This window comes from Panthera onca, chromosome F1 (genome assembly GCF_046562875.1).
Source record: "Panthera onca isolate mPanOnc1 chromosome F1, mPanOnc1 haplotype 2, whole genome shotgun sequence".
NCBI classification, from domain to species: Eukaryota; Metazoa; Chordata; class Mammalia; order Carnivora; family Felidae; genus Panthera; species Panthera onca.
The window spans coordinates 45,117,706-45,254,010 of NC_138355.1; the positions used below are offsets into that span (position 1 = coordinate 45,117,706).

The window sequence follows — 136,305 nt, forward strand, 5'->3', positions numbered from 1 at the left end:
TCTAAGGAGCGAAGATTCTTGGTCAGCGACCCTCATACCTGAGCAGTGGGAGGGGGCGGAACCCACCTCTTTCTTCTCTTCTCACCCACCCCCGCCGCTCTCCCCTTTCCGACAGAGGTTTCCAGCTGCGGATGCCTGGATGGACCTGGCTGCAGGGAGGAGGAGGGAACTCTCTGTCCCTCCCTCCTTCTCCATCTCCCCACCCTTCCTCCTTCCTCCTCCCCCTGCCCGCTCTCTGTCTCCCTCCCTCTTTCTCCTCTGAGGCTGTGGAGTCGCCTCGCAGCAGCGAGCTGCGAGCGCCCAGCTCCCAGTCCCGGCTTGAACTGAACTGTGCAAGTGGCGGGTCCTGGAACCCCGGCCCGGGAGCGGCGAGCCCAGGTCTGAGCCCGGGCCCAGCGGCCAGCCGCCGAGAGGCCCTGGTTCGGGACCGAGCCCGGGCGCAGAGCGGGAGAGCCGGAGAGCCGGGCGGGCGGGCCGGCGCAGCGTCCCGGCGAGTCAGGGAGCAGGACCGCGGAAGGCAGGGAGACGGCCGCGAGCAGAGGGCAGAGGGCAGAGTGCAGAGAGAGGCCTGGCTCGGCGGAGGGCGCCGCCCGGCCGGAACCGAGCTCTCCGCCCGGGACGGCGGCCCGCGGTGGGGCGCGGACCCAGGGTGGCCACGAGTCCGGAGCGACTCCCCGGCCCACGGCGGGGGGCGTGCCTCCTCCCAGCCCGGCCGCCCCAGCCCCGCGCGCCGGTCAGCTGCGTCGCCGGGGCATGTGAGCGGGAAGCCCAGGCTGCCAGCCGCGAGGACCCGTTCGGAGGAGGAGCAGGAGCGCGGAGCCCCGAGCCCGGCGCCTGGCCGAGTAGTAAGTGCGCCCCCTCCGCGCCCGCAGCACGCCGCTGCGCCCCTCTCCCCAGGCCTCCGAAGTTTGACACTCGCGCCCCCGCGTTTCTGGGCACACGTCGGCTCTCGTCTCTTTGAGTTTCCATCTTTTGCAAAGTTTTTCGAGAAGGAACGGACCCCCACCTACCCCCAGCAACGCCGGCCAGTGGCGGCTCCTCTCGAGCAGACCCGGGTCCCTGTGCAGGGGGTGGGGGGGGGAGGCAGCCTGGTAAGGCCGTTGGGGGGGGGGGGGAGCTGTGTGGGAGGGGGACCGTGCGCACCACGCTTAGCCAGCCTTGGGGTGCCCGCCCCCCCCACCTCGCCGACCGGCCGGGGGGCACGGGCACTGGGGCTTTCTCACCAGCCTGTCTAGGCGCCCAGTTCAAGGATTTCCCAGAGGGAAGCTGAGGCGACCTGTGCGCGCCCCGCGTGGGGCTCGGGAGCGGGCGCCCAGAGGCAGATCCACCCCCGCCCTGGTTGGTGCGGTGCGTGGGGCCGGCCACGCAGTCCTTCCCACCCCTCAGGTTCGCACCCCAGCGGACCCGCCGGGCGCTGCATCCTGTTTGTTTTCTGCTCCGGCCGCTCCTGTTTCACCCCTTCCCACCTCCCACCCTGGCCTCCTTCTTCCCACCCCCCACCTCCCGCCTTTGCTGTCGGAGGTGAATCTCCGCATCCTGATTTCCCCGCAAAGCGAATCTTGCCTGGGGGGAGGGAGGCGGGGATGTGGGGAGGGGGCCCGTCGCTCTGTTCCCAGCGGCTCGCCATTGTTTTCCCACCCCGCGCGTTCCGTACGTAAACACACACACACACACACACACACACACACACACACACACACGTGCGCGCCGGCGGCTGTGACACACGCACACACTAGCGGGCGCGCCCACACACACGTGTGTGTGTGTGTACGCGCGTGTGCGCGCGCGCCGGCTGCTGCGAGTCCCCGGACGCGCAGGAATCGCCCGCGGGATTTTCCCAGCCGCCCGCCTGGCCTTGCAGGCTGGAGGAGCTCCATGACTTCTCTGGGGCTGGGGAGGGCGAGAGACGTGGGGGCTGTCGGAGAGTCCCGGGCGGGGCCGCGAGCCGGGCCTGGGCGGGAAGTGAATTTTGAACTTCAGCCCTGGACCTTTCCGGGAGGACCCCGAGCGCACGAGCGGCGGCTCCCGCCCCGGGAGGGCCGACGGCAGCTGCAAGGACTCCAGCGGCGCTCTTGGCTGCCACCTCCGTGACAGGGGCTAGGAGGAAGCCGAGGAGTTTTCCTGGGAAGTTCGCTGTGACTCTGTGGGAATTTCCGGGCAGGGCGCCTCGGCGCTGGCGAAGGGGTCTGGCCAAAGCCAGGGGAGATGCTGCGGTTCTGGGCGGAGTTTCGAGATCCGGGTTTCCAGAGTGCTCCCTTAGGAAGTGGTGCTCCAGATGCTGGGTTGAGCACACTTTGGTTTGAATTCCTCTCCGACGGGCAGCATGAGCTCAGGCGAGTCCTTTAACTTTTACAGAATTTCCCCTCTGCAGAATGGGCAGAATTATGCACACATCTTTGAAACTGGCCTCTAACAATCAATTAAGCGGTATCGGTTTGGAAGGCATGAACTCCAAAAGGATAGCCCTCCCCCCTCCAGGGGGCCACATACAGCTCAGTGGTTGAGTCAGGGGCTCTGGAGTTAGATGCTGGATCTTCGATCCTGCCACTGGCGACTTGATCTTGAGCAATTTAATCTTCCTGCTCTGTGCCTCAGTGTGTTCGTCTGAATCTCCTAGAACAGTACCTGGCAAGTAGTAAGTGCTGGAGAAATGTTAGCTATTGTTGCCATTATTACTTAACTGACCTTGTAAAGAAACCAGAAGGGCGTTTTGAGATTGTGCTCCTGTAATCAATTATAACAGCTGTCCACTTCTGGAAGGGAAGAAGCCTCCCACTTCTTTACTTCTCTGATTCTTCCTAGTCCTTGTCTAGTTGGGTCTTAAGTCTATTATCATCTCCCCTCATGCCCCCCCCCCCCCAATTATTTCACAGTGTTTATGAAAAGCAGTTATTCCCTCCTTTTCCTCATTCTTAAAAATTAATCTTGGCCCACCTGCAGTCTTCTCTCCATGGAAATCAGGCCCCAGGAAGGAAGCGGCTGCACAAGGGTGTCCCCTGAGTATCCTGGCTTTGGCTGCCGGCACAGGATTGGATGTGCATTTGTGTCTCTGGAGCTGGGTGAATTTCTGGAGAGAGGAGCCCAGGTGTCTGGGGCCCTGGGGAGGGGTGGGGGAGGTGGGGGAGGGGCAGGGGTGGGAGGGGTAGTCAGGTGGGATTGGGCTAGGCTGTTCCTGGGGGAGCTCTGCTCCCCGGGCAGCAGCGTCTGAGTCACCTGCTGCTGGGGCTCACTTGGGAACCTGGTATATCCCAGCTGCCTGGGGGGATCGGAGGCGAAGTTTCATCTTCAACTTTGTACTTGCAGTTAGAGTATTTTCTAGCACTTTGGGTTGGTCACAGGCTCCTTGTCTGATTCTGGACTCTGCGAATGCACAGCACCAGTAAGGGATGAGCTGGGTGACAGGATGGAAGGGCGGGTGGATGCCACCTCGGACAATGGGCTCCTCTTTACTTTCTCTGATACCCTAGCCCCCACCCCGGGCATGGGGGGTGGTGGCCAGGTCGGTGCTTGGAGAGCCTGCTGGTGGGCTGTTTTTTCAGAGTCAGTACCTCAGTACCCCTCATTCATTCCTTCAACAGAAATTTGTTGAAAACCTGTTATGTGCCAGGCCCTGTGCTAGGCAGCGTGGCTTTAGGGGTGAGCAAGACAGGTAGTGTGCCTGTCCTCACGGAGCCTTCTTTCTGGTGGGAGGAAGCAGGCAATAAATAACTTGAAATAAGTAACCAAGACAACATTAGACCCTATGTGGCTTGGAAGAAATACAACAGGGTCATGTGCTAGAGAATGTCTGCCTGCGAGGAGAAAGGCAAGGGTGGCCCTGGATTGGAAGCCAGTGAAAGCCGCCCTGGGGGGAGGCTGGCTCAGCGGAGCCCTGAGGGATAAGGAGCCAGCGGGCTCAAAGACCTGAAGGAAGGATTCCAGGCTGAGGGAACAGCAAATGAAAAATCCCTGAGGCCAGATCAGGTTTTGCAACAGCAGTGTGGCTGGAGGAGGAGAACTCAGAGGAAGACAAGATCCTGGTCACAGAGGAGCCTGGATTTTATGGCCAGGGCGATGGGAAGACATTGGAGAGTTTTAAGTCGGGGAGTGACACGATCTGATTTGTGATTTTAACAGCTTATTGAGTATAACAAGACACAGGTAATCAGAGTTGCCCCAGGGGAGGGAAATGAGGGCCGAGGGGTGGGATGAGATGGAGGAAAGATGGTGTTTTGGCTCTCGATCCTTTTGTCCTCTCGGAGTGTAGGACACCGATCAACTATACCGTACAAACCAAACCCCAAAAAGCATAGGTAAAAAAGAGTAGCTGATCATTTGGAAGATGTATATCATCAAAAGTGTAAGAAAACCTATATAAAGCTCTGTAGGACAAACCTACTTCTGCGCAGATAAGTGTACGTATACACATGTACATCCTACACACATACATAAAAAGATTCAAAGGCTGCCTCGAGATGTTTACAGAGCTAATTCCAGATGCGGAACAATGGGTGATTTTTATTTCCGTCATCTTCTGTTGATTCTTCCAATCTTCTACAATGGCCATGAATTACTCTTGTAAGTGGGAAAAAATGTAAAAGAGAGAGGTCGCTCCGGCTGCTAATAGAGGATAGTCTGGAGGGGAGCCGGAATGGAAGAGGCTAACTAGGAGGCTGGATAGGAATCGAGGTGGGGGGGGGGGGGATTGAGGAAGGGTGGGCCAAGGGGAGATGGGTCTGGGGGTGGAGACAGCAGGTCTCACTAACTATTCTTTGCTCTTGCCCAGAGAGGGCATTCTGTCCCCCAGCTCAGATGTCATGATCAGGAGTGTCGGGGTCAGTGGCGGTGAAGGGCGATTTCCAATGCTGCCTTGGCTTGAGAAGCGTCTCACGTTCCAGCTTCCTCCTCACCCCGTCGTTCCTTAGTGGGGAGAGCCCCGTTCTGAACATGCTGCTCCTCTCATAATGGGCAGATTTAGGGCCACGTGATGTGCCCGGGAAAGATTTAGAGCTGGGAGAGATGTTCATCACTGAACACCTCTGAGCCTCTGTTCTCCCATCTGTGAACTGGGACAATAACAGCAACAGTGCTTACCTCTGAAAGCTCGGGAGGCTCACCTCTGGTTAAGCCTTCAGTGGCACTGCATGAATGGCATGGGCCTGGGGTGTGCTGTTGCCCGACACATGTTTGCTTGAGAGGCCTGTTCCTCCAGAGGATCTAACATTCCTGCCCTTGAGGAGCTGACATTCTACACGGGTTTACTCCTCTCTGGGGGTGCTTTCAGACTGGCCTTTATTGGGCAGCTCCCTGTAGGTTGCCAGGAAGCCTCTGGGAAAGAGTGGAATTCAAATGCCACCATGCCTGCGCGCCCCTCCCCCCAGCCACATTCAGAGGTAAAGGGGAGCCTTTGAAAAGGGCTCTGTGCTGGGAAGGCCCAGCCAGGCCCACAGTAAGTCGTGCTTTGAATGGGAATTATTTTTGTGCTCAGTGTTTGCTTAAGAGGCCTCACTCCTGTCCAAACTCGCTGAAGTCCTCACCCTTTGCTAGTCCCCTTTCTGGAACCTGGCTATGTCAGCCAGGAAGGCTGTCACAAGGCCCGTGGAAGATTGCTTTCACCTTTCCTGTCATCTCCTCCCGGTCTCCTTGCTCCCAAGCAGGAAGGCATGCTCTGGATGGGGTCTTTGCTTGGGGTCACCTCCATTTTGGCTGCCTCTTCCTTGGAGTCCCCCTTCCAGCTCCTTGGGAAGCCTCGATTAGGAGATTTGTTACAGGCCAGTTCGGCAAGGCTGCCTCCGACCTCTGCTTGCTTCTCTGGTCGGGTGACTCTGTTTCTTTGCAAAATTCAAATACTCTTTCTGAGCAGCAGTGACATCGTGGTTTCTTCCTGAGCGTGGGTGCAGTGGAGTAGGGTGCCCAGTTGGGCCTGAGTGCCTGTTCTATCTCTTGGACCTAGCCAGAGACCCCTGAGGTCATTCCTGCCCAAGCCTGAGGGTGGTGAAGGCCCTTGGGGCTCCCCTAGGAAAAGGTTATTGTCTCCCCTGTGTGGCCCACAGCATAGAACCTCGAGGTTACCACCTGCTACTCCAGACATGTTCTTAGCTCTCCTGCCCCTCCTTTATTTAAGAGGACCCTCTGTTCCTGGGACCTGCCTCCCTTCCCCTCTGACCCACTAGGTGCTGTGGCGGGGCGGGGGCGGGGATTGGCGGGGGGGGGGGATCTAGAAGGACCCAGACATGGAACACTGACAGTGGTCAGACCTCCAAGAGGCCGTGTGGTGAGGAGGAAGTGTCTGGGGTTCCCCTACCTCCTCCCAAGGTCATCCGCAGGCAAATCCAAGACCTGGGCACGGCCCGGGATGTGCCGCCTGTGTGGCTCAGCATCCCAGCACTAAGTGTGCACGTGGGAGTGAGCCAGGAGAGCAAACAGCCGGGGCTGAGAGGTGTGCCCAAAGGTTGCCGTGTCCAGTCAGGAGTGTGTTTTCGGGGGGAGAGGTGTATATGGGCTGGTAGAGGAAGAGGTGCGGACAGTGTCTCCGGCTTCCACGTTTTTTCCTAAATAGCATCCTCTACCCAGGCCCTTTCGGTCTCTCTGGGAAGCCTGACACACCCTGTCAAACCTGCGTTCAGTTCCCTGGACACACACAGGACTTCGGACTCCCCCCCAGTACTCTAACATTTAAGCATCCCAGAGGATTGTGGCCAGGTTGGGAGTGGGGAGAGGTTTAGTGTTCCCCCCACATTGTCCCCTGTATCTTCTGGGGACATGTTGAGGGTAGGGTTTCAGTGTTTTGGTTTGAGAAGAGAACAAGAAGGGGCCCGCAGACCAGGCAGGAACACTCTGGCCACCCCCCCCCCCCCCTCCACTGGTCTGCTCCCTGCCAGGCCTGGAGCTCCCTGGGGGATCCGCCCCAGAGGAGGCCAGACTGTTCTCCTCCCCTCGGCCTTACCTCCCCCAGTCACCGCCCCCTGCTTGAATCAGAATGGAATGTGCAGCCTGTGGAACAGGATGGGGTGAAAACTAGTTCCCAGAGGGCCTTGGTCCAGGCCTTCTCCCATCCCCCCTCCAAGGGAGCGGGGAACCTTGGGGCTGGGTCCTGCTCCGTGGCACGCTGGAGGCACCCTGCTGCCTGGAGGCACCCCGCTGCCGATTCGATTACAGGGGGGCTCAGGTCCCGCCATTTGAAGGATCCCCCCAGGGTGGGGAGAGGGCAGGTTGGCCATTCAGAGGGCAGGGGGCTAGCGGGCTAAGGGGGACCCATCCCAGCTCTAGGAGCTAGACCTCTCCCCTTTGCTGACTTCTTTTTTTTTTTTAATTATGGCTCATATATTTATTCTTATGTCTGTGTTTCTGTAGTTTCCGAAAGTAGTCCCACAACGTGCGTTACCTTTGTAATCAGAGGGAGAAGGATTTAAAATATATCCAGAACCTGCCACACGCTGTAACAGAAAAGTAGTCAGTGTTTCTTCTCTGGAAGACACACGGGTTCCTGGCGGGAGGGGTAATAGTGGGAAAGTGGGAAGCAGCCTGAAGACTGGACCGGTGGTACCCTTTCAGGATGACAGGCGAGTGGGCCCATGCACCCCGGCCCATGCCCTCCTGTTGGCCCTGGCACCTGGCAGGAGGCAGCAAAGGAAGTAAATCTTGCCTTAAGCTGCCCTCACACTGACTCAAAAGAGTTAACTCTTGCCTGGCCCGCACAGGCTGAGCCAGGCAGGCCCTGTGCACTCCTCAGAGGGGAGAAAGAGGGGAGTTTTCTGACTGCGGGGTGTGAAGTTCTAGAAACCTGCCCCCAGCCCTGTTGAAGGAGCTGAAGTCATTCCTTTATCCTGGTGAGGCTTCGATGCCAGGCCTGTCCCCGGAGGGGTGGGTGCGGTGGGGAAGGAAGGGAGAATAAAAGGTTAGTGGGGAGGGGCTGGAAGGAGGCCTGGCTGCAGGTATGACTGGGTTCTCAGAGGCAGGTGGGGCGAGGGGAGTGGAGAATGAATAGGGAGCTGTTGAAAACAGAGGGAGTGGCCCCTCCAGCCCTTGCTGTTTCTCTGGCTGACCTGGCTCCCCCTTTTCCTGGCTGGTTGGCCAGGGCGCGTGAGCGTGTGCGTGTATGCGTGCGTGCATAGGCAACCCGGGTAGGGGTGCTGCATTCTAGACCCTGGTTAGCCCCTCTGGCCTCTGGGAGATCAGGAAGTGCCTCTGAGAGCCCCAGGGAGACCGGCCTCAAGAAGGAAAGGAGAGAATGGACTGTGAGGCCAAGGAGAGCCAGAGGGAGGCCCTCCTCTTGTCCCTCCTCTGTGACCTTCAGTATTCTCCAGGGCCTCAGGTTCCTGACAAACCCCAAAAGGATTGGGGTTTCAGTCCCATTCTTCCTGGGGAGGGGCAGGGCAGCGGGTAGCGACCCTCCTTCCCTGCTTTCCTCTCTGTAAATTCAGTTGCCTCCTGCTATGTCCTTTTGAGCCTGGAACCACAGCCATACCCTCTCCCCGGGAGTGGAGGGTGTCTGGGAGTCTGGCCAGGATGAGGGGCTGGAGAAAAAGCAGAGTATGGAGGCAAAGGGTTAGTGGTGGAATCATGGGGACCCCTAGCTGGAGCTGGTGGGGCAGAGAGGGGGAGGCCCCTCTTAGTTGGGGTGAAGGTGCCCTAGCCAGGACACAGGCCAAAGAACAGAGGAAGGGGATCTGTGGCACACCTTGCCCGGAAAAGAGGTGTGGGTAGCAGGAGAACTTTCTCTTTGGTATCTGAGGACGTCAAGGGATGAGCTTGACTGCCATGTAGGTTGTGATAAGTATACAAGTCTGGGTGAATGGGGCTCTGAGGTACATGATGGCCTTACTGGAACTGGGCGGCACATCAGGGACCCGTGGTTTCCAGAATGTAAGTTCGCGTCTCTCCTGGCAGCTTTGCCTGGCCTCAGATCCATCCTCCTCATCATGACACCCCAAGTTTGGAGGTGATTTGGCTCTTTGGTACCCCTTTCTGGGCACTGATTGACTTGGAGTTTGGGGAACCAGAATTGAGGGGAGGGTCAGTTGTGAGCGGGGGTGTGCGTGGGGGGGGTGCGGTTTAGTGAGGGTCTGTGTAGCTACCACCCTCCTCGCAGAGCCCGAGTCCTGTTGGGACCTTTGGCCGTAGAAGCCAGGTGGCCATAGCAGCGAGGCACCTCCTGATTCCCGAGTCAAGGCTGGATGGATGTGGGAGCCCCAGGAGGGAAGGGGCAGGGAAGACTGAAGAGGGGGGTGCATAAGAGGAGAGGGGAGTTCCTGTCTGGCCCGACAGCAACCTCTACTGGACCCTTTTGCTGGCCTCCGACCCACAGGATCTTCCTTGACCCACAGGATCTTCCTTGAGTCCTTGCCCTCCTGTCTCCCTGTCTCATGCTCAAAACTCACCCATCCCTGTCCTTCAATATCTTGTTCTTTGATCTCTGAGGAGATAACTGGCTAAGCGGATTTACCAATCTAAGTTCGTGTGCTGGTGGGTAATTCTCGAAGCCTTTTAACTGGCCACAGGGCCTTATTAATCCAGGAGGTGACTGTCAGAGAGGGAACTTGGGGTGGAGGTGTAGTGGATGTTCGGGCCTGTGGGGGCCTGCTCCGTTCACGCAGCCACTCAGCGGGTCCGCGGGGAGTGCCTGCCTCACGGCTGTGCCCTACTACGCTGGGGCTAGGAGACCAGCACGGCCCTGTCCTACTTAGTGAGGAAGGGAAAGAGAAGGAAGTCATTGTCAGATACTGACTGACAAAGCGAGGGTGGGGAGGTGCGGGGCGGAGTGCTACAGGGGCACCCAGGAGGGCACTGCCATCCGAGTTGGGCAATCAGGGAAGGCTCCCTGTAAGAGGAAACCTAGAGACCTGGAGGGTGAGGAGGAGATCGCTTGGCAAGAACAACTCAGAAGAGAAGGTTGTAAGGACAGATCCCTTCTGGTCAACCAGGGGCCCTACCTGGCTCCCCAAGGGCATGGCAGCTGGTCCTGTCCCTTACCAGGGCCCGAGAGGGCATCAGGACTTTGGAGGGAGGGGGAGTGCTAGGCATTTGAAGACAGGGTGGCTAGAGGCTCCTGGAGCCCAGAGGCCTTGTTCTGCTCCGAGTTGTGTGTGTGTGGGGGGCTGAGTTGCGTGTGGGGGCTGCCCGTGGTGTGACGCTGCGGGTTTAGGCGGGACTCGGGTGTGTGGCCCAGGCGGTCGGGGATTGGAAGCCAAACTCTCTCCCAGGCCGCTGGGGCGGGAGAGGATTGCTGGGACCAACTGCAAATTAGCCAGGCTGGCGTTAAATGCCTTCGCCGCTTCTCTCCTTCTCTCCCGTCCCTCCCTGCCCTCCTGAAAATCAACAACTGTGTCAACAGCAGGGTGATTGTGCTTGGCCCGCAGCCCCCGGGGCTGCCAGGACCGGGCAGGTGCTGGCAGGGGCTGCCGGAGCCCCACGCTGGGAGCAGGCTGGGCCTGGCTGCCAGGGCTGTAGGATAAACAAGGCCGCACACAGCCCGGCCAGGAGGGAGGGAGGCCACAGGCAGGCAGGAGGGAGAACAGGTGTCTCAGGAGCTCTGCAGACACAAAGGGCCTCTTGTCTCCTCCTCCCTAGCCCCGGGGAGCAGCCCCCCTCCTCGGCTCTCAGGCCCAGCCAGAGACCAGTGGTCAGGTCAGCCAGGGGGTGCTGGCAGCGAGGAAAGGGCAGGTGCTGACCTCCACACTGCCCCTGCAACTTGCTTGTTTTTTCTTGCCGGAGGCAGAGGTAAAACCAGTCCGAACGAGGCGCCAGCCCCATGGGCAGGAGACTTGCCTCTGAACAGATCCGCTGGCCATGAGGCCTCTGTGGGTCTCAGTTTCCCACTGGAAAGACAGCAGGACCCCTCACCCCTGCTGGGACACTCAAGGAAGAAATGGATGGGAGATAGGAAAAGCACCTGGAGGTTTGGGGAAGAAAGCAGCGCTGGATGTCAGAAGGTGGGACCAGAAGTAGGGATATCCGGGGCCGAGGAATTTCAGGTGGGATTTGGAGCCGGAGGTGGCCAGGGTGAGGCAATACCTTCCTCCTTCTCTACCCTTTTATGCCACAAACCTTTACTGAACACCTAGCATGTGCCAGGCACTGCATTAGGGATGGGGAGGCAAGACAGTACCAGCCTGGGCAGGCAGACTCTGGAGCCAGACTGCCTGTGTGGTCTTGGGTAAGTAGCTTAACCTGTCTGAGTCTCAGTTTCCCCATCTGTAACGTGGGAGTGATAATAGGGGCTGCTGTGATTGTTACATGTGAAGAGGTGCTCGGTGTGGTATCTTGAATAGTAAGGGTTGTATTAGAGAAGGCTATTCCTGTCCCTGTCCCTGGGGCTCGGAGCTAGCCGGAACCTGAATACATAATTGCAGTCCAGTCAAGGAGTAGAGACCAGCGATCTCAAAAGACTCTGGGATGCCCTGGAGGCGCCATCAACTTTTCTAGGGTTATTAGGGAATGATTTTTTTTTTAATGTTTATTATTTTTGAGAGAGAGACAGAGTGTGAGTGGAGGAGGGGCAGAGAGAGAGGGAGACACAGAATCCGAAGCAGGTTCCAGGCTCTGAGCTGTCAGCACAGCCCCGACGGGGAGCTTGAACTCACGAACTGTGAGATCATGACCTTAGCTGAAGTCGGATGGTCAACCGATTGACCCACTCAGGCGCCCCGGGAATGATTTTTAATTTTTAAAAAATTTTTAACTTACATCCAAATTACTTAGCATATAGTGTAACAATGATTTCAGGAGTAGATTCCTCAGTGCTCCTGACCCATTTAGCCCATCACCCCTCCCACAACCCCCTCCAGCAACCCTCAGTTTGTTCTCCATATTTAAGAGTCTCTTATGGTTTGTCCCCCTCCCTGTTTTTATATCATTTTTGCTTCCCTTCCCTTATGTTCATCTGTTTTGTCTCTTAAAGTCCTCCTATGAGTGAAGTCATATGATGTTTGTCTTTCTCTGACTGACTAATTTCGCTTAGCATGATACCCTCCAGTTCCATCCACGTCGTTGCAAATGGCAAGGTTTCATTCTTTTTGATTGCCGAGTAATACTCCACTGCATATCTATACCACATCTTCTTTATCCGTTCATCCACCGACGAACATTTGGGCTCTTTCCATACTTTGGCTATTGTGGATAGTGCTGCTATCAACATGGGGGTGCATGTGTCCCTTTGAAACAGCACACCTGTATCCCTTGGACAAATACCCCAGGAATGGTTTTTAAAGAAAGGGCAGCATTTGAGCTGGGCTTTGAGTGAGGTGTAGGAGTTTTCTGGTCAAGAATGTACGAAGGGCGTTCTAGGCAGGGGCAGAGCCAGAGCCCCGTGGCTTGTGAAAGTACACGCCTGCATTACAGGATGGTGAGGATGACTGGGGTGGGTCCGGGGTGGCCTGGGTCAGACTGAAAAAAGGGCCTGCATGGCCGGTGAAGTTCGGGTTCATCCCTAGCTTGCTCCAGGGTTGGGTGCCAATTTTGGTCATCATTTTGTACCTTTCTTCTTCCTCCTCTCCACGCCGATACATTGTGAATAACTCAGTCTCGCTCTGGAATAGTCTTCATTTTAGGAGAAGGATAATTCAATGAAAACACCCTGGAGCTGTGTAGTCAGAAACTTCTGGATTTGCAGCTTTTGGATTTTGAGTCTCCATATTGGGCATTTTGCCTAATTTCTTTTTCTTTTTCTTTTTTTATTTTTAACATTTATTCATTTTTGAGAGACAGAGGCAGAGCGTGAGTTGGGGGGGGGTGGGTGGGCAGAGAGAGGGAGGCACAGAATCCAAAGCAGGCTCCAGGCTCTGAGCTGTTAACATAGAACCAGATGTGGGCTCGAACCCACGAACTGCGAGATGGTGACCTGAGCCGAAGTCAGACACTTAACTGACTGAGCCACCCAGGTGCCCCTTGCCTAGTTTCTTTGAGCTGCGTTTTTCTTATCCATATAATGGGGCCATGGTGTCTCCCCTGTGGCAACTTATTGTGAGGATTCTAGAAAAAGGTGTGCCGTGGGCTGATGCACAGCAATTGCACAGTAAAGGGAACTGTCGGATTATTCTCTGTCTTGTCCATGTCATAAGCCTTTTTGGAACTTGGTTTCTGTTATCTGTCTCATGGAAATGGTGGTCTGTCTTCCTCCCATCATTGTCAAGTTGGAAATGGCCAGGCTGCCCCTTTCCTGGGCAGGTCAGTCAGGCCGGGAGGCCCAGGATCCGAAAGACCAGCGGCGGCCTTCCTGGGGCACCGCCTAGACCTGCCAGACTGAAGGGGGGACTGGCTGACCCCAGAATTGTAGCCGGTGTGCCCAGCCCAGCTGTCGCTCCCTGCCTATCAGGCACTGGGGCCCCTGTCCTGCCTTTCTTTCCTACGGGGGTGAAACCCTCCGGGAGCCGCTAACATCTTCCTCTGACTGCTGTGCTGGTGTTTGAGGGTCAGTGGGCAGCTGGGGCCGAGGCCCTGGTCCAGCCTGCGTGCCCTCAGGCTTGTCCCTTCATCTCTTGGGGCCTCACTTTCCCCATCTGCAATTTGGCAAGGGTGGTTTTGGCCCCTCCTAGGAGAAGACGAGAATGCTGTGATGCTGTGACCGTAGAGTCAGATGAGGGCAATGACGGCCACCCTGGTAATGTTTGCTGCAGTTTCAAATCCAGATGTGGAGTCAGACACTTTGTCACAGTCCGGCATCTGCCGTCTCCACCGTGGGCCTCTTTCCGGGCGGCTTGTCTTCGGGTGCCTGAGAAACCCTGTGAGTCAGGGAGGGCAGAGGGTATCTGACCCCTCATTTTGTGGATGAGGACTCTGGGATTCAGAGACGGAGACGCCTCCGAGTGGCGGGGCTTCCTAGTCCCATGCCGGCAGGGACAAGGCTGGTCTGTGTGGCATGTCTGACCCCATGCAGACCAAGTGGAAACCCACTCTGGGATCTGGCCGCAGAACCCTCTGGCCTCCTGCCACTGGTTTTGAGCAATTGGTGATGGGAAGGGTTGAGGCGTTGACAACTGGAGCCCAAGGGGTCTCCTGACAGTCCCATGGAGCCCATCCCAAGACTAGATCGGGAAGGATGTTCACCTTGGCTGAGGCTGCCCTTCTCCCCCTTTCCTCCCTCACCTGCCAGCTTGACTGTGCCTGGTGTGGGCACGGCCCTGTTGTCTCTAAATCCTCTGCACGCCTGTTTTCTCAGGTGGTTGCAAGGTGAGGGGAGGCTAAAGAGGGAAGCCGGACTGAGGGACAAAGCTCTGGAATGTCCCGGTGAGGTGGTCAGGTAGCTTTCTAGGTGCCTTGCAGACTGCCTGAGTAAGAGCAGGGCAGAGAGAGCAGCAGTGACAAGTGGGTTTGTCCAAGGGCCACGTACATATTTACGTGCAATTTGCATATAACCTATACCCTGAACACAATTTTTATAATCTATCCCTGGGAACATTCAGATTTGTCTTCTACTATTGTTCTTTCCAAAGATGGCGGCTTCTGGCTTTGACTCCTCTCTTTGCCTCCCCACTCCTGTCCCATTTCCCCCCAGATGGCTCTTGCACAGGGTAGGTGACTGGGAACAGAGTCCGGCTATGGGTGTGAGCCCAAGAGGGCTGGGCCAGCCTCAGCACCACTGTTCTTTAGCACCACCCACGCCCCCACTGCTCCCTGGCGGCCACCTGTCATCTGTGAATGGGGATTGGGGCACCCCCGGCAGCCACCTCTCCTCTGTGAATGGGGATTGGGGTACCATCCTACCTGGTGCACAGTGCTTGGCGCTTAGTAGATGCTCAGCGAATCTAAGGATAAAGTGAAGTTAGAGATGAGGGGACAGACACAAGGAAACAAAGACATTCACAGAAGAGCCTCCTCTGGGCCTGGCTTTTGTGCCTGTGAGGGGCAAGGCTGGGGGGGGTGGGGGTGGGGAGACTGATCCCTTGGGAGTCCTGGGGAGGGGAGGAGTTGATTTCCCACTCTGTGGCCAAAGGAGGCATTTCTTTCTCTTCTTGGCCTTGCAGGAAGCAGTGTTGGGGATGAGAGGAGCAGAAAGGAAGGGCCAAGCCTTCTATTATTTTGTTTTTCAGATTGGGAATCTGTTATTAGCAACTTAAGACGCCCAGGTCTCTAGCCAAGCACATTCTGTTCTCCAGTCTTCTTGGGGGAAGACTCTTAGGGGCCACGGCGGGGGCTAAACGGGAAAGGGGAGCAGGTCAACAATTTATGAGGGACTGTGTGGTGTCCTGGCCTGTGCTAGGGAATAACTTTAGCATGGGGCCAACTTGAGCCCAGCCCCGTGTGGGGAGAAGCCCTTCTGGATGGCACGGCATCCCCATGTGATCCCTAATGGCTCTTGTACCTGGGGTGAGTGGGCTTCCCTCCCTCGTGCATGCTCACCGGGCCTTGGGCTCCAGATTTCTCCCTGTGAAGTGGGGTCAGGGCTGTGATGCTCGGAACAGAGCCACTGTAGAGTTTCTCAAGAGAGCAGATCTGGGAAGACACCTACAAGGGAAGAAGAGTGTGTGAGCAGATCCCGGAAGAGGGCGAGCGGGCAAAATGGCCGCCCATGTGGAAAGAATGGCGCACAAGCAAAACAACCCCCTTTCTGCAAAAGTGCTGAGCGGATGGAATTGAGCTTGGTGACCACGAGATCGGGCCACAGATAGAGCTCTGTGGGTGCCTGGGCTTTGTGGTGCAGGTTGTTGTGGGGGGTCCTGGAAGATGATGCAGAGGGCAGGAACAGTGCCCGTGGCGCCTTCTCCCCCGGGCTGGCCTCCACGACCCCCTGGACTCATCACCGGTCCCTATTCCTGGAAGCAAGTCCCCTTCCTGTGTCCACTCACGTAAGTCGACTTCATTGACTTCTCCTCAGTCTCCTCCCAACTGGCTTTGACGAGAAATAGCCGCATTGGCCGTTCTTCAAAGGGTCAGCGTCCTCCAGGCATCCCTGGTGCCAAAGGGCAGAGAACCCTGCAGTGGCGGGGGAGCTTCTTAGAGTCAGGGACAGTGGTGCCGGATGCCCTCACCTCTGCCTCATGGCCGGGAGGAGCCCAGGCCGCTTTGGAGAGAGCAAACCACTCAAGTGAGTTACTTGCATCCCAACCGGGTGCTTGGTTGGTGCCCTTGGGTGGTTGGATCAAGGGCAGATTTGCTGGGAGGATCGAAGCTTCTGTGGGACTGTGGAAAGAGCCGGGGCTGAGAATGTGTGCATGGGGGGTGTTGGGGGAAAGGGGTGTTGGGCGGTGAGAGAACGGGCCTGGTTTCTAGCTGTGAGATTTGGACTATTATTTTCCTCACACAGCTGATGGCCACTCAGTCCCCAGATGGGTTACTTGTCCTGTGTTCTCTGAGTTGGCATCCTCTTCCTCAGCTAGCTCGAGGCTCTTTCCAGGGGTTCATGAAAGGATGAATTACAAGATCCGATTTCTTGTAGTTACGTTCAGTAAGTGTGTATAGAGCTCGTACTCTGGGTCCGCTACCGGGCTTGGGGTTCATTAGCCACCCCTGGGTCCTGCTAAGATGACTGCTAGTGGGGCACCTCTGTGCCAGGAGCTTTAAGGAACAATGGTGGCTGAGCTACCAGCCCTGAGCCTTGCACAGTAGAAAAAAGGGGCATTAGCTTAGATTGCAGTTAGGAAAAGACCACCAAGGTCAGAGCAGGTCAATGGGGAACCAGAGAGTGTTTTCAGAGAACTTTTAGAATGGCTAGCTCATTCATTCAGACTGAAACTTCTCTCATTGTTCTATGAAAAATTCCAACAGAACCCTGTTCTTTTCCTTTCCATTCAAAGACATTTTTGCTGCCTCACATCATGGTGAACCATCTGGTAATTGAGACAACTTTTGCTTCCCTGCCAGGGCTAGTGGGCTCCCAGGGTGTGGGGCTGGCAGTCCTGGAGGAGTGAGGGGGGAGGGATATTGCGTTTCCCTGTCTGCCCGGACCCATGCCGCCCTCGGCTTTGGTCCTGCCAGGGCCCAAGTAAGTACGGATGGCCAACTTTCCTGGGAAAGCCAGCAGGTGCCATTTCTTGACAAATGGGCAAATTTACGTTGTACAGGATTGAGAATTATTAATCTCTAGATGCCTTTTTTTTTACGTGTTTATTTATTTATTTATTTATATTTATTTAGAGAGTGGGGGAGGGACAGAGAGAGAGGGAGAGAGAGAATTCCATGCAGGCTCCTCGCTGTCAGCCCTGAGCCTGACAGGGGGCTCCATGCCACAAACCGTGAGATCTTGACCTGAGCCACAGTCGAGTCGGCCGCTTAACCGACTGAGCCACCCAGGCGCCCCCGGGGTGTGATGTATTTTTGAACAAATATGATACTCGGGGAATGGATAAGTGTTACCGAGCCCTCATGATGTGAGGGAATCAGGTGAGGTGGGGGGGAGAGGAGACCAGACTGTGCCCACAGGGAGGCTGACATCTGTCCGGGGAGGTGAGGCAGAACCCTAGGCAACAGAGCTACGCCACAGGAGCAACCCGGTTCAGCCGAGTTGGCCGGGGCGCCAGGACTGATGGAGCCCTTTTCCACCTCCACAGCCTTCAGTTGGAAGGCTGGGTGCACGGGGGAGTCAGAAAGACCCAGGTTTGAGGGCTGGCTCTGCTGCTTCAGAGCTGTGTGATTTCCGGTAAAATACTAGAATGTTCTTAGAGCCTGGTTTTCTCACCTACAAAGTGGGAAGAGAATAAAATACCTACTTCACAAGGTGAAAAGGATTCCATGAAGTGATGTACATATTACGGGGCCAGTTTGGTTCTGCACCTGGCTTGGTATAGGGCCAGTTTGGAGAAGGTTCTGGTGAGTGGAAGCTGCTACTCATGGTAGCCAATGAGGCGGTGCTTGTTGGGGCTTGTGCTGCGGTGGGAGAGGTGCGGCTTTCCCGGCCCGCCTGGATGTGCCGACAGCCCTCCCTTGGGTCTCCCTTGGGTCTTGGCCTCTGGGATCTGGGAAAGGGAGAGGAGCACCTCTCCAGAGGGGCGGGGCGGGGGTGTGGGGGGAGATGGGGTGTTGGCTCTGACACCTCCCTCAGCCTTCCAGAGTTTTCCTTCTTCACATGCCACAGGCAGAGGCGCTCGCCGCAAAGCCCTCAACTGTAAAATGCTGCTGCGTTGGAAGGATTGCTTGTGTGTTAGAAGGATTCAGTTAAAAGGACTGATTACATGGAAAGTGTTCAGAGCAGCGTCCAGCGGGCGGGAATCTTATCCAGGTGTTTGCTGCGGTTTGTGTTGCTGCGGTCATTCTGTTACCAGCGTGACCCATTCACTCCAAGAAGCAGGGGAGAGAGTGGCCGCCCCAAGTGTTCCAGAAGCTTGGAGCAGGGGCTGGGCGTGGGCCCCCGTGTGTGGACCCCGCCATGCTGGTGCTGGGGAGCAGCCCAGGAAAGCGAATGAACTTGTTTGTCACGCACTTGTGCAGACGGGGCGTTGCCGGGTGTGACAGAAATGACCGTCCGGCCCTGAACATCTTTGTCCTTTGCCCAGTGTCGTCCCTTAAACTGGTCACTAAGGGCGGGGGCGGGGGTAGGATAGATTGTTGTAAAACCTATGAAATTCACATGCAGTTGGGAGTGCTTTGAGGTATGAAACCAGCAGGTTCGCAAAACCCAGCTGCCAGTGAGTTGTAACGATTCATGGTAATAAACAGCCTTTAACCAACCTTTGGACTCCGGGCAGCTCAGGAGCTGTCGGCAAGGACCCGGCAGGAGGTGGAGGCTGCCCCTCGGCACCCAGCCCTCCCGGTGGAGAGGGTTCATCGGGCTTGGCTGGCCTGTGAGAAGCAGCCTCTTCTCCAGGTCCCTTGTGCTCTGGTTTTGGACTTGGAGTCAAGCAGATCTGAAATAGGATTCTGCCTCCATCCCTTGGCTTCAGGTGCCTCGTCTGTAAAATGGGTCTTGTTGTTGCTGAAAATATCTGTGAAGTGCTCAGCTTGTTGTGATCACTCAGTAGGTGCCGTGGCGATCTTTCTGCCGATTTGGGCGGCAGCCTGAAGGTGGAAACCAGGGGCTTGGTGGCTCTTGTGTTTCCACCGCATCCAAAGACCTTGGAGCCCTTTCCCACTTAAAATTTTATCTCTGGGAGAAGTAATAATTCACTCCCTGTGCAAATGGAAGATCGGAGACCTTGGAGGTCGGGTGATGCCTCCTGGGCCCCACGGTGAATTAAAGGCATCCAGATCCCTTTCCCTGGTATGGAGCTTTATAAACCATCAAGCATATGAAGTGCTTTGACATTTTTAAAAAATCACTGTGCTGAGGCTTCTAGCAATCTGGTATTTTGACCCCCAATGTACAGATAAGAAAACTGAGGCTGAGAATTAGGGCTTGCTCAGGACTGCATACTGAGTTTGTTTCAGAGCTTGGGGCTCAAACTCAGAACTTCTGCTTCCACATCCAGTGCTGTTTCCAGAGCAGACTCAGAATTCTCACCCGGGCCTGTGTGGACCCCGTCTGCAATTATTTTTCCCTCCTTTCAGGTAGTTCTGTTAGGGTGGATAGTCATGCGCTGGCAGGGAGAGGGTTAAATTCTCTAAGCGCCAGAGCTGGTTTTGAGCTAGGCGCGCCTGCAGTGACCCCAGCATTGACCCCCACCCCCACCCTATCTCCCGGGTCAGGGCAGCAGACTGTGGGGGAAGGGAAACAGAGTGGCTCTAATGGTCCAGTGGGGGCAGAGGAAGGGCTTGGGGAGGCAGGAGCAGGGAGGAGAAGCTCCTCTCCCACCCTCTTTGGACAAAGATGGACAAAGATGCCAGTGACCTTTTGGTTTCCATAGAAAGTGCTTAAGGGTCCCTTGTGGTAGACCGCCGTCCGCCTGGCCACAGAGCACAGGCAGCTCTTAGAGATACTGGGACCCTGTGATGTGTTCTTGCTTAAGTGGAAACTGGGGCAACCTTTACGAGTAAAGGCACCGCTGACAGAAAATGGAAATAGCAAATGAATCTTAGGGCTGGATGGGACTTTGGTCCCAGTTTGCCATTCATTGAGGAGGAAAAGGACAATTCGGGTGGCCCTCGGAAGCCAGCATCTGTGGAATAAGTGGATGAGTCCCTGATCGTTTCCCTTCTCTCCCAGGTCCGTCTGTCCCATCCTCCACCCTGTCCCCTGCCTCTGTTAGCTCAGACCTTCTGGTTTGGAGCTTCCATTTGGACCACTGTCGCTATGTATTCTCCTCACGGACTTTGAGAGAGGCCCAGAGCAGTAGGATGCCTGGCCCCGGTGTGCACAGCAAGTTGGGGCAGGTCTGTTCTGGAAACTAGGTGTCAGCCCAGTGCTTTCCTTGAAACTGCCACCCTAAGAAGGACATCGGAGAAAAGGAGTTCCAGGAAGGCCAAGGAACCGACTGTAAGGGAACCTAATCTCTTCTCTCTCCCTCTTCGTGCCCCCAGATCCCTTTCCCTCCCTGCTGAGGAATCCCAAATACACCTGTCTCTGCATGGCAGGTGGAAGCCTTTAATTGTTCCTAGAGGCGAGGGAAGCATGGAGGGGACAGCCTTCTAGCTGGTGGGGCAGGTCTGGCACTGTCTGGCTCTGGCCTTTTCTAGACACTTCAATTAGTGATGTTAATTATGGCTTTGTGAGCATGGGGTTCTCCAAAGGTAGCCAGTCTCCAGCCCGCCGCTCTCCCTGATGCCCGTCTGACATTGGTCCCCAGTCTGTGAGGCCGTGTTTGTGCCCTTGCCTCTGCCCATCTGCAAGATTAAAGGTGCCATGAAAGTGTAAATAAATTATTAGCAGCTTCATGGTCTCCGTCTTTTTTTTTTTTTTTTTTATGTTTGTTTATTTTTTAGAGAGAGACACACAGAGCACAAGCAGGGGGAGGGGCAGAGAGAGAGAGGGAGACACAGAATCTGAAGGAGGCTCCAGGCTCTGAGCCGTCAGCACAGAGCCCTACACGGGGCTCAAACTCACAGACTGTGAGATCATGACCTGAGCCCAAGTGGGATGCTCAACCGACTGAGCCAGCCAGGCGCCCCATTATTTTAACCGTTTCTGATTATACAGTTTGGGGGCAGCGAGTACATTTCACGTTGTGTAATCATCACCAACCATCTCCAGAATTTTGCGTCCTCCTGAACTGAAATTTCTACCCAGTGAACAACTCCCCCTTCCCCCTCTCCTTGCCCTTGGTAACCTCTATTTTACTTTCTGTCTCTATGAATTTAACTACTCCTACCTCATATAAGCAGAACCAAATATTAGTCCTTTTGTGTCTAGCTTATTTCCCTTAGCATAATGTTTTCAAGGCTCATCCACATTGTAGCGGGTGTCAGAATTACCTTCCTTTTAAGGCTGATAACAGTCTGTTTTATTATATACATATATTATACACACACACACACACACACACACCACATTTCGTCTGTTCAGCCTTCCATAGACACTAGGGTTGTTTTTCCACCTTTTGGATGTTGTGAGTAATGCTGTGATGAGCGTGGGTGTACAATATTTCTTCATGGACCCTGCTTTCACATCTTTTTGGTGTATCTTTTGGGTATATTCCAGAAGTGAAATTGCTGGATGGATATGGTTCTGTTTAATTGGAGGGTGGGGGGTTCTGCCATATTGTTTTCCACAGCAGCCACACCATTTTACATCCCCATCAACAACTGCCCACATTCTTGCCAATACTTCTTTTAAAAAAAAAAAAAATCCATTGGGGTGCCTGGGTGGCTCAGTCAGTTGAGCGTCTGACTCTTGGTTTTGGCTCAAGTCGTGATCTCGCAACTTGTGAGTTCGAGCCCCACGTCGGGCTCTGCGCTGACAATGCAGAGCCTGCTTGGGATTCCCGTCTAATTCCCTCTCTCTCTCTGGCCCTTCCCTGCTCACACGCGCTCTCTCTCTGTCTCTCTCAAAAATAAATAAACATTAAAAAAAAAAGAAAAATAATCCATCCTAGTGGGTGTGAAGTGGTATCTCATGGTAGTTCTCCATCTTTTTTGGGGAAGTCGAGGCCCTGAGAAATGCTGCGGCAGGCCTTCCCCAAAGTCAAAGCCGTCAGACCCTGGGCCCGAGCTTCCGGGCCCCCATCTTTCCACCCTCCATCTTGTACTCCCTTTGCTACTCTGTCCCCAGCCTATCAGGAGGGGGCAGGTGACGTCCTTCCGCTGCCTTGCCCTGTCCGTCCTCAGATTGTCAGGGTGCTCTCCTTCCCATCTGTCGCGGGAGCCGAATGGCTGTGACCCACCAGAGGTGTCCGGGGAGTGCGTGACTTTGAGGGCGGAGAGGTTTAAGTAACAGAAAATGTCAAGAGTTGATCCATTTCAACCCTGTGCTTTGGTTAAAAAGAAATTGTGATGCAGCCATAGAGGGGAGGATGTGCAAACATTACAGTCGACTTTGTAAAGAATTAAAAAAAATTTTTTTTTCAGTAATTTCTGATGTTTTAGGAACATGAAGACTCCCCCTGATAGACTGTTTTTTATTTTTTAAGTGTATTTATTTTGAGAGAGAGAGAGAGAGTGCGCACGCAATTCGGGGAGGGGCAGAGAGAAAGGGAGACAGAGAATCCCAAGCAGGCTCCCCACCGTTCGCGCAGAGCCTGCTGTGGACTCTTACGAACCACGCGATCATAACCTGAGCCAAAATCTAGAGTTGGATGCTTAACTGACTGAGCCATCCAGGCGCCCCATGACAGACTATTAAGTGAGGGGAAAAGTAGTATAAAACTTGCTTATGAGCTCAATAGGGGAAAAGAATACTGCATAGAAAAAAAGATTTGATGGAAACCTGCCAAATTCTGTTCAGTGGCCACCTCCAGATTGGTGGGAAATGGGTGACTTTCAAATTTCTCTGTTACCCTAAATTTTGCAGATTTTCTACAATGAGCACATATCCTTTGTATTCAGGAAAAAGGATGGTAAGAAAATAAGAATGAGTGCAACCATTCATTAGGCATGTGTGTTGCAAGGGACTATGAAGCAGTCAGTTCTGCGCGATGCCGTTGAGCACGGCATGGGTGGGAAGCTAAGGCAGCAGGTGTGGAGGCGTGGGGACAGGTGGCACGGAAAGAAGGCCAGAAAACAAAGAAGCTGTAACCGGAAGGGAGGTTACACAGCAGCCCTGTGCCTTCCGGAATGCTGCCTCTCATGCACCCGGAAGATACCGTGGTAGGGACGCTGGCTTTGGATCGCTTTATCTCTGCAAGTGGTGCGACTATTCCCAGGACTGTTGAAAGAATTAAAAGAGCTCATCTCTAAACGTGACACTTAGCATATTGTGTGCTCCGTTCCTGGTGTTTGAGAGCTGGGTTCTGGTACTTGGCTGCTGGGCTCAAAATCACCTCTAGGCCTCGGTTTCTCCACCTAAGATGGAGGTAATAATACCATCTACCCCTGATTGTTATGAAACCTAAATAAATTAATATGTGAAAGGTGCCTGGCACATAGTAAATGCTCAGTTAACGTTAGCTACGATCAGAGGGGGTCTTCAGCTGATACACACCAGCGTGTCAACCAGTTGTTTGTGGTCAGCATCTGCCACCTCATCTGATTGTCCCATCTAATTGGTCAGTGCCCATCACTAGTCCGTTATTTTGACTGTCCCCCTTACTATCTTATTATTAGCATTGTGAGCTCCAGATATCAGGGTCCTTCCCAGAATCACCTCATCCTACCGCTTTGCCAGTATGACTTCCGTTGAAGTGGTCCTGCTTCCGTTTCCAAAGGGTGCTGGTGATGCAGGCAGACTGGGGTGCAGGCGGCTGCACGGGGGGGCCGTTTGATGAGCATTTGGGGTGAAATCAGAGATTCCCTATCATGCTGCTCTCCTCCCCTTGCTTCCCTGCCCTTCTGAAAAGGAGCCAAAGCCAAGAAAAAACAGCCACCCATAAATAAAAGAGACCACGAAAATAACAAAAAGAAAGAAGAAATCTTGCTTTTGTGGCAGGCTTGGCTGCCGATGGGGTAGATAATGGGGGAGGAAACACGGCCTTTGCGGAGAAAAAGAACGGAACACTTTGTTCGCCTGCAGAATGAATGCTGCTTGAGCAAGAGCCGCTGAATTGGGGTTTCCGATGAGTGAGCTTGTCTTGGGGGAGATGGTGGTGATTAGGCTTACACAAGGCACAGGTGGCATCCCACCCAGAAGCCGTGGGACAGGGGAAGGGGAGGCAACGGGGGAAGCCGCAGACCTGAGCCGGTGCCTAACGGTGAGGCCAGGGTGCCCAGGTCCAGCCCAGGGGCCCCGCCCCCATGACCTCAGTGCCGCTGGTCACCTGGTTCCTCGACCGTCTGCCCAAGCTGGGGAGCTAGATGCTTGAATTGCTCGGGAAACCCCCAGACCTTCTCTCGCTGTCTTTCTCCGTTCTCTCTTGTGGCTCCTTGTGGGGGAGGTACATCCCAGGGAGGAGAGAATGAGGCCAAAGTGGATTTGCTGATTACTAGCATGCTGGCCTTCTGGGTTCCAGGCTCTCTTCCTGTCGACACTGCCTGGTGGCCTTCTTTCTTGGTGACTGGCATTTGCCGAATCCTCTCTCTTGCACCAGCTACCCGTCCCAGTCACCTGCCCCTGCAGTGAGTGGCTGAGGCAGGAAGAGGGAAGAGAATCAGGTGCTTTTTCCTGAGCCCTCAGGGATCCAATCCCAGGATGCAGTGTGGAGGTGCCCACGCTGAGAGGGGGCCGTGGGCGTAGACATGTGTGGAGGCTGGTGTTTGAAGTGACTTTAAGGAGGGCGACTGGAACCTGTGCTGGTTTGGGCTGAGCACTCTGGCTAGCGGAGGTTCCCTGGGGGCACATTCATTCATTCATTCAACCTCAACAAGATGAAGTGCCCGTCTCCTTTGCGCCCAGCATTCTGCTGAGTATTTCTTGTACACTACTTATTATTTTTTTAAAAAGCTTTAATTTGGGGGCGCCTGGGTGGCTCAGTCAGTTAAGCCTCCAACTTCGGCTCAGGTCTTGATCTCACGGTTCGTGGGTTTGAGCCCCCGAGTCAGGCTCTGTGCTGATAGCTCAGAGCCTGGAGCTTGCTTTGGATTCTCTCTCTCCCTCTCTCTCTGTCCCTCTTCTGTGCTTCCTCTCTCTCTCTCTCAAAAATAAATAAACGTTAAAAAAAAAAAGTCCTCTATAAAAAAGCGTTAATTTTTAGGGGCACCCGGGTGGCTTAGTTGGTTGCTTAAGCGTCTGACTCTTGGTTTCGGCTCAGGTCATGATCTCTTGGTTTGTGGGTTTGAGCCCTGTGTGGGGCTCTTTGCTGACCATGCCGAGCCTGCCTGGGATTCTCTCCTTCTGTCTCTCTGCCCCTCCTCTCTCATGCATGCTCTCTCCCTCTCTTTCTCTCAAAATAAATAAGCTTTAAAAAATTAAAAAAAAATTTTTTTTAATGTTTATTTATTTATTTAGAGAGAGAGAGAGACAGAGTGTGAGCAGAGGAGGGGCAGAGAGAAAGGAAGACACAGAATCTGAAGCAGGCTCCAGGCTCTGAGCTGTCAGCACAGAGCCCGACGTGGGGCTCAAACTCACGAACTGCGAGATCGTGACCTGAGCCGAAACCAAGAGTCGGACGCTTAACCGGCTGAGCCACCCAGGTGCCCCAGCTTTAAAAAAAAATTTTTTTTTTAAGATTTAATTTTTAAAGTAATCTCTACATCCAACGTGGGGCGCAAACTTAACGGCTGCGAGATCCAGGGTCGCGTGCTCTTCTGACTGAGCCAGTAGTGATGTTCACTACTCATTAATTCCCCAACAACCGTGAGAGTGGGGTCTCTTTGGCCCCCTTTACCGATGAAGAAACTGAGGTGTAAAGAGGGTAAGTGTCAGGCATTCGTTGCGTTCCCACGCGGAACAGTATGGAACTGGGTGACCCCCCCCCCGCCCCCCGCCCCCAGCCACTCATCGGCTCCCTCACCCCCCAACTTCAGATTCTGATGAGGATGCCCGTTGCGGGGGTTCAGCACGGCTGTGTGCAGGTGCCGGGCCTGTCCTGGAAGGCCTCGACGCCACCCCACCGGCTGTTGGTCACTAGTCCCAGGAGAGTTGAATGCTTGGCCTACCCATGCCTTTAGGGAGGGGGGCGCGGGGTTTGAACCAACTGCACGCTGGCCCACCTGGCTTAGACTTGACGCCAAAAGCAAGAGCCAAGGGCTACCCAGCCCAGCCTGGTGGGTAACCGTGGATATTTCGGACTGTTCCTACTCGCCCCTGTCCCCTCCTGGGGGTGGCAGGGGACTGCAGGGGTTAACAGAACAACACTTGATCTGCGTGGGCTCCGGAGGAAAGGAGGGAGCTCCTGAGTGCTGCAGAGCTTTTGTGTCATCAGCCGGGGAAGGGAAGGTGCAGTGGCGTGGCCAGATAAGCAGTGGCCCCGACTACGTGGGGTTTCCTTGGCAAATCCGGGTTCTTTCGGCCTGTCCTCACTCTGTGGCGCCTGGGTGCCTGACTCAGGCCAGGGGAGATTCCGGGGTAGCTGGGGACACTGCCGGAACATTCAGACCACCCGAGCGGGGTGTGGAGACAGGGCCAAAGGGAGGGAGGCCTGCTGGGAACAGATAGAGAAGGAAGAGGGTGATGCGCCCCATTGCCCTGTGGGTCTTCTCTGTGTGACCACGCGGGGGTGGGGAAGCCTTCCCCAAAGAGTGATGGGGGCGCTCAGGGTGCAAACTTGGGGTTTTTTTTGCTTGGTTGGTTTTTCTTGCTTTTTTCCAAACATCGCATTGGGTCCCCTGAATAATTCTCTGAGATAGTTATTATTCGTTCCAGTTTAGAGATGGAGAAGCAGAAACTTCCTGTGGTCACACAGCTAGCAGTATGAGGAGGGGCCAGGCTTCAGACACAGGTCTGGTTGGCAACAAATACCATTTTCTTTTCTTTCTTTGTTTTTGGTTTTTTGTTGTTTAATATTTATTTATTTTGAGAGAGAGAGAGAAAGAGCAAGCAGGGGAGGGGCAGAGAGAGAGAGAGAGAGAGAGAGAGAATCCTAAGCAGGCTGCCCTCTATCAGTGCAGAGCCTGATGTGGGGCTCGAACTCATGAACCATTAGATGAACTCATGAGCAACGACCTGAGCTGAAATCGAGAGTCGGATGCTTAACCGACTAAGCCACCCAGGCGCCCCAAAGATCATTTTCTTTTTTCTGTGCCAGGACACTTCCCAGCAGTGCTGGAGGGTCACCCCTGTATTCCTGCCTCCCGGAGAGGTGGGGACAGGGGAGCCTGGGGACCTGCCAGGCATGCTGGGGAGGGAAGCCAAGGAGGGAGGGGGGAGAGACACTCCTTGCTTTAGGTCTCTTCCTCCTCCCGCTGAACATACGTTCTGTGCCAGGTTCTCTGAGTATATGCTGCCTTCTAATCACAAAGTAGGTATTGGGATCTCCACTTTCACATGAAGAAACTCAGGTTTTGAGAGGTCGAGTCTTTTCTCCAGGTTCTCAAAGCAGCCTTGATTTCTTTTGACTAATTCTTCCTTGGCCGTGACTCAAGTCAAAAACAACTAGAATCCTCTGAGCGTTGAAGACAGTGGCCAGTCTGTCTGTGCTGGACCGGATCCTGTTATCTGGGGTAGAGGGAGAGCGACGGCGTGTTGGCCGATAGGGAACGATGTCGCTTTGGGCATCACTGAGGCCTGCGTTCAGACACCCGCTCTGCCGGGCCTTGGGGAGGACAGGGAAATGCGCGGTGAGCTCCTCACTCAGTGCCTGCAGCTGGAGTGAGTGCTGTGCCCTTGAATCCTCTTTAGCCTCTCCTTCCCTTGGTTAATGTTCGGGGCTATCCCCAAAGGGAGGCCTTTGCCAAGCCAGTCAGCCCCGGCTGCACCATTTCTGCGGTGTGCCAGCCCTGGGCTGGGCATGGCTGGTGCAGAAGACCAGACACATTCCCCTGTCTGGGACATAGGCCTAGACCTGGTCACCGGGAGACAAGAGCAGGACTGCAGGGGCCCCCTAGCACTTTCGGTGGGCTGGAGACAGATCCAGTCACAAAGGCAGGAGGGCCCCCAGAGAAGGGACTCCAGGAAACACTGTTTACTTCTCAGTTTTACCCAGGCATGCATCCCACTGGAACCTCACCAGAACTTCCAAGCTGCCCCCCTGCCCCCTCCCGTCTTTTCCTGGGCTCTCATCCCGGGCTGGAAAAAGACTCAGGTGCCTCAGAGACCTGGGACAACCAGATGGAGCCATGGATGGGACCATCACCGCTATGGTCTCTCCCTGGCTCCTTCAGTCCTCTGTGCCCCGGGTTCAACTCAAACTGGCAGTCATGAAACTCAGGCTGGATCTGGGCTTCTGGGGGAGCCTGCCGGCTCTCATCGGCTGGAGGATAGGAGCTCGGGAACTCAGAAGTTTCCATCGGTTGGTATCGGCTGCTCTGTCAGGTGAATACCGCTTTGGCCTGCCCAGAACAGCCCAGGGACTGGGGGTATTGTCTGTGACCCTCTCCTGAGCTGTGCTAGACCAGAGAGCGGCGCTCCCCTGGACCCGGTACCCCTGGGGCCCGCAGAGGCTGGAGAGGGCGAGGGGGCCCTCTCAGGAAAGCTTTTCCCCACCCTTGTAGCCAGCCCAGCTCCCAGCTCTGAGTAAACATCAGAGATAGGATCGGGCGTAGCCAGGAAGGGTGGCAGGGTGCGGCCTGGGAGAAGAATGGCAGGATGTGGCACCGGGGCACCGTTCTGGGCACCCACGCCTCGGGCTATTGTTTAGGGCTGCCTGAGGCTCTCAGCTCTCTGGGGCTTTGAGAGGAAGTGACATTCCCCTGGGACTCAGGCCCTGCCCCACCCCTGCCGAGTGGATCTCTCCCTGGCGGCGCCCCTTGGAGTGGGCTCAGTGAGCTTGGAGTGGGGGGCCTGCAGGCTTGGCGTGTGCCCGGTGGGGAAGTGTAGTCATGGCCCTCCTTGGGGGGTCTGCCTGTCTGCTCAGGCCGTCTTCCTGTACCCCTGGGTCTGAGTCACCCGTCATGCTCCGATGACTGGATCTCTATCTTTATCTGCATCTAGATATTTTTTGCGGGGAGGGGGCTGTCGTTGTAGAGGGAGGAAGGGCTGAGGGTGCAGACTCCTTTGATTCCAATCCAGCTGGGCCGGTCGTTGGCTGATCCGGGAGAGGAAGCGGCTGGTGATTTGTTTTGGGTAGAAAGGGGCTCGTGCGCGTGCGCCCGTGGGTGGGGGTCGGAGGGCCCAGGAGAGGGTTGGTTGTGGGGAGGAGAAAAGAGAGAGGACCGGCACCTGCAGTCAGCTTTGTCCTATAAGAGCCTTGTTCTGAGCGGCTGGCCCTCTGGAGTGCAGGCGTCTCTCTGTGCCTCGTGCCGGGCGCTGGGCTCTGGCCTGGGGCCTCTCTGCCGCCGGCTCACAGACTCAAGGCTCTGGCCCATCAGGGGTGAGGATGGCCTGAGCCCTCTCCCCCAGAGGCCTTGACCTCTTACAGATACTCAGGTGAGAGAAGGCCCAGGAGGAAGGCTGCAGGGGGCCTGGGGAGTGGATGCCCTAGAAGGGAAGGGTGGGGAGAGCAGGGGTGCTGATCTGTATCCCAGCTGGTTCCGTGTCCCTACACCCTGCCTCTAGCCCAGAAGCGGTACTGCCGAAACAAGCCACGTGAGCTGAACCTCGGTTTCTCCATGTATAAAATACGAGTGAGGCTGGGCAAGAGGGGGTGGAGACCGGGTTCACAGGAGCACTTCCTGGGTGGGAGGCCACCGGGAGTGTACGTACTGTGGACTTGTGACCTCTGACCGGGACCTGGGGGAGCCCAGCAACTCACAGCTCGCGGGAGCCGAGGGTCCTTTGGCTTTTAGACCTCTGGGGAGAGGGGCAGGTGTAGCTGCTGACCTTCAAGCCTCCTGAGAAACCACGTGTGTAATGGAAACATGGCGCGTGCTTTTTGAAGAAGGGGTAAACAAATCGAAGGGGTTTTAAGTCTGGAAAAGAGACTTAAGACTCCCAATAGGGTCTTTATTTATTTGTTTTTTATTTCGGAGAGTGCGAGCGAGGGAGAGAGAGGGAGAGAATCTCAAGCAGGTTCGACACTCGGCGAGGAATCCGATGCAGGGCCCAATCCCACAACTCTGGGATCATGACCTGAGCCAAAATCAAGAGTCGGACGCTCAATCGACTGACCCACCCAGGCGTCCCCCAATAGGGTCTTTAAATCCAAAAGGGGTGGAAAGAGTTTCTTACCTGTCCCAAGGTAAGAGCAAAGGGAAGGGGTTTCCTTTGGTGCCGGGGGGATTTAGTTCACTAGCCTGTAGGAGCTTAGATGTGAGGGGGAGGCAGCTGAGGCTAGCTGGAGGCTGGGTGATGTGTAGGCAGCTTCTACCCGATGATGATAACGTAGATGGTCTGACTGATGATGGCTCAGCTTAGGAGTTTTCAACTTTATGAGGGTCAGAAAGCCATACGCATTCAGTAGAAACGATACTTTGAATGTTGATCTTTTCCCAGGCTGGCGATTTTACGCTATGATGCAGAGTCGTGATGCTGGCCAGTGGCAGCTCCCAGGTAGCCACCAGATACACTTCCAACGATTCTGTGCCTGTTTTTTCCCTTTTGGTGCGGTATTCAGTAAATTACATGAGCTCGTCAACGCTATTCTACAGTAGGCTTTGTGTAGATGACTTTGCCCAACTGTAGGCGAAAGCAGGTGTTCACGTTTAAGGCGGGCTAGGCTAAGCCCAAGATGTTCGGTAGGTTAGGTGGGGTAAATGCATTTTCGACCTAACGATCTTTTCAACTTCCGATGGGTTTGTTGGGACATAACCCCGTCACAAGTGGAGGAAGATTTGTCGTAGCTGTCGCTTATTATGTGTCTAGTTGCCTTGTGCTGTTTTGCTGAGCTGTATACTCCGCTCCTTGTATGAATATTCGTTGAGCACCTACTATGCTCCAGGCATTGTGCTAGACTCTGGGGCTACAGTGGTGAGCAAAACCAGGTATGTTTCCACAGTGTCCTGGGGTGGGTGGGGTGCGTTCCCAGGCTACTGGGCAGTCTGAAATAAGCACATAAAGGTATCATTACCAACTGTGATAAGTGTCCTGAAGGCCAAGTTTAGGGTGTCATAAGAATGTAAAACAGGCACATATTATAGAGTCGGGGGTGTTAATGGAAGGCTCATCCCTTCATGCTGGGTTTTCTTCTCATTTTACTGAGGAGGAAATGAATTCAGAGAGGTTAAGTCACTTGCTCAAGATTGCACGGCAATTAATTGGGGAGAGTTGGATTTCAGATTGTACCCAGGTCCGTCTGACCCCAGGTAACTAACTTTTCTCTTAACCACCTGAGTCTAGCCCATCCTGGGCTATAGGACAACTTAATGGATACTCACCCCCTTATTTAATCTTCTCAGGCACTTGTGAGCTGGGGATTATTATACCCATTATATGGATGAGGAGACAAGCTCCGAGTTAATGAACTTGCCTAAGGTCACACAAGTCAGCTGGAGGCACAGCAGGAATTTGAACTCACGTTGGAGAACCCAAAGGCCTGAGTTTTCCAAACTCTGTACCATTGACCACCTGCTAACCCCCAGGTACCTTTGTTCTACAACAGAGCCTGCAGAGGTGGGGGCACCTGTGCAGGGACCCTCAGCTGCAAAGTGGCAGAGCAGGGACTGACTGCACGTGGACTCCGTACCCTCCACCTGGTTCTCCTTTCGCTCTTTAGTTTATCACCTGCAACGTTTGCTCTGCACTCAGGGAAAAGAGAGCGGGTTGGTTTGGGGTTCAGAGCCTGGCACTGACCCTCTGCAGGGGGAGTCTCGTCTCTGTGGGCAGGGAAAGGGGCTGCTCTTTGAACAGGCCTGTGCTCTGGGAACTTGGGAGGGAAGGAAGGAAGGAGCCTCCCCAGGACCCTCTCCCCCAGAATGTGAGACCCTGGGAGGAGCCCATCAGGTCTGGGCTGTTGCTTCTCCGTCAACAAACGTTGGTCCAGAGGGACCAACCGAGAGCCAGTGCCCGACGTTGAGGCAGGCGCCTGTGGAAATGGAAGGGCCCTTGTCTGGGCAGCAGGGTCTGGCAGGGCTGTCTGGTGGGCACCACGCCCTGGTGAGCGGCTTGGCTGGTCACCAGGAGTCCTTTTCTTTGCGCCTACCGCGGCTTCGCCAGAGGCCAGGATGAGCCATCCGGAGCCCCAGGAGGAGGCAAGCTCCCCAATATAAAGATCCTCCACAGCCCCCGCTGGAGGTACTCCTCGGGGTTAAGTGTGGGTAAAAAGGCCATCAGCGCTCACAGGGAGATGTCCTCGTGCAGCACTGTCCGCCAGAAACATGGTGTGAGCCTCCTGCCTGACTTGAAATGCTCCAGCATCCACGTTAAGAAGTGTAAAAAGAAGCCAGTGAAAACAGTACTTTTAACTCCGTGCATCCAAAACATTGCAGTGTCAACATATAATCAATAACCGTTTATTAATGAGCTGGGTTGCATTCCGCTTTCCATGCTAACCCTTCGAAAGCGGGGTGTCGTTGACACTCAGCCCGTGCGCATGGGATCTGGCCGCGTTACAAGCTCGGTGGCCGCATGTGGTGAGTGGCTCTGGGAGTGGGCAGGGCAGCCCGAGAGTTAATTAGGACTGTTAATCACCTCCTCTGGCTTCACCTTCCGCCCGAGGTGGGGCGGGGGAGGAATGCACGGGGCAGCCTCTTGCGGTGGGGGGGGGGGCCTTCCGGCCGCCCGTCTAACCTGCGCCCTGCTGTGCCGCTGGGGTCTCTGGGCTGCAGTGGGAGAAAGGCTTCGAGGTAGGAGCTGGAAGGCCAGGAAGTTGGGACCGAATGGAGGCGAAAACCTCTTAGGACCCGAGTGGGGAGCGCGGAGGCCACCCGGTGGCCCGCCCACGCCCGGCGGAGCGGTGGGTGTGGGACGAGGTGGCGCGGAGCGGCCGGGGATCACAAGCCCACAGGCCCGCATTGTTCGCCTGTCACACTTCCTTTGGCTTTATTGCCTTTGTCCAACACCCTATTGTCTGGTTTCCTTTTGTCCCCCTTTCAGCGCGGCTGCCTTTTATTTTCCAGCCAGCCTGGTTGTTTTCATTTCTTTTGTCTGAAGTTCCTGAGAGGAAGGTTTTATTTTCAGTGGTTTGATTAATTCACAGCTTGAGCCCGGGGTTTGTTTGTTATGTAATTGCTGCCCTCAGCTTCGGGATAATACCCCCTCCCCGCCCGCCCCGCCCCCACGGCCCCCCCCCCTGCTTGGGGCCTGGCTCGCCGCCCCTCCCTGTGCCCGGATGGGCCGAGCCGCCTGCTTCCTGGACGCTGTCCAGGCCCCTGCGTGGTGAGAGGGGACCTTGGGGCCGGGCCCTGAAAGCCCTCGGGCGAGCTGCTCGGCTGGGGTCGTGTCTTCCCCCCCCCCCCCCCCGGGGTCAGCGTTCTTCGGGTGGGGTCCGCCCCTCCGTCCTCACCCTGCAGTGCCCGGTCCTGGGTCCCGTGCCAGTCCCCAGGGTACCCAGTGGCAGGAGAGTCTGCTCTGGTCTGGATGGCGTCAAATCAAATACATCTTCACCTGTCATGTGCGTTCAGCTGTTTCATGTAAAATCCTGTCCCTGGGCTCTTGGGTCACTCGTTACAAGAAACGTTTTATTGTATGGAGTTGATGGAATATACAATATTATATATTACACCTGCAACTCAGTTTTAGAAGTTTTATTAGATCTGATTTTGGTCTTACACGCCCCCTCCTAAAAATTTTGCACAGGTGTTAGGTTAAAATTTGTATTTAACGATGCTTCTCAAACTAGTGGGTAGCAGCGTCACCTGTAGGGTTTGTTAAAAACAGACTCCTGCTCCACCCACAGAGTTTCTGATTTGTGGGTGACCCACGACTAGCTTCCAAATAAGCTCCCAGGCCACGTGTAGCCTGTGGCCCCCTTGTAGGGACTGCATTTCAACTAGGTGGTTTCACAAAGGGGTGCTCCCTAGAGACAAGTAAATTTTAACAATTCGTAGTCCTCATGAATGCCCATTTCGCAGATGAGGAAACAGGTGTGGAGAGGTTCAGTCGTTTATCCAAGGTCACTTAGCCACCAGTTGAGTAGCCTGTGGGTACCTGGAGCCTCCTGCTGGGTGTCCCCACTGGTCTTGTCACAGTGACTTTAGGGAACAAGTGAACTGTAGACATCTGCTCCTTTGGCTCTGAGGGTGGAATGACCACCAGCAGTCGCTCCCCAGGATCCTTTGATCCCCCAGGTGTCCAGGCAGTGGTGACAGCAGGGGAGGCGGTGATGGGAGCATAGTCTGCTTACACCAAGAATTGCCAATGCATAGGCGGGGATGAGAGCAACTCTACGTGAGGGACTCCAGGTAGATCTAGGAAAATATTTTTCTTCAAGCTCTGCATCTCTCAGCCTGTTATTTTCCCACTTTTGGTGGATACATGGATATGAAAAACAGTTTGCTCTCGTCTTGCCTCTACTATGCGGAAAAAAGAGAATGTGTGTATATGTAGGGTAGTTGATGCTTGGTTCCCCTTTCAGGGGGTAGTAGGGAGTGGTAGGGACTAAGGAAAATTGGCTTGTCCTTGGGGAGCACCTGCGATTCTGCTACTTAATCCTAGCCAATGATTGTCCCGGACAAATTTCAAGAGAAGTTCAAATCCGGATTTCAGATTTCATGTGATGTCTCATGATTTTTAAGTTTTGGTACCTAATTACATACACACACACACACACACACACACACACACAGTTTTGGCTTAATGGGCTCAGAAACCGCGAGTTGACCATCTCTGCCCTCTCTCGGTGGACCGTTGCACCAACTAGCCCCAACACTGCACCAGGCAGGGACTGCTGAAAGTTGGGCCCAGTTGGCCGTAGACCTTCCTGTTGAAGAAAAAGAGCGGGGCAGAAGCATCTTTTCTAGTTTTTCACTGTGGGTTCCAAAGGGAAGTTTGCGCTTTGCGATGATGGAGTCGCTGTATCCACCACCACCCGTTTCATGCTGTTCCTCCCCCCCCCCCCCCCCCCAGGATGTCCATGAGGAGCCCTGGCTCTGCCCAGCTGGCCCTGGATGGCGTTGGCACCATGGTGAACTGCACCGTCAAGTCAGAAGGGAAGAGGGAGCTCTGCCACGAGGCCCTCCAGGCCTCAGCCGCCGCCGCCGAACCGCAGCCGGGAGACCCAGCCCGGGCTCCCCAGGATGGTGCTGACTCCCAAGCTCCAGCCCAGGTGCCCAGCACTTTCCCCGGGGCTCCTGGGCCAGTGTGCCCACTTTGCCTCCGTAGCCCACACACCTCTCCTTGAGGCTGGGTGGGCACCCCCTCCCCTCTCCGGGCAGACAGGAAGCAGAAACCTCTATCTGGGGCGGGGGGTGGGGGAGGCTTAGGTGGGTGGGGAGGGACTGCCAAGTTCAGTCACGCCACCTGTCTGAGCGGTACATGGGTTCAAATCTTGTGCGTGCTCACCTGATCCTAACTACTCCCCCACGTGTGACCAATCCTTATCTCTGAGGACTAGTGGGGGAGACGGGTAATCCAGCATATGATTTGAGAAAATCAGCCTTCTTACCCAAGCCTGAGAGAAGTCGCTCAATTCCTCATCCTCAAAATGGAGGCGTTGTGAGCTACACGGGCAATAAGGATTCTCGGAGTTCTTAAAAATCCCGATTCCATGCAAGAGTTGTAAAAAGGGGGAATATGTAATTAAAAAAACCGAATGAATGAAAATGAGAATTTTAGGGCTCTGGGGAGGGAACCAGCCTGGAGGGGCTTGGGGAGGGGGGAGGGGTAGTGATAGAGGAAGACCTCCCGGAGGAGTAGGGCCTTGAGTTAGGCCTTAAAGAATGGAGAGGGCTCAGGTAAGGAGAGGGGGTGGTGCCCGAAGGAGGGGTGAGGCGGGGGTCCCAGAAGTAACGCACCCAGCTGCAGATGTGGGCGAATGCAAGAGAGTAGTGATTAACAGCTAGCTTGCCACTTGACCCTGCAGCAGCGAACCTCATTCGTGTGCATTAACTTCCTTGACCCCAGCAACAATCCTGATAGGGGAGGTATTAATATCGCCATTTTCAGAAGAGGGAAGTGAGTCAGGTTCAGAGAAGTTGAGTCTCGTGTGGGATCAAGCGCCTCGTGAGTCACTGAGCCTGGACCGAGATCCAGGTATCTTGCCTTCAAACCTTTTGTTCTTTCGCTAAATGCAGCAAAGACCGAGCAAAGGTAGGGAAGGCGGGGAGGGAGGGCCCTACCGGGGGAGGTGGGGGAGAACGGGTACACATGGATTTCTCAGGGTGCACGTCACCTCCCTGGGGGCTCAGATGCCCCTGCAGTCTGCCCTCTTCTCGTGAGGGTGGCGGTGACGTTCCTTGTGTTCTGCAGGACTGCAGCTCCCCGGAGAGCATTGGGTGTCTGGAACCCAAGAGACCGGGAGGTTCTGAGGCTGCTTCTGGAAGCCAGGAGAAGCTGGACTTCAACCAAAATTTAAAAGAAGGTAAGAGGCCTGCCCTGGCTGGAGGCGGGCCTGGGGCGGGAGGTGTTAGGAGTACTACTCCTCACCCCCTGGTGTCTTCTAGTCGTGCCAGCCATCGAGAAGCTGCTGTCCAGTGACTGGAAGGAGAGGTTTCTGGGAAGGAGCTCTGTGGAAACCAAAGATGTGAAAGGTGAAGGCCCGGGTGGGCAGGCGGGGCAGGAGGTCCGACCCCCTTTCCCTTCTCCCAGCCTGGCCGTGCGGTCTGGGCCTGTAGGGTGGTTTTGGAAGCTCTTGGTCCCCTCATAGCTGCCCTGTGCCCCTCGGGCTCCTGCCCGGCCCCGGGGTCCAGCACCTTCCCTCACCTGGGGACTGAGCGTTTGGTCTGGCTCATTCCCGTGCAAGAGAGGCCTGGTGGGAATCCCATTCTGTGAGTATGGATCTGGGCTCTTACCGGGGACCCTTGTGACCTCAGGCATGTCCCTGCCAATTCCCAGGTCTAACTATACGGAATGAGCTGGATGTTCCCTTTTACTGCCGAAAATTGATTCTAGGCCACCGGGACTTCGCTGTATGAATTCAAGGGCGCCTGTTTGGCTTGTGAGCGTGGCTGTTTTTCCGGTGTGGTCGCTCTCCCCCGACAGGGGAGAGCCTTTTGGACCAAATCAGTGCCCAGGCTCCACCCCACCTGCTGAGTGAGAACCCCAGGGGCTGCAGGCCTGGGCATGTGTATTTTTCAAAGGCTCCCTGAGTGATTCCGAGGCGAATGGTCTGCAGCCTGGCACAGCTGTGCCCGACACGAGCTGAGGTGGAGGGCAGGGGAGCACTGGCACTCGCGGTGGACAGCCACCTGCCAGATTCTGGACTCCGCTTTACGTTCATTATCTTCTTAACCCTGATGGCACCCCTGGGAAGTGGCCGTTCTTGTGCTCATTTATAGATTGAAAAAACAACACCACCAACAACGAAGTGCAGAGAAGTTGGTTATTTGTCCAACAACTCCCAGACAGGATAGATTGAAATAAGAATTTGGGGGCGCCTGGGTGGCTCGGTCGGTTGAGCGTCCGACTTCGGCTCAGGTCATGATCTCACGGTTCGTGGGTTCAAGCTCCGCGTCAGGCTCTGTGCTGACAGCACGGAGCCTGGAGCCTGCTTTGGATTCTGTGTCTCCTCTCTCTCTGCCCCTAACCCACTCGCATTCTGTCTCTGTCTCTCTCGAAAATAAACATTAAAAAAAAAAAAAAAAAAAAAAGAATTTGAACCCAGATCTGTCTTGCTCCAAGGCCTGAGCATGTCCCACTGGGCCCCTCCTGTGGGCTAGTTCTCCACGCCGACGCTGTGCCCCTGGGCGCTTGAGGACATCCAAGAAGTGATCCGGGACAGAGATCCCCCCCCCTACCTGCCCCCCCACCTCACCCTGCTGCCCCCACCAGCGTTTCCAGGGGCTGGAAGCAGCGGTGGATGGTGGGGAACTTCTAGGGTAGCTGCTTGTCAGACAGCAAGCCAGCCGCCCCTCTGGGGCAAGGATCAGTCTCCATCCTCTGTCGCTCAGCCCCTAACAGGGGCCTGGGAAATAGCAATTGCCCAATAAGTGTCAGATGGGTGCATAGGTGGACAGATGGACAGACGGACATTCTCACTGGTGGCCGTTTCACTGTGGCGCAGGGACCCAGGAGAGCCTGGCAGAGAAAGAGCTCCAGCTCCTGGTCATGATCCACCAGCTGTCTACCCTGAGGGACCAGCTCCTGACGGCCCATTCAGAGCAGAAGAACATGGCTGCCATGCTGTTCGAGAAGCAGCAGCAGCAGATGGAGCTGGCCCGGCAGCAGCAGGAGCAGGTGCGCCCGGCTTAGTGTCTTTCTTGCTAGGGGAGGGGGTCTGTCAAGGCCTAGAGGGGAACATGCTAGGGGCAGGTCGCAGAGGGGCCGGCGGCCAGGGCCGTAGTAGTCCCGCTTCCGGTGGTTCATAAGCCTCGGTGGGGGCCAGGGAGTGGAAGGGGCCCGTGGGGCCCTGAGTCTGAGCGGCTGGCTACTTCCTGCCCAACCTCCACCCTTGGGCTCCGGGGGAAGAGAACCTGCTCCTAAGGTAGACTGTCCTGCTGCCTGCCCCGCCCAGTGTGCGGTTTGTCCTGGTGTGGACGTCATGGAAGGCCGGGTGTGGCTGGCTCCGGGACAGGGCTGATGTCCCTAATGTCCATGCCCGCTGCTCTTTCCTGCCACCAGATCGCCAAGCAGCAGCAGCAGCTGATTCAGCAGCAACATAAGATCAACCTCCTCCAGCAACAGATCCAGGTAAAAAGGGAAGGAGGGTTAGAGGCTGAGGGGGTGACAACAGCCTGGAGATGCCTGCCAGGGACAGGGAGTGACGGCGGGGGGAAGAGGGGGGGGATTAAGCAGAATCAGACATGGCCCTAAGGAGGGGCCTCATTTCTGCTCGAGCCTGGAACCCCAGTTGTCTTCTCCTGCTTTAAGGGAGGGGCCAGAGTATCTTCTTCCCTATCTGGGGTGGAGGGCAGGTGGAAGGAGGTGATGTGGGGTCAAATGGAACCTTTTGAAGACTCGCCCTGCACCGGTCGCTGTACCTCTCGCGTCTGGGTTCATCCTCTGTGTTCTGGGCTGAGCTGTTTGGGCCCCCAGGGACTCACACAGGGTTTCTTTGCCCTCAGCAGGTCAACATGCCTTACGTCATGATCCCGGCCTTCCCCCCAAGTCACCAACCTCTACCTGTCACCCCCGATTCCCAGCTGGCCTTGCCCATACAGCCCATCCCCTGCAAACCAGGTGAGTGAAGGTGGGGGTTGAGCCATTAGCTGAGACTGTCTTGAGGTCAGGGAAGGAGCTCAGGACCACTCTCGTGCGTTACTTTGCAATGTGGCCTTTCTGGGCCAGTGGAAGCTGAATCCCTTTTTCCTGAACCTCGCTGGGCGAATCGAAAAAGAAATTGCACTTGAAAATGATGAAGCGCTTTCCAGATATAAGCGGATGTAGCCCATCTAGTGTCCCCAGCTCTGGTGCGTTTCCTGGACCGGGGTATTAATCTCTTGAACGCTATTTCCCGCCACTGAAATCCAGCGAACAGACTGGGCACCAGCCACACGTCTGATGCCCTGTCGTTGACAGGTGGCTATGGGGGTGGTAAGAATGGAGTTGGAGCTCAAGGAGTTTTTACAGTCTGGGGAGGGAGAAAGGATATCGGTAAGCAGGGAGTCTGGGAAGGCTTTCTGTAGAGGAGGTGCCCGATTGGGTCCCTGGAGGTGGACTGGGGGGGTGAAGCCGGGACCTGAGGCCTGGAGCCTGAGGTCGGCAGCTGCGGCTGCGGGGGTTGGAGTGGAGGGGAGCGTGTGACAGGGGGAGGGGACAGGCTGGCAGGAGCAGTTGGGGCCGAGCCTGGCATTTGGAATTTATTTTGTAGAATGCAGACATGCTTGAGCGCTTGGGCTGAGGTGTGTTGTCACGCTGACTGGGGGTGACAAGGAGTTGGAGCCTGGGCCGGTAGGGGGCCACTGAGGTGGTGGGACAGAGGCAGAGATGGAATCAGTTGACCACGATCACAGGCACCTTGTTGAAAGGTCACGGGACAGGGCGGGGAGGTTGCCCGCAGTTGCCCCAGGAGTGGGGACAGCTTTGAGGCCGAGCCCATCCGGTCTACCCTCCCTGTTCCGTGTGCGAGAGGAGGCAGGTGAATTCCCGTCATGGGCCACAGGTCATGGGTCAGCACCACTGGCTGTGCTCCCACCTTGCTCTCCACTAGACACTCTAGGGTGGGGGTGGGGGAGGGGGAACACAAAGGACTGAAAAAGTCAGGCCCCAACTTCAAGGAAGTTGCCACTTGGGGAGGGGGAGCACGCCAGCAGCACAAATTAAAGGGGAACAGAGCCGCAGGAGTGAGGAGGGCAGGGCCTGGGGGTTGTGACGTGCGGCGGTGCCTCCGACTCCCTGCTTTCTGGACAAGGAAGGCAGGAAATGCGCCGTGGACGACTTGAACTGGCCAGCCTGCCACCTGCCTTGCTGGCTCCAGAGTCCCCGTTAAGCAGAGGGCCACAGGCTTCCAGATGCCCCTTCCCCAAGCCGAGTGAATAATACCTCTCCCTCGCTCACAAGCCCTGGATGGTGCCATATTGCCTACGGCACGGAGCCTGCAACTGCCAGGCTCGGCCATCACGGGCCCGTCTCCTTCCCCATTTCTTGGCTCTCACACACCCACTTCTCCCCCTCCGCCTGCCTGTCTGCCTGCAGCCACCAGCCCCCCTCTTGCTGGCCCCCTGCCCCCCCCCCCCCCCCAAGAAGCCTGCTCCAGCCATCCCAGCCAGAACAATGTTCTCTGGCGTGCTACCCCTGCAGCCCCTGATGCCACCGGCCATGTGGTTAGCGATCAGTGTATACGGTTTCTCTCTCCACCTGAACTGTCCGCCCCTTGGTGCCGGGCTGGGTTGAGGACGAGCGTGGTAGGCTAGGTAGAACGGAGAGGGTGCCGTGTCAGGGGGAAAGGATGGGCTGGGTTCAAATGTCAGGGCTCCCACTTCTGAGCCGTGTGGGCAACCCACATAACGTCTCCTGGTCTCCGTGTCTTTTATCCGTAAAATGGGGTGATGTCCTGAGCGCCGGTTCTATGCCACACACTAGGGATTATTGTGAGCTCGTGCCCGAGCGGGATCACCCCCGGGAAGCTGCCTTTGTACCCTGCACGTAGTAGGTACGAAACACAAGCGTCCGTAGAACGAGCCGGTGTGTACCTGCCCTCGGGTCACCGTTGGGTTGGGAAGGGCAAGAAAAGGGTGGAGATGCCGATCAGTGTGCAGGGCAGGGGGGGGATGAGGGCATCGGAGGCCTCCAGCAGCACTCGGGGGCTAGGGAAGGCCTGGGCTGGAAGCAAGCTGGGCCAGCTTCAGGCCTCTGCCCGCCTGCTGCTGCTGGGACCTCGTCAAGCAGGGCGTCTGCTGTTCTGTGCTCATCCAGGACTTTTCTCCTTGCCGCCTTTTCCGTAGCGGAGTACCCCCTGCAGTTGCTACACAGCCCCCCCGCCCCGGTGGTGAAGAGGCCCGGGGCCGTGGCTGCCCACCACCCCCTGCAGGTACCGCCCCGCACCCCGCCCTCGGCTGCCTCCCTTGCGTGTGACGGCGGGGGGCGGCACGCCTAGGGGGCGGCGGGGTCCCGTGCTCCCCTTCACCTGTTCCCGTGCTCCCCTTCACCTGTTCCCGTGCTCCCCTTCACCTGTTCCCGTGCTCCCCTTCACCTGTTCCCGCTGTCTCTTCCTTTCCTGCCGTGCCCTTATCTGTTCCGGGTAGGTTTGTCTTTCTGTCTGTGGGCACGTGTCCCCTCTTGCGCCTCCGTGGGGGGGTGTCTCAGCCTCTGGTCTCTGGGTCTCCCGCAGGAGCCCTCCCAGCCCCTGAACCTCACAGCCAAGCCCAAGGCCCCCGAGCTGCCCAATGCTTCCAGCTCCCCCAGCCTGAAGATGAACTGTGGACCCCGCCCCCCCAGCCATGGGGCCCCCACACGGGACCTACAGTCCAGCCCGCCCAGTCTGCCATTGGGTAAGCTTTCTGCCGGGAGTGCATGATACGACCTTGGGCACGTCCTTCCCTTCTGCGGGTTACAGTTTCTGTAAAACAAGGGGTGAGACCTGCTGTCTTTGGCCTCTTTTAGTTTCTCCACTGTCTCAGAAGATCCCCTGCTTCCTCTCCCCGACCCCACATCTGGCTGGGCACCCCCACCTCGGGGCTCCAGGCCGCTGAGTTGCACAATTTCAGGGAGTGCGATTCTCTGTTCTAGTGTCCTGGCCCAGTGCGCCACAGCCAGTGTAAACAGCGCCCCCTTGGGCATGTGCAGGGCAGCTGTCCGGGAGGGGCAACAGGCAGCACCAACCCCGTGAATAACTCGCAGGAGTGACCTGGTGTGAACCGGACTGACCCCCTCTGCTCCCCCGCCCCCCCTTTCTCCTCCTCCTCTCCCCCCCTTTCCCATAGGCTTCCTCGGTGAAGGGGACGCTGTCACCAAAGCCATTCAGGATGCTCGACAGCTGCTGCATGGCCACAGTGGGACCTTAGAGAGCTCCCCCAGTACCCCCTTCCGCAAGGTATGGGGGGCCCCCCTGCACTGGGGGCAGGGCGCAGGGAAGGTTGGGGGCTGGGGTTGAAGACCCGGTCTGAGTTTACTGGAGGGATGGCTGTGGGGTGACGCAGAGGGGCCGATGTACAGATTTCATCTGTCAACCCCAGGACCTCATCAGCCTGGACACGTCCCCGGCTAAGGAGCGGCTGGAGGAGAGTTGTGTGCACCCCCTCGAAGAAGCCATGTTGGGCTGCGACATGGATGGTGAGGGCCCAGGGCGTCGGGCTGATGGGCGGGAGGGCCCACGTCTGCTTCCTACAGGGGCCAGGGTGGGTCAGGTTGTGTCTCTCCCCAGTGCCTTTTCTCCCACGGTCTGTCTCTGAGGTCCCCTCCCGTGTCTGTCCCTTGTCAGTCTCTGGGTCCCTGGCTGGACCTCTGCTGAGGTCTTGCTTCCGGTGTCCCTGGCTGCATGGGAGCCTCCCCGTCACCCCCTAGTGGTCAAATAAGGGAGGTCTCTGCCAGCCCTACCCCAGAGGGGCTGCGCTGCCTGGCTGACTCCACCCCTGTCCCCCAGGCTCCCGCCACTTTCCTGAGTCCCGGAACAGCAGCCACATCAAGAGGCCCATGAATGCCTTCATGGTGTGGGCCAAAGATGAGCGAAGGAAGATCCTTCAAGCCTTCCCGGACATGCACAACTCCAGCATCAGCAAGATCCTTGGTAAGGGCCAATGGGTAGGGGCTCCAGGGGCCATGCCAGCAAGACCTGGAGGCAGGAGCCAGCTGGGTTTACCTGGGGCTTGCTGGGTGACCGTCCCCGTCACGCTGAGCTCCAGAGGAGTCTGGTGGGGTGTGGGGGTCAGGCAGGACGACGTGGGGCAGCTGGGTCCTGGGGTGTCGTACCATTGTAGGGTTGTTCTGCACCCCAAGAACTGAGGAGTGTGGTACATGTGTATACATTCTTTAGCCCCTGATCTCTCCCTAAGCTGTTCTGTTTGCCTGGACCTTTGGAGCTCTGGCTCTGGCAGGAAACAGGGAAGATTGGTGTTCTTGGGCTGTCCCTAGAAAGGTGTTTTGTTTTTTAATGTTATATATTTAATCTATACATCCAACATGGGGCTTGAACTCATGACCCCAAGATCAAGAGTTGGATTCTCTTAAAAAAAAAAAAAAAAAAAAAAAAAAAAAAGAAAAAAAAAGTTGGATGCTGTTCTGCCTAAGCCAGTCAAGTGTCCTAGTAGAAAGTTTTTTAATTTTTTAAAAATGTTTATCTTCGAGAGAGAGCACAAATGGGGGAGGGGCAGAGAGGGAGAGAGAGAGGGAAACACAGAATCTGAAACAGGCTCCAGGCTCCGAGCTGTCAGCAGAGAGCCCGACGCGGGGCTCGAACCCATGAAGCGTGAGATCATGCCCTGAGCCGAAGTTGCTTAAGGGACTGAGCCACCCAGGTGCTCCTAGTAGAAAGATTTTTTTTCAAAAATTCTGTGTCCTGATTGGAAGCCAAGGAGGCAGGTGGGGTGGGGCTAGAAGGTGGCAGCTGTTTTCAAGACTGAGGCTCTTCTGTCTCTTGTGAACCAAGAGTTCACAAGGTAGTTTGTCCTCAGCAGGGGGCCTGGGGTTGGCTGCTCTTCTGTTCATGCAAATCACACAGACCAGAGGCCTCCCAGAAGTTGCTGGGTAGTTTGGCATGTGGTTACTCCGTATGTGGACACCCATATACATGCCAGCTTCATTCATTCATTTGCTCAACTGGACATCTGAGGGGCACCCACGTTGGGCCGGGTCCTTGCTAAATGCTTGCACATCACCTAGTCGACCCATCTGGGGACCAAAATCTTGGGGCATGCAGGGGGCTGGGGGTGGTCAGCCAAGCCCAGCACTGACCGCCTGCCCCCCCCCACCCGCCCCTCGGGGGCCGGGCCAGGCTCCCGCTGGAAGTCCATGAGCAACCAGGAGAAGCAGCCCTACTACGAGGAGCAGGCGAGGCTGAGCCGGCAGCATCTGGAAAAGTACCCGGACTATAAGTACAAGCCTCGGCCCAAGCGCACCTGCATCGTGGAGGGCAAGCGGCTGCGGGTGGGCGAATACAAAGCCCTGATGAGGACCCGGCGCCAGGACGCCCGCCAGAGCTACGTGACCCCGTGAGTAGGCCCTCCGTAGGCGGCTGACCCCCTGTGCGTGTGCCTCTGCCCCTGCTGCTCCTGTGAGTGGCCACTAGTGTGTGGCGTGCATGCTTTTGAGTGTGACTCCAGCGGTGCTGTCTGTCGGCTTGGAGCATCGATGTGTGTGGGCGTTATCTGTGTCTGCCTGGGCCTGCGTGTGTGGCCGCAGGGGTGGCCCGGTGGCTCAGGGTATAGGATTGTAACTGACTGTGGGAGACTGGCCACGTGTACCTGGAGAAGCGTGCCTGTGAATCACAAGCTCAATAAAAAAAAAAAACCTCAAGGGTACTAAGAATGAAGGTGCTTATTATACAGAGGATTCCCGACTTGACAAAAGCAAGCACCTGCATGGATTCTTCTAAACGGGGCTCCTCCCCCCACCCCCACCCCCACCCCCGCCCCCGCCCCCGCCCCCGGGCGTTGAAATATAGAACTTCTGCAAACTGGATTCACACAGGAACCTCCAGGAATAGCTGTTGAACACGCTCAGGTTCCCGGGCCTGCATGTGTAAGCATGTGTCCTCTGTTGCGGACAATGAACTTGGCCGTCAGCAAGCGAGCCAGGTGGCTGTGTGCGTGTCTCAGAGCCGTAAGGGTCTTGGGGTGGGAGGGCATGCCCTGAAGCAGGCTGGAGGGGAGCTGGATCGGGGGCGCAAAGTGGGGGTCTATCTGCCTGCGTGCTGCTTCTCTGCCCCCGCAGCCCCCAGGCCGGCCAGCTGCAGATGAGCTCCTCCGATGTCCTGTACCCTCGGGTGGCAGGCGTGCCCCTGGCTCAACCCCTGGTGGAGCACTATGTGCCCCGGAGCCTGGACCCCAACATGCCTGTCATCGTCAACACTTGCAGCCTCAGGGAGGAGGGTGAGGCCGCAGAAGACAGGCACTCGGTGGCTGACGGCGAGATGTACCGGTACAGCGAGGACGAGGACTCGGAGGGCGAGGAGAAGAGTGACGGGGAGCTGGTGGTGCTTACAGACTGATCCCGGCCCCAAGCCGATGGGCACAGCCAGCCGGCCTGGACTACGTTGGTACTTGGACATGCCCGGGAGACGGGCACCGCTGTGCACGTGTAGATAGCCTCCTGAGGGGAGATGCCCCACCACCTCCCCTGTGGCCGCACCCGAGGAGCTGCTGGCCGAGGTGGGCAGGACCTGTAGAGTGGCGATGGGCCGAGCGCCATGGCCCTTGGGGCTCATGGCCAGCGGACACTGTGTGACCCTCCCTTCCTGCAGGTCTATCACCCCCGGGGTATGGCAGCTCCAGACCTGTCCTCCTGGGGCCACGCGCTTTGTTTCCATTCTTGTCCTGGCTGGACCAGCCCCTGTAGGACCAACCCCCTCCCTCCCTCCCACGCCCTACCCCACCTCGCCACCAGATCGCTCCTCTATCATAGGATCACTTTGTGCAGAAAGGTCTGGCTGTCCCTCGCTGTCTTTATATCTCCTGCCCAGCCTGTTGTGCCTCTGGCTGCTGGAAGTGTGTGTGCGTGTGTATATGTAGGTGTGTGCACATGCTCGTGTGTGTATTTCCATCCGCTCATTCATTGCACAAGGTATTTATTGAGTGCCTGCTGTGTGCCAGGCACCGTTGCTGAGTTCCTGTGGGTGTCTCTCTCGATGCCACCTCTTGCTTCTCTGGGGGCCTCTTCCTGTGCTTCATTGTCCCCAAATTGCTACCTCTTTGTCAGTCTGGGTGTCTCAGGTTCTGTGTGTCCTTGTGTTCCTGTCCTTGTTTCTCTGCAGGGCTGTTCTTCTGTCTCTGTCCCTTTCTTGGCCTCGGCCTCTGCCCCTTTTGACATCGCTGGTCAGCCTGGGTTTCCGTAAGGCCCCTGGTCAGCCCCTGGGCCCACCAGCCGCCCTGACCTCTCCTGACTGTCCCTTCACTCCCGCCCCGACTCTGCCCTAGGGTGGGTTCCCACAGAGCCATTTTTAGCTCCGAGCAATATGGGAATGTGTTCAGCCTTCAAGGGCCTCTGTCTTGGTGCCCCAGTCCCTGGTCCCAACCTGAGTGCCAGGAGCTGGGGACAGGAGGATTGATGGAGAGTAGGGCTCCCCCTGTGGCAGCTGGTGAGTAGGGAGTGGGAGGGGGCTCCTCGTTCTTGGAAGGGGTCAGCGAGGGGAAGACTGCCTCTCCACCAGCCTTCTCCTCTCCCCTACTAACACTGGGGACCTCGCCTCAGCTCCTCCTGCTCACTTGGGACAGGTCATTTCCCTAAGAAACTCCCATCCCGCTGGCACCTGACTCCAAAGATCCAGAACAGCCCTTGGATCAGGGTGGGAAGGGAACCCCAAATCCCACAGGGGCAGATGTGGATTCTGGGCCTGCCCCCCATCTTCTCCCTACCCCCCCATCTTCTCCCTACCCCCCCCTTTCCCTCCAGCCCAACTTCTCTCCAGGCTGTTTCTTTTTTTATGACTGTAAACATAGATAGTGCTTTATTTTGTAATAATAAGATAATGATGAGTAACTTAACCAGCACATTTCTCCTGTTTACACTTGGGGGATTTTTTTGTTTTCTGTTGGCATAATAAAGACAGACCATTTCAGAATCTGGCCCTTGTGCGGGGGAGGGAGGGAGGCTGGCCCAGGTCCAGAATTTCTACTTGTGCCGCCAGCCCAGCCACCACTGCCCCCTTGTGGCGACACTGGGGAGCTTCGGGCCTGGGACCTGGGAGGCCAGGGAAGACCAGACCAAGCCTCTGGAGTGACTGCCACCACCCACAGAGCCTGCACTGCGAAGACACTGCCCCTGCCTCAAGGAGGTAAGCCAGACCCTCCACAGATTGCCCACCCAGATCCTAAAAAAGGCAGTAGCGAGAGCACTGCAGGGGGTCAGGGAAACTTGGGTTCTCTCTAGAAGTAGCCACGTGGCCTTGGCAGAGGGTCCAGTGTCTCCTCTGGGCTTCATCATGCTCATCTGAAAACACCGAGGCTAAGCTTTACCCACAATTCTTGTCCCCTTGTGGAGAAGGAGCCCTTTGAAAATCTCATGAAAGCTGTGGGCCCTCATCCTGGGCTCGGGCCATCCACATGAGCCTTTTCCCATGTAGGAGGCCCCCAGGATACTGATTAATGAAGCAAGGGAGCTAGTGCTGTGCTTCAGGGCTCTGTGACCTCAGGTTTTGAAGGAGGATTTCAAACATGTATCTAAGAGGACAGTCCATTGGACTTCAAAGGGCTGATAACCAACTTTCAAAGTGCATATTGATAATGATTGATAAACAGACCAACTCTTAGGGTCAAAAATTCCCTTAAGGTGGAATGGAGCAGCAAAGCTGAAGGGCAATTCCAATGGAAGTTAGATTTGGGTTGGATTAAGAGAGGTTGTGTGTTCACAACCAGGGAGGTGGTAGAAGTTAGATGTGGTTGATTCCGTCAAGGAATGAAGTCCTGGCCTTTTGATCTAGGGAGTGTCCTGGCTACTGGCCTTTGCTGGTTTTTCCCAGCCTACCTTCCCGGAGCTTTGGGTCTCCTCTCCTTGTCCTCACAACCCCCTGTCCTCTCGAGCCTCGCTGGCCACCCAGGGAAAGACACCCTCTAGCGGTCAGGGGGGAGAATTGCTCATCATCTTAACTTCCTCTATCCTGGCCTCCCACCCTCCGGTCCACACCACCCCGCACACTGTGTTCCTAACCAAATCAGGGCAGTCCGTCAGGACACTCCCAGCCTGGCTCCCCCTCACACCCTGCCTGCCAGTCCTGAGTTCGTCTCCCTTCCCTCTTCCCAAGTCCTCTGTGGCCTTAGGGGAGACTGAGGCCAATACTGTCCTCCTCCTACTATAGGATCCCTTATCCTGCCCTCCTTTCCAGCTGCTGGATTCACATGCCCCACATCCTCTTAGGATGGACAGAGCCCTCCACGAAGACCTCTGGTTGGAGCCCTGTCTCCCCGAGAGGCACCACAGGGTCAGGTAGGCAGGGAGGCCGGGAATAGAAGATGCTGGTCAGGACCAGGGAGGCTGGGGCGTGAGCCTCTGCTCTGTCTCCTACAAAGGCCGAGGGTCCGAGCTCCTGCTAGACCCTAAGGAAGGTCTGAGGGAGTGGAGCCCTGCCCTCCTCCCGGAGTTGCCACAGCCTGGCCCTCGGAACCAGGGGGCAGGGGTGCTGGTTAGTCTGGGGTGGCAGTGAAAGGACAGGACTCCAGGCTTTGAGGGGGAGGGGTGTCCTGAGCTCCCCCCTCCCCCCACCTGCCCACTCCCCTGGAGAACTGGAGCGATGAGGATGTTTTCTCCAAGGCAGTGAGATGGTACCTGCAGCTTAAGTCCTTTGGTGCAGCTGGTGGCCAGGGCTGTAGGGGCACAGGATGGTACCCGGGGGGCCCTGTCCCGGCCAGCTCCTGCTCACCACTGCAAACCGTCTCCAACGCTGTGACATCAAGGCCCCAGGAGGCTGGGAACGAAGCTGCCTTCACAGTGGTTATTTCTGCCCTCAGCTCCAGAGGTGGCTCTGAGAGGAACAAGGAGGGTGGGCACTGCCGTTTAGTTCACGAGAAGGCCCCGTGCATGAGCACCTGACCCCACGGTACCCCTCAGGGGCCCTACCTGCCCAGCCCTGGCATGGTCCCCAGGCCGGGGCACATCCTTCCCCGCGTCCTCCGTGACTACCCTTCCTGGGCTTGGGACGGCTATGCCTGGGGGCCCGGCCATACTGGATCACCGTGACCTTGAAGGCCCCAGCTGCTGGGGCCAGCTCAGCTCCAGCGGTTGCCATGGCATCCGGTGCTTTTGTCGGCAAAAGCCAAACAGCCAGAGTCTACCTGGCAGGCGGCCACTGCTGTTGCCACTCTTAAGGGCACTGGGTACCTTCTGGGGGGCCGCGGAAGGAGTGCAGCCATAGCAACCTGGGCTGCTCAGAGGGGGCAGCCCCGCTCACCTCGGAGCTTCTCTCCCGCCCCTCCGGCCTTGTGAGAAAGCGACACCTCGGGTCCAGAAATCATCCTTGCGGGCTAGCCAGCAGGACAGCATCCTTCCCCCTCAACAGCTAGGAGCCAGCAGTGGCCCGGGAGGGAGTCTTGAGTGCTCCCCCTTCAGGGTCTCCACTGCTTCACCACCACCTGCCAGGAAGCCACAGCCTAGCTCCCTGGTAGCAGCACCCTCCTGGGGTCGCTTCTAGCCAGATGGTCAAAGGCAGAAGAGCAGGGAAACCAGCCGGCCAGGCCTCGGTGAGCCAGGCGCACGGAGACCGGGGTGGAAAGACCATGAAGAAGCAGGTTGCAGCACCCCCCGACCCCCACTGCAGGAGAACTAGTCATACCCTATACATCAGATCCTCACCATAGGCACTCAGACACCAGAGTGGTCCAGAAATGGCCATTTTAATGCAGAAAATCATGAGAATTTACAAATGAGTCACTTTTTGGGCCAGAGCCAGGAGGCCGTGAGGGCAGAAAGGAGGTGGTGGCCGTTGAGAAGCTGGGGCCATGAGCTCAGCACCTTCACGACCCCTCCGACCCAGGCCCTCATGTGCCCGGGCGAGCCCTGGAGGTCCCCCCGCCCCTGCCCCTTAGCGCCCACTAATTTCCTAGTGGGAAGACCTTGGGTCAACTTTAGGACAGAAGGTAGACAAATCTTGGAAATGAGGGCCTGGAGGGCACAAGGCAGGAGTCTGCTGGCTGCTGTTGGCCACCCCACCCGTTGCTACACCCCCTGGGGCCAAACACGAAGCAAAGCCGGGCCGTGGAGCCCCAGGACATCACCCCTCCCTTGCCTTCCCTCCTGGTGGGTGGCAGAGGGACCGAACACAAGCAACAGAACAAAAAGGGTGAGGGAGGGGAGCACGGGTCCTGGGGCTGAGGTCTGGGAAGGGGCTGTTTGACTGGATCTGGCTTGGAGAAAGGGAGGGATCTCAGATGAGGCGGCTTGGGGGGGAGCCATCAAACCCAGTTCTAGACCATCCCCCCCAAGCTATGTACATCCATCCGTCAGAGATGGCATGATGCTGGTTTGGGTTCAGCACCTCCCACGTGGGGCATGCAGGGGGAGATGGGCCGGAGGCTCAGGGCACTGGAGGTAGAAAGGAGCCCTCCCACCTTCCCCTTTCCCCTAAGCCAGGAAGGTCAAAGACACATCTAAGGCAGCCCAGATTCCAGCATGGCCCGAGGCCGTGAATACTGGGCTTCCCAAGGGGTGGTTGTGGTCCAGGCCCCCCGCCGACTACAGGCACTTCCCCAATCCCCCCACCCCACCACCCCCCAATCTGGCAAGGTGTAGGGGACCCCCCCCAGAGCCGGGGCGTCTCAGCCCCTCCCAACAAAAGAATGTGGTCTCCAGCAGCTTCCACTGGGGGCAGGGGCGGAGCCTTCGCCCTGGACACCCACCTGTCCCCTCTCCCACCTTGTCCGAGGGCGCGGACCCCAGAGCAGAAGTGAACCCTGGAGCACAGGTCCTGCCAGGCATGGGTAGGGGAGAGATGGGGAAGCTGGTCACTTTGGCATCTCCAAGGCTGACACCTGGGGCTTCACCTTGAAGTACTGGTGGAATCGGATCACTGCGTACCTGCCAGGAGACCAGAGGGAGCCTGCAGTGAGAAGAAAAGCCACTGGGCCCCACTGGGGGGCGCTCACACCACAAGGAAGTCTCACCAGCTCAACCCCAGGGCAGACGGACGTTTTGGGTTTTTTTTACTTCAACTATTTTATTTTTCTTCTTAGATCAGACTGGAGCTGCTCTTCCCCAATTTTTTTTTTTTAAGAGTTCAGCAGTGTTAAGTACACTTATATCGTTATGCAACAGATCTCTGGGACTTTCTCGTTTTGCAAAACTGAAACTCTGTACCCATGAAGCAGCAACTTCCCACATCCCCCTCCTCCCAGCCCCTGGCAACCACCCCTCCACTCGGTTTCTTTTTTAAATTTCAAGCAAACTCCGCCGCACAGGTGGGGCTCGAACACACAACGCTGAGATCAAGAGTCACAGGCTCTAGTGACTGAACGCCCCCTAATTTAGTTATTTCATGAAAGTGGAATCCTACGGTATCGATCTTTTGGGGACTGGCTTGTTTCACTTAGTACCATGTCCTCAAAGGTCATACGTTGTAGCACGTGACATGATTTCCTGTCTTTAAAAGGCTGAGCAATATTCCATCGTCGGTGCATACCACATTTTGCTTATCTACTCAGCCATCCACGGCTGCCTCCTGGCTGTTGTGAACAATGCTATCGACATGGGCGTGCAGGTATCTCTTTGACACCCTGCTTTCCATTCTGGCCACGTACCCAGCGGTGAGAACGCTGGATTGCACAGGAACTCTATTTTTAACGTTTTAAGGAAGCACAGCATGGTTTTCTCCAGCAGCTGCACGGTTTTACGTCCCCCCCCCAGCAGTGCCCAAGGGTTCCAATTTTCTGCGTTCTCACCAACACTGTTTGTGAGCAGCTGTCCTGACAGGCGTGAGGTGACAGCTCACGGTGGCTGTGCTTTGCATTTCTCTAATTGTTGTGCACACTGTGAAGCCAGGTGGGGGGAGAAAAGGGCAAGAAGACTGGACCAGAATGGAGGACAAAAAGGACTCCCGGTCCTTAGGGACATCTGTACCTTACACGGTGGAGCCAGCGGTCAATATCCAAGTATGGTTTCAGTACAGACCCCAATACATCACGGAAGGAGGTCTGACAGCCCACACAGTAAGCGCTAAACCCTGAGTGACCTCACTGAGCCACCTCCACTCTCTGGAACTCTGTCTCCTCTGTCACAGAATGGACAGTTCCATTCACCACCAGGCCCCGTGGCTACGAGTGCTGGCAGGAGAGCAGGGGCAGTAAAAGAGGTCGTAGGATGTAGTAGGAAAAGCGGTCTCCTACCAGGCACGAGGGGAGGGTTCGAGAACTTCCACTATCAGAGCAGTACTCTCGGCTCACGTGTTTCCCCTAGAGTGGTGACCTCACCGGCTACGGGCTGGCTGGAATGGGAGCAAGTTAGCAGACCGGAGGACAGGACTTTGGATGCTCTCTGGCCTGTTCTCTGCCCCCACGCCCTCGGCTCAAGCTTTTCCTTTCCCCCCACTCTCTGCCGCCCCAACCTGGCCCCTGCACTCACCTGAGGAAATCAAAGTCGATGGTGGAGAACTGGTTCTGGATGAGGGCCCAGAGTGCCCAGAAGAAGTGAGACGCCTGGAAACAGACCAGAGTCAGTCAGCAGGGCAATCACCCACTGCTGTAACGGACCCCACGCAGCTAGAGGAAAGTCACTCTGGAAGACGTGGAAGTAGGCTGCTGGCAGAGACACGATGGGGTCTCCCCAGCACAGGTCAGGGGAAAATCTTGGAGGTCAGGTCACTGGACGGCATTTGGGGGCTTCGCACCCTTGGGAAAAAGGTGGAGTCGATTCTACCGCCCCAGGAAGGGGTCGGCAGGGTGGTGCTTCCAGGGCCCTCGCTTGTCCCCCAGCCTGGACAACGCCACCCTTGGCTTCTCCCCTGCCCGGGGGAGTCTCCCGGGGTCTTCAAGGCCAAGGTATCCAGGATGAAATGAACCCCTGCACCAGATCACAGGCCCAGTCCCGTGATCATCAGGAAAGACCCCCTTAACGGTCCTTCACCCCTTTCCCTCTTCTGTCAGGAGGGGGGTTGGGTTGGAAAAGGAGTGATGTGTGAGCAGCAAGTCCTGTGTCTGGGCTTTGACTAAGCATTCGACTGCTCTCCCCAGGGCCAGGAGCACCCTCGGGGCCAGGCCACAGCAGTGACTACTATCCCAGGCCAGGGCCCCCTACCCCCACCCCATGTCCTCTGGGGTTGGCTATATAGCCCCTCCCTCCGCTTTGCAGGACCTTCCATGGGTACAGACTAATTACCAAGTACAAATGATTACTAAAAAATGGTAGCAAGAGAAAGGCCTAAGTGGAAGAGTTCAGAGGAAGAACCTGATGGAGAATCAGTTTTGTGCCAACGAGGGAAACAGGAGGCAATCCAAAATGACAGGTAAGATTCTACTTAAGCACCACTGAGGTATTAGGAAACCCGGAGCAGTGGGCTTGTCTTCTTGCTTATGCAATGGCTGGCGTTACTAAGCCTAGCTGGCAATCCCCTGGACACACGCCACGGAGACCCGGTACCCTGGATAAATGCCACTCAACATCAGCTCAGTACCGTGTGAGCAGGAAGAGCCTGATGGGAGAGGCTTACACAGAGTTCTGAGTCAGCAGAGGTAGTTCATAAGGAGGATTAGAACTGACATTCCTTATCTTCTCCAAAGGCAAAGAAAAAAAAAAAAAACAAGCATTTCACTGCAGCATGAAAGGCTAGAGAGAACTACTTCTCCAAAAGAGAGAACTGCTGAAATAGGAAGCTGGGATCTTTCTTGGAAGTCTTTCCTTAGGAAGAAGAGAAAGACCTGATGGGGTAGGGAAAAGCAGGGGACAGGGCATCTCGGTAAGATGGGGATGCCCAAGAGGGCGTCTAGGTGGGGTTCGGGATCATATGCTGGGGCCCCAGGACCTCACACCGAACCCCGGGCTCTGCCTCCTCCGCCACAGGCTGTGACAGGGTGGGAACCGAGGGTGGGCCCCTCCCTCCCCTGCCCTCCCCTGCCCTCCCCTGCCCTCTTCCGGGCTCAGGCACTCACCAGGGCAAACTTGTTGACTTGCACATAGAGCCTCTCCACCTCCCTGGGGGTCACGGCCATCCCCTTTTGAGCCTGTAGGTAGTAGCTCAGCCACTGCAGCTGGGTGTCCCGCCCAGGGTACCGGCAGTAATCGACTTCATTCACACCTGATGGGGAAGGGGCCGCAGGCGGTTGCTGGGGGATGGGCCCACCTGGGGGTCCTCCAGCTCAGATGCTCCCTGCTCCCCTCAGCACCTCCATGTGCTTTGCCCCGAGGGGCTGTGCCCAGGAAGACGGCCTCTCGACCACCGAACTTGGCTAATGTGTGCAGCTTTCCGTGGGCTGGAGGAAAGCACAGAGACACCGTCTTGGGTGGGCCGGGGAACCCCCCCATCCCCACCCAAGACAGCCTAGGCCCCTTCCTTTTAGGCGTCTCAGACGCTGCTTCCTACACCAGTGCTGAGCTGGCCACCTAAAAACATCACCTAGAGAGCTTGGTAGAAACAGATTCCCAGGCATCTCTACCCCACCCCAATTCTCCAGAGGATTCGGAAATGCATCCGGGCTTGGAACCAGATGGCTTCGATTCCTTCCGGTCCTGCCCCTGAGGCCTCAAGCTGCCAGCCCGATCCGCACCAGCCATATCCTGGGCACGGTGGCAGAGGCCTTGGCTTCAGAGCTGGGACAGAAAGCGGCGGTTCGTTTAAGACAGGACCAGGCCCCGGCCACCTTCCCCATGGTCTCTTCCTCCCTCTCCTTTCCTTCTTGTCTTTCCCAAGCTTCTCTCCTATTCCTGGAGAAACAAAGCCTCTGGGGCCCCGAGAGTATGGCTGGAAAAGAAGCTCCTTGCACAGTTGTAGAAACTAAGGCCCAGAGAGAAGAAACCTGCGCCGGGTCACAGAGCCGGTTAGAGGTGAATTCAGGGTTGCAACTCTTCTCTCCTACCTTCAGTACTGGGTCTCCCTGCTCCCAAGAGCCCAGGAGCTCCCCGCCTGGCTCCCAGTCTCCTTCCCCGCCCTCCTCCTTCCCCCATGCTAGGATCTGCCTCCTTCATTCTCAACTTGGGAGCAGGATGCAATCTGTCCCTTTGGAGAAATTCCAGCTGGACTTTGCTCTGTGTGGTGGGTGAGGAGGGCTTAAAATGCTTAAGAGATCGCCCTCTGGAAAGGCCAGTGGGTCTGGCAGCCGAACACTCACAGGCCCAGGGCCCTGCCGGTGCCAGCCTCTGCTCTGTGCCACACCCCACAGCCTAGCTGCTCTGCCCAGCTGAGGCCCCCTGGTCCCTTGGGTTCCCAGATGCAGCTGGTGGCCACCCCAGGGAGTCACAGCCTCAGGTGCAATCAGAGCTTGACAGACCTGGTCACCTGAGGTTATTGAAGGGACACGGTTGGCCAGGATTGGGCCGGGGAGTGGCTGAGGCTGGGCCAGGTGGCAGCTTTACAGCTGGCCTGGGTGTGCCTCACCTGTCCTAAGCCACAGGGGCTGAGCACACCATGCATCCCACACTGTCAGCCCGGTGATGTCCCTCCAGCCCCAGGGCCCAAGCTCCATCCACGAGTTGCCTCTTTAGCCCCAAACTGTTTAACCATTAAGCCCTCAAGCTGGCAAAACCTACCCCGCTCCCTTTACACAAATGATGCGATTGTACACACTGTGCCTTTACTGAACAATCGGCCACCCCTACGAAACACCCCCCGCCCCCGTCTTCCATTCCTGCGCCGGTCTCCCTTCGCCGCCGGAAGGCCTCCCTGCCTGACATCAGCAGCCGATGCCAATATGATGCTTAGCATGTGCTACACTCGTGTGTGTATCTCACACATGCTACGAAGCAGGCACTAATAATATCTCCACCTTACAGAGGCACAGAGAAGGTAAGTAACCTGCCCAAGGACCACACAGCGGGCAAGCAACAAAGCTAGGCTTTGAACTTGGACAGTCAAGTGGCAGAGTGTATACTTTTAACTAGTTCCACCTAGATTATTCTCATCAGGCCACTAGCTTATTCTGTTCCTTATCCACAAGCGGGATCCTTATTCACAATTGTGCAACAGGAAGCTTGGGCAGGGAGGCAAGCAGAGACTATGGTTGTCCTGTGCTGGCCCAGCTGGCATGGGCTGTGTCTGCCCAGAGGAAGGAGTTGTTTATTTTGGTTTTTTTTTTTTTTAAGATTAAAAAAAAATTTTTAAGTAATCCTCTACACCCAACGTGGGGCTCAAACTCACAACCCCGAAATCCAGAGCCACGCGCTCCACTGACTGAGCCAGCAACGTGCCCCGGGGTTTTTTTCTAACTCACACGCCAAGCCGAGTCTCCTCAGGGATCCCACAGAGGGCACATTTTCCTGATTTGTACCAAACTGCCATATGGGCTAGCAGGGCTCTGCTCTGTGTATGTGGGTCTGGCCCCCACCATGAGATCTGGAGCTCCCTCCAGGCCCTCCCCCAGATGGGTTGTGAGATTTGGGAGGACAGGGGCTGTTAAGCCTCACCCAGCAAGTACACAACCCCCCGTCTCATGCTCACCCTGGACCTGGCCTTCCTTCATAAGGAAGGCAACTTGGACAAAGACCAAATGGTAATTAATACACTTCTTACCTGCAAACTCATTGAAATGGTTGCCAATGTCAAAAGCTTGGTAGTTGTAGCCGGCGTATTCATAGTCAATGAACCGTACATGGCCTACAAGGTAGAAGAGAGGCAATAAAAGTTGGTCCCAGGAGACAGGGAAACAGGGCCAGGGCACGTTTCCACGGGCCTCTGGAATGCACCCACTGACTCTCGCTGGCCTCTGCAGCAACCCGGCCTAACACACCCTCCTCGGCGGTAATCTTCTAAGCTGTTTCTTTGTCCATCTGCCCTCCCCCTACCTCTGGCTGTCCCTCTCACACAGGGGGACCCTCACGCTCTGCTCATCTAAAGGCATCTGTCCTCAGCATGGCTAAGGGCCAGAAATAAAGGTAAGTACTTCCTAGGGGTGGAGCGCTCATTAGGAACACAGGAAAGTTCTGGCTCCATGAAGGTTTGGGCCATCCAAGAGGTCCTTGGAACCCCAAAATGTGGTCAGAAGGAATAGCTCAGGTGTCCTAACACTGAGGACCTCTGCAAACCAGGATTTTGAGTTCTTTTTTGGCAGAGGTTTCTAAGAGGAAATTTCTTGTTTTCCTTTTTTTTTTTTTAAATATTTATTTTTGAGGGAGAAAGAGCATGAGTGGGGGAGGGGCAGAGAGAGGCGGGGACAGAGGATCCCAAGTGGGCTCTTTGCTAACAGCAGAGAGCCCGATGCGGGGCTCAAACCCACGAACCACAAGACAATGACCTGAGCCGAAGTCAGATGCTTAACCGACAGAGCCATCCAGGCGCCCCCTTTTCTTAGATCACCTTGAGATCTAAACTAGAAGGTCTCCTTTTGCTTGTCCAAGTGCCAGTCTGAGGAACAGAACCTCGAAGGCGGCTGATCGATCAGCCTGAGCCCTGCTGCTGTCCAAACAGACCCAGAGAACTGTACCTTTGGTGCTGTCATAGATGATGTTCTTGCAGAGCAGGTCATTGTGACAAAACACCACAGGGGAATCCAACTGGGACAGGTGCTCCTTCAGCCAGGCCAGCTCCCGTTCCAACACCTCCACCGTGGGGACATCTGCAGAAAGGCTGGGCAGTGGTAAGAAAGGTGGCCGGTGAGGGGAGGGCTGATAGGAGACAGGTAGGTACTTGGCCTCAAGAGCCCTGAGCTCTGGCCTTATCACTACCATTTACCGCAGAGGGGCCCTGGACAAATGGCTCACCCTTCAGACCCTCACTTTTGTCATCTGTAAAATGGCACTAGGGCTTCCTGATCTCCTGACTTCCTGTAGTTACCCTAAGAAGCTTATTAAAACATGGGCATAAGAACATTTCGCAAAGCATAGATGTGCCTGAGCCCACGGCATCCCTGCTACTTTGTGGAAGGGATAGGAAGGTAAGGAAGGAGGCAGAGAGAGAGGACGGGAGGGGAGAATGAGCGTCCACATCCAATGATTCCAGACTAAGACAACAAGGGCAGAGGGGAAAGCTGCAAACAGGCCTGTCTTAGCGTGCTAGAAGATTCCTAGAGGAAGGTGTAGCTCCCTAAAACTAGACGGTCTGTGGAGGCGTCACAAGGCCCTGTGGAGAGGCTGGCCCACTGGCATTAGAGGAGGCAGAGGTATGCCCTGGTATGTCCCCCTCCCTCTCCAGCGGCTGGTGTCACAGGGGGAAAGGACCAGAGAGCTCATAAAGCCTAGCTACTCAGCTCAGAGAGAGACCACTCAGGCCCACTTAAGAAAGCAAACGAACTGCGTCTTGGGCTCACTCCTCTAAGACCAAGGGAACATTAGGGCCTTTCAACCCAGCACTCGCTCTGTAGCTCCCCAGTGACTCGTTCCTTCCGCCTTGAAGTACGAGCGTGTGTTTCCTCGACCCAGGCCACACTGTGCATTCGTGGGCAACTTGAGGGCGGGAACAGAGATGATGGAGGTCACCCCTCCTCTGTGCCCTGCCCCGACCCGCAGCACATGACGCACCACTGAGGAAGGAAACACGCGTGGAGAAGTGAACGAATGGGTCGATCACGGCTGGTAACAGAGGCCATGCCCTCACTGTGCTGGGATGCTCTGAACTTTGGTCCCCAGGAAGCACACAGGTCTGTGCACACTGAAAAACCAAATAGTTAGCACAGCCCTTGAAACCCCAGAACCACCAGTGGGTGGAAGGGAGGAGGCTGGGGTTTTATCTCCTGTTCTATCTCCATGTATCTCCTGTTTGCTTTCTTATCCAGAGCGGCCAGAGTATGTGCAGGAGGAGGAGAATGGGATACGTCCTCCCGATCCTCCCAAAGGAGGCCCCGTCACTCCCTCACCCGGTCCAGAGGCTGAAACATGGCAAAGAGCGTTTAGCAGGCATCCCCCTGTCCCCATGGAGAAGGACAAACGGCAGGCTTCAAGAAGGTCAAAACTAAAGAGGATCTTAGGCCTCTAGGCCAACTCTATGGGGAAACTGAGGCTCATGGAAAGACAGAGGCTCTCCAGCTTCCAGAAGTCTCTTGCACAGCTGAACCCTCTTCCTCCTCACCTAAGAGAGGCAATCCCCAGCCTGTCCATGGATCCAAAGTCAAGTCGAACCTCCTAACCGTGAGGGCCTCGGTGCCCCTGTCAGAGGCTCTGCAAAGGCCCGGCAAAGGCCGGAAGAATCTGTTAATGGGGGTGATCTGGGGGAGGCCTTCCGTTATCCTCACTGGAGTTTATCTGTGTTGACGGGTCTGCCTAAGATGCGTTTCAATCTTGGCTCTCCTTAAGAAGATACCGTTTAAGATTTTTTTCCCTTGGTCCAAGACCATCTAAAGATAAGAATTAGGAGGCTTTCTTTGGTTTGGCCAGGTCTCAGCCTGAAAAACATCTTTGACATCTAAGATACCTGCTGCCCAGGCTCTGACCTCTGCCTGACCCCCACCTTACCCACCCCAAGGCCACGCAGATGGTTACTGTGGGAACAATCCAGGCCTCCTATCTCCCCGGGCAGCCTCCCTTGGCCACCCCGCTTCCCTCCCCTGAGAACTTGAAACTCCGCTAGCTTTGCTACCTTCAGCCCGGACACCACTAGACTCTCTCAAGGCTGTGTGGTTGGCAGAATAGTAACGACCAGTGCATCACAGAAACCATCACACCTCAGGCAGACTGTCCCCTAGAGGCAGCAGGAGGGGGACGCAGGGGCTGCAGGGCCCCCAGGGAAGCCTGGGGGTTCCTCCTGATGAAAAAACTGCTCCCTGCCAAGTGTCCTCAGCTTTCAGGATCCAGGGGGGGGAAACGTACCCACAGTAGGCTATATGCTGGAGCTTCCTGGCCCATCACCTCTGCCCTGATAGCACTCAGCCCATCCAAATCTCCTCCTGATGCCCCCAAAGCAATGACTGCCGCCCCCATTGTCCCAGCCACCCCAGACACCTCTATGCCCAACCAAATACCAAGGCTACCAAATCTATTCCAAGTCTCTGACTCACCCCCCATTTTCCATCCCCCCTCCCCACCATGAAGCTGCCCCAGGGCAATGTTCCTAAAAATGTGGTTCCTTGGTCCCCTGCCTCAGAATCACCCGAGGAACCTGGCAAAGGCAGGATTCTAGGGTCTAACGCAAGACCTCCCAGCCAATCACCAAGGTCAGCCAGGGCCAGGAACCTGCGCTTAGCCAGCGCCCAGGGGAATGCTATGCTCAAACGTGGGGAGCCCTAGTTCCAGATCTTGCCCATTCAGTTTCAACACTCCCCGAGCTGGCCGCCCCCCTCAAGTCCCTATCCCCGCTTCCCCAAATCCCACCTGATGCTGTCCTTTACAACGCAGGAGGGCTTTCTTCCTAAACCACAGTCGTGGTCCCTGGCTCAATGACTTCCCGCTGCTAAATGATATCCTGGCTCCTGAACCTGGCATGGAAGGGCCCTTCCAGTCTAGCTCCAACCCACCTCTGCAGCCCCGCCTCCCGTAGCCCTTCCCGATCCCTCCTGAAGGCCTGCTCCAACCACCCTCAGCCACTCGTCACCCATGAGCCAAGCATATTTCTCCATCTCCTCCAGCCCGAGTGACCTCCCTTCCCAGCTCTGCCCGCTACCTCTGCCGAGAAAACTTGCCCCGGTTCTCCCACCCCCGCACGCATCATACACCCGGCCTTCTTTGGTAGCTATGCACAGGCAGGTCCTATGCACCCTTGCTCCTTCCTAAGGTTCCTAAGCTCCTTGAGGGCAGGGCCAATGTCACAGCCATGGTTTTCGTTGTTTTAAAATCCCAGTCAGCGTTTGGGAAATGCAGGACTAAACCTGGGTTATTACCCTGTGACTGGAGCTCAAGAGCTCTGTCTTGTCCAGGTCACTGCTCAGTACTACCCATGTGGGATAGGTCAGGCAGTTTAGGGCAGGCACCGTCCCCAAAAGAGGCTCTGAGAAGTTAAACAACTTGATTTGCCCAAGGTCGAAGGTACGACAAGAGCAAAGGTAGTTGGTCAGTTCTTCTCCAGGGACCACCCTGCTCCCAACAAGGTCACCCCTGAAGGTTACACGGTGACAGTACAGTCAAAGGAAGCTGAGGTGGCGAGGGTCATGCCCGAGCACCCAACCTGGACTCTAGCCCTTGAGCTGCCACTGACCTTGGACAAGCCCCATCCCCTTCTCCAGACCTCAGTTTTTCCATCTGTCAGATGAAAGTGGTGGGTTACATGATCAGAGGGTCCTGTTGACTTAGACACCCCAGGATCCTGCTCTCCATGTTCTGTTTCAGTCCTAAGCGGGTAGGCGACTCTTGTCCCAGTGATAACATTTGGCATAGAAGGTCTGAACGTGGGCCATCCTGAGCAAATAGTCCTAAAGCAGTGCTTGATAATCATTAAATGGGAGGATCCAGATAAAATCGTGCATGTGTGTGTGTGTGTGACACATGATCGGGATAGAGTTATTGTCTTGTCATCTTAGAGGAGGGAAGGAGATACCTTCCCCCCAAACCTCTTCTGTACTCTACTCCCATGAACCTCTAGAACAAGAGTGATGTTCAACCCAGCAGGGAACATGGAGGGATCAGAGACTCACTACTGCCTTTTCCTGGAGGGGGCAGGGGGGACACTCTTCTCTCCAACTCCCCATGCCTACTCCAGCACTCGAGGGTATGTTGGGGAGCCAGGTACCTGGAAGCTAAAAGGACTCCCAAGTTGCTGGCTAGAGAGCCTCCCTTGCTGTCTGGGAACCCTGTCTTAGCTGGGGAAAGGCAATGTTAGGGATGAGTGGAGCACCCCTTCCTTGGAAAGAGCAGAGAGGACACTACAAGCTGTCAGTTTGAATAAGGTGGGAAGCAGGGTCCCCAGAGGCACACGGGGACAAGAGGCGTCCGGGCAAGTAGCAGGAGTCTTGATGTCCCAAGGGCTTGTCAACTGATGAGCTGAGTTCTTCTGACTGATCGTGAACTCAGCCTCACCCCGTTCTCAGAGGCTGGGTTCTCCCTACTGGTTGCTCAGGAGTCCGCTTAGGTAGAAAGGGCCCTGGGCTGGGAAACAGAACCCTGCCTGGGACGAGCCTGACACTGGGTAAAGCTCTAAGCCTCAGTTTCCTTTTAAGTAAAGGGGAAGACAGTCCCTAACCCCGGTCTCTACCGCAACCCGAAGACTCAAGGAGAAATGAACACTTAGGTATAAAGCTGGGGATCTGAGTCCCTGAGATCCGGTCAGTCGGCTCAGCTCTGCTTGGAGACAGACAGAGCAGTCAGGACTGAAGCCCCTCAACCTCCTGGTGGGGTCGGATGGAGCCTAAAGAACGGAGGCGGGATTGCATTAAGGCGGCAGAGACAGAAGCAGCCTCGAACCCTCCCAGCTCTTTGTACCTGGGGTTGATCTCGTTCTTCACGAGGGTGAAATAATTGTGCATCTTGTGCCAGAGGGTGGGCTTGGGCAGGCTGCCGTTGGCGTGGATGGTGTGAATCTTTGCCATTTCTAAGGCGATTAGCCTGCAGCAGAAAACAGGAAGGGTACAGTATCAGCATGGGGCAAGCCCATCCCAGCTCAGCCCCTCCTGACCAGAAAGGGGGCCTCCAGGGTCCATGGTGGGGCTAGCCAGAGGGCCGAGTATGGAACTATCACAGATCCTTTAGGGGCTTTTGCTCCCGCAGAAGGCAAGTCTGGGCAGAAGGCATGAAAAGGAGATAAGGCCTTTGGCCCGGCAGCACCCTTTCCAGAACCAGAGCTGGGGCTGCTTCAGGGAGCAGGAAGGCAAAACACTGGGCCGTTGGCCACAGGTCAATGACCCTGCCCACCCCCCCACCCCCCCAGGGTCACGTACCCACAGCAACCCCTGGGGACAGAGGGGTCACCTGGGGATGGGGGGAGTGGCCCTCCTCCCTCCTTGGACTCTGATCCATGCCCTGGGAGGGGGAGGGGAGGTGAATGCAGGGCACCGAGGGATCAGGGGGTGGTGATGCCAGGCAGGGAAGAAATGGCTGCCTCTTATCAGCCTGGCCAAGGTGGGGAGGGGAGCAGGCCGGCCCAGGGCAGCCCCTTCCTCTGCGGCAGGGAGTTGATGCTGGCGGCCGGGTGCCAAGGACGCAAAACAAACCAGCGTTCTATTTTCAAGTTCTCCTGTGGACATTATCCAAGGTCCCGGGAAAGAAGGAGGGGGCGGTAGGGAAGGCTGCTGGGAGAGGGTGGGGGTGGATGGAAGACTGACCGGTCAGAGAGGGAGGGCCTTGATAAGGACCCCAGCGTCTGAGGCCCTGCATCCCAGCTGGGCTCCCCCAGTCCTCTGCCAGCTCTCCCTTCTGGAGCCCCACCCCCCACCCGGCTGCCAAGCCTCCAACATTCAAGCTTCCTTCGCCTCTGCCTGTTGCTCGAATAATAATCACTGGGAAAGACAACAAAGGCATTGGCTGTTTGAAACCTTGTTACTGAGCTATTCCAGGGACACCCCTCCCCTTGCCAGGTCCTGGGAAGGGGCAGGCCATCACCCAACAGGATAACAGGGCAGTCTAGGGGCTCCTCCGGAAGCCCCCAAGGCTCCCACCTCCTAAAGGGTGGAGGGGGCAGGGGGCGTGGCAGCCACCGGGTGGGTGAGAGATGAAGGCTGTGCTTTCAGAGGCTAGAGGCCCTGGGGCAGGAGGGAGCCGGCCAGGGTTTAGGCAAGGCAGGGAAACAGACCTGAGACCCTAGCCTTCCCTTCCCAAAGGAAGATTCCGACTAGAGCCTGAACAGAGCCTTTCCTTGAATATCAATAGGGCTGTTGTCTGGAGAAGCAATGAGAGTAACCTCAACACTCAGCATTTTTATGCTGCAAAGCCCCAGCAGGCAGAGGTTAGGAGGTGGGGGTTCAGGAGAACATGGGGAAGTGGCTCCCAAAGGCCTTTCCCTCTTTGCCTCTTCCTCAGATATCCACCTTCACTCTAGAAAGATTGGAAAATCATCAAGGAAGAGCCTACCTCCTACACCTATCCCAATTTCTGGCTCTCTCCCAAATGTAAGATTGTTACCGAACCTAAATCCATCTTCAATCTTCCTTACAGTGATCTTTGTCTCCACGAGAGAATGAGTCACGGCACCAGATTCACAGAGGTGGCCCGAGACTGGGAGTGATCTGGTGAGGACACAAGACTGAAGGAGAGCTGGGAGGATAGGGTGGGAGAAGCCAGGCCAGGATTCCCCAGGCCCTCACCCTGCTCTGACCTCCTATCTTCAGGCCGGGTGCTCAGCCGGAGCCTGAGAAGACCACTGTGCAGGTCTGTATGTCCCCCTACCTACAGACAGACAGACACGTACACATATAGATATAACATACACCGGGATGTAAATATCCCAGGGCCTGACCAGCCCCAGAGGCAGTGAGCACTGGAGGGGAAGGCATCTCAGAGTCCCTTCTAAGTCCCTTGAGGGCCTGCCAGGGGTTCTCCGCAAATAGGGCCAGGTGCGCTTACTTGGGGTTAACTGGGTAACAGGTGAGGAAGCAAAGAAACTTCTTGGTCTAGTCCCTAGGTGGGTTTTTATTGTTTCCCCCTTGGTATTTGGAAGGCTCCTTCCCTTTGGGTGGGACGGGACTCATCTCAGAGATCCCAGGCAGACCTCTGTGATGTGCTGCTGTCCCCAGTATCAGGAGTCAACCTCACCCTGCCTGGGACCTTGCCGTAGTCTGAGCACTCTGCACGCGGGTGTGGCACAGGGGGGGAGGAAGGTGGATACTGCCTCACATCCCCGCCCAGAATGGTTAGAGGAGAGAAAAGGCACTATGGGCTCCTCCTTGGTTCTCTCCCCTTCCAGACCCTACAGAGGCATCCACGGGCCTTGAAGGTTAAGTCCATTTCCTGGGTCCTACACATGCAGCCATTTAATGGGAGAGGCTCCCAGGGGGTCAAGGGTTCTTGTGAGCCTCTGTAAGGAAACCTCGGGCAGCTTCCCAAACCTGCGTTCCCGCTCTGTCAGGGAACCCGGTAGAAGCTCAGACTAGGGGAGGGATGGTGTCTCTCTGGGCTGCTAAACCAGGCTCACCCTGGATACGGCCCATTCTCCTAGCATGCCTGAGCCCCTGGCAGGAGGGGAGGGGCAGGAAACCCTGGGCGCTCTGGGGATTTGGCTCAGATTTCATTTCCAAGGCTCCAAGATGTTTCCAGGTCAGACATGGGGTGGGCAGAGAGCTGAGGCATGAGGTCAGGAAGCAGAGCCCTGCTGCACTTAGGGAACCAGGTCCTTTGGTCCCAGGTTCACCAAATTCTCACTTGCCGCCCCCAAGAAGCAGTCACCAGCGAAAATCCATGCAAAGCTACCGCCCCTCTCTGCAGAGCAATACACAAAAACGCGCACCCGTTTTGCAGTTTCAGGAAGTTCACAGACCTTATGACTCAATCACGGACTCCCCTCCACACCAAGGAAGCTGGCCAAGGATTTCAAAGCCCAAGGCGTGAGGAATAGTAGAAATGAAGGGTACCCGGGGGCAACCTTCTCACCTGAAGAGCCGAGGCTCCCGGATGTGCTCGGGCCCCAGGGCCATGCCCCGCATGTACTCGTAGCACAGCCCGTTCTGGAAGGTGCAGTAGAGTTTGGGGGCGCAGCCATGTGCTCGCAGCAGCTGGAAGTTCCTGACCTCATTCTCCCGGTCCACCAGCAGCTCCGTCCGCTCCCCGTACACCCGGACCAGCACACAGTCCCCCATGTCCTCCTCCACGTAGCAGGCCACCAGCTTGTTGGTGATGCCATCGGTGAAGCGCTAGCAGGGGGAGAGGGGAGCGCAAGGGTGCATGGGGCAGGGTCTCTGCGCTTGCCCCACGGCTCCCCAGCCCAGGTGCTCATTTGAATGATGTGAATGCCGAGCACAGCTGCACAGAAGCCCCCATCCTTCGGCCCTCTCACTCAAGCAAGAGCTCAGCATTGTTCCTTCTGTTCCTGATGCTTTACTCTGTCCTCGGTGCTTGGGGTACACTTAAGAGTTCGAGAACAAAACCAAAAAACAAAACCCAGGCCGCCTCACTTCTCCTGGGTCTGCCTCTAGCGGATGGGATTTGGCAGTGGAGGAACTCCCACACTCCTTGGTGGGTAGAAGCCCCCTCCCCCTATTTACTCCCCCATCCCTGAAAGAAACCCCCGTGGACCAGAATGTGGCCAGGGAGGGTCGGGAGCTGCCCGGGATGAGTACATTCCGACCCGGCTGCCTCTCTGCCAGGCGGAGGGCTGTCTGCTGCTCTCACCCCATCCAGCAGCGGAGGCACGGGAGGTACTGAAGTTGGCACCCACACCCACCCCAGGGCTTTGGTGGTCAGAGCTCCTTGGGGCCTCTGAGCTCCAAACCAGGAAAGACGGTAGGCCGTGGGCTGGGGAGAACAGACTCTCGGGGTAGGGTGACAAGAAGGAATGAACCATGGAATTTATGGGGCTTTAGAGGACACGTGAACCAATTCTAGGTGGGGAAAGTGAGGCGCAGGGAGAAGAGGGACTGGCTGGTAGCCTGTTCAACCTGTGCTGGAATTCACCTGGGACGTACCTGGTGGCTTGTGGGTCTTTTATTTTGAAAATGCTACCCACCCATCCCTTCCCCCAAGAGGTGTCAGCCTCTGCAGCTGGTCTGGGATCCTGGCCTTTCCCCATCCGGAAGACCTGCCCCTCCAGCACTGGCTGCAGGTGCCCCGCTCAGGACGCCTTCCTCCCGCCACAGGCAGCTCCCAGAGGGCCTGAGGGAGGGTGGGCAGGTGAAGACTCTTCAGAGGATGCAGATCAGCTGGGGAGTCTGCCTGAGGCTCCTCAGTGGGAAGCTCTGCCCACATCTGTGTCCCTGAGAATGTGCCCAGCTGGGGGTGGGGAGGCGCCCTGTGCGGGGGTGCTGAGCCGGAGCCTGGGGCTCTGGGGGCTCCGGGCTAGCCAGATTCTGCGCGGTGTCTCCAGGGACCGGCAGGAACCGCTCAGAACCTGGAGACTTTGCTCCCACCGCCGGGTGGAGAAGGGGCAGGGATGTGTGTTTGTGTGGGGTGGGGGTGTGGGGGGGGGTTGTGGGGGGGGGTGTCCCTTAAAAGTTCCTGCCTCCTCAGGTTTCAGTGCCGGCCGCGCGCGCTCCTCTGGGCAGCGAGGGGCACCCGCGCGCGGCGACAGGGGGTGGGGCCCTCGCGCGCAGCACGCTGACGGTGGGCAGGTGGACCTCCGGCAGCCCGCGAGCCCCGGGAGGAGGGGTGTGTGTGGGGGGGGGTGTGTGTGCGTGGGGACCGAGGGAGGTGGGAGCCTGGCTCTGCTTAGGGACCAGAACAGACGGAGCAAAATACATGCCCAGACCACCATTGCAACCCTGCCCTGCGCAGCAGCCGCGCGCCCCTGGAAGCGCCACCCGGAAGGATGCACGGACAGACGTCCACGCATCCCCGACAGGGCCCCAGCCCGGCCCCGCGCCCGCTCGGCTACCTTAGTCCGAACTTGCTCGGGCTTCCAATGTGGCCGCAGCTCCTGGATGAGGCGCAGGGCGCCCGGGAGGATGTCGTCCTGGTCCACGGATATGCCGAAGCAAGGGACGGCGGCGGCCCTCGGGGCGCCCGGCGGCTCCCGGCAGCCCGCGCCGGCCGCCGCCTTCTCCTCCATGCCCCATGAGCACTGCGGGCACGGCGCCTGCCGCCTCAGGTAAAAGGGCGAGCACGGCAGAGGAGCCGAAGGGGGCACAGCCATTCCCAGCAGCCCCACCCCCTCGGAGCCGCCGCGCGAGCGCTAGCCCCTGCGGGGGGGCCCGGCGCGGCGGTGGGAGTGGTAGAGGAGGGGCCAAGGGAAGTCCATGACTCAGGAGCCCGCTGCCCGCTCGGATCTGCGCCCGAAGCCGACCCGGGAACGCCGGGGCCCGCCGCGATTGTGACATCATCACGGGCGGCGGGCCGCGCGGGGCGGGGGCCCGGGAACGCCCCCCGCCCCGCCCCCGCCCCGGCCCGCGGGCCGCCGCGGACTCCGCGGCCGCCGCTACCTGGGGCGCGGGGCGGGGGGTGACGCCCTCGGGGAGGTCGTGACGCAGGAGGCGGGGCCTGGCTCGCCCCGCCCTGCCCGCCCCACCTCCCCTCCACCCGGGTCCCGGGCCCCGCCGCCGCCGCCGGGGGGCTCGCTCTCCGGCCTCTGAGCCGGCGGGGTGGCCGGCCTCCTTCCTCCCGGCTCGGCGGGGGCCGCTCCCCCTGGGCAGCCTGGGGCAGGGCCTGGGAAGGCCTCTTCCTGCGCCCCTACTCCAGCCTGGAGGATGGAGATCCGGCTGCCGCCAAGAGGTCGGCTTGGACTTGCCCACTTGTGCCCTAGGTCCCTGTCCGCGGTCCCTGAAAAAGGAGTCCCCTGCTGCATCTCAAAGGCCTTTCCCTGCAGGAAGCCTCCCCCCCCAGGCAAATCCTCCCTCCCGCCCCCCACGCATATACTCGAGGGAGAGGTGATGCATGTGGAGGGTGGGCGTGCCAATGGGAACCTCACTCATCTTCAGCCCAGGGGGGAGAACTCTCCTTGCCCCATCCAGGAAAGTGCCTACAGAGAGGGGGCCATTTTCCATCTCCCCAAGTTGTCCCTTCGGCCTCTTCAGAAACGTCTCAACCGCAAGGCCCCTATCATTATTGCTGTCCAGAATCCAGCTCTGCCCAGCTGAACTTCCAGACAGTGGAAACGTTCTGTATCCGTGCCGCCCAGTGCAGTGGCCACTAGCTACATGTGACCGTCCAGCACTTGAAATATAGCTAGTGTGACGCTTAATTTTAACTTTAATGTAAATAGCTATATGTGGCTGTCATATTGGCCAGGCACAATGGGGAGATGATGGGGAGGCATGCCTCTTTAAGGTCATGGATCCCCAGGATGTCCAGTTGGAAAGGGCACTGACTCCAACTCCGCCTTTTTGCAGTAAGGAAATAAAGCCAGGCAGGCAAGAGAATTCAGAGAATGGGGGTGGGGGGGTCCAAGCCTCAGATCCAGGATTCCGAACACAGGCTCATGCTCTTGGCTTTGCACAGGGACGTTGCAGACAGCTCCTGCCTTTGGGAATCTGCCCTGGAGGGGCCCTAGGGTCTCACACAAGGTCAAGAGGTTGCAATTCTAGAGGTATGACATTTGCCGGGGCCTGGCTGGGCCATTCAGTGCTTCACTTTTTTTAGTCAAAAGAGGGGTGAACAGCTGCCATGAAGAGGGACAGCATCCGTGGCCTCAGGTCGATGTTCTCATTCCCCAACCTGGTAGCCCAAGGAGCAAGGGTGGGAGAAGACTTCAGCCTGTTGAGTCCCGTGTCTGTGAGAGGGGTGGACGGTGTGTGGGCTGTGTGCTTGTGCACGTGGCCCCTTGCCAGGGTGTCTCCCGCTTTGTACCTGTGGAAGTACACCTGCATGAGATAAGGTGGAAAGCCCCCAGAATCTGACTTATATGGGCTGGGTTCTAATCTTAACTTTTCACATTCCAACGAGCCATCTTGGACAAATGCCTTCCATTCTCTGAGCGTCAGGTTCCCCACATGTACAAAGGGAATATCGGGGTGCCTGGGTGGCTCAGTGGGTTAAGCGTTCCACTTTGCCTTGGTTCGTGATCTCATGGCTCACGGGTTCGAGTCCCACGTCGGGCTCTGTGCTGACTACTCAGAACCTGGAGCCTGCTTCGGATTCTGTGTCTCCCTCTCTCTCTCTGCCTCCCCCCCCCCCCCCCCATCAAATAAATAAAGCATTTAAAAAAATTTAAAAAGGGAATGTCAGATCTCTAGTGTTCTATAGTTCCAGGTGATGGTGTCTTAGACTACATGTATAAATGGTGACATCGTCGGGGGTTAGGGGGTTTGCAGTGCATGAGAGGCTCGAGCCTGGCTTCTACCAGCTTGGAGCATCTTTCTGGCCCATAATCTACCAGCACGGCATTAGCCCTGGTCCTGCAGGGGTCGGAGGGAGCAAACGACTGTGTGCGAATAACTCCACCTGAGCGGGGATGAATGGCATCAGCCCTGCACGCAGGAGCCTGTGCGTGCAGGTGAGTGCGTAGTCTGTCTTTTGGTGTCACATTCCTGTCTGCACATGATACACGGCTGCGCCTCTCATTTCAGACCCCAGTGAATCCAGGTGCAACGAGGTTGTGAACATGAAGTCTTTATTCTTCTGTTTGTTCTCAAAGCAGGGAAGAGCTGATGCTGGAGGCAGGGTGAGCGTCTGGGAGGAGCTCTACACCCCACGCCCCTGCACGAGAGCACAGGCACAGGCACAGGCAGGGGAGTGTCCAAGAGAGTGCTCTAGCTCCAGGCTAGGGCTGAAGGCAGGGTCCAACCGGGGCAGCAGAGGGCCTCAGCGGGCCAAGGCAAAGCCAATGCGGTTGTTATGGCGATCAAACTCCGTGTAGAATTTGCGGATGAAGCTGGCGCCCAGGACCCAGACAGGCCCAGTGGGCGGTGGGACATCCAGACCATGGAGGGCCAGAGTGCACAGGCCATCATTACCGTAGGAATCCTGGCAGGAAGCAAGAGGGTTTTCCCTACTGCCTGGCACATTACCATTCTCCTCCCTTGGTCCTGCCTGACCCCATTGGCCTTTCACCCCACCATACATCCTCCTGGATGCAGGTACTTAGCTAGACACCGGGCAAACCATACACTGTGAGACCTTCAAGAGCTTACAGCCCGGCAGAACTTCTGGTCCTAGGCAAGTTACTGTGTTTAATTGCCCTAAATCTGTTGAGTATAAGAAGGCCATAAGAGTATAGGAGCACAGCATTACTGGGGGCATTTGCTGACAGGATGGAGACAAGGGGATGAGCACAGTGATTCCCAAACCTGGCTGCCTATTGGAATCACCGGGGAGTTTTGAAAACACGGACCCCAGGTGCCCCTAGAGGTTCTGATTTAATAGGTAGGGGATGTGGCTTGTTACTGGGATTTTTAAGGTTTCCAGCTGACTCAGTGGGGCGGGGGGGGGGATGGGTTAAATGGGTGAGGGGCATTAAGGAGGCCGCTTTTCTGCATGAGCACTGGATGTCATGTGTAAGAGGTGAATCGCCCAACGCCAAGACTACACTGTATGTTAACTAACTTGAATTTAAATAAAAATAGTTAAAAAAAAAAAGCTTCCAGGTGACTCTAATATGTAGCCAAGCTTGAGAAGCACTGACTGAGCATGGGATCTATGCATGAAGACTTGTCCCTTTTAGAGGGCCCCTGCCCACCCGTCCTCCCTGTGGTCGAGGGGCCGCCTGGAGCCTCACCTTTAACACATAGTCCACGCTGGTGAGCGTGTAGGCTCTGCCTCCAAGGTGGAAGGAGATGTCTGGGAGTGTAGGCACCTGCTTGCAGTTCACGACGTACTGAGGGGAAGGTAAAGGGAGCCCTGCTGAGTGTGGGAAGCCCCTGGGGCAGACACAGCCCTGTGCCTGTGGCTGGGCTCCTCTGCTGGAGAGGGCTGGGCACGTGGCCCGCCCTCTCCCTAGGGGACACCAAGTCACATGTGGCGAGAGAGGAGAGGAGGGCAAGGCCCGAAGCGGCCCCCTTTGGGACCTGATGCTTCCTGCGGTAATTTGGGGGCCTGATCAGGCGATGCTCCCGCAGCCTCCGGTGCCCCCGCTTCCCCCAGCTTCTTACTTCGTTTGGGCTCAGCTCCTTGGCCCCCAAGGTCTCCATGAGCAGCCTCAGGGAGCTGGTGGGACCCGAGATGTAGGATGCGCCAGTATCCACCACGACCATGCAGCCCTCCTCACAGACCAAGGTGGCCGACCTCACCGACACCCTGAGGGAGGCCAGAGAGTGAGACAGACGGAAGGCTGATGGGACACCACCAGGCCGCCAAGCTTCCCTGAGTGAGGCAGGTGACAGGAGGCCATGCTGGTGGTCCCCTCCCTCAGCACGTGGCCTGGTGACCACCGCCTCCTCTCCGTAGCCCCTCCCCCTCTGTTTTTCATATCTCCACGTTCCCCATCCCTGGACAGAGCACTCAGCAAACGTTGGCTGGGCCTTAAGAAGTGACTGCATTAGGAGAGAGGACAAGATGGAGACAGTACCCCATCCCACTCCCACCCTCCCCCGGCAGCAGCATTTTGGGAGAGCAGGGCGGGTTGAGGGTTCCTGACCCTTTCATTTTGATCTGCCAGGAGCCAGTCTTGCTGACGCTCACGTAGTGGAAGTTCCCTTGGTAATACTGGGGGTCGCTGCCTCCCAACACAACCTCTCCTCCGAGCAAGTGGGAATTCCTAAAGGAAAGGTCAGAGCTCTTGAAGATCCGTGACCTCTGAGCCCCAGCACCCCAGCAACAAGGGATGTTGGGCACGGATACGGGGGTGGGGGGCAGAGGAAGGTGGGAAGTATAGCAAGGCTGGGAAGCTGCAGAAACATGTCTCCACCGTTCTTGCCCCTCCCCAAGCCCAACCAGAGGTGGTTCCAGAATAGTCCAGCTGCATCCGATAAAACATCCCCAGCAAGGTCACAGCAAAGGAACGGGCGCAAGGACAGTGAGTCGAGAGCAAGATGAGAATCCCCACCCCCCCGCTCCCAACTTGGGTTTGAGTTGCTGCAGGTTGAACAGGTGCATGGGGGGGGGAGGGGGTGGTCTCCGGGACCTGCTGGGTGGGGGTGGGCAAGGGGCAGGAGGCAAGCTGGAAGGAGGGGTGGAAAACTTAGGCATCTGGCAGAGCCTGGGCCTGCGGAGGTGAGTTTGGGCTGGTGGGTTTGTGGCGTATGTGAATCTGCACGGGGTGTTCAGGAGGGTCAGGGCTATGTGAGGCGAGGCGGAGGGGTGGGGTGGGTTTCATCTCCTTACTTGGAATTTCTGCAGAGAAAGAGAGAGCAGAAATGAGGTCTCTGTTGCAGGTGGGCCTCGCCAGCCTGTTGTTGGCCAGGGTGGGTGTTATGCCCTCTCTTTTACCCTTTAGGTGCTGGACTCACCAAGAGGTAAAGTCACTTGCCGGAAGTCCCCCGGGTGGTGTGTGGGGCGATTGGTGCCCAGTCCAAAGCGGACTCCCTTGCTTTCCTCTCCTCCCAGCGCACAACACCTCCCACCGCGCGGGGCCTCCCCTCGGGCTGGTTTCCAGGGTGCACACGTGGGCTGGGTTTCCCAGCATACGTGTGCAGGCGGTTTAGGTGTGCACACGTTATGCGGGCCGGTGCAATGCATTGCCCTCTTACACATTCAGTACGTATGCGCGTGTGCTATAGCACCTGCCCCCACTGCCCCTCTGCCAACATTTCAAGATCCCCCTGCCTGTTCCTTCCTTCTTGCCCCAGGGTCAAGGAAGAGGCAGGCCCTCTTAACAAGGCCCGCCTTCTTCCTGTCTGCTGGATTCTTCTCCCTCCTGCGGCTGCCAGGCTCCTGTGCCCTCAGTTAGCTCCTCCGTTTCCCAGTTTCAATCTCTCTCTCTCTTTCCATTGGCTTCCTCCTCCACCTGCAAGCATGCTCGTGCCTCCTCTAGCATTTTAAAACACCCACCCTTCTTGTCTCCGCTTCGCTCTGCATCTCAGCCTGCACCCCTCCTGACGCTCCCCTAATCTCTCAGGGCACTCTACACCTGCCCTTTGCTTCCTGACGCCCACATCTACCTCTCAACTGGTCACCATCTGGCCGTGCTCCAGCTCAACAACAGCTCTTCCCGAGGACGCTGCCCCAGAGCCAGCCGGTGGCCTCTGCTCAATGCCTCCCGTTTTCTTTTTCTTCCTTCCTTCTTCTCCATTTTACCTGTGCAATTTCTTCCGACCTTGACCCTCCCTCCACCCTCACCTCCCTCGCCTCCAGCTCTTCCGGTCTTCCCAAACCCACAGCTTGGAGCAGATCACAACCCTGCAGCGAGAGCTCACAATGGCTTCCCCCAGGCTGGCCCAACCACGCACAAGCTCAGCCTAGAGTTGAAAGGCACCCATGGGCTTCAAGCCCCAAGCCCCCTGTCCTGTTGCTTGTCACGTTGTAATGTTTCCCGCCTTCCTTCCTGACCGTAGGCTCTGTGAGGGCAGGGACTCTTTTTGGACGCTATGTTCACGGCTGCACCCCAGAACCTCCCACAGTGCTTGGTACATAAGCACGCCATATTTGTTGAATCAATGAGTGAGCAAATAAATGAAGGGATTAATGAATAAAGCCAGCTTTCTGTGTGGTCCGTCACAGGGAGTCCCAGGTCCCAGTAATGCTTTATTTTCCATCACCCCCACCCTGCATTTTCCTCTTGTTCTAGAGAGTGCTGACAGGACTTGCTGCAATGATGGAAATGTTCTGTTATCTTCTATCCAATATGTAGCCATAGTCATTGTGGCTGCCGAGCACTGGACATGGGGCTAGTGTGACTGAAGACTTAAATTTTATTAAATTTTAATTAATTTCGATTTAAGTAGTGACTTCCATATTGGCTAGTGGAGCTCGACATACGGCTTGAATACCACCTAAGCATGAACCCAGAAACATCCCGGTCCCAACTCCCCTCCTGCTCTCCCGGCTCTCCTGATACCCTCCGTCACCCCTGCCTCAGCCCCTGAAGCCCCAGCCTCACCTGCTGTAGTAGACAGAGAAGACATCCTCCTTTAGCACCCCTTGGGAGAGGATGTGGTCAAAGACAGGGGTAACCCCGCCAACAGCCTGTGCAGGGAAGCCCATGCCCAGAATCCCATCAAACTTGGCCAGCATGAAGGGTATCAGGGGCAGCTCTGTGACCTCTCCAAACGTCTGTGTCACTGTGATTCCGCCCACCTGTGGGAGAAAGGACCAGAGGAGACCAAGCCTACTGCCTCCCCCCCCTGGCCAGGGGGGAGTCTAGGACCCACATCCCCTAGGGTAGAGAAACTGGGGGTAAGACTGTTTTATCAACCCCCCACACATATCCTCTCTTCTAATACATATGCAGGCTGTGGGGTTGCCCAGGACCTGGAAAGGGGTACTGACAATCAGTAACCACCAAGGTGCCAGGAGCTCTCACACCCTCTCCCCAGGGGCCCAGCTTCCACACTGGCAGGACTGGGTCTCAGTTCCTCACCCCCACTATGGGTAAGGATTTCTCCAGCCCAGCCAGACCTTCTCCCCTGGTTTCCCAGACAACGGGCCTCTCATGTTCCATGTGTACCCTTCCCATAGCTTAGAGCAGGGGCTGGAGTAACTCCCGGAATGGAAAGGGTCCGAGGCAAGCCAAATGGAAAAGACAACCAAGCCCTGACCTTAATCCTAAACTCTAACCTCAACTAGGATCTTCGAACCTCTGCCTGACCCCCAAACTAACTCTGGCCATAATGAAACCAGTACTGCTGACCCTGACACAGACTCTGATTTCAGTCTGGGGCCTTGTGAAGGGCCCAGTCGGGAGCTGGGTGACCTCAGACAGGTTAGCTGACAGGAGGCTGTGGGGCTCTGGCTAAGCTCTCACGTGAGTTACACGTAAAAGCTTCCACAAATCACCCAGTGTGGACCCAGGAGCTCAGGCTTGCTCTGTCCCAGGCCCTGCTTCTTTGCAGCAAGGCAGGGTGTTCCTCAATTGCCCAGGCTCTAAGGTGGACTGAACTGTACCCCCCGCCCCCCTCCAAGTATGGGCCCTCCAGTGGCAGGGGAGGTCTGGGACCAGAAGGGCAGAGGTCAGATGACCTGGGGCACTCCTACTTACAGTCACCTCGTCCTGGCTCAGGAAACCTTTGACCTTCCCAGATCCATAGCGGATGGTGAATGCCGTCCCATTCTCCATGTAGCTGGAGGATTCCGAAGAGTCGTAGAGGCTGTGAATCTCTGGCAGAGGGATATAGGCTCAGGTCTGTTCAAGAGAGGCCCGGCAGGGGGGCTGGGAGGCAGGTGCCTGTGGGCGTGGCCCCCTGTGGTTGAGGACTTCTGTGAAGGGGCGGGGAGGCCCTGAGGTGGGAGGCTTGAAAACGTGTTTCATCAATCAAGGAGTGTGTTTCTTGGGCCCCTGTCACGTGCCCAGATCTCTGAGAATTTTGTCTCCAATCAAGCATTCCACAGTGATTCTGATGCTGGGATGAGGAGAAGATTCTGGTTCCAGTAAGCTCTTGAGAAGAGGCTGTTGACTAAGGAAGGGCGTGGAAGACCCTGAGAGCCTGGGGTGGGTCTGAGGATTTGGCCCCAATCTCAGGAAAGGGGAGAAGTGGACTTCTGGGTGAGCTGGGGACTTCTAATGCCGCCATTTTACCTTGGCGGCCGTATCAGGAAAATGGGGGACATTGTCATCTGTCCTCTCGGGGGCAACAGGAGCAGAAGCAGGGAGGAAATAGCTCAATTGGTAGCAGAGGGTGTGAGGCAGGCCCGGCCAAGTGTGGCAGGGGGCTCGGGGAGAGGTCCTGTAGGCGTGTGGAGAGGGGGGTGCTCACCACATGCTGTGTAGAGAGGGCTGCACTTGGTGGAGGGCACCCAGAGGTTGGCTGAGCCTGTGTCGAAGATGACTTTGAAGGTCTGGGGTGGGGTGCCAATGCCGATCTCGCCATAGTACTGGGTCTGTGGGGGTGAAAGGAAAGAGGCAGCTGGAGGCGCGGGGAAGCTTGGAGCTTTGCCGGATACCCCCTTGGGCACCTGGGGTGAGATTAGGTAGATCAGACAACCGCCCCGGGGTTTCCATTTTCCAGCAGGGCCCGGGTGGGACCCTTAGCACTGTCTTAGGACTTCCCTGGAAGTGAGACAAGAGGGCAAAAGAAGAATACTGAAAATGAAGATGATGCCCCGCCCCTCGAAGGGCTGCTAACGCAATAAGCAGGCACTCCGTGCAGAGCCCAGTCACAGAAACCCGCATCTGAGGTCACATACCCACCCTGCCCACCTTGAAACCCAGAGCCTGGATTCCTGAGTTCCAAACCTAACTCTGCCTCTGGGCTCCTTTCTGCCCTCTGTGCCTCAACCTTTCTAGCTCTGAAATGGGAGTTTTATAGGGCACTTTGTGCATCTCAGCAACTCAGTCATAGGCAGCATGGAAAGAGCAAAGAAAGCCTTGGGCCCCAGAAAGAGAAAGGAGACGGAAAAGCAGGGGCGCTCACATCCAGGTAGTTGGTGAGGACCACAGGGGACGTGCTGTTGCCAAAGGAGAATCTCTTGGTGAACTGGCTCCATTCAGCACCAAGCCTGGCTACGTCCACGCCTCGCTCCTTCAGGCTTTCCTGGATCGAAGGCATTTTCTTGAGGAAGATCCTGACCCGGGGTGAGGGAAGAAAAAAAACAGAAGAGCTCTGTACTCCCTCATAACAGTGGTACACAGTCCTGAAGCTTCTGGTACAATTCTCCCTAATCTAGCCTAGACACCTGAGAATCCCTCTTGTGCCCTAAGGCCTCTCAAGGAGAATTCGCAAGCCTCGTTGAGTCAGCTGCACTGGCATTAAATAATCCTTAACACGCTTCCTTCTGTTGTCTAGTTCTGATCCCTATCACTACGAGGCCATTCGTTCGTTCCTTCCTCCCTTTCATAATTACAGATTGAACACCTACTCTGTGCCTGCACTCCAGTGGATACTAGAGATAGAAAGATAAAGATCATCAGTGGGGTGCCTGGGTGGCTCAGTTGGTTAAGCTTCTGACTCCTGATTTCAGCTCAGGTCACCAACCACGAGATAGAGCCCTGCATGGGGCTCTTCATGGACAGCGTGGAGCCTGCTTGGGATTCTCTCCCTCCCTCTCTCTTTGCCCCTCCCCCCCCAAGTAAATAAACTTAAAAAAAAAAAAAATCACTGCCTTCAAGGAGCTCCAGCAGGCAAGGAGACAGAGGAGGAAACGCAACAGCGACATCCCCTCTAAGATGAAGGCTGGGACGCTCCCCTCAAGGCTGGACAGGACCGGGCAGTGCCGTGTGAGGCCTGTAGGTGGCAGCAGGCACCCACAGCTGCCTGCCGGGGCTCCAGGATGCCAGGCCAGGGTAGACACCCAGCCAGGGCTGTGGGCTGGAACCTCGGGACTGAATGGGTGGGGTGGGGAGAGCAAACGGCATGTCCAGAGTAACTGTGCCCCTCTGCCCCTGGAAAGATGTGACTTCTTGAGCCTGAGTCCCAGTCCTTCAGCTCCTTTCCCTGACACCCGCCTATCAGCTTTGGGAGGCAGAATTAAAGACCCTGGGGCTGGGTGGGGGCCGGTAAAACATATTGAGGGGCCACCTGGTCAGTTTCAAACACTATACACCCTCCATATAGCCCTCGACCGTAGGCCAGCCATCCTTATCCTCACGTAATGATGAGGAAATCAGACAGGGCACATTGGGTGGCTCAGTCGGTTAAGTATCCGACTTCGGTTTAGGCCATGATCTCAGGGTTCACAAGTTCGAGCCCTGCGTCGGGCTCTGTGCCGACAGCCCAGAGCCTGGAGCCTGCTTTGGATTCTGTGTCTCCCTCTCTCTCTAACCCCTCCCCCCTCACGCTCTGTCTCTGTCTCTGAAAAATAAACATTTGAAAAAACTTCGATGAGGAAGCAGAGGCTCACAGGGTTGTGGATGGAGCAGGGACTCAAAGCGGCGTCTCTGGACTTGTTTCCCAGAGAGTGTCCCCAGGGCTCCCACCGGAAGCCTCTTTGCAGAAGCTTGAGGGGAGATGTCCCTAGCTGTTGGCCAGGGGGTTCTGGGATTGCAGCCCAGTTTATGGAGAACCCGTCTTCTTTTCTAGCTGCTCGTCTCCCTGTACCACCCTTCCCTCCTCGCACCCGGCACTCTCGGACCCCCTTATGCGAATGCAGCTTTCCTGCCAGCCAGCCTCACATCAACAGAAATGACTCGTCATCGTTGTGTCACAGTTTGCTGTTCACAAAGTCGTTTCACAATTATGATCTTATTCTCAGCCATCCCCTGGGGTGGGTGAGGTTATTATTCCCATGTTTACAGACGGGAAAATGGAAGGGAAGAGAAGGCTTGATCCCGGAGAGGGTGCACTTTCTACTATTTACTCTGAACAGCCTCTGCCCTGGACCCTAACATGTCCCATTCTCCTTTCAGAAGGTCCCTTCCTCGCCCCCAGCTCTCCATTCTTCTAAGCCCAGCATGCATCCCACCTCCAGGAAGCTTGCCCCAGGAACTCCAGTTCACACCGGCCCCACCTCTGCTTGGGCTCCGGCTCCATTTTTCCTCGGGTGCTCGCAGCCTGCACTGCACAGCCTAATGCTCCTGGAGGTGGTGCCGTCTGGTGGTGAGGACACAGCAGTCGTGGGCACATGTTTAAACCCTTTCTTACTGTGTGATTCGGATCAACTTAACCCAACCTCTCCGGGCCTTTCGTGAGCCGCCATCAACTCCTTTGTAAAAATGGACTAAACAGTAGTACCTGCCTCAGAGAATCACTGCAGATTAAACAAGCTGCCCACTGCTCAATAAATGTAAAGACTGTGCAGAAGGCAATGAAAGCACCTTGAGAATGGGGCCCTGTGTTCAGATCCCCCAAAGTGCCTTGCGTGACACTGTGCAAATAGCAGGTGGAAAAATTTTGTGTTTCAAAAGCCTCTTTCTCCACTCCTGGCCCAATCCCGTTCTTCTTCTCTTTTTATTTATTTTATTTATTTTTTGAGCATGAGCATAAGCGGGGGAGGGGCAGCGGGAGAGGGAGAATCCCCAGCAGGCTCCGCACTGTCCACACAGAGCCCAACATAGGCCTTGAACTCACTGACCATGAGACCATGATCTGAGCCGAAATCAAGAGTCAGACACTTAACTGACTGAGCCACCCAGGTGCCCCTCTTCCTGCCTTTTTAAAGAGAACAGGGAGAATGTTTTTACGTCAATTCCACATTTACTCTGGGGGTGGGGGCTGCCTGCAGGCACTCGGTCTCTCACCGCGCACCCCTACCCTAGCAGTTACTCTCTGGGAGCCTGGAAGCAGGTGAAAAGGCTTTGGAAACAAAAGGCCCAGTGTGTGTTGAGGCTTAGCCTCTTACACGTGACCTCCCTGAGCCTCTGTGTCCTCACCTGTAAAATGGGACTGCTGGGTTGTCAGGAGGAGAATTTGAGAGGAGATATGTGGAAAGATCCTGTGACATCCTCGACATTTTACAGGCTTAGCAACTAGGACTGTTAAAACCTGCCCTCTTAGGGGCACCCAGCTGCCTCCGTCGGTGGAGCGTGTGACTCTCGATCTTGGGGTTGTGAGTTCGAGCCCCATGCTGGATGTAGAGATGACTTAAAAATAAAATCTTTAGGGGCGCAGTCGGTTAAGATTCAGCTCAGGTCATGATCTCGCGGTTCGTGAGTTCGAGCCTCGCGTCAGGCTCTGTGCTGACAGCTCAGAGCCTGGAGCCTGCTTCGGATTCTAGGTCTCTCTCAGAAATAAATAAACATTAAAAAAATTAAAATAAAGGAAGCTCTCTAAAAAGCAACACAATCCTGCTCTTGCCTTGAGGTCTTCTGGTTCCACCACCTGCCCTCCCCACACTGAAACCTTTTCTCTTGGAGACCCTCCCTCCTGCCTCTCCCCTTCTTCAGCCTTTTTTTTTAAGTGTATCTTTTTTAACATTTATTTTTGAGATACAGAGAGTGAGTGGGGAGGGGGCAGATAGAGAGGTAGGCACAGAATCCAAGGTGGGCTCCAGGCTCTGGACCGTCAGCACAGAGCCTGTCGCGGGGCTCGAACTCACGAACCCGTGAGCTCTTGACCTGAGCTGAAGTTGGGCACTTAACCGACTGAGCCGGCCAGGGGCCAGGGCCCCCCTTCAGCCTTAGTGAACTCAGGGAACTTAATGAGCCCAGTTCCCACAGGGCCTGGCACCGGGTGTGAGCGTTACTAGGCCTCCCTCCTCCTGCCTTCAGGCCACGCCTTAAGCCTTTCTTTCAACGTTTGTTTGTAACAACCCACCCTGTGGGACTAGTAACAGCTGGGTTTTTACAGCCTTCGGGCATCAGGCTGAGGGCTTTCCATATCTCTCATTCAATCTTCAAAGCAGACCTATGAAGCAGGTGCTGCTATTATCGCTGCTTTAAAAAATGGTAAACTGAGACCTGGAGAGGTTAAGTAACTTGCCCATGCTTTCCCAGCTAGTTAGTTCTGCGAGTGGAGCAGGATTTAAGCCAAGACAATTCAACTCTAGAAGGCTTGTATTTAACCACTAAATTGTTCTTCCTTGGTAAGCTTAACCAATACCACCCCCTTCTTAACAATTAGACTGTGACCTCCTTGAGAACAAGGGGCAGGTCTGAATCATCTGAGTGCCTCGCCTGGGGATCTATGCAGGAAGCAAGGGCTCTGGGCAGGGATCAAATGACGTGGCTTTCGGGCCACTAGGGTAGTGTGCCACTATCGGCCCTGTGACATCGGCTGAGCCACCTCTTTCAATGGGCCCGCGCCTCCCTGGTCATGAGGACTGGATGACATCCCATATTAGAAAGCCAGGGGTGTTAGGAAGGTGGGAACCCCCGCGCCCCCGCCCCCCAGCCTGAGTTACCGTCTGAAGGCGCCAGAGTCTGCGGGGAGACCGAAGGCGCAGGAGCCGCAGAGCACCAGCAGGAGGCCCCAGCGAGGCATTCTGCTCCCTTGGTCCATGCTTCGCCTGGGTGCTCGGCTCTCTTGGGAATCTGCAGAAGCCTTGTGGCTTCCCAGAGCCCTTCTCCTTTTATGCTCTCCATACTTGGGACGGTTGAGATTTAGCTCTGCCCTGATTTATTATCCGGGGGCACATGGAGGGCGGCCAGTAATAAATCCCCCCGATGGGACGGAGCTAGATGGGTGAAGGGTGACCAGGTTTCGACGCAGAGCCCAGGAGCCAGGGAAAAGAAGGGCTGTGGGAAAGCCATGCTGTGCCCAGTGACGCCAGCAGCCCCATCTCAGCCTGGCCCTGCGACCCCCGCCGGGGCAGAGGCTGATGGGAAACATCAGTGTTCCAGAACACGGTCAGGGCTGAGACCGGCACAGAACGTGGGTTTCCAACCTCCCCCGCCAGACTCCACCCTCCGTACCCTTCAAGTGCCATCCTCTGTGTTAACCTCGGCTGTGTTCCTGACCGGCTTCTCCCACTTTGTGTCTCAGTTCCCTTCTGGAACACGGGCGACTCCTCCTGGCTTGTTCGTGACAGAACCAGACCCAGAGGCCTCCGTGCCGCCTCCCTCCAAGCCTCTGTTAGCAGCAGCTGTGGAGGGGGAGAATCCCACGGCCCGGCAGGGGGAGAAGCGCCTTGTATGGGCCTCTGGATGCAGGAATCTGGGGGAAGGGGTGTGTGGCTACCCTCAGCTCGCCTCATGTGGGTGGGAGCCCTCAGGAGTAAGGGGGAGCTGGTCTTCCAACTCCTCCTTCCCTTCCCACGGGGCCCTGAGTCCCTTCTGGGCCCGTCTCTGCCACCTTCCCTTTTCCTTGTAGTTTACAAACAACCTGGGGCAGCTCTCCATACACACACCTGACTCCTAAGTCCCAGGAGGGGTGCTATTTATTCAGGCAAGGATGCCCTCTCCTGGCTTTTCCTTGCTCATGCCTCCGGGCCCATCTCAAATATCACCACCTGCTCCACGAAGCGGGTCCTGATTCAGCCCGGAACTGCCTGCCTTCTGCTGTGGGCTCCCAAGGCGCCACACGAGCCCTTCCAGGACAGCACGGACCTCAGCTGTCCCGTATCAGAGTGACCTCGCAGACCTGCCTCTGCCTCTTGCCCAAAGTGGTGCTTCGCACTTATCAGCTGAAGGAACTAGGGAACTAGCTGGGGGCTAGTTGTCTGGGACCCCTGGGTTCCGGTCTTGATTCAACCATGAACTTGCTAAGTGACGTTGGACCCCTCCACCTCTCTGGGGCTCAGTCTCTAAATCTGAAGCATGAAACAGATATTGGATGGGCCCTAGGGTGCCAGACGTGCTAATGTTCTGTCCTTTGACTTCAGGGTGCTGCCCTCTGCAACCAGCTGCGAGTTAGAGGACTCGCAAGGACTTAGAGAAGCTAAAGTCTCTTGCTAACGTGTTGCCTAATGAGTATGCTTGGACCTCTGGGATTATAACACCCTTACCACACGACAGGAGGATTTGGCATTTCCTGGTGTAAACTCTTATTGGAGAATTTTTCAGGCACCGTGGTTGGCAGTGAACAAAGTATCTGAGGGCAAGGGGAACACTTAAAAAAATTTTCTTTCATGTTTATTTATTTTTGAGAGACAGAGGGCGAGTGGGGGAGGGGCAGAGAGAGAGAGGAGACAAGAATCTGAAGCAGCTCTGAGCTGTCAGCACAGAGCCCGACACAGGGCTTGAACTCATGAACCGTGAGATAATGACCTGAGCTGAAGTCGGATGCTTAACCACCCAGGTGCCCCCGGGGGAAAACTTTTTAGAACCCCTCAGAGTGGGGGGCGGGGTCTGTCTTGGCAAATTGGAGGAGGATTTATGAAGCATTCCAATAGACCTTGGTTCTCTTCATTCATTAGACAGTATTCATCGAGCATTTATTAGTTGCCAGACATTTTTCTAGATGCCGAGATTAACAAAGGTGACAAACAATAAATACCATTTCTGCTCCTGTGGATCCTACAGTCTGTAGGAGAAATAGGTTATCATCACAACATAGATGTAAAATAACAATGATGACCAGCACAGTCAGGGAACTCCAGGAAGTCATCGCCAGAGAAATGACACTTGAGTTGTGATCTGAAGGCGACATGGGCAGGCAATGAATAGCTGAAGAGGGAAAGAAATAGAGTCCCGATGGGAGCAGCGTGTGCAAAGGCCCTGTGGAGAGAGGAAGCATGATGAGAACAAGGGCCAAAAGAAGCCAGTGTGGCTAGACAGAGACCAGAGGAAGTGGGGTGAGAGAGGAGATTGGGAAGCGGAGATAATAAGAGCTAATGCCAAGTGTCACTCTAGGTGCTTAATGCATGTGACCCTCAAAACAACTGCATGGCGTGGTACTATTGTTATTCCACTTTACAGATGAGGAAGCTGAGATATGGGAGGATTCAGAAAGCAGCGTGCCTAGGATCACACCCACGGTAACGGGTGGAGTCAGCCTATAAGCTAAGGCAGTATGTCCCAGAACTCTACGTGACTTGAGCGTCCAACCTTGAAAGTTCTTGAACGCCACACTGTGTTTACCTTAAGAGCACAACGGGTAAACAGGTTAAGACGGGAATGATGACGTAATTAAATGCGTTTTGCGAAGACATTGCGGCTACGGTGTGGCTCAGCAAGGACTTCGGAATGGTCCGGAATCATGTGGCACGTGCCAGTTAGGAAGCCAGAGCGCCGGAACCAGCTTGGACTAGGGGAGGTGGGCGTGGTGGAGACAGAAAAGATTGGATGGAATTGAGAAAAACTTAGGAAATAAAATTAGGTCATGGGTGAGATACGGGGAGTGAAGGAGAGGGAGGTTTCTGGATGCCTGGTGATACCAAGTGGAAGAGAATCAGGATTCCAGAGGGGAAAGAGGTCTGGGGAGACCATGAGTTTGAGGACCTGCTGAGTGTGGGGTTCCTTTGTGGAGACAGGGGCAGGGAATAAAGAAAAGAAAGAAAGAAATATCCCAGGTGTGACATTAAGTGGCAGGTGCACATGTGGACCTGGGTGAAAGATTTATGTGTTATTTGCCATTGGTCATGAATGTCACAGATATGAATACAATTAGCTGAGGTGGGGGGGCAGGAAGAGCAAGGAAGCCCTGGACTCCAGCTTCCGTGGCCCAGCGGTGGAGAAATGGCCTGTATAACAGACCACAAAGAAGGACCACAAAGAGAGGAAGGGGGAAACCGTCAGGTGTCCCTGAAGCCCAAGGAGAAGGGAGGTTACGCAGCGAGAGTGAGCAGTGGGAGGGGCTGCTTGGAGGTCAGGCAAGACGTGGGTTACAAGGCAGACATGTGGCCATCGGTGCTGTTAGTGGGAGCTGTTTGGGTGATGCGGACGGACGGGAATCCAGACAGGGAATGTGGAAGGATGACAGGAAGAAGGGAGATGAAGGCGGTGTAGCCCAGACAGCCTTTCTGAGAAGCCAGGGATAACGGAGGAGGAGGTGACGGCTGGAGGCGAGTGAGGACAAAGTGAAGGGTTTTCCCTCTCCTCTCCCTGCCTGCCCCTCTCCCTCCTTCCTCTAATGGTGGGAGGGAAGAGAATATATTTAAAGGCCTGGAAAGGACTCGGGGGGAGAGGAGGGATAATCATGGCAGTAAGATCCCGAGCAGGTGGGAGTCAGGAAGGCAGGGCCCCCGCACGGCCACCAGGTGCTGGCGGCCGAGGGCCTTTCTGTCCGGTAACTGTCCTCTTCTCAGACAAGTGGGGAGCAGGGACCACTGCTGAGAGCTGGGGATGGGGGCGGGGCTCGGAGGCATGCGGAGAAATAGAGAAGGTATGCAATGGTTATGGAAAGATGGAAGAAGCTGGCCAGGGAAACTCCGGGGTTTTCTGGGAGGAATTAAACATTTAATGGCTGGAGATCACACCATCGTCGTCGAAAGCCAGTCTGCCCTGTTCTCTGCCTTCCTGCCACCACCACAGTGCTTGGCTGCTTGGGTGGGGACAGCAAGGCAGTGTGTGGCTGGCTTCATCCAGGGCTGGGGTGGTGGACATGTGGTGATCGAAGAGGAGAGCCGAAGAGATTTAGGGGCCCAGCAAAGATGTTATTGAATGATAGACTGTGGCCTAGAAGGTGGATGTGGGAAAGAAGTCAGGACAGGACAGGGCGGACGAACAGGAAGGAACCGGAGGACCGTGGGCCCAGAAAGGGCTGTGGGGGCGAGGCCACTGCATGGAGGGCGCTCGAGGAGCGGAGAGGCCAGGGTGCTGGCCGGGTCACCGTCTGCGTGGATGGTGATGTCATCCAGAAAGACTGCAGAGCGCATGGGGTGGGGGAAGGCTGTAAGCCAGGAGCCAAAGTCTTTGATAAACGAGGAGGCGGGACCTGCACGTCCAGTGGTGACAAGGGTTGAGTGAGTGGGACGGGAGGGTCCCAGGCCGAAGTCAGGCGCCTGGAGGGAGAAGCGTCTTCTCCCAATGTCCACGGCAGCCCTGGGAAGCGAGTGGACCAGTGTCCCTCGAACACAGGAGGAAACCAAGACCTGGGAGGGTACACAACGGGTCCTAATTCATAGCTGGGGTGAGGCAGAGTGGGGCCCTGTGTCTCCCCTGCACCATATCCTGTGATACACGGGGGTCCGCCCAGCCACCAAGGGGTGGGGTGTGCTGTCCCGGAATCTCACTTCTTCCTGCCTCTCCCCTGCCCGAGACCCTGACAAGCTTGTGACCTGTCCTGGCCATTGCAGGTGACTGACCACCACCTCCCTCCCCACTCTCCAAACCCCAGAGCAGGAGCAAGGGAGAAAGCAAGTGGGGAGATGGGGTCAGCCTTGCGGCGGCCTCTGAACGCGGGGAACAGCAGCACCCTTTTCTGAGCACCTACCCTGCGCCCTGAAGGACTATATTCTCTCGCAGCCTCGGGAAGTGCGTGCCCTTGCACCCACTGTTCAGATGAGGAAGCGGGGGGCTTCAGGGAGCTTGGGGAAGGATGAGCTGAGAACCGAGTGCTCTGCCTGTGACTCCCGGCCCCTCTGTGTGGCCGTGGGTGTCAGACGTGACCGGCAGAGCCATGGGATTCAAAAGAGGGGGTGCTGAGCTATGGCTGCGTGGTCAGGAGCACGGCCACCCCACAGCGCTTTCTGTAGGGGAGGGAGCTCTTTGAAGCCCAGCACCCGGCTGCAGCTTAGACCCCCTGCACGGAGCACCCGGGGCCTCAAGTATACTCTAGGTTGACCAGAATCTTCTGTGGCAAAGGCAGGGGCAGGGGCAGGGCTTCCAGCCCACAGGTCTGGGTGCCCTGTGGCCCTGGGCACTTTCCAACCCAGTACCTGTCTCCTGCCTGCCACAGCACTTCCTGTGGCCCCAGACAGTGGGGCACAGGGGCGAATACTGAGTGTGAATAACCTCAGCAGGAGAGAGACTCCTGAGGGCATGAGGCCCCCGGGGTGAAATTGTGGTCCAGGAGGCCCAGGAGAGGCGAGGGTGACAGAGCCCAGAAATAGTAGCCTCCCTGGTTTCTCCTGGTTACTGCAGCTCAAAGGCTGGGAGAGGGGTGGCTGTCCCTTGCCCTTTTCGCGGCTCCCCTCAGTCCCCCCTTCTTAACTCCTAGGCCCAAGAGCCTGAGACCAGAGACCAGGCAGGACGGTTGATGGTCTGGAGTCGGAATGAGCAAAGATCCTGAAAGCAAGACTTGAAGGTTCCTGGAGGGCTCTCCGCACGCAGAGGCTGAGCCAGGAGAGAAGCCCCAGGAGGCCACGAGGCCCTTGAAGGATTTTCTGAGGGAAGCAGAGCCAGACCTGACTGTGCGGCCCCACAGTGCAGAACCGAGGCCCCAGGGGTGAGAGGCAGGGAGAAAGAATCGGGCTCAGTTCCGTTCCAAGGAAGAAAGGTCTAGCAGTTGGCGTTGCCCAAGAGTGAGCGCCCTGCCGGGAGGTATGCGTCACCCCTGGGACGGTCAGCACTGGTTTTCTAGGATTCCATGTGTCCCCACTCCCTGCCAGGTGGCCCGACCTGTTACTGGACCACATCCACTGTTGTGGGGAAAATGCAGACGGAGGCGGAATCACCACGAGGGTCTCTCCTCTCTGACCTGGGGCTGTGTGCAGGGCCCGGGGCTGTGGGATGGAAAGGAGAGTGGGTAGGACCCTTATCGGCCTATCTCCCAAGCCCCCGTCAGCCCAGGGTCCACTGTTTCTCACAGAGGCTCCCCAGGATCCTACGTCTAGGGCCCAGGCTGCGTCACCTGGAGGTCAAGGGTCATGGAGCTGGCAGAGGCCCAGGGGAAGGGTCGTGTCGCACCTGCCCTTTCCCAGTGGGGCAGACCCCGGACGTGAGAACCAGTCAGGGGAAGCATAAATCCAGCCGGAGCCTGGCCCTCTGGTCAGATCCCACGGCCGGGTGTGTGCTGTGGGGTCGGGTCTTCCGGAGGCCGGTATCTCTCAGGAGACAAAGGGTGCCCAGGGTTTCTCTAAAAATGGTCTCAAATCCCACTTTGCTCCATGACAGTGATCCCAAGGAGATTCGGGTGGTGTGACCAAGGCTGGGAGTGCCCAGTGGAGGTCGAGGATGAAGGCAGACAAGGCTGGTGGTTCGGAGAGCCTGGTTTATGCTGCTTTGAGCCAAGCACGGATTTATTCCCGGCCATGGTTAGTTTAGTAGGAAACTCTTGCCATGCCCACTGGTATGGAGGGAGAAACTGACCTTCTTGAGCCTTCGAGTTGGGGAGATTGGCATCGGGCTGGTCCTGCTTCTGTCCATAAAGAGCAAACACTGAAGCAGGAGAAAAGATTAAAAAAAAAAATGGACATTGTCTTTCTTCCATCTGACCTCCTGCCCACATCATGCTGAACTCCTCAATCCCGGAGGGCCCCAGCTGGTTCCTCGGAGGAATTTTTCAATCAGATGGAGGCCCTGAGCCCAGCAGTGAGGAGCAGCTGGGGCCTTGAGAGGGAAAGAAAGACCCAGAATGGAGTTTAATAACCAGCCTGGGCTGCCATGTGTGGGTGGGTCGTCCAGGAGCAATTAGTTGGAGAGCTCTGGGGGAGGCACCAGGGCTGGGACCAGAACCTTGGAGCTGCGGGGCTGGGGTGGAGAGAGCCAAGTGCCCTAACCTGTTTGTTCTGGGACCTTGGAGGAACAGGAATTCAGCCACAGGGTTGGGGTGATCCCACCCTGAGGCCTGCTCAAGAGATGACCCAGGAAAATGGAAGGCAGATCACACAGTTCTTGGGAGCTACGGGGGCCTGAGGGGGAAGCGAGGATTGGCAGGGGCAGGGGCTCGCAGGAGACCCCGGCCAGAGGGGGTGTTCCTGAGATGAGATGCACCCAGCGTAGCGGGACCAGACACCAAACGCTGAGGCACGAAAGCTAGAAACATAATCAACTGTTTTCCCCCAAACGGCACTGGAGGGTCTGTTTTATTATCCGAAAAACCTTAAACTAGAAGATCCCTTTGCCGGAGGAGGGTATGATGGTGAAGCAGCTCAGTGGAGTGTTCGTGGCGAGGGTGGTGGTGATGCAGGGGGTGGTTCTGACCGACAGGGAGGTATCCCAGCAGGGGTAGAGCTGGGGTGGGGCAGGGCTCTTAGAGAAAGTGTATCCCAAGAACACATTTCCTAGAAAATGGACCTCTTCCTTTCTTCCTCTTTCCCTCCGTCCCTCCCTCCCTCTTGTTTTTCCTTCCTGCCTTCCTCCCATCTGGTATTTTTTTTTAAGTAGGCTCTATGCCCTACGTGGGGCTTGAATTCACAACCCGGAGATCAAGAATCACATGCTCTCCGGACTGAGCCAGCCATCTAGTATTTTTTATCAGAAAAATAAACACTCTAGTTAAAAAAAAAAAAACACAATAGGACTAAGAGGCTGGTAATGAAACGTAGCAGTCTCCAGTCCTGCCCTGAGCCCCCAGCCCCCAGTCCCCCCACCCCCTATCCTGCGGCACAGAGGCAATGCCTTTGACTCCCGGTCGTTTAGACTCTTCTCGAGGTTATGCTTATCTTTCCATTTCTTAATTTTCAATTTCATACATTATGTATTGATCTTCTCTCATGGCAGATGAAGATTTCTCCGTCTTATACTCCAACCCTCCAGTTTTGGCAAAATCAAAAGTCAGTGTTTACATGATTATAATTAAAGTATGGTTCACAGTGTATAATGCTTACAATTCGGTGATTTTTTTTTTTTTTTTTGCTTTTCATTAAGTTCATCACTGCCCACCCCTTCACCTTTTCCCCACTCCTTGTTTTCCTAGGAATTCTGCCCCGATCCCCCAAACCCCCATCTCCACCTGGTGCCATGTTCAGGTACGGTTCAGTGGGATTTTCTCCCGGGAGCTCCGTGCTCCTAGGCTGGCCACATGCTGTTGGCTGAGGACCTCCTTGCTGCTCCCGGCTGTGGCGTTCTGTGTCCAGGCTCCGGGGGGTGCCTCTGTTCTCACTCTGTACTTTTGTTGAAGCAGAGCATGTGCTCCCAGAGTTTGCTGAGAAAGGGTGCTTGACAAGCAAACCCTTCCAGTCCTGGCATGGCTACAAATGTTTCCATTCCACTCTTACTCTTTATAGTTTGGGTGTGAATAGAATTCTAGGCTGAAATTCTAGGCTGAAATTTATTTTCCTTCTGAAGTTGCAAGTTGTTTTTCTGATTTTAACAAGTCTGGTGCCACCGAGTCGGGACTCTCCTGTGGATTTCTCTCTGCGGGCTTTTGCCACCTTTTCCTTTGTCCCTGGCCTGGGTCTCTTCCGTTCATGTACTGAACACTCATTCAGAGGATGCCCTCGATCTGGAAAATTCGTGTCCTTCCATTCTGGAAAATTGTCCAGCATTGATTCCTTGGTCATTTCTTCCCTCCTATGTTCTCTTCTCTCTTCTGGATCTCCTACTAATAGCATATTGCAACTTCTGTTTGTTTTCTAAATATTGTATACATTTTTTTTTAATTAACAAGCACCCAACTATTAACTTCTTTTTTTTTAAATTTTTTAATGTTTTTTATTTATTTTTGAGCGAGAGAGAGAAAGAGAGAGCACAAGCAGGGGAGGGGCAGAGAGAGAGGGAGACACAGAATCCAAAGACCGGCTCCACGCTCTGAGCTGTCAGCACAGAGCCCGACATGGGGCTCAAATTCACGAACCGTGAGATCATGACTTGAACCGAAGTCAGACGCTTAACTGACTGAGCCACCCAGGTGCCCCATAAGTGTTGTAAACTTTTAAGTAATCTCTATACCCAGCATGGGCTCAAACTCACAACCCCAAGATCAAGAGTCACATGTTTTACCGACAGAGCCAGCCAGGCGCCCTTCTCCTGAGTTCTTTTTCTTCTACCTTCTAGGAGATGTCCTTAACTCTAGGTTCCAACTCTTCAATTTCTCTACAATTTTTTTCTCCTGTATATATATTTTTTACTTCCAAGAGCCTTTTTGGATTCTTTGATTATTATTCCTTTGTTTAATGCATCCACTACTTGCTTTATGGATGCAGAATTTTCTCTTATGCCCCCGAGGGTATTAATTACAGACCAGGTTTTTAAAAAATGATGTCTGTTTTCTTTGTGCTTGTTTGGTTTGGTCTGCATCCAGACTGGAGGTTTTCTTCAAAACCCCTAGAACGCCTTGGCTCTTGGTTCATGGTTGAGGGAGAGAGACAGGTGGAGTGGCCTAGAGATTCAGTGTGCATAGCAGGGCTCGTGCTGACCCACCATCTAACGCCTTGGCTCTTGGTTCATGGTTGAGGGAGAGAGACAGGTGGAGTGGCCTAGAGATTCAGTGTGCATAGCAGGGCTCGTGCTGACCCACCCTCTCTAGATGGAAGTTCTGAGCTGGCTTCTCCCTGGGGCACTCCTGTAGACCGAATGCTTGTGTCCTTTCAAAACCATATGTTGAAATCCTAACCCCCAAAGTGATGGTGTTTGGAGGTGGGGCCTTTGGGAGGTGATTAGGAGATGGGGGTAGAGTCCTCATGAGTGGGATTAGTCCCCCAAGGAAAGAGACTGGGGGGGTGGGGAGAGAGGCCCCTCCTCCTTCCCACCATGTGTGGATACAGCGAAAAGATAGCCTTCAGGAACCCGGAAGTGGGCCCTCACCAAGCAGGGAATCTGGGGCCCTTTGATCTTGGACCTTCAGCCTCTAGCACTGTGAAGGACAAGTTTCTGTTGTTTATAAGCCACCAGCCTGTGGTATTTTGTCATAGCAACCTGGATGGACTAAGGCACCTCCGATGTCAGTATCTGAGGTCCTTTTTTTTTTTTTTTTAAGTTTATTTATTTATTTTGAGAGAGAAAGGTGGGGGGGGGGGGTAAGGGCAGAGAGAAAGGGAGAGAGAGAATCCTAACCAGGCTCCGTAATCACAGTGAAGCTTGACTCAGGGCTTGAGCTCACGGGGCTCCAACTCACAAACTGTGAGATCCTGACCTGAGCCAAAATCAGGAGTCAGAGGCTTACCCAGCTGAGCCACCCAGGCGCCCCTCTGAGGTCTTTCTTTGGGACCTTCTCTCTTGGACCTTGCCTGGCTGTGTTGCCTGGGGAGACAGGATGCAAAAAGTTTGACTTTTCCACGTACAGATTTCCAGCCAGTCCCCGCTGTTTGCAGTCCAGGATTCACCCCAGCAACCTCCCGGTCCTGAGACTGGGTCCTGGGGTGCATCAGCAAACCCCTTGGCTGGCTTTGAGGCTGTATCTTCCCTCATTCTGCCAAGCCCTCTAATTTCCATCTTCAAAATCTGGTTGTCATTTCTCATCTGCTGTCCCTTCTCTTTGTCCTTGAGAATTCATGCTCCTCTGTTCCTTTGGTGTCTTTTAAGGGGCTTGGGAAGTGAGCAGACATCAATGTGTCAAAAGTGGTACTTTTTTTTAGCATTTTGTGACGGTAATACATCGAAGGGACAGTTGTTAAGACTCTATTGGACAACTTTAGAGGAAACAGAAACAAAATGTGAGAAGGGGATGAAGGTGTGGCTGTGTGTCCTGTCCCCCTTCCCCCTCCCTGGGCTCCCAACTCTGAGCCAAGCGTGGAAACGTGCTGGGCTCTGATGTCTTTAAAATGGAAGACGGCACTGAAGGTAAGGAAAGGCGTTTTGCTGGCTCTCCCTGGACTTGACCCCCTTCACTCCCGGTGACTCCCAGTGAGTCTGAACTGGGGAGGCTGCTTCCCGAGAGAAGGATAACGACAGGGGAAAAATTCAGATGCCTGGCCCTTGACAAGAAGTTGGAGGGGAGGAGGCCTGCTCTGGGCCTCGGTGACTTCACCTGTGTTGTTATGAAAGCAGTCTGGAGAGGAATTGGGATAGAGTTACACCGGCTGCCGGCTGCCAGACCAACTTCCCAGGACAAATCTTTCAGGAAAAGGATTGGCCTGACACACAGCGGGGGGCCAGAGAGAAAGGAAAGCCTGTGGTGTCTGCAGTTAGCAGGTGGGGGTCTGCCTCTTGGCTCTGTAAGTTTCCTGCTCTGTGACCTTGGGCACACCACTTCCCCTCTCCCAGCCTCAGCTTTCTCTTTTGTACCATGGGGATAATATTGCCCACCTCCTGCAGGTGTTGTGAGGACGAAATGGGGCAGCTTAGCTCACCGCAGGTACTCAAACATTTCTTGTTAGTGTATTAAGTGTAATACCAGAGGCAGAAATGTCCCTGCCCTCCTATTCCTTTCCACAGCAGGTGTGAGACCAGCTTCCGGCTATGCTAACAGACTTCCCAAAGGAGCTGGGACTTGGGAAGAGACCCTCCCCCTTTTCCTTCCTCCAGTGAGGGATGCCCAGGCCTTCCTGGTTATTCAGATCCCAGGGAGGAATGGATTTGAGTGTGCCGCGTCTTTGGGGCCTGGTGCCCTAGCTATCACCCAGAAAGTCTAGAGAGGCAGATGGGAGCCCGTGGGGCCAGGAATGTTTATAGCCCCTCACAGCCTCCAACCTGCCCTGAACCCTCCCTCCAATCTGGGGAGCGGGTTCAGAGTCAGTCTGGGAGCCTCACGAAACCAAAGCGATCCCTTTGTCCCAAGACCCGGGGCCAAGAACTGTAAATCCCAAAGTCTTTCAGGCAGAAGCATGGGACCCAGCTCCCCTCCTGCTGCCTGCTGAAGGAGGGCCTCTAGATCACCCAGGACAGACATCCTCAAGGACACGTGGGTAGCAGTGGGGGCTGAGAAAGCCTGCAATCTAGTTAGAGGGGCCCACACCACACACAGGGTCACACAGACACATGTGTATGAACATGCACACAGTTGTTCACATTTAGTCCTCTTACACGACACCCTCTCCCACACAGGCCTGCTTCTTATGAGAACCGTGCCCCTGAAGCAGCGCACGTGCACACACACAATGCGTGTGCTCCTAGCTCCTCTCTGCCTAAACTTAAGGCTTAAGGAAGGGTTTGGGGGCAGCGCAGGGAATTTTGTAAAAACTGGGCTGCCTAAGAGCACATTTCAGAGGCCCTTTACACTCTTCCCACCCACGGTCTTCATCAGAGAAAGGAACGGCCCAGAGAGTAGGAAAACTCACTTAGCAGATAGGTGTTGAGTTTATGACTCCTTTCCCAGAGGTACAGAGATGCAGCCTAGGCTGTTTGGGGGAGAAGTCCCTTCCAAATATCAACAGCATCCCCCTGTCATGCCGTGCTATGACATGAGCTCACAGCAGTAGCGATAATTTGAAAGATCCTGGAAGATGGTTTCAGGGTAGAGATGGGAGTGGGGCAGGTTGTCCTGTTCCCATGGCAGCCTGTCTCATTGCCATGGCAACACGTTCACCCTCCATTCAGTGGAGTCCTCGTTTCTGTAACGGGTGGAACACTGTGGTGCTTCTCAGGATGGTGGTGGCCCATAGTCCTTCTAGGAAAGAGCATTTCCATCCTAGACCAGGCAGGGTAGGAGCCTACAGAGACTGTCAGAAAGGGCTGGCTTTTCTTGTGGGTAGAAGGGTGTGGATTTCCTGTCAGTTTCCCTACTTACAAGCCTCTACTTCTTACTAAAGAAACCAACTCCCCAGCTGTTGGGGGGGCCTCCAAGAATGTCCCCATAGGGCAGACTGACCTTTCTCGATGTCCACCAGGGCTGACTCAGATGGAAACCCTTCCCGGCATGAAGTGGGGGCCAGGTGCTGTCTGGAGACTGATTAGGCTCACCATTCATTGGCTGCAGGCCTTCAGTGAGTTATGTATCTTTCTGAACCTCAGGGTTCTCACCTGAAAGTGGGGATACTGCATGCCCAGTGCCCTCTGTGATTACGAGGATGCAGAAAAGTGATACAGGTAGAGAACTGGCCGCATCCAGGGCTTTCCCTGGGGGAGGGGTATGGGTGGCCCAGGCCACTCTTGCATGCAGACTTCAGTGCCTTGGGGCTGAGCGCCCCAGCAGAGGTTTCGGGGGGGGGGGTGTTGCTGGAGTGATCTTTAAGCTTCAGTGGAAAGGGTAGTGGTTGGCATCATTTTCCAGATCAAGCTGTCCAACTGGCTGTAAACTTCCCTGGGAAAGGAGGAGGTACTTAAGCCGTCTTCCCCTGGCCTAGATCAGTGCTACTCAAAGTGTGGGCCATGGCTCGTGCCCCTCTGTGAAATGTTGTCACCTTCAGGCAATGAGCTAAGTCTAGGAATTAAGAGGACAGCTGCAGCAATTTTAATAGAAATTTGATGTTGCCGAAACACTGAAGCAGCAACCAGTTCCGGTTTCTCTTTATTTTTAAAATTTTTAAATTTTTCAGCGATTCATCGTGTGTGTGTGTGTGTGTGTGTGTGTGTGTGTGTTTTAAGTAGTGATCTGCCCCAGACTGGGGAAAAACAATCTGGTTCTTCATATCTCTAGTTTGAAAAGCACTGAGCTTGATAAGACTAAAGTCATCTTAAAACCAGTAAAAATCCAATTGAGGAGCGAGGGAAAACTAATCGGCGCTGCTTGCAAAAATCAGCCACAAATCACACTCAGGATGTTTGGGCAGCATTTCCTTTACTGTTTCAGGACAGCAGCTCCAGTCCCCCTCCCACTGCCCTACCCCCCACCCCCAGCTCAGATGCCTAGTCTGGGATTTGAAATTCATGCCCCCGCCCCCATCCCGCACCTGGCGCTCAGCCAAGCGCAGCGCCCCCCGCGGACGCTTCCGGGAGGCGCGGTCTGCCGCTTCCCGTAGCGCAGGCCGAAGGAGTTCCAGTTGTAGGCGGACAGGTCCTTCTCCCGCTGAACCAGCACCGCGCCCCGCGGGGCGGGGATCAGGCGACTGCGGGGGGCGCACAGGCCTGGCCGCTGGGGCCCCGAGGCACTCTCGGGAGGAGGGCACAGCGAGGCCCCCCGCGCGTTGGGCTGGGCCCCGGCGGGCTTTCTCTCCGCGCATCGCGGGCTCTGCTCCCACGGGGCCAGGAGGGCCTGGGATCCGAGCCGCTGGCCTAGGGCAGAACCACAGGGAGAGGTTGAGGTGAGGCCAGGAGAGAAGGCTTTGGACCACCTGCTCCCACCCCTAGCCTGTGCTTCCCTCTCGTAGTTCCTGGTCCCTTTCGTTCCTGGACCTCTAGGAAGCCCAGAGCCCAATGCAGACCATCTTAGCCGCCCCCCCCCCCCCCCCCCCCGGGGGTTAGGTCACTGGCTCCTCTTTCAACATAGCTTTGGTTTCAAATGGTTGCCAGAATGATCTTAAATGTCTTTTGTATTAAATCACTTCCTTTTCGGAAGCAAACAGGGTAGAGCTTGGAAATAAGCCTGCAGTATTTGTTGGACACTCAAGTTGGGCATTTCTTGGCTCACTGCCTGGCCCTCTGTCCTGTCTCTGTCTCAGGCTCCCCCACTGGACTGAGCTCCTTGGGGCGGGTGGGAGCCGTGTTCGTTCAGTTGTCTCTCTGTGTGCTTGAAACAGCGATCTGCGCCTGCATGTAGTAGGGCTTCAAATGCTTGTTAAATATATAAGAGCAAATGAAAAGTCTGTAGTTAACAAAAACACGGGTAGAGCTAAGACCACTGTGCCCCACACCTCTCCCCCAGTTAGTGTGACCCCCTAATAAGCTGCATAAGGGCTCAGTGAAGAATGAGAAATTATCTGGGTCACCTTCACCTGCTCACCCCTGCCTCCCCAGATATAATCTCTTCCCTTCACACTGAGGGCTAACAAGGCTAATTAGGAAGGCACTTCACATGCAAGGCTTGTTAAATTCACTGTAATTTTTGGCAGTAAAATAGTGCAACTAGCTCTGAGTAGACAGGAACCCCAGCCAATTGTGGCACGAGATTAGTGGAAATGAGGCCTGGTGTGTGAGTGGGTGTGTTGAGGGGGGGGTAGTTGGCTTTGAGCCCTGCTCCTCAATGCCTTGGCATACTTGGGAGGAGAGGAGTGTGGGCGTGGTTCAGAGTTAATGCTAATCTTCCTAGAAGGCCCCTCCCGCCTTGCTTAGGGCCTGGCTGAGGCAGGGAGGGATGATGGCTTTCTTCCCAGTGACACCCATCATCCCTGCAGTAGGATTACTGCTCAGGCTACTGTGTGTGGCCTCACTTAGAGCCACTTGCCAAAAAGAGTCAACAGGTCAACGTCCCTGGGGGGGAAGCAGTGAGGTTATTCTCTGGGGGAGCCTCCCTCACCCAGAAAGAACACGTGGATCCCAGGAGAGAAGACACGGTTGGCCAAGGGCACCCGGGCCATCTTCTCTTTGCTCTGGGATATCTTATGGGCGCAGTGGTATCACACGTGTACAGGGGATGCTCCAAGTTCCATGGCTAGAGAACTACCACAGGCCGGAGAGGCCAAGCCGCATCTCATGTGCCCAGGAAACTGACCACCAAGCAGCGTTAAACCCACTACTCCTGTTCCAGGGACTAGCTCGTGCTGCTCAGAGGCCCGCTCTTGGCAGTTCCTGCACCTGCAGGGCTGTTGCAGCATTTGATTGACTTCCGGGGGTTTCTTTGCCTCTTTGGGCCTCCGTTTCTCCAGCGAATCAGTTGCACAGTGAACTCATAAGGTTGACAGATATTAACGATCTGTCCTTTTGCTTAGGTCTTTTTTTCCCCCCCAAATTCCCCATACAGGGTCTGAGATCACTGATCAGAAAAGCTTGCATAGTACATTCCTTCCCAATGGATCTGCTCAGACAGGTGGTTGGCATCGAGCAGAGAACACACGTGAGGAGGAGCTCAGTGGTTGACCCGGGTCAGCCTTTGGATGCCCGTAACAGCAGTAAGACATCCCTTGCTTGCAAGATTGATGCGGCCCCTAAATGAATGGCATGTGCTAGTCTTAGATTCTCATTAGAGGCAGCGTTTAAGTCACATTGATAGACTAGCCTTAATCTGAGAACCATGGTAACTCTTACTTTACGACAACTCATGTGCACCCCCGTCCCCGCCCTGCCCCGCCCTTCTTCCCAGACCACGCATACCTGTAGATAGAGGATTCTCCATGGGTGCCACCTTTTCAAATGTCTCCCTGAAGGAGGTGGCACAGAGGAAAAGCATCAGCTGCCAAGAAACCAGCGAGTTCATCCTGGTGAGAAGACAGGACCTGGCAGCGCCCTGAGGCTGAGATAGAAGGAAGGAGGGGAGACTAAGTCAGGCGCAGGGCATGGGCAGGGTGCTGCCCAGTGTGAAGAGGAAAGCCCTGGAGGCTGGGGGGGTGCGTGTGTGGCACCCAGGAGGGAGGGGTGAAGCGAAGCAGGGCAAGGAGTTTCACTGAGTGGAGGGCACTGAGGTCCAGACATCCTCTGGAGCCCGGGAGCTCCCCGCCGGGTTCTGCAGAAACCCTCCACTTCCTGGGCCCAACTCTCCCGTTAGACTGCAACTTCCCGAACCTGGCCCAGTTCCCTCCTGCTGCAGCAGAGACTTTCTTCTTTTCCTTTTCCAAGAAGAAAAGTAAGAAAGAGGCAATCATCTCATTATCTCTCATAACCCTTTGCAGACCTGAGGACTGTCATTAAATTGTCTTATTGCCTGTAATACAGGGAAGAGAAAAAACTTTCCCTGATGTATCAGGTCAGTGCCACCTTTTTCTAGTCTTTGTGGGCTCCAAGAGGATATGCACTCAATTGACCTCGTGGTTTCGGCTGCTGGGGTGGGGGCTGCGTACCCTGACCCACACTTCACCCCCTTTGCCTTTACCCTCTCAGCCTCCCACCCCCACCCCAGCTCTTGCAGCCCCCAAGTTGAATTTCTGTTTGAAAAAGTCATGGGGGGGGGGAGGGGCGCCTGGGTGGCTCAGTTGATTAAACATCCAACTCTTGGTTTCAGCTCAAGTCATGATCTTATGGTTTGTGAGATTGAGCCCTGCATTGATGCAGCTTGGAGCCTGCTTGGGATTCTGTCTCCCTATCTCTCTGCCCCTCCCCTGCTTGTGCTCTCTTTCTCAAAATAAATACTCATTAAAAAAAAAAAAAAGTCATCAGCACTTTGGTTATTGTCCAACAAGCATGATTAAAGACAAACTAATGGGGACGCAGGTCAAAGGGATGGACAAAAAAGGTGTCCACTGGAGCCGCTGTGGTTCAGGGGGGCAAGTGGGAGGGGCAGGGCTATCACTGGCACCCATCAGCTGCTAAAGAATGGTTGCTTAGCATCGTCTACCCCTTTGTTCTTGCCCCCACCCCCATCCCCCACCCTGCAGCCTCCAGGATCTGGACACGGGGCAGATAGGAAGACTCCTGAAAGGGGATCAAGAACACTCAAACCTGAGGCGCCTGGGTGGCTCAGTTGAGTGTCCAATTTTGGCTCAGGTCATGATCTCGCAGTTCATGAATTTGAGCCCTGTGTCGGGCTCTGTGCTGACAGCTCAGAGCCTGGAGCCTGCTTCTGATTCTGTGTCTCCCCGTCTCTCTGCCCCTTCCCCGCTCATGCTCTGTCTCTTTCAAAAATAAATAAACATTAAAAGAAAACACATTCAAACCTGGCTCCAGCTCTGCCCCCCTCCCTGTGGGATGTAAGTCACCCCCATTTCAGGACCATTTTGCCTCTCTGTGAAGTAAGAGCATTGCATCAGACTGGACACCAACTGTCCCCTCAGATAGTCGCTTTTCCTTGCAGACTTTGATGCTGTGACACTGTGAAATCCAGACAAGTTTTCTGCACCTGCTTTAAGCCCTGGGTAGGTATGGAGGAGAGGCAGGATCAGTTCATTAGAGCAGTGTCAACCATTTCTTTTGTGGCTTCAGACCATGGATGCACACAGCCCAGGTTAGTTCAGAGATCATTCCTGAACTAGGTGCTGTGCTAGGTGCTAGGGGTGCACAGGTGTGCTAAGACACAGGGTGCTTGTTCCCAGCTCCTCCCCCAAGAACCTAGCTCAAGAAGTTGAGTCGTCTTAGCTGACCACTTCAAAATAACACCAGAAATGACAGGCTGGCGGCATGTGGGTACCCAGGGAGCTGTGGGGGCTTATCCTGGATGGGGGGGGGGCAGGCGGGTTTGCCACAGGGGGTGGCGCCACGGCTGTTTCTGAGCGCTGGTCAGCTGCGTGAATACAGGATTAAGGAAGGCATTTCCATCAGGGGGCGCTGGAGCTGGCCAGCAGGGGCCGGGCGTGGAGGGGACCACAGGTCCTCCACAGAGCTTCCCTGGAGAGACAGACTGTGGTGAGGCTGGAGAAGGGGCACGGGGCGGGGGCCTTCATCCCAGTGTAGGCTGAGCCCGAGGGGGGAATGCGTGTGTGTTGCATTTCAGATGAAGCATTCCGGCTGCTATGCGCAGGCAGTGTGGTGAGTGGGGAAGGTGAGGGGTGGGCAGGCGTGTGGTTAGAAGGCTAGTGTACCTTCTTCCAAGCTCCTGGCACCCCGTAGCGCCTCCTCCCCATTATAGATACCACCGTGGCAGGTGAGCATGCCCACGTACCCCCCCCCCCCCCCCCCCCCCCGCCAAGCACAGGGGTATTGAGCACGTTTCCCTCCCCCCCCCCCCCCCCCCCCCCCCCCCAGGCAGCACAGGGGCATTGAACATAGTAGAGTTGAATTGTTTGGAAAAGAACCATCAGCTTTCACAGGGCCTGGAGAGGTTGACCTGCTGTAGGCAATTTCTGTGCCCCCACCACAGGCTATGTACCTAATCAGTAAAAGATTCCAGGTGTGGTGGGAAAGCTTTTGAAGTGAGGTGGCTTCCTTCCTGGGGTGACCCCCGGTTCTTGGTGCAGGTGGCTAGCAGGGTGCAAAGGGGCTCTTGGGTTAGGCTTGTACTTGCCACCCGGAAGTTGGGAGAGCTGCTCGGAGGAGACCTGTGGAGCCCATGAGCCCTGAGGGCTTCCCTAGCTCCCTCCAAAAGCTCCCCGTGGCCTCTCATCCCAGCCAGAACTCACTCACTGTTCCTATTCCTTCCACTGTAAGGGATCCCCAAGGTCCTGGTTTCATAAATTTGAGTCAGGGTATTCACTGACTAATCCCAGAATAATCTGGCCAACCTGATAATCAGGAAAGATCAGCATCCCCTTTGCCTGTCTGGGCTACAACTGTCGTTCTTGGAACTAAATTCCTGCTCCCACCTCTGGAGCCTCCCTGGGGCTGGGCAGACCCCTCTCCACGTGTGGATGCCCCCAGGCACCTACCTTGGCTCTGTCCGGCCGGGTGGCAGCTCCGTGGGTCTCCAGATGCTTCTTGGGTTGATGAACACGCACAGAGAGGGGAGCTGGGCTCCAGGGCTCACCCTCATCAGTGCCCTGATCGCGTCCCTTTTATAAAGCCTGGGGTGACGTCTCGTCTCCAGGCATAGGCCCACCTCTGCCTCCTCCCCGCCCTCAGACCCCTCAGAGAGTACAGCGTTTGCTGTCTCCCACTGCCTGGCTCTCAGCACTGAAAGCAGCCTCTTTGTCCCCCTCCAGAAGCCCTCCAAGGCTGGCTTTCTGATTCCCACTCTTCCTTCCATCCTCCTCACCCCCTACACCCCAGACCCACTCAGCTGGAGACCCATTATGCCCCAAATGACATGGAAATGGACTATGTGAGGGGGAGGGGGAGACCCTGCCCTCTAGACAGGAAGTACAAGCACACCCAGTGTGAAGGAGCAGGAGAAAGGGGGCGGAAGAGAGAAACTCTAGAAGGTGAGCATACCTGGGAAGTGCCAAGGGAATCCAGACGGGTGATTTGCAGGTACAGCATCTGAAGATGCTGCTCGTGGGCTCCCCTCCACACCTCGCCATCCCATGGCTTTGTAATCACCGTGTTTGGAGGCAGCGACAGGGCTCCCTTTTGCACCCTGAGCGTCTACTCCAGTGCTCGGTGTAGACACAGGGGGCCCTCATGGATTTTACTAGATGTATGCATTTACATCTATGTAGATGCATTTACATCTACATCTATGTATGTAAATGCATCTATGTATTTACTAGATGTATGCATTGCAAGGGACTCTGGTCTCCATCCTGGGCCTGCAAGAACGCTCTTTACCCTTGGCCGAGGGGCTCCCCAGGACAGAGAACATCCCTTCTATCAGGCTTGGGCTCTCTGAAGGCAGGGGCTATGTCTCCGCCCTCAGACGAGAAGCTCTCTGAGCCCAGGTGCTACCTGGAGGGTGTGCCATGCAGGCAGCCGCCTAATTAATGGTTGAGTAGCATTTCCCACCAGCACGCAGGCTGATACCCATCACTGGTCTAATGCCTACTGCTAACAGGGGTTTACAGACATATTATCTCACTCATTAGGGCCATTAACCACAAGGATAAAAATGATAGGCTACGAGAGCAGGCCTGCCCCTCGCTCAGTGGAATGCTGTATGTGTCAGCCTGCCCTGAGTCAGGGACTGGACTTGACAGGCTAGAGACAGTGACTCTGAGTCTCAGACACACTCACAGCCTGGGGATTTAATCTTCGCTCTCCTCCCATAAATACAGGGCAGGATGTAATACCAGCCCCAGTCTGACCGCGGTGGGGCCCCGGATCTCTGTCCGCAGCCATGTCAACAGCCTTTTGAGTTGACTTGGAATCTGAGGTCAGTCATTCAACTCTGTTCTTCCTTCTGGACTTGGAGAGGGCTGGGGATGATGGGGAGGTGAGTCACTGCAGGGTGGAGGCAGCCCCCACTTCCTTTCCAGCCCCCTCAACCAATGATCCAAGTTCAAGGAGCTCGTCTCTGCTGTTCAGACCATTGAGCTGGTGCCTTGAAGCCTCCGGAACAGCTGTGGGAGCCAAGAATCATTACTTCAGACAAAGAGTGAGCAGCACACTCCATATCTAGGTTATTGTGGAGCGGGCCTTGAGAGCTGGGCCTTGAGTACAGATCGGGAGAGGGGGCCACGGGGATGAGCCAGCTGGCTATAGGGCCTCCCTAAGCTTCTCAGCTCCTGTTCTGTCAGAAAATATGCTTTAGAGAAAGGGAGGGGCAGGGGCTGGGGACAGCTGCCCCCTGCGTGCCTCCAGGAAAGGACAGGATCGGCCACCAGCTTCTGTTGTCACTGGCTGTCACACATCCTCTCCATGCCTGGGGCCCAGACTCAGCCAGCTCCCCAGAAATCTCTGGCACTTTCTGGCTGGGTCACCTAGACTCTCTGAATCTGTTTCTTTGGCTCTAATAAGGAGCTATGAATAGCCTCTTGCCTCAATACCTACGCCTTAGGCACAATGCTCCCGGGTGCCCTCTCCTCATCTGCTCTTGTCAAATGGAGAAGGTGTGGGGACAGGGAGAGGAGTTGAGGGGAAAGGGGCTTGAGGGGAGACGGGAAGGCTCCATTGCACTGGGGCAGCAGTCTCACCAGGGCCCCTCACCCCAAGGCATCATCACCAAGCCACATGCATAATCTACTTACCGCACTCAGGAAGGGGATGTCAGAGGCATTGCCCAGGAAGCCAAAGACGACAGGAAAAAAGCCCCTAGGAGCAGAGGTGGGGGGAGGGGTCAGCGATGGCCTGGGGCGAGATCTACCCAAAGGCTCCAGCTTTGGTTCCCCAGAAAGCGGGCCCTTGGGCACTGGGGGCAGGCTTGGTTCTGCACCCCCTGGGTTTGGGGAGGCAACCATGTGAAGTGGTTAAGAATAAAGGGGCTGGGGTCAGGCTTCTTGGGTTCAAATCTGGGCTCTGCCACTTGCTCGTGCTGTATAAACTTGGGGCAAATTCCTCAACTTCTCTGAATCTCAGTTCCCAGCTGTAAATGAGGTTAATAATAGTATCTACACCATAGGGCCTTTTCCGCAAAGAAATGTTCAAGAAGTGTTTGTTTGGGGGCACCTGGGCGGCTCAGTTGTTTAAGCATCCGGTGCGGGTCGCGATCTCACGGTCGGTGAGTTTGAGCCCCGTGTTGGGCTCTGCGCTGAGAAAGCGCGAAGCCTGCTTGGGATTCTCTCCCTCCCATTAAAAAATTTTTTTAAGAAAAGAAGCGTTTGTATCATTGTTACTGTCTTCTCCTCCCTGGACTGGGTGGGTGCTGCCTGCTTCAGATTTCCTGGGCCCCCGCATGGGTAGCTGCTGGCGGCCGTGCTCATGGGTGTTTTCCCTGGTGCCTCGGCGTGGTGCCCATGCGTGGAGCCACCCTTTGCCCTTGGCTTCCCCACTCTTGTCAAACACACCCTGGCAAGGTCTGGCTGGGCACATGTGCACCATCGTTCAAAGGGCTTGGAAACACTGAGCTTGGCGTGGGGGGGAGCCCTGTGTATGTGGAGAGGCGAGGGGGTTAGACATTTGAATGCTGGCTGAGCTATTTCCTCTCCCGGGGCCTCATTTCCCCGCGGCTCACCGATACCTCTGACGTCCCTTAGAGCTCTGATTTTGGTTTTCTCGCCCCCCCAATGCTGTTGCAAGGGGTCTTTGTCAAGGTTTACGTTTGGTTGGAGCTACTGAATCTGCAGTGGCCCCGCTCACCCTTCTAATCCCTCAATAAATGGTCACTGTCGTCAGAATTTTTCTTCTCGACTAGGTTGCGAGGTCCTCGGGAAGTTTCTCCCTGTTGAGTGCCACATCCCCCCACCTAGCTCGGTATTTGGCACGCAGTAGGTACTTTTTGTGTTTTTGACTATTTGAATAAGTGGCTGTTTGAATAGTGACATGTCTGGATGTTAAACAAGTGGGTGGCAGAGCGCGTGTGAGAAAATTTAGTTTCTCGAAGCCACATTATATGATGTCTAGGAGGTCTGGGCCATTCAGGCTAATCAAAGTGTTTTCAAGGCTGCACTGGGCAAATGGAGGGCTTTATGAGAAGTCGGGGTCCTGGCCCCGGCTCCTTCCGGTGAGTGCATAAGCCATGCTTCTTCCAGCCCGTCTTCTCCATCCCACCACTGTCCTCCAGTGTCCCAGAGACAATAGGCATCCTCCCTCTCTAGCCCCACCTTCCCGACATCCTTTCCTTTCTTCTCCTTAAGCACCCCCCAGTCTCCTCTTAAAGCTTGCCTGTCCCCACGGCCTGTCTCAGGACAGGCCCTCCCTGCCCTGCACACCTCCCTGGCCTTGGCAGTGGCCACACATCTTCGCTGACTTCCACCCCACCTTTCAGCAGGCCAGGCTGACACTGGACAGGCCGAAGGACATGAGGCCAGCAGCCAGGGATGCCTGGATCAAGTCCAGATCCTCTGCATACTTTGTGTGAGACCTCTGGCGGGTGGGGGGAGGGGGGGCAGCCTCTCAGATCTGGTTTCCTCATCTGCAGAGAGCAATCCTGCAGTGGGTTGTAAAGACGATAAAGTGAGGTGACGACTGTGAACGTGCTAGGGGCATATGAGGGGCCAGGCAAATGTTAGTTCACTGCCCCTCCTCCCTGCTGGATTCTTCAAGTTGAAGGCAGGCCCTGTGTCTCCTCCTTAAGGGCAGGCTAGGGCCGGGCACACAGCAGGTGCTCAATGTTTGCAGGTGGATGGGCCAATCCCTCCAATTTGTCCTTCGTCCTACGGTTGGAGGGAACTTCCAAGTGCCTGCCTGATGCCCATCTGCCTTTTCAGTCCTTCTGTGGCTCCCATCCGCGGGATAGCATCCCTGTGTCTGCATACCCTGTCGGTCGTGCTGGCCAAACCTGGCAGGGTGATCTCAGCTGCTCAGCGGCCCTGGTGGGCTCATCCAGGGGAAAGAGACCCGCACTCACTTGAAGAGGCTAAGGAATCCATAGGTTTCCAGGAACATGCCCAGAAGGGGCCAGCGCAGGAGCACAATGACCACACCCCCCAGGAAGAAGCTGGTCCCTTTGAGCTTGTGCCTCTGGAAGAAGAAGGAAAAGGTCTTCCTCAGGCCGATGATGAGCAAGAGGCCAGTCAGGAATAGCAGCTGCGGGGGAGGGAGGGAGAGAAGCATGAGAGCCAACACACCAACACCCCCCGCCCCCCACCAACGGGGAGTCGGGGGCCAGGCCTGGGGCAGGACTTGCTGCCTCTTTAGGAAGAGTTCTGTTAGGAGCAGAACGGCCCCGAGACAGGAGGATGGACAAGGAGGACTTTGAAGGTCTCCATCCGTTCACCCAATTCAACCCAACTTCTTGGCTCCCAATCACTTTTTCATATATGACTTTATTTCTTGTCGCACCAACACTTCCCGGGGAAGACGGCATAGACAGAGTCTCTCCATTTTACGGAGGTGAACACTGAGGCAGCCATACCCAGCCATAGCCAGCCATCAGGGCTCCACTGTCTGGCCCCGTCACTATCTTCAGCTTGGCTCCTAATGGTCCCTTAGGAGTGCCCAGGTGTCCATCAGATTTAACTCTCTGGCTTTCTTCCAGCATGTTCCATGCCTTTCCTCCCCTTCCTCATACCTTTTCTCTTGCTGTTCCTTCTGCCTCCACACCCATTGCCTTTCCAAATTCCTTTTCGTCCCTCTCCAGCTGGATATGCTTTCTTCCTCCAGACATCTTGTTCTAGATTAAGTGTACTTATCTTATTGCGACTTTATGGCTGCCCCTGCCTTCCTTCCCAGTCACGGACGTTCACGTTATGTCCCTATCCCTAGACAGGGGCGTTCCACTGGCAGGGACAGCAGCCCATTCATCTTGGTACCTGCAGGGCCTCACCCAGAGCTTTGGCATGAGAATCCACATCCTCAGATTCTCTGTGCCCAGCAGGCCTCGCTGCCCACCCCCGGCCACCCTCACCATCCCAGGCTTGATGGTGCAGACCCCTGGATGGGCACAATCTGAATGCACTTGGGGCCCATCTTCCTGGCAATTGAGACCTCAGGTAGGTTGGTGGCGGAGGGTACACAGGCTTGGGGACTCACGTTTCCGAAGGCCAGGAGCACCGAATCAAAGTACAGGAGTATTCCAAAGAGGATGAAGAAGAGTCCGAAGCCGGTGGTGCCCACACCAATTTCTGCAATGGGCAAGGAGGATGGGGTGGGATGGGCTCTGGGGAGCAGGTTGGGATGCTGGAAGTCTCCCCCACTGCTACTGGACGGTGGGGGATGGGGCAGCTCCATTTCCACCCAGGAATCTCAGCTTCCGTGCTCACGGGGAATGATGGGACGGGAAGGGAAAGGAAGGGCAGACACGGGTTTATGTTTCGCCCCTGCACACTCCTGATCTGTTCCGCGCGCTGTGGCATTCTGTCCTCACCGTGGGTCTGTGAGGCGGCTAGTGCTACCCTCGCTGCCTTTTGTATTTTCAGCTTCCCCTTGTTTACAAATGCTACATTGTCTACACGATGGTCAGGGTTGGTTGGGTCCCTCCGGTCCTGTCCTCCTGCAGCCGGGAGCTGCTGATGCCCAACGCACACCCAGGCAGAAGGGCACCACTGACCACTCACCACCACCAGCCCCAAAAAGCTTAGAACCGCCCGGCTGTCCTGCTCGATTTCTCAAGAGACCTGCCCTCCTGGATTATTCTTCACACTGTCCGCTTCCTCCTCTAACTGCCCCATCCGCAGCTTTCAGGTGGCGACCTCTCATACTTAATTGGAAAAATAGAAGAATGTGCTCAGTGCTCACCTGGGAGTCTGCAACCTGGCCAACACCTGCTGCCCCACTCTGCACCCTCCCTCCTGCCACAGCACCTTGGGTGGCCCACCACACGCCCCTCAGCTTCCTCTAGCATCAGTCCCGCGACTGGGCAGTTCTGTGCCAGGTTCTGGACCCACACCGCCAGCACCCCACCCCGGTTTGCAGTGTGTGTTTTTGCTTCGTGTCCCAGGGCAACCTTTGAAGCTGCAGGCGTTTGCTGAGGGCCAGTGAGCACAGCACAGAAGGGCAGGATATTAAGGCGCCCCTTGTTTGGTCAAGGGGCTACATCTCTGACATTTTGATATATCTTCCAGATCGCTCCCCTCAGGAGGAGTTGTCACAAGAGCAGGATATGAAGTTCCCCTTTTCCCGAAACCCTCTCCAGCCCACGGAATTGTTCATTTTACTTATCTCTGCCACTCTGAGAGTCCACCAGTGACCATTCACTGCGCGGCTTCATTTCTAAATGGAATTAAACTGTCGTTTTCAATGGTGATGAAATACACATACAATTCAGCATCTTCGCCATTTCTACGCACACGCCCAGGGGCGTGAAGTACCTTCACCGTGTTCTGCAACGGTCACCGCCAGCCACCTCCCGGGCTTTCCATCTGTCACAACTGAAACTCTGTCCCCATTGAACACTAACTCCCCGTTCTCCAGTCCCTCTCAGCCCCCGGCAACCTCCACTCTATTTTCTAGTTCTGGGAGTCTAACTAGGTGGCCTCTATGGGAAGTCATACAGGGTTTTCACGTGACTGGCTTATTTCACTTGGCATAATGGCCTCAAGGTTCATTCAGGCTGCAGCCCTCGTCGGAATGTCCCTCTTGTTTAAGGCTGAGTGGTAGTTCATTGTACGGATGTAACACAGGTTGTTTATCTACTCATCTGTGGGTGGAACTTGGGTGGTTTCCACGTTTTGGCTACTGGGAATAATGGTGGTGTGACCAAGGGTGAACAAAGATCTCTTCGAGACTCTGCCTCCATTTCTTCTGGGGTATATACCCAGCAGTGGGTTTATAGATGATGCTAGATGATAGGGTAGTTCTGTTTGTAAGGTTTTGAGGGAGTGCCACACTGTTTTCCACAGCAGCTGCATTTGACATTCCCAGTACGAGGGTCCAAGGGTTCCAATTGCTATGCATCCTCACCAACACTTGTTATTTTCTGTTTTGTTTTGTTTTGTCTTCTTTTTGATAATATCCATCTTAATGAGTGGGAGGTGGTATCTCGTTGTGGTTTGGTTGGCATTTTCCTGACGATCGGTGATCGTGAACATCTTTTCTTTTTTAAACGAATTAATTTTTGAGAGGCAGAGAGAGAGAGAGAGAGAATGATCAGGAGCAGGGTAGAGTGAGAGGGAGAGAGAATCCCAAGCAGGTTCCGTGCTGTCAGCACGGAGCCTAGCACGGGGCTCAAACTCACCAACCGTGAGATCATGACCTGAGCTGGAATCAAGAGTCAGACGCCTAACTGACCGAGCTGCCCAGGCGCCCCTTGAACATCTTTTCATGTGCTTGTTGGCCGTTTGTAGATCTTCTTTAGAGAAATGTCCATTCAGGTCCTTTGCCCATTTTAACAGGTTGGAGTTGTTGTTGTTGTTGTTGTTGAGTTGTAGGAGTTCTTTATATATGCTGGATATTAACCCCTCATCAGACATATGGTTTGCAAATATTTCTCCCATAGGAGAAATCACTCTGTTGATTGTGTCCTTTGATGCAGGGAAGTTTTCAATCTTGATACACTCCAATTTAACTACTTTTTCCTTCGTTGCCTATATTTTTGGTATTATATCCAAGAAATCATTGTCAATTTCAGTGTTGTGAAGCATTTCTCCTAAGTTTTCTTTAAGGGCTTTATAGTTTTAGCCCTTACTTTAAGATAAACTTTGAGTTAATTCTTGCAGATGGTATAAAGTACAGATTCAACTTCATTCTTTTGCACATGGATGTCCAGTTTGCCCAACATCGTTTGTTGAAAAGACTGTCATTTCCTCACTGAATGGTCTTGTCACCCTTGCTGAAAATCACTTGACCTCTGTACCTGGGTTTACTTCTGGGCTCTCTGTTCTATCCCTTTGGTTTATGTGTCCGTTTCTATTCTAGTCCCACACTGTTCTAATCACTGTAGCTTTCTAAAAGTTTTGAAACCAGGAAGTGTGAGACCTCCAATTCTGTTCTTTTTAAAGATTGCTTTCGCTATTTGAGATCCCTGAAGGTTCCATATGCATTTTAGGATGGATTTTTCTGTTTCCACCAAAAACGTCATTGGGATTTTGATAGAGATCACACTGAATCCGTAGACTGCTTTGGGCAGTATTGACATCTTAACAATATTAAATCCTCCAACCCATAAACAGAAGATGTCTATTTATTTGTGCCTTCAAACTTCCATCAGCAACACTCAGTATTTTTCAGTAAGACTTTTGCCTCCTTGGTTAAGTTTGTTCCTAAGTATTTATTCTTTTTTAAAAAAATTCTTAAGTGTTTATTTATTTTGGAAGGAGGGAGAGAGGGAGGGCGGGAGGGAAAGGGGGAGAGAGATAATGTGAGCAGGGAAGGGGCAGAGAGAGAGGGAGACACAGAATCTGAACCAGGCTCCAGGCTCTGAGCCATAAGCACAGAGCCCAACAAGGGTCTTGAACCCATGAACCATGTGATCATGACCTGCTGAAGTTGGATGCTTAACCGACTGAGCCACCTAGGCGCCCTGTAATTTTCTTCTATTTGATGGTATTATAAATGGAACCATGTTGCTTCCTTTGAAAAAATTACTGGTGATGTGACACTTCAAGTTTACACTGTAGTTCTGCGACATACTTTATCTATTTCATATATTTAGAATGCCTTCTTTTCTTTTTATTGTAAATTATGTGGCAGATGGGGATATGGCAAGACTGTCTTTCTCAACGACAACATGTGTAACTTTGTTTAAAATGGCTTCATTTTTAGGAGCACCTGCCTGGCTCAGGTGGGAAGGGCATAGAACTCTTGATCCTGGGGTCGTGAGTTTGAGCCCCAAGTTGGGTATAGAGGTTACTGAAAAAATAAACTTTAAAAAATGGTTTAATTTTTTAGAAATTGAAGGTGGCTTAATTTTTTAAAAGTGTATTTATTTTGAGAGAGAGAGGGCATGCACATGTGCAAGTGGGGGAGGGGAGAGAGAGAGAGAGAGAGAGAGAGAGAATATTCCAAGCAGGCTCTGTGCTGTCAGCACAGAACCTGATGTGGGGCTCGAACCCACAGACCGTGAAATCATGACTTGAGCCAAAATCAAGAGCTGGACGCTTAACTGGCTGAGCCACCCAGATGTCCCTTAATTTTTTTTTTTAAAGAAACATAAAGGTAATTTTTAAAGGGAAAAATTTTACTGGACTTGCTAACTAACATCTTAGAATGGGTCCCTATAATACCTATGAAATTTGCATTACTGCCATAGTTTTAGAGATAGTTATAAAATGTTGTTAAAAGTCTGTTATAAAATGTTGTTAAGAGTCTGGTTGTTTCGAGGCAGAACTGTAAAAACAAAACAAAAACAAAGTCTTTGAGACTAGACTTATTGGCTACGTTCTGTTTACAAGGGAAAGAAGATCAAACAACGCTATCATCATCAGGTCATTTTTCATAATCTGTTACCATAGTGAACTTAAGAGGAGTAGGGTCAGGTTCAGTATAGAAATAAGGCCAAAGGACTTCTTTAAAAGAATCATTAAACATAGAGATAAGAGGAGGGATGTCTGGCCGGCTCCGTGAGTAGAGCATGTGACTCTTGATCTCGGGGTTGTGAGTTTGAGCCCCACGTTGGGGGCAGAGATTACTTTAAAATACAAACGAGACCAAAACCTCATTTAACTCACTGTCAGTCTCACTGGGTCTCCCATTTGGCAGAGCTGGATTTTGTGAGGACCCAAGGCGACATCCTCTCTCTCGACACATCCAGCTGCCCAGAATGCATCTCCTACTAGCGGCCGATTCCTTCCGTCTCTGACAAACCTCGGTGACGTATAGGCACTTGTCTCCTACCATTAAAATGTCATTGATTCCAATTCTGATGATACACCCTTCCCTTCCATCTCCTTTAGTAGATGTTTTTGTATAGAAATGGTGTGAATATCTTACTGGGTTTTCATTTTGTTGTGTTAAAATATCCGTATGTCCATCCTGCAAACACTTAAGAAGACCCTCTCACTCACTTTGCAGACACAGCATAAGTTTCTTGAATTCACACTATGTTCTCCCCGCTCCTGCAACAATGATTTACTGGCCTGGAGAGTTATCACTTTTCCAACTTGTTCCATGTCTTTCCTCAAGAGCTGGTACAGGCAAGCGAGGTGGCCGAGGGGGCGGGAGATGGGGCATGTCACCGGGAGTGACAGAAGTACCTGCAGCCAACGTCCCCATGAGCCACACAGATGGGGCAGCGCTCCCCCTGCTGGAGACCAGCCAGAGTTGATGTTTCTTCAATCACTTGATTTAGGTGGTGTCCCCCTAAATCAAGCGGGCCCCCCCACCCCCACCCACTACAAAGTTACTCTCCAGCCCCCCACCCCGACCCTGCCAGGATGCCCTCCTCACCCTGCCCTGGTGGCACCCTCTCTCTCCCAGCTGACAGATTTAAGACTAAATCAGGACTAGGAATAGGAAGGAGGGAAACGAGAAGAGAAAGAGCCTTTCTTCACTTTCAAAATTAACCAACAGTGATTCCTAGTGAAAACTGCTAACACTCATGACCACCCTGGGCCAGGCACAGTCTAAGCACTTCACCCATATTCACTCACTCACTCACATATGTTCACACGCATTCACTCATTCATTCATTTTCATCGCTGCCTATGAAGTGGGTTGTATAGGAAACCCCACTGCGCTGTTGGCCCCACGTCACAAACAGAATAGAAACGCGGAGAGGCTGAGTCACTTGCCCAGCAGTACGCAGCCAGTAGCGGGCAGAACCAACGTCTGCCCCCAGTCGTCTGGCTCTAGAAGATGTGCCTTTAACCACCCCGTCCGGTCCGCTTCTGCCCCCAGACCGCTCCACAGGAGTGGCTCTTGCTCCGGCCATCCATGATGTCCCTGTTCCCAGATCCGACAGCCATCCATCCAGGTGGGTGTCGGCCCTCATCTGTCAGTGGTTGGCCGCTCCCTTCTCAAAACACCCTCCCTTGGCTTCCGTGACACCTGTTCTCGCTTCTCATCCTGCTGTTCAGACCACTCGACCACTCCGTCCCAGTCTCCTTTGCCAGCTCCTCCTTCTCTCTCTTCCTCTTGGGGTTTCAGTTGCTCGGGGCTTCAGCCCGAGCTCGCTTCGCTTTTCATTCTATTTCACATGCATGCCCACGTCTTTAAATATCACTTGTGTGCTGACAGCATCGATATTTCTCTTTCCGGCCCATGCCTCTCTTTGAGCTGCCAAACTCACACCCAGCTGCCGGCTTGGCATCCCAGCTTGGCGCTCTCCCTCCAGGGCCTCTGGAACTCCACAGGTCCAGGCGGAGCTACAGGGCTTCCTTCCTTGGTTTTCCCCAAATGAATAAAAATGTCCCCCCCCCCCCCCCCCCCGCCCCAGCCAGCAGCTTGAGGCAGAAGCCCGAGAGCCATGCCGAGACTCCCTCACTGCTCTCGCCATCCCTCCTGTTTGGCCCACAGCTAAGTTTTACTGCTTCTTCTTGCCTAAGCTATCTTGAAAGGGGTGCCTTTCCCTCCACCTTTACCGCTAAATTCCAAGCCACCATCATCTCTTTCCTGGACTCCTACAACACTCTCCAGTTTGTCCCCTACTTCAGTCCCCCGCTTCTCGGCCCTTCCCCACACAGCACTCAGGGGCCTTAGAAAGCATACAGCCCAATCATATTAGTGCACCGCTCGGGACCCTTCGTGGCTTCCCACTGGGCTTAGGCTACAAGTGTCCCCTGAGCCACACCTTGGCTTACAGGCTCTGCATGGTGCGGTCTCCACTTGCCTGTTCATCTTCCTCCTGCCACCATCCCCCTTGCCTATCGTACTCTAACCACATTACCCTTCCTCCCTTGCTCCCTCTCCCTCCTTCTTCCCTCCCTTCCTTCCTCTCTTCTTTCCTTCCTTCCTCCCTCCCTTTCTTTTCCTCCCTCCCCCCTCCTTCTTCTCTTCTTCCCTTCTTCCCTCCCCCCTCCTTCTTCCCTTCCTTCCTTCCTCCCCCCCTCCCTCCCTTCTTTCCTTTCTTCCTCCTTTTCTTCCTTCTCCCCTCCCTTCCTCCCTCCCTGACCCCTCCTTCTTCCATTTGTCTCTTCTTCTTTCCCTTCCTTCTTCCCTCTCTTCCTTCCTTCCTTCCTTCCTTCCTTCCTTCCTTCCTTCCTTCCTTCCCTCCTTCCCTTTTCATCACTGTGTCTCTGAGCCTTCCTTCCTCAAGGCCTTTGTATATAGGCTTCCTCCCACATTATCTGCCTAAGGCATACGCATCCTTTAAGTCTTAAGGTTCCGGAGGGAAACCTGGTCCACTCACCATTACCTGACCTAAATCTGGTTCCCTCATCTCTCTCTCTCTCTCTCTCATTGCGGACTTCCCACACTTTGGTTTAATAAAATGTTGGCTTGCCACCAGACTCAGGGGTCAGCTCCCTTCTCTATTTTTATTCCCTAAGTCAGCAGTTCTCAACTCAAGGGATGGACGGGCAGGGGTGATTTTGTTCCCCAGGGGACATTTGGCAATGTCTGCGCACATTTTTCAGGGTCACAGATGGGAGGAGGACATACCAGCAGCAAGGACAGACCCGCACGACAAAGAATTGTCCTGCCCCCAAATGTCAGTAGTGGGGAAGCTGAGAAACTGTGCCCTAGGCGACCTCATGCACTTGTGGTCTTAAATACCGTCTATATGCTGGCAACTCCCAAATGTCTCTAACTCGGCGCTCAACCTTGAACTCCAGACTCCTATACCTGACTGCCTGTTTGACAGCTTACCTGGATGTCTACTAACACAGCAAACTCGACATGTCCAAAACCCAAATCGACCCACCTAATCGCTCAGGCTGAAAATACTGGTGGGATTCTCGACTTCTTTCTCTCATGCCCACATCAAGCCCACCAGCAAATCCTTCCAGCAGTTTCCTCAAAGCTGACCCAGCCTTGACCACTTTCCACCACTTCACTGCCACCACCCTCATGGCTTCACCATCTCTCACCTCCGAACTGTCCCCCTGTGGCTGACCGCACACCTCCACAGTCTGTTTGCAATCCGGCACCCGGAGCGATCTTTTAAAAATGTACATAAATTATACACTGGAGTATTACTCGGCAATCAAAAAAGAAGGAAATCGTGCCATTTGCAACCACGTGGCTGGAACTAGAGGGTATTACCCGAAGCAAAATTAGTCAGAGGCAGACAAATATCACACGACTTCACTCATAGGAGGAATTTAAGAGACAAAACAGATGAACATAAGGGAAGGGAAGCAAAAATCATATAAAAACAAGGAGGGGTACGAAACAGAAGAGACTCTTAAATATGGAGAACAAACAAGGGCTTGTGGGGGGGCGATGGGCTAAATGGGTAAGGGGCACTAAGGAATCTACTCCTGAAATCATTGTTGCACGGTATGCTAATTTGGATGTAAATTAAAAATATAAAATTAAGGTAAATTTACACAAATTGGGGCGCCTGGGTGGCTCAGCTGGTTAAGCATCCAACTTCGGCTCAGGTCATGATCTCGCGGTTAGTGGGTTTGGGCCCCGCGTCCGTCTCTGTGCTGACAGCTTGGAGCCTGGAGCCTGTTTCAGATTCTGTGTCTCCCTCTCTCTCTGCCCCTCCTCTGCTCACACTCTGTCTGTCTCTCTCTCAAAAATAAATAAACATTTTAAAAAAATTTTTTTAAAGGGTGCCTCGGTGGCTCAGTCGGTTGAACGACTTCAGCTCAGGTCATGATCTCACGGTTCGTGGGTTCGAGCCCTACGTCAGGCTCTATGCTGAACGCTTGTTCAGAGCCTGGAGCCTGCTTCGGATTCTGTGTCTCCTTCTCTCTCTGCCCCTCCCCCACTCACACTCTGTCTCAGTGTCTCTCAAAAATAAATAACTGTAAACAATTTTTTTTTAAATAATAAAAATAATAAAAATGTCCATAAATTGGGGTACCTGGGTAGCTCAGTCGGTTGAGTGACCGACTTCGGCTCAGGTCATGATCTCTCGGTTTGTGAGTTTGAGCCCTGCATAGGGCTGGGCTCTGTGCTGACAACTCAGAGCCTAGAGCCTGCTTCAGATTCTGTGTCTCCGTCTCCCTCTGCCCCTTCCCAGCTGGCACTCTCTCTCAAAAATAAATAAATCTTTAAAAAAAACCTTAAAAAAATAAAAATGTACCTATATCATATCACTCACTCCTTTGTACAAAACCCTCCAGTCATTTCCCATCGTGTAGAGATAAAACCAAACTTCTTACACAGCCTCATTGTTCGGTGACCTCCCAGACCTAAACTCCTCCCACCCTCCCCTTTACTCACTTTGCTGCAGCCACACCACACACTAAGTATGCTAATGCCTCAGGGCCTTTGCACGGGCTATTCCCTCTCCTGGAAAAATTTCCCCTCCAGATCATTGCATAGCTTTGCTTCCTTGCTTCTCTGTATAAAAGGAAGCCTTCCCTAACCACGCTATACAATGCAGTAACCCCTCCTACCTCACTCTCCCTAGCCTCCCTACTCTATTTTATTTTTGTCCAGAGGACCCATCACCATCTGACATACGACATACTTATTTCTTGATCTGTTAATTCCCTGTTTCCCCACCCTAGCTTGCAAGCAGGAAAAGGTCTGTTCCATTTCAGTATACTATGATATACTCTATGCCCAACACAATGCTTGGCACAGAGTGGGGACGAATTTGTTCAGTGAATGAATATTATCTCCAGTTCACAGATGAGATCCTGGGCTCAGAGGCTTTAAATCACAGTTCTCCCTGCCCCTCCCACACCTGTGGACTATCTCCCTTCCCTCTCCCTGCAAAGGAAGAGAAGGATATTTAGGAGTGGGGCACCTGGGTGGCTCAGTCGGTTAAGCTTGGGATATCAGCTCAGGTCGTGATCTTGTGATTTGTGAGTTCAAGCCTCGCGTGGGGCTGTCAGCACAGAGTCCGTTTTGGATCCTCTGTTCCCCTCTCTCCCTGCCCCTCCTCCACTCATTCTCTCTCTCTGTCTCGAAATAAATAAACTTAAAAACAACCATATTTAGGAGTGATGGTATGGTAATTTGGGGACAGGCGTGGAGTTTAGTTTTTGGTAAGAAGAAACCCAAGGTGGAGTGCCTGGCTGGCTCAGTCTGTGGAGCGGGCGACTCTTGATCTCGGGGTCATGAGTTCGAGCCCCACGTTTGGTAGAGTTGACTTCAAAAAATTAAAAAAAGAGAATCATGAAATTTAGAAGAAGAAGAAGCGTGCCAAGACCACAGGAGACGCTGAGAGTTTGTGGGGAAAATGTCTGAATGGGCAGAGGCCTCCTGAGTCCCCCTTGGCGGCATCCCGGGTCTAAGAACCATGATGGGAAAGGGAACAGCACGGGGAGGTGAACTTCCCAACACCTCCCCCCCCCCCCCCCCCCCCGCCCCAGGCACCAACCTCTGGCTACGCGGGGGTCCTGAGCAACCCTCCCCCCACGGGGAGGCAGAGGAGCCACACCCGGTCCTGGCCCCGCTGCCCGGAGGATGCCAGCACAGCACCTGCCGGCCTCCGGCTCCAGAGGTCGCCTTGCCTGCTGCCCAGAGAGAGATCCTGGCTGGGAGGGGCGGCGTCTCCCTCCGCCCCAGGCTGGATCCTCCCTTCCAGCCCAGCCCCCTCCACGGCACCGGCCCCCCCACTCACTCTGCCATTCGGTGATGGAGATCATGCCGCAGGCTGCCTGGGGGGCCTTCCGGGTTGAAGCTGCCAAGGGGAGAGGAGCAGGGAGGACCGCGCTTGTGCGTGCTCCAGGCAAGCTGACCCTTGGGAAATTGTGAAACGGGCCTCTGGTAAATCATTAACTCCCTCCGCTCTCCAAACCCCACCTCTCCCCCATCCCCACCCAAACGGCTGCTTAAAGTCGCAGGCTCCCTTCTCCTGGATCTTCCCAGAGGACACCAGCCCTGGGCACACGCTCCGCCCACCTGGCGAAGGCAACTCCCACCTGGCCCCGCCAACGCCCCCCACTCCTGCGCCCTGAGGCTGAGTGTAACTGCTTCCAAGTCCTCCGCAGAACTCAGACTGTAGAGTGGACTGGGATCTCGGGCTCCCCGGGTTCCTTGCCTGGCTTGGTGGGGGTGTGGCAAGAGTTGGAATCCGCGTTTCTCTTCGGAAAAGTATTCAATTCATCGTGCCTGTGAAGTCCGCTTGCTTGGCGCTAGTACCCATGCTAGACGCTAGGGGGCGGCAAGCCACTGGGTAAAACCTGTTGCCGGCAGTCTCTGGGCGAGCCGGGTTGGGTTACAGCAAGGGCAAAAACGCCCCAGAAGAGTTAGACACAAAAGGCTTCGACCTCCTTTTCCCCAGCGGTGTCCAGCGTCGGACAGTGAGGTTGAGCCAGGGAGGATGAAAGATGAATTTGGGCTTGGGGTAGGGCTGGACGATTTCAGAAGCCTAGTTCTGAAAGTCCACCCACCAGCTGTGTAGACATGGGTCATCCTTCCCTCCCTCTGTGGGCCTGTAAAAAGAGGGGCAGATAGTTCTTAACATCCTTTCTGCCACCGTAGAGCCGTGGCTCTCAACCCATGAGCCAGCATCCCCTTTGTAATGTCCCCTCTATCCTGAAATGAAGTTCATAGACGATATGAGCAATCTACACACATCATTTTTAAAAACACAAATAAAACTATGTAAAAAAGGGAAAAATCATAGTAAAGCACGGGGTCTCTCAATATATTAATGTCCAGGCAAGATTTAATGAAGCCATAAGTGAAACAGGCAGATTGCTTGCACCTACTTATAATAAATACACTTAAATTTAAGAGAAATAGAAGACCAGAGAGTCATTATATACAAAACAAAATAAAAATAAAAACACCCTCTCCACCCACAAGAAAATGAGAGAGTAGTAGGAAATGAACAAAAGAATAAAACCTGTTAGGTAAATTACAACAAATGGAGTGTACTTACATATAAAAAGAGAAAGAGGGAAATATCCTTAATTGAAAGAGGGATAACATAGCAAGGCAGAGTGGAGACAATGAGGAGGCGCCATGTGAATGCAAATGAACCGGGTCTTCTGTGTGTATTGTTAAAATAGCTCCCGGTGCTCTGGCGGGAACGAAGTAAGCGCGGGCATGTCACAGACACACAGATCTCTGTCTTGAAATGCTGTCGCACGTTGAGGGAGAATTCAGTCTAGAATTTGGGCCTTGGAGGTCATGTATTTCCAATAGGCAATGGGGAATGGAGGCTAGATTGGAAAGGGACTTGGGGATACAAGTGCCTGAGGACAATTGCATGTGGGCCCCCGGGACAGGGGCGGGGAAAGCTAGAGAAAAAACAGCATCCCCAAACATTACCACACCGAATCCGTACAACTTGGGTGTCCATCCTGAGGCTGCAAAAACTTAAAAAATCTAAAGAATGACAATCCTATGAAATAATCTCTAAAAACATTTATTAAGGCGATCTAATGAGATCTCCTGCATTTCAGGTATCTTTGCTGTAATGGTTGGTTCTCCCAGATCTCCGTTAGATGTTTGCAGTAGGTCTGTGCTTGCTACTTGGAACCATCTTCAACCACGGAAACAGTACTTGAATGTTCCACTGCATTGTGGGGACAATGTATGCGGTAGTTTAACTCAATTTTTAAACCATGTCTTTATTCCATTTAAGTTTCTTCTCCATTAAGACCATCTCGTAACTTACCGAGTTATTCATGAAACTGACTTAAAAAAAACTTAGAAGCTTATACTTCGTACTATTATGAATTGCCGTATGACCAACTTATATTAGAAGTGGGTTTAGGTCGGTTGTACATTTTAAAGTCCTGCAGGGTAGAAGACAGTTAACTGTTTTTGGAGATCTGACCGGTACCTTGCAGCCACTACAAGCTCCCCGCAAATTTCCAAAATTTCCACTAGGGGGCGCGATCACCCCCATGGAAACCACTGGTAGGTTAAGAGCTTCCGCTCTGAAGTCAGAGTGTGCCTCCTGGGCTTCCTCCTAGCCTCGTGAGACCTTGGCCACTTGATTTACCCTTTCTGGGCCTCAGCGTCTTGGGTGAGAGTTGCACCTGTCCCCTAGAGTTAGAACGCGGACTGGTGAGTAAGTGCGTCGGGAGTGCACGGAACCGGAACCGGGTACCGGTTCACAGTAAACACTTGATGAGCCATTGTTCTTACTCTTCCAGTATAGTTATGACCATTGCTCTTGTTATTAATATTACTAGTGTTGGTATACTATTAAATGCTGTTATTGAAAGACTTCTCTCAAATGTGGTGCTTAACTGCTCGCACAGGTGTATAAAATAGCAGTTAGGAATATTCTCCCCCCCCCCGCCCCCCCCCCCCCCGCCCCCTTCCCGCCACCATGGGGCTCGCCTGTGAGCTTGGAAGAACGGGACCGTCCTCAAACTGGGCCCTCCCGGCCTGGTTCCCTGATGGCAGCGCTGGGTACAGGTGTTGGGCCTGGACGGGCTGGTCCACAGCCCACACTCCCAGAGAGGAGCCCCTTCTTTTAAAAAGAATTTTTTTTTTAACGTGTATTCATTGTTGAGAGAGAGAGAGACAGAGTGTGAGCGGGGGAGGGGCAGAGAGAGAGGGAGACACAGACTCGGAAGCAGGTTCCAGGCGCTGAGCTGTCAGCACAGAGCGCGACGCGGAGCTTGAATTCACAGACCGCAAAATCAAGACATGAGCTGAAGTCCGACGTTTAACCGACTGAGCCACCCAGGTGCCCCTTCTTAGGAGCACCCCCCAGGGAGGAGGTTGTGGGCCCTGGAAGGCTGGAGCTGGAGGAATAGAGGTGGGGAGGGGAGGGACATCTCAAAGGGCTGGACAGCAGGGGCCCTGGTGATGTCTTTGTCGAAGGCAGTGGAGGTAGCAAAGTGGGAGAACGTGGGAGAACGTCTTTGGGAGACGTTCTCTTTCTTCCCCAGGGGTCTACATCACGTCACCACTGCCTCCTCACATTTGTAGATGAATTTGAGTTTTCAGAATGGTTGTCATTCGTGTTCCCGTTTGACTTTCTCTAGAGCTCCGTAAAATGGTGGTTGATATCCCCATTTCATGGACCAGGAAACTGAGACTCAGGAACTGTGGTGACTTGTCCAAACTTCGGCAGGGCCAGGAGCAGGGCCAGGAGGCAGCGGAGGCTCAGGGATGAGGGGGCTGTGGACTGGGCCTCGTTCCCTGGCCACAGAGGCAGGATCCGAAGACTGGTTGCCTGCCTGAGCCCATCATGCCTCTCTCCAAGAATAATACATGACCACGACGTTCCAGAGCAGCACTCTTTGGAGGGCATTCTGCTAGGTGCGTTTTCACTTACATTTCCTGACTACCACCCCTGTTTCCAACCCCAGCCTAGCTTGATTAGAAGGCTGATCTGGGCTGGGAGTTGGAGCAGGCAGAGATCCATGGGCATCGTTCTTTTCTTTTCTTTTCTTTTTTTTCCCCCCCATGGGCATCGTTCTTGGACAGGAACCAGCCCATTTATGGAGACAGCAACACCCAGCCATGTCCTGTGCTCTCCTGTCCCACCACCTCTTCTCCAAGCCTCCGGCTCTGGCCCCAAGGGAACTGCAGACAGACACAGGCCCTGGAGAGCTGCAAGTTCTCCAGGGCACCTCCTCCAGCTCCAGTGGCTTTTGTCTTGAGTCTGCTTCGATCCCAGTTCTCCCGGATTCACAAAGGACCACAGGGCGTCTAGCTCACCTGGGGATGTGACAAAACCCCCAAATATACTCCTATTATTTGTTAAACACACACATGCTCTCTGCTAGCTCTTTAGGAAGGAGAACAGGTGTCCAGAGTTTGAAATCAGCCCTTAGAACCAGACTAAAGCAAAATCAGGAATTGAAAGAGGCCTGCCTTCCCCTTTCTTCTTTCTCAAAGTTCTTCTCTACCTTGAACCATTAATGCCTCCACCTCTTCCGAGACATCCTGCAGGGGCCCATCTGAGGCCTGCCACTCTCCTGGGCTCACTCTTTCTACTCTCCACCGCATAGAATTCACAGGGCTTCTTGACTATTACTCAAGATTTCAAATTGAGAAGCTCTGATAAAGTCCTTCACGCTGAGGATCCATAGCTGATAATCACTGAGTACCTGCCAAAGGTCATAAACCCAAAGCACTGAGGCCGGATGAGTATAATTTGGGGTGGCTTTTCTGATACCCCTCCCCAAATCATATACCTTGTTGTCCCCTCAAGCAGAAGTACAGGGCATTGTGTAGTAATTGAGAACACCTAAGAATTTTCTCCTGTAGTTCTACTGTCATTCTCAGAGACGAGTCAAGGGAAGTCTCCAGGATCTGAACACTGATCTAATTAATGTTCGTTACCCAGGACCTTGCTTGGGACACGTCTTGACTCGGGGCTACCCGGACAGAAGAGATGAGCGCAGTGGCAGCATACCACGGACCCAGCTTTGCTTTTAGCCACAGGGAAGGCTCCACCCCAGACCCTCTCCCCTTTTCTGCCAAGCTCGTAAGCTGCCAGGAACCGCGAGGCCAGCCACAGGCAGTCACAGAGTGAGAGAAACACACAGCACGTGTACAAACCATTCATTTTATTTCCTGTATTGGGTTTATACAAACTTGCAAGATACAAATGCAGGGCTCACTGGGATTCTTCAGTACCTAGATCTAGAAAGAATGCTGCGGGGCGGGGGAAGCGAACGTTCACGCTCAGTCAGGAGGCCCCTCCCCGGGGAGGGGCTTGTTGGCTAGAATGATGCTAAAGCAGCTGCTACAGATGTTTGGTCCCCAACAGAGATGCCCTCTGTTTATCTAACTTTAACTTTTCTTCTAAGGTCACTTTTATACTAAATAAAGACACTGAGATCATACATTTCCTTGTATGGTTTATTGTCTAATGCTAGCAAATCAAATTGGCCCCAGTATGTGCATAAATAGATATATGTATATATACGTGTATTTCATATTTTCCTTAGTTTTAAGAGCTGCCAGGTGGGGGGTGCCTACAGGGGAAAGGAATTGATTCCGTCTTGCTATTCTCAGCCCTGCCCCAAGACCATGCCTCTCCCCAAGGCAGGAGAGCAAGTATGCACAGCTTGTGACCTCAGAAAATCTTTAAAGTGACAGTAGCGGTATTTGATTACAGCCTCTTGGTTATTGATCAGGAAGGTAATGTGCTAATTGGGAAGGCCCTAGAATAGTAACCAGGGCTGTCTCCCGGTGGGTCACTTAGCCCCGGGCCTCCGTCTGGGCCCCTTTCATTCATAACAAGATGCTCCAGGCTGGGAATAGGGTGTCAGTAAATGTCAGAGTTGGGAGGTCAGGCTTCAAATGCTGGCCAGGAGCTCTGTGACAGTCCCAAACCTTTGATTCCGGATCTGGACAAAAGACTTCCATTCTGCCCGAAACCTTGCAAGGCAAGAGCCCCTTGCCTACTTTGTGGGCGGATAAGAGCGTGGAAGGCCGAGCCGGCGGAGTTCAGCGCCCCAGCGGCAGCCCTCCAGATGAAAGTCCCCGGGGGGCTTCCTGGGCAAGGCTGAGATGTTACCTTGTCCGTGGGACTCGCTTCAGCCCAGAAGCTGACTTCGCAGTCTGGATGCCAGACCGAGGTACCGTCCCCTTATCAACAGCCCCCAGAGGAAAGGTCACAGAGGGAGACAGAGGTTGTCGATGTGACCCAGACCGGAAAGGGATCAAGGAGTGTGAGAAGTCCGAGGAACTTGAATGTGTCTGTGCTGAAGGACCTGTGATCCCAAACTGTTTTCCTTTGGCCTTTGCACTGCATCCTGGCTCCATCAGGGAACAGAATTCTTGGTGCTGTTTAGCATAGGCTGCCATTAAACTGTCTGCCCTTTCCAGCAGACCGATGAAGGGAGGAGGTCCAGGAGCACATCGGGGGAGTGTGTGTGCCCGCACGGGTGTGCTTTTGTGCACACAACTGTAAACATTTCCTTTGAGAGGATTCACATCCCGTAACCTTAGACGGTCATCAAGAGTTGACAGTTGTAATCAAATCCTTAGACCAGGACTTCCAAGAGCCTGGATGCCCTGGTAAGATGCTCTCTGGGTGAGCTCTGGGGACTGGTCCTTTGCAGACTGGAGAATAGGAGGAGGAAGCTGCCGGGGGTGTGGGGGGGGGGGGTGGGGAGGGTGGGGATAGGGAAGGACACAGGGTCGGACCTAGAGGCAGCCGCCCCAGTCTCCTCCTACCATTGGCCAATTCCATTCAGACATTGCACATTTTGAAAATAGATTTGCTTTTATAATAAAAGCGTAAAATAGATCTGTCTTAAAATAAGTCTGTCCTCTCCCCTTCTTTGGATCAAAAGGCATGGGGTGTGGCCACAACGTGCTAGGTAGGAATGGTGTGGAAAGTGAAGGGGAGAAAATGGGCCTGGGCAGGAGTTCTGGGAAAGGACCAGACATCCAAACAAATATATATATTATGTATATATCTATAATATGTATAATCTTCATAAAACATATATTAAGGCATGTAAAGCAACATAAAGAGCCAGCTTTATGAAACGGGAGGTGAGAGCGAGGTGGCAGGCGTTAATCCTTGGTATTTTACATGTAGTTCTAAAAATACCACTTTAAAAAAGGAGAGACGGACAAAGAAAGGAGAAGGCATGGAAGGCCCCCAAAGAGCCGTTTCTTGTGGGTGGAGAAAGGTGCCGGAAAGAGGGAGAGGGCCAATCCCGCCCGCCAGTGTGTAGGGGAGGGGAAAAAAAAACAGGTTTGGGGTGCTCGAGCTGTGCTAAAGATGGGAAATGTAGCCAAAGGTCACGGTCAACACCTCTGCTAAAAGTGAAGTGAAATTCCCCAGCCTGCAATCCCGCAGAAGCACGAGAATATCCTAAGCACCTAGAACAGTGCCTGGTACATAAAAGGTGCTTGATAAATATTTGTTGAATCAACTGCCATCTTTACTTGCATATGAACCAGTAACTGTCCCAGCCGCGAAGGGGTGGAGAAGAGCTGGCGGCAGATAAAGTAGTCGTTCTCGGGAAGTCTCCGGGCATCAGCTCTGGCAGAGAGAAGGCCCAGGGGCCGAGGTTTTTCCAGCTTCACTCTCTCCCCTCCCTCCTCTCTGGCTACGGTCCTCGAAGACGAGCCGCAGAGGAGGAAGAATGAGCTTTGCTTCTGTGTCTCCTCCACTGGCCTCCCCGGGTAGGTGGATTGTGAGACAGCCAGGCCTGAAGGGAGTCCTTCCATACGGCCTCATCCGGACGCCTGGAATGCGGGGTGGGGTCCTAGAATCTGGCCTCCCGGATTAAGGCTGTGCTACCTCTCCAGGGCACTCGCTCAGCTGGCCCACAGCCCATTCCAAGGGGAAGGGGGACAAGGAAATGTCCCGAACAAGGTTAGGAAAGGCCCCAAGGCTGACTACACCCTACAGAAGACAGGTCCTTCTCTCGGACCCTGAGCCTAGTAGGGGGAGGCAGACGCTAGGCCCAGACCTAAGAAAGAGCCATCTTCCAACCTGCTCACCCACACCAGCATCCCCACACCTTCGTCCCCACGGCCTCAGGCCCCCACGTGCTTGCTGGTGGGTCCTCCGGGAGCCAGTGTGCGGGCAGCCCGCGGATCTGGGGCACCCAGTGGAGGAGCGGAGCTGACAGTCCGGCACTGTACTTGGCACGAAGCTAAGGCTCCATCCTGGGGAAACCAATCCCATACCCCCTCTTTGCATCTCTGCCTTGTCCTTTTTCTTGCAAACGATTCCTGCTGCTTCCTTGTCCTCCCTCCCACTCGCCTCCAACTCTCCCTTTCTCTCTTCTACCCCTTCTCAACCTGCCCTCAGACGCTGCACAGACCTGCGTGCTGCTCTCTACCCACAGCCAGCACCGTCCCCTCCGGGAGCCGAGGAGCCTCTCCCCATGTCTTGTCATCTTGTCTTTGGCTCAAGCAGGGTGGTCAGTCTCCACTGGACCCCAAAGGAGCACCCATAAGCAGAGATGTGTCAAAGCCTTGGGTGCAGCCGGGGCAGTAGGGCGGGGCTGATGGGGGAAGGACATGATGGCAGGTGCCGTCCTCGGTGTCAAGAGGGCCCAGAAGAGGCAGAGTGTCCATCTTCCCCTAGTCCTAACCTAAGACGGCCCAGGGCGTCTCTCCCACCAGGGCATCCTCTTCATCAGGAAATGTTCCAGTAAGGCCATCACCAGCCCGGGCAGGGCCAGGCCTAGCTCCCTGTGACTTGGGCACCAGACAGGAGGATGCTCCCTGCCCGCCCTCTCAGGCCCTGGCCGAGGACCACCATCTGAGTAGCGAGGGGCTTCGGGGCCGGGCGTGGCGGGCGTGTGGACACTGAGGCATCCTCTCGGCGGCAACCCCGGCCCCCAGCCTGGCTCCCTGCAGCATTCCCACGGGAGCGCAGGCGCGGGGGGGCCGGGGTGGGGGACCAGGACCTCGGGGGGGCAGAGGCGGCCTTCAGAACGTGGCTCTGTGCAGCTTCACGGCGTTGGCCTCGGCCAGGGCTTGCACTAGAGAAAAGAGAAACGGGTCAGAGAGGTGCTACCCGGACGAGAACCGACTCCAGCCAAGCTTCCCCGGGAGACAGAGGTCTCTTCCTGTAGAACCCTGCGGAAACCCGCCCCACGCCCCCAACCCTGAGAGGGGGACAGATGAATGGAAGTCCGTGTTCTTTTCCACCTGCCTGATACTGAGCGGCTGTGTGCGAGGGGAGGGGAAGATGCACAGCCTTTGCTACCGTTTCCAGTGTGATTTTAATTTACAGGAAGATCTGGGGGTGACCTGGGGGCTTCCGAGGCAGGACCGCTGTGCATCTCAACAGGTAGAAGGCTTGTTGGCCGACAGAGGGACAGCGGGGGCCTCAGCCCTGTCCCTGTCTGCTTCTGGAGAAGCAAAGCCCGCGGGCACTGCGGTACCAAGCAGCGGCCCTGCCAGCCGGCGCCAGCCCAGCACTGCACGTGACGCCGGAGGGCTCAAGCAGATGGAGGGAGGGGAGGGAGCGGCGGGGGTCGGGGGGGGGGCACTGGGGGTGCAGGAGAAGCGATGTTGGGATGAGGGGTGTGGATGGCTCACGGGGGTGGGGGGCGGGGGACCCACTCCCCGCAGTGGATGAAATACAGAAGAAAAGTTCTTACGTCAGAGCTCAGACCCGCATGGTATGGCTGCTGTCGGTGCCCCGTGGGGATTCAGACGATAGGGGGTTGGCTGGTGGAGTCGGGGAAGCAGGGGAGGTGGGAGGGCTTGGGGTGGCACATTGCACTGGAAACAGAAATGAACAGGGAGGTGAATAGGGGTGGGTGGGTGGAGGTGGGTGGGGGAGGGGCGGGGAGGCGGGGCACCCAGAGCAAGCGAGGCCCCTCCCCAGGCGGCGAGCCAGGCAGGAGGCAAGCAGAGAGGGGAGCTGAAGCGGAGCTGGCCTCGTTCCCGGGGCGCCCCGGAGGAGCACGGGGTCCCCGGAGGAGACGGGGCGGTTGCGGGCTCTGCTGAGAACCAGTGTGACCGCGGCCGAGGCCGGCCTCTCTGGGCGGAGGCTCCACTCCCGTCCGCGCAACGGGGAGATGGCGCGGAGGGGACCAGCGACGGCGCCTTAGCCTTATACACGGTGGTGTCGCTAACGATGATGATGAATAGTGCAGTAAAATCACACTAGCCCAGATCGTCAGGCCCCCATCTGACGACTGGATCCAAGTTGTCACCGGGGTGGGGGAATCCCCTCCATTTAAACGGAGCCTTCCGGCAGGGTTGAAGTGAGCTCCGTGGACTCAGACGAGCTCAAGGTCTTGGAAACACGGCCCCGCTATCACCAGGGAACCCCCTTCTCCTCAATCCAGGAAGGGCAAACTTCACCCCCAAGCCAAACAAATCATTACAAACCTTAAAAGTGGTGACATTTGAATTAATGGATTTTACTCTTATTACATTATGATGCCATGCTGAGACTAGCCAAGTGGAAGGGCAATGGGAAGGGGGGGTCGTATTATGAGGGACCAGCTCTGTGCGGGCTCCAGGCCCCTGGGCACCGCGGTGCGGCTGTGAGGCAAGGAGACTGGCAGACAGAACGTCCTCACTTGGCCTCAGAGGAGAACCAGACCTCACCCAGGGTCACACTGTTTCCTTCAAGAGAAGGATCCTGGCATCGAACTTCCTAGTCCCTTGCTCTCCACCCTGCCCTGGACCTCATCACCTTCCCTGCCCTCGGCGCAAGAGAGGGGGCCGGGGCAGCTTCCACTGCATATATACGTACACCCACAGTTGTATATAAGACCTGGAACTTTCCCGTGAGCGGGAAGTTGTGTCTGCCCACACACAATACATAGTTTGTGCACAGGATCCAATAATACCTCCACACGCGCTGCAAACATCTCAGATACGTGTGCGCGTGCACTTCCAAATCTGTTCTCTTCCATGTGACCCAACACACGCGTAACTTCACATACAAACACACTCACAAACGCTTTCGAAACACACAGTTGTGCGTCTGTCTGTATCGTGGACCCAATGGTTAGTTATGTGGCAGCTTCGACTTCTAAAATAGTCAAAAAGATGGAAAAAAAAAAAAAAAAAACCAGGCAAGGGCTATTTCAGGAAAGCCAAATTGATGTTCCAACGTGCATGCAGTGAGGCTCTTACACTTATTCATAGATGAGCTCCTTGGACTCCAGTTACTTTCATTTCTATACAATTCTTTTTTTTAATTTTTAAAAATGTTTTACTTATTGTTGAGACAGAGAGAGACAGAGCATGAGCAGGGGAGGGGCAGAGAGAGAGGGAGACACAGAATCCGAAGCAGGCTCCGGGCTCTGAGCTGTCAGCACAGAGCCTGACGTGGGGCTCGAACTCACGGACCGCGAGATCGTGACCTGAGCTGAAGTCGGACGCCCAACCGACTGAGCCACCCAGGCGCCCCAATTTCTATACTATTCTAATAGGTGTTGACCTGCTGGGTTTCTACCCCCTGGGAGATCAGAAGCAGGGAAATTAGGGGAGAGAAAGGAATCAAGAGGCCTACTGACAGCTAGAAGAAGACACGACTGAGGAAGAAAAAGTCTTTTGCAAAATTAGATATAAAACCTTTAAAAGTGTAACAGTTTGGGAACATTTAGCATAGCTACAGTCTGTACCAACTATAGCCTCTAAGGGCATTCCCTTCAACAGATCCACAAAATAAGCATATTTACAACGATACTAAATTAGCAAGAGCAAGCAACATGGGTTACGTTAAATATAACTTCCTTACCAAGGCAGAAAAGTACGAAATACGTATCAGGAATGTATGCACTGCAATAGTTAAAATTCACATATGTAGCAGCTATGGATTGGACAGATGTGATATTGTTACCGTGTGTCCACAAGTACTACCCCATCTGCATGCATAAATAATTGGTCACGGGGTGCCTGGGAGGCTCGGTCGGTTGAGCGTCCGACTCTTGATTTCGGCTCAGGTCACGATCTCATGGGGATCAAGCCCCATGCTGGGCTCCGAGCTGACAACGCGGAGTGTGCTTGGGATTCCCTCTCTCCCTCTCTCTCTCTGCCCCTCCCTGCTCACACGCTCTCTCTTTCACAAACAAATAAATGTCACACGTGCTCTCTCCCACCCTGCACACAAAGATACATCAGTACTGCCACGTGTACATATATACGACATACGCTCTTGTGCGTTTGATCATTCCCGATACTGCAAAAAAAAAGCACCAATCGCACACAAACACGTACGTTCGTAAACACCACCTCCATCCTCCTATTGTACGCTCACCTACGCATATGTAACTCCGACGGTGTACCGGATGCCACCTGTGCTCATAAATAATGGTCTCCACACCATATCCGTAGACATCTTGCACACGTATACACTCACGCTTCACACCCGAATACACACAGATACGTGCGCCTCTGCCAACACCATCCGAATACAGACACCGCACGGGACATCATGCCACACACACATATTAAAAATTGCCACATCTTCCCGTATACCCCATTCTTGAGTCTGCACACACTGGGCACACCCACAAGCGCTCCAGCGCTCGTTACTGACCACACGCCCACGCTCAGGCACCACGCCTCCATCCTGTGCACGCCGCCCTGCTATTATGGCCCCGGGCCCAGCACTCAGGTCCCGGGCTTGGACCTATGCCCGCACGGCATGTGCCCAGGGACAGTCCTCGCTGTCCCTGGCAGAGCAGCAGCTCTGGGAATCTGGGCCACGAGCCAAGGGGCACGGGGGACAGTGGGCTTAGTCTGAGGTCTGGCCCCGCTGTGCCATTTTTTAAATAGTTGGGGTTTTGGCAAAAGCGAAGGATAGTTTGCTTTCAGCGCGTAGACCCTGAAATGTAAGCCGGTGTCTATCAAGAGGGAAATCTGATAGGCTGGGGTGGGTTCTGTTTTCATGGAACCTTTGGCTGGGAGACTACAGCCGAGAGAGCCAGGGGCTGCGGCGAAGGCAGAGGGAAGTTTTAAAAACAGTGTTGTGTGCTCTAACCCTCGAAACAGGAAGTTGCCTTCTGCCCAGAGCACGGGGAATTTGATCTTTGGAAGATTCAAGTTCACTTTATGGCTAAAGTACAGAGAGGTTAGCTAGAGGCCTCCGTGCAGCCAAACTGGTTTTGCCGCCCTTGGCTGCAGGATGGGGCTGTCTGAAGCCCGTCCCTTTCTCGTGTCCTCGACTCCAGCCCAACTGACAGCTTCTTTCTGAAATACGCCCCCCCCGCACCCCGGGCGGGGGGGTCTTCCTCGGCCACCCATCTAATGTCCCCTAGACTCTAACTGCCAGTAGGTTCTTCCTCAAGGCGTACTCAAATCCCCCTTGTGGTAGCTGAAAACCCTCTGGTTTCTAAAAATATCCATATTTAAAATAGTTGGAAAAACCACAAACAGACCCTACTTCTCCTTCATCTATTGCTATTTCAATGAGCCACGACCACCGTCACCAACGCCACCACGACTACACCTGGCTAGCATTTATTGAGCACCGACGAAGGGCCAGGCACCGCGCTAGGTGCTGAGCATTTATTGTTGACATTCCTTGCACCACCAGACAGGTATTTTGATTTGGTTTTTACAGAGGAGGAGATGGAGCCTCAGAAAGCCAGAATTCAAACCCCTCTTAATCACCAGCACGAAACGCCATGCCTTCCACCGGGCTCCTGGCCACAGGCCTGACCTCGCCCAGGCTACCGTCCCTGTGGCCAGCACCCCTGTCTCTGCCTCTTCCTCTTCCTCGACCAAAGCCTTTGTAACCCTGGCATCCTTCCTGGGCCTCCCTCTGGACTGGCCCTCAAAGTTCTTCGTCTCTGTCCTCACCACCTTTTGTCTTGAGGAGGAGGACGCGCTCCGTCCCCCCCAGGCTTCATGACATAATCGCTGTCTTGGAGCCTCGTCCGTTCTTCCTGATTCCATTCTCACCTTCTCTGGGGCTGTATCTCAGGCTGGCTCCGGCCTCACCGTGTCTGCCTGGAACCCTCTCGCTTTTGGGTCAGTGTGAAGTCCACTCGTCATGCTCATCTTTAATGAGCAGAAAAGTGGGTTCGGGTCCGGAGCCAGGCTGGTGACTGTATCACTCTCAACTCTGCGGCCACCTAGAGCGTCTCCACCTTCCCATGTGCACGCGGCAGGAAAGGGCCATGAAAGGAGGCCCTGATGCCTGGCCCTCACTCCACGCCTATCACTCCCAACCAGACTCAGTTATCACCTTTTGGCTGTGCCTTTCCTCGAGCTGTCCAGGGGGTGGGGGGGGGGCTCTCTTGCTTCCTGCGTGGCCTCTGGCCATTCCTCTGCGGAGCTGCTGGGAGGGTCACCATGGCTCTGAGCTCCTGGATGCAACTCTGGCCCCTCTGCACCCCGCGGAGCCTAGCACAGTACCTGGTGCTCAATAAATGCTTATCCTGATCTTGACGGTCTCTCTGTCCCTGGCCCCCTCGCAGCACTGAGCTTCCTCCCCTGCACCTGGTCAGCCGGTCTCCCTGGAGGAGCGAGGCCCGGCCCCTCTCACCAGACAGCATGCGGCCCCTGCGGGAGGCCTCGGTCGCCAGGGCACAGGAGATTTCAATCCGCTTCTCCTGCTCCTGCAGCTGGCTCTCTGAGTCCTGGGGCACGTCCACAAGGTCCCCCTCGCCGACGGGCACCACGTTCTGCATACTGAGGAGGCACAGACACACAGACATGGAGTGGGGGGGCGGACAGGACGGTCCCATTGGCTTGGGGCGGGGGCCTGTGGACTGAGGTTGGCAGGGTGGCCGGAGGCCTGTGAATGGGGTGAGTGGGACCCTGGCCGAACACATTTTGGGGCCCCTTCCTACAATGTTTTAAAATTAATCAGAAGGTTCAGGTGAACATTTAGGGCGGCCTCGACGAGGAAGAGAGGTCACCAGAGGGCAACCCATCAGTTTGTCTTGACGACAGCACGTGCCTGCACCCAGCTGTCTTTTTGACCCCCGACGGCGGCAGCGTCGCGGCCCCTGCCACGGGCCCGGGCCTGGTCCGCTGCCTCAAGCCACGGCCTCCACGCGCTCTCCGCTGGGGAGGCTCAGGGCTCCCACTGGCATGGGGTGGGGTGCTGGATTCGGTGGCGCTAATGTCCCAGGTGCCCTGGGTGCCTGGGTGGGCAGATGTCGTTGAGGTTCGCCCAGGCCTGTTACCTGGACTTGGCAATGAGCGTCTTGATCCTCTCCACCTTCTTCTGCTTTTCCTTCAACTCCTCGGGGCTCAGGGGAGTATCGGGCTCCAGGTCAATGTACCGTTCAGGGATGAGGACTTTGTCCGGCGTGGACAGCTGCGGAGGGACCTGGGTCACCACCCCCATCCCACCCCCTTCCAGGCTTCCTCCCCCTCCGCCCTCCCGGACTTCACTCACCTCCTTACTGATGTCCACGTCATAGTGCTGGGGCTCCAGCTCCATTTTGCGGAGCCGGGCGATCTCCTCCCTCGGCGTCTCGTAGGCCTGCCCGCCAGGCTCCTCTGCCCGCAGGGCCGCCTCCAGGTTGGAGATGTCCACCTCGTGGATGCTGCGGTGACGGCGCACCTAGGGGACAGCACCGCCGTGACCACGCGGGGCCCCTGTCCTGCTGTCGGCAGCCATTTCCCCTGCTACCCGTGTCTCCAGACAGCACAAAACAGGCCTGTGTCCTCCCTGCTCGTCACGCCCCATCCGGCCACCGCCCCGCGGCCCCACCACCCGGCTATCTTCCTTCCGTGCTGCTTGTCCAGAGCGGGGACGCCTGCAAAGGCCCAGACGCCAAATCTCATCGACAGGTCTCGTCAGTACTTGGTACTTCGCATCTGGCTGTAGCCTGTGTTCCCATATTCTGTGCCATACGTTTTGGGCAGTTGATTAGTGTGCCTGACACTGGCCTTTAGTTGTTGCGTATCAGACAAGCTCCAACCCACCAGGTAGAATGCAAGCTGGTTGAGGGTAGGCCTTACGAATCGTAATTTTCCTGTATTTTTGAAATGTGGTGGAAAGAAAACTTAGGCAGATGCCTGGGGCTACTCCCAGCTCCACACTCAATACCTGTGTGGCCCAGGAATCCTTAATTTCTCCTGACTTTGTGTCCCTGTCTCCCAAACAGGGGTGATAATTCCGAACCTCGCGCTGCTGAGGGACCCGGATAGAACAACATGAGGTTTGGGAACGGTACCAGGTGACAGGGTGGCATCGTGATTATCTTCAGTGTGTATCTTTCAATACATAGAAAACGCTCTAGAAACTGCGTGAGCGATGCCTCTCTCTGGGCGGTGAACTTCGCACTATTCTGTGTTAAGTGAATTGTGTATACTTCATTTCCACTAAGACAATCAACGCATTCTTTGGGGGTGGGGGGGGAGTTATTTTTCTTTAAACGCACAAAAAGGAATACTTGTTGCAGTGAATCGTCTGCCTAGTGGGGAGAAGTCTCCCCCCACACCCCCGCCTCGTTCTCCCCAGGTGCCCAGCTCGGGCCCTTCCCAGCCCCTCTCCCAGTGCCCCGCACCCAACTGCCCCGGCCCAGGCTGGTCACCCACTGGGAGTGGACACTGTTGGCAGATGCCGGGCCAGGCCCGTGGGTCGCTGCGAGGACATTACCACTTTGTAGGCGGGCCGCGTAGCAGGGTCGGGGGCCGGACTGGCCGGGAGCTGCAGGCTCCTTCGCTTCTCCTTCATAGAGCCGCTCTGGTGCCTCCGCATGCGGTCGATCTGCTCCTCTACACTCATCTTGACCTTGCCCTCGCCAGGGAACACGGCACTCTTGGGGCGCTCCTGCTGCAGGGGGAGAACGGGGCTCTGACACGTGCCTCGTCTGCCCTCCCAGCTTCTTCATCTGCCCTAATCCCTTAGATTTCCCTTCTCTAGGAAGCCTGTCCATAGCGGGTTAAAGAATAGCCCCTAAGACATACGTCCAGGTCCTAACCCCCTAGTAACTGTGAATGTGACCTTATTTGGAAATAGGGTCTTGGCAGGTGTGATTAAGGTAAAGACCTCAAGAAGAGAGCATCCTGAATTAGAGCGGACCCGAAATCCAATCATGGGCGTCCTTACAAGAGACAGAAAAAAAGAAGACGGAGTAGAAGGAGATGTGAAGGTAGGAGTGCCTACTGGAATGTTGGGTCTACAAGCCAAAGAACAGCAAAGATCGCCTGCAATGCCAGAAGCTAGGACAGAGGCACTGGACGGGGTGCTCCCTCAGACCCTCCAGAAGGAACCAACCCTGATGATCTCGATTCGGGACTCCTGGCCTCCACAACTCTGAGAGAATAAACTTCTGTTGTTTTAAGGCCCCAAGTGTGGGATGCTTTGTTAAGTTCCTGGCAGCCCTCAGAAACCCATCTACTGCCTTAGGTCGGCTCATTTGACCCTGATTTTTGCTGGATTTGTATTTCATTGCTGGCACATTATAATAATTTTGTTCAACATCCTTCTATCTTTCTCATGAATTAGGGCCACGGCAAATTTGAGAATTGTGAGGAAGATTAGAACAATGAAAGTAATGTGTATCTTCCTTGTCCCTTGTCCCTCGATATGGCTTCCCGAAGGAAGGCTTCTCCAGTGGAGCTGTTGCCCCCTCCTACTTGTCCTGCCTTCCTCCTCCCACCCGGGGTTTCTTGATGGTGGACAGATGGGCGGACACAGAGAGGCCTCAGCCCAGCTCAGGCCCACTCGGGCCTCGGCGCCCACAGATTGTACTCACCCGGGAGGAGAGTCCGTTGGTGAGCCCATCGGCACTCCTCCTCACCACCCTTGACGGGGTTACCTCTTCATCGGTGGGCGACTTCGTCCGAGGGGGCACAATGCCAACTGTAGGGAGGCAGAAGAACCGGTGGGCCTCCTGGAGAAGCAGGAGGGCAGACACACAGGGGAGCCTGCGTCTAGAGGCGGCTCAGTGCCACCTGTGGCCGAGATGAAAGGCCGAGGATGGGTGGGCACTCACTGTCTTTGGTTGTGATGAGCACCTCTCTGGGCCACTCTCCGACTCTTGGCCTTGCGTCTAGGGGAGGATGGGACAGGAAGTACCTTTGTTGAGAGCTGTCTGCTTCTCTGCCTCTGCCTCTTGCCTGGTGGGCACCAGGTTGATGTCTCTGGCGGTGTCCAGGGGTGACGTCTGGTGGGGGTCTTTCTTGCTTTGCTCATAGGTTGCCTTGGGCTGGGGAGGAAAAAGGAGGAGACGGTTGGTGCCCTAGGGACTGCTGAGGATTTGGCCCCCAGGGGTGTTTCTTTGTTTTGCAATGGTTGGAGCACAGACCCTTGAAAACAAGGGATAAGGAAACTCTAAGTGAGCCAGTTGGGAAGCAGGCAGGGGTGAGATCGAGCCTCCCACTCAGGCCACCTTAAGGCTGGCCAATGCTGGCTCATCTTGGGGAGTGAGGGCTCAGGGCTTCCAAGAGACCCTCAGCAGAGGCCCAGGAGGGGTCTATAAGGCCGCGGATCTCTGAGGATTCTGTTGGAATCGCACCCAAAACTTAAGCGAAAGAACCAGCTGGGCTTTGGTACCAAGATTCTGGGCGACAGAAAAGTGCACTTAGCTTGAGGGCTCGCCGAATCATGAGACTAGAAGGGGCTTCAGATACCACCTGCACCCCCTTTCGCCCCCATCGTGCAGCTGAAGAGTCTAAGTGTCAGTGAGGTGCACACACAAAGACTGGGCCAGAGGCCAGAAACCCCGGCTCTAGTCCAGGGAGAGAGCACAGGTGAGCCCCATCGCCTCCCCTCATCTGGAAAGCGTGGCCTGCTTTGCCCCCCTCACTGGCGGCCCCTCCGGGCGGTGCAGATACGGCAGCCGAGCCAAGATGGAAATACGGTTCCCTGTTTTAGGCACAGGACTCTTTCTACTCACTGTGCAACCTCTTGCCAGCCTAACTGCACCTCTCTCCTGGGAGAGGGGCTGGGGAGCCAGAATGGGGCAGAAAAGGGGGCCCTGTATTCTTACATCCCAGGGCCGAGGAAACCCAAGAGGACACAGGCGAGGCAGAGACAGAGACAGCACAAGAGGACCGGCGTCTGAGGCGGACAGGAGCAGGAGGGGATCCGAATGGCACCGGTCGCTGCGGGTCCCTGGCCCTTCCTGGCCGGCTGGTGCTGGCAGCCAGGGGCTGCCCGGGAGCCGCGGCACGGAGGGGGGCAACTCATTGTCCCCCTGTCCACAGAGAGCACCAAGGGGAAAGCCTTCTCCGCCATCCCTTTCCTTATCCCAGGGTCCAACTGGGCAGCTGTGGGAAATGACTACTGGAATGGGGAAAATGACTCCGTGTCCTGCCTCGCCCCCTCGCCTGGCCGTTCGCCCCGCTCCCTCCGCCCCTGCCCTCCAGGACCCAAGGGTGCTGGGTACCTGACCCCTGGCTGGCTCGCCACGGCGGTGCCAGGAAGGGGAGCTGGGGTACGGCCAGAAGCGGCTCTCGCTAGGGAGTGGAGGCACGTTTGGAGGAGACTCCAGGGGGACGTAGGCTTTGGGAAGGGGGGGCCGCGGCGGGCCGGGCTCCTGAGGCAGAGAGAAGCCAGAGCATTAGGAGGAAGGAGAGCAGCCACTGTGAGAGCAGGAGAAAAGAGCATTAGCAGGCGGACAGACAACATCGTGGAGACCTGCGGCCCCCATCGTGGACATCCGGGGCCCTGGACCACCGGACTCCCACCCACCGCCCGGATGGAGCTCCAGCTCCGGAGTGAACTCTCAGCCTGGCCTCAGGGCCCTCTTCAGCAGAGCCCCCGCCTGTGACTGCTGCCCCCACTGTTCCCCCATTTTTCTCCAAAGCTCCCTGCTCA

General features: G+C 55.1%; 6 protein-coding genes and 2 long non-coding RNA genes across 31 annotated transcripts in view; 3 read left to right on the forward strand and 5 right to left on the reverse strand.

Moving 5' to 3' along the window:
- Positions 1 to 236: 236 nt before the first annotated feature.
- SOX13 (SRY-box transcription factor 13) lies at positions 237 to 46,970 on the forward strand. Of its 4 annotated transcripts, none has more exons than XM_078440882.2 (14): positions 237 to 845; positions 34,790 to 34,988; positions 36,131 to 36,242; positions 36,325 to 36,411; positions 37,884 to 38,056; positions 38,441 to 38,509; positions 38,884 to 38,998; positions 41,203 to 41,288; positions 41,589 to 41,748; positions 42,181 to 42,290; positions 42,433 to 42,529; positions 42,840 to 42,983; positions 44,187 to 44,403; positions 45,125 to 46,970. In XM_078440882.2, exons 2-14 carry the CDS (start codon positions 34,791 to 34,793, stop codon positions 45,399 to 45,401), a joined length of 1,845 nt encoding a protein of 614 aa, XP_078297008.1. In that variant the 5' UTR covers positions 237 to 845; position 34,790; the 3' UTR covers positions 45,402 to 46,970. The 4 variants fall into 4 exon arrangements, with proteins under 4 accessions (XP_078297008.1, XP_078297011.1, XP_078297010.1 ...); XM_078440885.2 differs by having other exon boundaries at positions 38,887 to 38,998; XM_078440884.2 differs by having other exon boundaries at positions 237 to 378.
- Positions 46,971 to 49,718: 2,748 nt separating this feature from the next.
- ETNK2 (ethanolamine kinase 2) lies at positions 49,719 to 67,904 on the reverse strand. Its single transcript, XM_060644189.3, has 8 exons — positions 67,353 to 67,904; positions 65,417 to 65,676; positions 62,318 to 62,440; positions 57,460 to 57,602; positions 56,550 to 56,633; positions 53,977 to 54,122; positions 52,454 to 52,527; positions 49,719 to 50,914 (listed from the first exon to the last, which is right to left on the reverse strand). The coding sequence occupies exons 1-8, from the start codon at positions 67,608 to 67,610 to the stop codon at positions 50,842 to 50,844; spliced, it is 1,161 nt and encodes a 386-aa protein (XP_060500172.1). The 5' UTR covers positions 67,611 to 67,904; the 3' UTR covers positions 49,719 to 50,841.
- Positions 58,389 to 59,267, forward strand: LOC132686420 (uncharacterized). The gene is made up of 2 exons (XR_009613653.3): positions 58,389 to 58,611; positions 58,747 to 59,267. It is a non-coding gene; the product is annotated as an uncharacterized LOC132686420 (long non-coding RNA).
- Positions 67,905 to 70,026: 2,122 nt separating the features above from the next.
- Positions 70,027 to 93,912, reverse strand: REN (renin). 4 transcript variants are annotated; one of them, XM_060644191.3, is made up of 12 exons: positions 93,734 to 93,912; positions 91,681 to 91,757; positions 87,945 to 88,013; positions 87,255 to 87,358; positions 76,855 to 77,005; positions 76,198 to 76,321; positions 75,483 to 75,601; positions 74,385 to 74,581; positions 71,985 to 72,104; positions 71,500 to 71,644; positions 71,127 to 71,225; positions 70,027 to 70,375 (listed from the first exon to the last, which is right to left on the reverse strand). In XM_060644191.3, the coding sequence occupies exons 3-12, from the start codon at positions 87,999 to 88,001 to the stop codon at positions 70,214 to 70,216; spliced, it is 1,278 nt and encodes a 425-aa protein (XP_060500174.2). In that variant the 5' UTR covers positions 88,002 to 88,013; positions 91,681 to 91,757; positions 93,734 to 93,912; the 3' UTR covers positions 70,027 to 70,213. The 4 variants fall into 4 exon arrangements, with proteins under 4 accessions (XP_060500174.2, XP_060500173.2, XP_060500176.2 ...); XM_060644190.3 differs by lacking the exon at positions 91,681 to 91,757; XM_060644193.3 differs by lacking the exons at positions 87,255 to 87,358; positions 91,681 to 91,757.
- A 106-nt stretch (positions 93,913 to 94,018) lies between these two features.
- On the forward strand, positions 94,019 to 94,863 carry LOC144614941 (uncharacterized). The gene is made up of 3 exons (XR_013553262.2): positions 94,019 to 94,097; positions 94,407 to 94,481; positions 94,666 to 94,863. It is a non-coding gene; the product is annotated as an uncharacterized LOC144614941 (long non-coding RNA).
- Positions 94,864 to 95,250: 387 nt separating this feature from the next.
- KISS1 (KiSS-1 metastasis suppressor) lies at positions 95,251 to 101,851 on the reverse strand. The gene is made up of 3 exons (XM_078441392.2): positions 100,721 to 101,851; positions 97,581 to 97,719; positions 95,251 to 95,606 (listed from the first exon to the last, which is right to left on the reverse strand). The coding sequence occupies exons 2-3, from the start codon at positions 97,681 to 97,683 to the stop codon at positions 95,260 to 95,262; spliced, it is 450 nt and encodes a 149-aa protein (XP_078297518.1). The 5' UTR covers positions 97,684 to 97,719; positions 100,721 to 101,851; the 3' UTR covers positions 95,251 to 95,259.
- Positions 101,852 to 101,956: 105 nt separating this feature from the next.
- On the reverse strand, positions 101,957 to 116,970 carry GOLT1A (golgi transport 1A). Of its 2 annotated transcripts, none has more exons than XM_060644195.3 (5): positions 116,827 to 116,970; positions 106,296 to 106,387; positions 105,172 to 105,284; positions 102,914 to 102,977; positions 101,957 to 102,286 (listed from the first exon to the last, which is right to left on the reverse strand). In XM_060644195.3, exons 1-5 carry the CDS (start codon positions 116,849 to 116,851, stop codon positions 102,248 to 102,250), a joined length of 333 nt encoding a protein of 110 aa, XP_060500178.1. In that variant the 5' UTR covers positions 116,852 to 116,970; the 3' UTR covers positions 101,957 to 102,247. The 2 variants fall into 2 exon arrangements, with proteins under 2 accessions (XP_060500178.1, XP_060500177.1); XM_060644194.3 differs by having other exon boundaries at positions 105,172 to 105,350; positions 116,827 to 116,967.
- Positions 116,971 to 121,673: 4,703 nt separating this feature from the next.
- The window catches only part of PLEKHA6 (pleckstrin homology domain containing A6), a 143,818-nt gene continuing 129,186 nt past the window's right edge, over positions 121,674 to 136,305 (reverse strand). For 12 of the 17 annotated variants that reach the window (XM_060644199.3, XM_060644196.3, XM_060644210.3 and 9 more), the window contains 9 exons: positions 135,875 to 136,024; positions 134,563 to 134,692; positions 134,240 to 134,346; positions 133,138 to 133,314; positions 131,929 to 132,096; positions 131,714 to 131,847; positions 131,068 to 131,213; positions 126,212 to 126,335; positions 121,674 to 125,587 (listed from right to left, as the gene is read on the reverse strand). In XM_060644199.3, the coding sequence (XP_060500182.1) occupies positions 126,220 to 126,335; positions 131,068 to 131,213; positions 131,714 to 131,847; positions 131,929 to 132,096; positions 133,138 to 133,314; positions 134,240 to 134,346; positions 134,563 to 134,692; positions 135,875 to 136,024 (1,128 nt within the window). In that variant the 3' untranslated portion in view covers positions 121,674 to 125,587; positions 126,212 to 126,219. The remainder of the gene's footprint in view (positions 125,588 to 126,211; positions 126,336 to 131,067; positions 131,214 to 131,713; positions 131,848 to 131,928; positions 132,097 to 133,137; positions 133,315 to 134,239; positions 134,347 to 134,562; positions 134,693 to 135,874; positions 136,025 to 136,305) is intronic. The other 5 variants (XM_060644205.3, XM_060644212.3, XM_060644197.3 and 2 more) reach the window with 4 other exon arrangements.

Bases quoted from the DNA above. Each gene is read 5' to 3' on its own strand.
- SOX13 (XM_078440882.2), top strand. From the start codon at position 34,791: ATGTCCATGAGGAGCCCTGGCTCTGCCCAGCTGGCCCTGGATGGCGTT. The intron at 41,289-41,588 runs GTACCGCCCCGC...GGTCTCCCGCAG, and splicing joins CTGCCCACCACCCCCTGCAG to GAGCCCTCCCAGCCCCTGAA. The intron at 42,291-42,432 runs GTATGGGGGGCC...TGTCAACCCCAG, and splicing joins CCAGTACCCCCTTCCGCAAG to GACCTCATCAGCCTGGACAC.
- ETNK2 (XM_060644189.3), bottom strand. From the start codon at position 67,610: ATGGCTGTGCCCCCTTCGGCTCCTCTGCCGTGCTCGCCCTTTTACCTG. The intron at 62,441-65,416 runs GTGAGAAGGTTG...TTTCTGCTGCAG, and splicing joins CGGGAGCCTCGGCTCTTCAG to GCTAATCGCCTTAGAAATGG. The intron at 56,634-57,459 runs GTACAGTTCTCT...TCTACCTTGTAG, and splicing joins CATCTATGACAGCACCAAAG to GCCATGTACGGTTCATTGAC.
- REN (XM_060644190.3), bottom strand. From the start codon at position 88,001: ATGGACAGAAGCAGGACCAGCCCGATGCCAATCTCCCCAACTCGAAGG. The intron at 75,602-76,197 runs GTGAGCACCCCC...TCCCTCTGCCAG, and splicing joins CCCTCTCTACACAGCATGTG to AGATTCACAGCCTCTACGAC. The intron at 72,105-74,384 runs GTGAGGCTGGGG...CCTTTCCTTTAG, and splicing joins TTCTCTGTCTACTACAGCAG to GAATTCCCACTTGCTCGGAG.
- KISS1 (XM_078441392.2), bottom strand. From the start codon at position 97,683: ATGAACTCGCTGGTTTCTTGGCAGCTGATGCTTTTCCTCTGTGCCACC. The intron at 95,607-97,580 runs GTATGCGTGGTC...GTTCTGCCCTAG, and splicing joins GGAGAATCCTCTATCTACAG to GCCAGCGGCTCGGATCCCAG.
- GOLT1A (XM_060644194.3), bottom strand. From the start codon at position 116,851: ATGATCTCCATCACCGAATGGCAGA. The intron at 106,388-116,826 runs GTGAGTGGGGGG...TGCCCATTGCAG, and splicing joins CTCCATCACCGAATGGCAGA to AAATTGGTGTGGGCACCACC. The intron at 102,287-102,913 runs GTAAGTAGATTA...TGGCTCCCACAG, and splicing joins ACATCCCCTTCCTGAGTGCG to CTGTTCCGGAGGCTTCAAGG.